Source organism: Aquarana catesbeiana, linkage group LG11 (genome assembly GCF_042186555.1).
Source record: "Aquarana catesbeiana isolate 2022-GZ linkage group LG11, ASM4218655v1, whole genome shotgun sequence".
Classification (NCBI taxonomy): Eukaryota; Metazoa; Chordata; class Amphibia; order Anura; family Ranidae; genus Aquarana; species Aquarana catesbeiana.
In genome coordinates this window covers 217,876,482-218,015,048 of record NC_133334.1, presented here as the reverse complement: position 1 = coordinate 218,015,048, position 138,567 = coordinate 217,876,482, and the positions used below count along the sequence as shown (strand labels likewise).

Sequence of the window (138,567 nt, the reverse complement as noted above, 5' to 3'; positions counted from 1 at the left end):
TCTACCTCTCCGTGAGACGATCGCGGGTATTCCCGCGGACATCGGGTCTGCGGGACCCGCAATCACACTCATGGCACGCGCGGCCGCAAACCGCTTCTTAAAGTGCAACGTACAGGTACATTAATCTGCCTGTACGTGCCCTTCTGCCGACATATATCGGCGCGAGCCGGTCGGCAAGCGGTTAAAGCAGAAAAACCAAGGAGATCAACTGTAGGTAAAATTCACCTGTAAATGAGTTCTGAATGATCTCAGAAGTTTCTTAAACTGATGGCATAAACACAAGCCCAAAGCATTTGTTCATGCCATCTAGAAATCCAGAAATGGAATTTAACAGCAAAATTGAGACACGAGGACAACACTATATAGGTCCGGCATTTAGTTACAGATTCAAGAGTTTGCAGTCTCAGGGGACTGCTACATATAGAGTTCAAGCTATCACGCCACATGCTCCACAGGATGCAAGAGACCAGGGGGCTGGGTGTTCCAGACCTCATAAAATACAATAGGGCCACGCAACTTATCCAAATGACTCAATTATACTCCCGATCTTACGAACCAGATTGGATAGTGCTGGAAGCCCAAGCCTGTGCACCACAGCCCATCGATCTCTTGATGTGGGTCCTGTCGAGAACCCGGCAGGCAATACTCTCCCCTACCCTATTCCATTCCTTAAATTTGTGGGACTTAACACGTAGGTTGGTCTCTCTCCAGTCTCCCCAAACTCCTGCCATGCCTCTTTTCTGCAATCCAGCATTTCCACCTGACCTATGCCCTCAAGAGTTCCAATGGTGACTGAAAAAAGGCCTTTATCGCATTGGTCATTTTATCGATCATAGGGGTTTACCTCCCACCTCTTATGCACAGCATCTTGAGATGCCACACTCCGAGACTTACCGCTTACAACAAATACTACATTATCTCCAATCTATGCAATGTTCTACCACTGATATCTCAATGTGGACAGCTTTGGAAAACAGATGCTATCGTGGTGAGTACCGGAGAGGTGACATTTCCAAGCTGTATAAACATTTTGTCAATACTGTGGTAAATTACCCTATATGCTGGCTTGGGAGGGGGATTTGGGGATGGGAATTGATGAGGAAGACTGGAGAGATTGGTCAGCCAGGACATACAAAGGAGTTATGAATATTTTGTTGGTGGAGGTGGGCTTTAAAGTCTTATCCTGTCTGTACTTGGTACCTGAACGCCTCTCCAAAATGTACCTGGATTCTTCCTTGCTCTTTTTTTCCAGGGCTGTGTGGACAAGCGGTAACCATGTTTCACACATGGTGGTAGTGTAGTAAAGTCAGGCATAGAGACACATCCAGGACCCTTCCATCTGAGGACAGATGGAAGGGTACACAGCCACTGGGACTTGTGGATAGAGACTGGCTCACTGGGTTGGCAGACCTTATGTAAGTTTATCACATTGATGTTTCAATAAACTACTCTTTTAATCATGGAATTTTAGAGGCTGTTATCCATTATGCAATCTGAGAGACTGTCAGTTTTCTCCCACATTCACACTGAGTCTTATACCTTGGTCTATGCGGTTTATGGAACTTTGTTGTAGCTCTTCTATGACACTCCCTCCCAGGAGTCATTCCCATCAGCTAAGTTCTACAGGACTGTCACCTTTTAGTACCTTCTCCTGTGTAGGTCTCTATAGCAGGCGGCGGATCACTTCTGTTGTTTTTTCATCAATCGGCTTCCGGTTCAGGCGCCGGCATCTGTAGTATGGGAAACAGGAAGTGAAGCTTTGCGAGCAGGTACTTCTCAAAACCATGTACCTGCCCCACCCAAAGTGCCAAATTTGGCAGTGGGGGGGGCGGTTAAGCACAGCTTCCCCTTTTGGGTGGTGCTGCACTTTAATGAACCTGTAGTGGAGGTGTCCAGACACACTCAAACCTTGATTTACGTTATGTTCGTTGCGGCCAAGATAGCCATTGCAATCACTTGGGAAAAAACCCACAGTTGACCTGGAGGTGATGGCTTACCTGGATCATGACCAATGAAAAATTGGTTAGCATCCTACGACATACCTCCCTGCGATTCGAAAGAGTTTGAAATCTGTGGATACAATATCTTCAATCACCTTGAGAGCGGTTGCTGTGGTGGCGACTGGGAGGAGTGGCCGGGTGGGCTATATAGCTCTTTCCTCCCCTCTCATCCCTTTTCTTCTTTCTTGACTTTCTTGTTTCTTCACTTTCTTTTCTTTTCCACTTTTTTGTTGCTGTTTCTACACATCTTCTACAAGATGTTAACCATCCATCTAGCTGGTGGTTACCAGGTTGTTTATGCTTTCTTAACCTTAATGGGCACTTGGGAGTTTTTTCTTTTTCTGCCTGGGACTTGTTCCCCTCAACTGGAGTGCACTCGCAATTTACGCTTCACTTTTCTTCATTATAGTTTATGCAGGTGTTGTTCTACATCCATATGCTGGATTATGTAAAATTGCTGCTACATATTTTTTTGTTTGTCAGTAGCACGCTCCGCTTGCATTGCAGACTATTACTTGCTTTCCTGTTTGTCCATTGCCATTGTGCCTGTTATGGTCTGTGCCTTTTTCATAGAAATTTCCAATAACAATAATGAAACAGAGAATTTGAAGAACATACAGAGATTTCCCTTGCAGGGGCTAACATCTGTGCAGACCATGTGGCACATGCCTCACGTCCTTGCAGTCTACAAGAAAAACATTGAACCAAAAGCAGAAAAACTACTAAAAACAAACAAAAACCCGTGTGTGGCCCAAGTTAAGACCCTAGTGAATCAAAGAGAGATGAAATACTGCTCCCAGTCGGGGGCCCTGGAGGATCCCAAAAACACCCCTCCCATGCTCCAACCAGTGTTATGCTTGAAAAATTATCACTTTATCAAGAAGTATCTGACGTCAATGCTGTAAAATTGTCATGAAGCCACTTAGACCATACTTTTTCATATTTCTTGGGGCATCCCCTATTGCAGTAGGTATCTTTTTTACCAGCTGTTTCACATGGAGATATTGGAAAGGCTATGCCCGAGGTTGTATGGATGATCCACACAATTGACTCCCAGTGGACAATGGCAGGGCATGCCCAGAAGAGATTAATTAAATCATGGGGTGGGACCATCTCCAGCAGTTTTGTGGAGTACTCAGATCCATTTTGTGGACTCTGTAAGGGGTGAAATAGGCTCTGTGGACTATCTTAAAGTGGTTGTAAGCCCTTACAGACCACTTTGTGATACAGGTAAGCCTATAATAGGGCTTACCTGTAGCTACCCAGGATATCTCCTAAACCTGCACGGTTTAGGAGATATCCCCTGTATTTGCATGTGCCGACGTCATTGGCACATGCGCACTGACACAAACTGAAGCAATGGCACATATGTGCCATTGCTTCAGTGAGTGTGCTGTAACCGTGCGCATGCGCGGGAGTGACTTCCCGATATCGCGGCTCCGGCGCTGTGATTGGCCAGAGCCACAATACCCGGAAGTAACCCGCGGGAGTGATGTCGCCGGCTGGTGCTGTGTACAGGCACCGCAGTGAGGGCTTCGATCTCAGGTGAGTATTACATAATGAGCTAGTATGCTATGCATACTAGCACATTATGCCTTTGTCTTGCAGGTGTTAGTTTTTTTGTTTTTTTTTTCCACAGTGGGTTTACAACCACTTTAAAGTGATTGTAAAGGAAAAAAATGTTATTTAAAAAAGATAACAAACATGTCATACTTACCTGCTCTGTGCAGTGGTTTTGCACAGAGCAGCCCCGATCCTCCTCTTCTCTGGTCCCCTGCCAGTGCTTTGGGCCCCTCACTCTTGCCGAGTGCCACTATAGAAAGCCGATTGCTCTGGGGGCACTCGTGCGTGCTTGCTCCCGACCCGCCTGTGTCCATAGGACACAGAGCCCTGCCCCCTGCTCTCACCTTACTGGCTGTGATTAACAACAGCGGGAGCCAATGGCTCCTGCTGCTGCATCTCAGCCAATGAGGGGGGAGAGCCCCAGGTCTTGTGCACATCGCCAGATCGAGATTGGGTTTAGGTAAATATTAGGGGGACTGAGGGAGGAGCTGCACACTGAAGGTTTTTTTACCTACATGGATAGAATGCATGAAGGTAAAAAACCCTAAAGCGGAGTTCCGCCGAAAAAAAGAAAATTAAAAGTCAGCAGCTACAAATTTCTGCAGCTGCTGACTTTTAATATTAGGACACTTACCTGTCCAGGGTGCCCGCGATGTCCTCACCCGATCTGTCCCTCGGCTCCCAGGTGCAGGCGCCGGCATCTTCAGTAAGGGAATCACAGCCTGGTTCCCTACTGCGCATGCACGAATCGCGCTTCGCATCCTCACTGGTCCCTGCTGTCTTCTGGGACCTGTGTGTCTCCCAGAAGACAGCGGGGCTGGACATGTCGTAGATCACTGCGGAATCTGTGGCGATCTATCCCTAGAAGTGGGAGCAAATACCTGTATTAGGTATCTGCTCCCCCTCCCCCCATGGAAGGTGCCAAATGTGACACCGGAGGGGAGGGGGACGACCTGGAATAGCGGAAGTTCCATTTTTGGGTGGAGCTCCTCTTTAAGCCATTGCAACCACTTTAAATTGGATAAACCTGTTTCTGAGGGAGATCAGTTGTTTGAAGGGAAAGTCCTAGATGTTGGACCAGTCATCTCCATCAAGATCCGGTATACCAACGAGCTATCTTCACCAAAGTGAGGTCAAGTCCGTGATGGTGACCATATTCAGGTGGTTGTAGAGTACAAAGCTGGGTTTGAAAGAGCATTCCGCTCTGAGGATGTTCTTGAAGACTGACGATGATCATACTACAACCCCTGGCAAAAATTATGGAATCACCAGTCCCTGAGGATGTTCCTTCAGTTGTTTATTGTTGTAGAAAAAAAGCAGATCACAGACATGGCCAAAAACTAAAGGCGTTTCAAATGGCAACTTTCTGGCTTTAAGAAACACTAAAAGAAGTCAAGAAAAATAATTGTGGTGGCCAGTAACAGTTAGATTTATAGAACAAGCACAGGGTATAAATTTTGGAATCACTCAATTCTGAGGAAAAAATTATGGAATCATGAAAAACAAACAAAATAATACTCCAACACATCACTAGTACTTTGTTGCACCACCTCTGGCTTTTATAACTGCTTGCAGTCTCTGAGGCATTGACTTAATGAGTGATAAACAGTACTCTTCATCAATCTGGCTCCAGCCTTCTCTGATTGCTGTTGCCAAATCATCTTTGCAGGTTGGAGCCTTGTCATGGACCATTTTCTTTAACTTCCACCACAGATTTTCAATTGGATTGAGATCCGGACTGTTTGCATGCCATGACATTGACCTTATGTGTCTTTCTTCAAGGAATTTTTTCACAGTTTTTGCTCTATGGCAAATCCCCAAACATCCTTTAAATAGATGGGATAAGAAAAGTGTCCAAAATTTCAATGTAAACCTGTGCATTTATTGAAGATTTAATGACAGCCATCTCTCCAGTGCCTTTACCTGACATGCAGCCCCATATCATAATTGACTGTGGAAATTTGCATGTTTTCTTCAGACGTCTGCATAAATCTCATTGGAACGGCACCAAACAAAAGTTCCAGCATCATCACCTTGCCCAATGCAGATTTGAGATTCATCACTGAATATGACTTTCATCCAATCATCCACAGTCCACGATTGCCTTTTCTTAGCCCATTGTAACCTTGTTTTTTTGTGTTTAGGTGTTAGAGATGGCTTCCTTTTAGCTTTTCTGTATGTAAATCCCATTTCCTTTAGGCAGTTTCTTACAGTTCGGTCACCAGATGTTGACTCCAGTTACCTCCCATTTGTTCCTCATTTGTTTTGTTGTACATTTTCTGTTTTCAAGGCATATTGCTTTAAGTTTTCTGTCTTGACACTTAGATGTCTTCCTTGGTCTACCAGTATGCTTGCCTTTAACCACCTTCCCATGTTGTTTGTATTTGGTCCATGTTTTAGACACAGCCGACTGTGAACAACCAACATCTTGTGCAACACTGCGTGATGATTTACCCTCTTTACCTACATACTAACAAGCAGATTTAATCTTATGCAGGTGTTAGTGTTTGTAATGAAAATTTACAGGGTGATTCCATAATTTTTTCCTCAGAATTGAGTGATTCCATAATTTATTCCCTGTGCTTGTTCTATAAATCTAACTGTTACTGGCCACCACAATTATTTTTCTTGATTTCTTTTAGTGTTTCTTAAAAGCCAGAAAGTTGCCATTTGAAATGCCTTTTAGTTTTTGGCTGTCTGTGATCTGCTTTTTTTCTACAACAATAAACAACTGAAGGAACATCCTCAGGGACTGGTGATTCCATAATTTTTGTCAGGGGTTGTATATGGGAGCAAGAGAATGGCTACCAAAGCCATGGGATAGTTGCCAGTTTCTGAAAAAGTAAGAGGCTGGGATATTGTAATTGGTATGAATTGTGGAAAAAGGAAGCAGTTTGCCTTGATCTACCAGTTGAGAAATCGTTTTAATTTTGTATTTGGTCCAGGCCTGATGATCTGAAAGGGAGTACAGATGGGGTAAAGTAGGGTTGAGCCAAAGAGGGGTATTTGGGGAACCATCTGCTGTGGGATTTAAAGACTAGTCCCACCTTCCAGGCCCTAAGGGTGGAAAGCATGGACAGGATCAGGGAGTTTGGAACTTTAGGACCCCAAAAGAGAAGGGATTGAAGAACCTTTGGGTAGGACAGGACTGCTGCCTCCAGGAATGTGGCAGTGTTAGCAGGGCCAGATATTTCACTAGGCCCTGTAGGCATGTGCCTACAAGCATCCTTCCTAGAGGGGCGTTCATCAGTATGAGTTTTTTTTTTCTTTTATTATAACCCTTTATCTGCCAAGTCTGTACGTCATACGGAAGCATGTAGGTGGCTGCGGTCCCACCTGATTGCTTCCACACAACCCTGGTGCTGGCACACCTCACGCCCCCACCATGTATTCCAGGCTCTGCTTGCTCATCTGCGGGCCCGGGACCGTCATGGCAGGAGGAGGGAAGGGAGAACAGCGGACACGCGTCCGCTCTCCTCACCTTCTTGTTGGTGACCCAGAAAGTGATGTGTATGATATCACTTCCGAGTCACCCTGTCACTTTCCCTGGCTAGCATAGTTGGTAAGGAATGTATTGCAATGCATCTCTAGAATACGCCCCTTTTTAAGGGCCCTTTAACACTGGGGCGGTTTGGAGGCGCTATTACGCTAATAATAGTGACTGCAAACCGACCCGAAAGTGCCGCTGCTTTGTCTCCAGTGTGAAAGCCCCGAGGGATTTCACACTGGAGCGGTGCGCTAGCAGGACGGGAAAAAAGTCCTGCTACCAGCATCTTAGGAGCGGAGTGTATACCGCTCCTGCCCATTGAAATCAATGGAACGGGGCGGCTATACCACCGGCAAAGCGCCTCTGCAGAGGCGCTTTGCGGTGGTTTTTAACCCTTTCTCGGCCGCTAGTGGGGGTAAAACTGCCCCGCTAGCGGCGCTTTACCGTCAGTATTCGGGCGCTAACAATAGCGGCGCTTTACCTCCGCCGCTGCCCCCGCCCCAGTGTGAAAGGGCCCTAACCAATGACGCCACCAAGCTTCTAATTCACTCCCTGGTTATCTCTCGCCTCGACTAATGCAACTCACTCCTCATTGGACTACCATTACATAGAATATCCCCCTTCAGTCCATACTGAATGCTGCTTCAAGACTCATCCACCTTACCAAACATTCAGTGTCCTCCACCCCTCTCTGCCAATCCTGTCACCTAAAAATCATCACATAGGACTTTTTGCAAATGAATAGTTACACCCAAGCACATAAAATCTCCCCCCAAAACTTTTTTGGAGGCATTCCACCCCCACATATACACACATACCAATGTAAACGCATGCGTTGGATGCGCCTACACGTGAAAAAGTTTATTGCAATACACGTTATATATCACTGCGCATGCCAGAGTAAGAGCAATAATTTTTTTTTTTTTTTATTCTTTATTTTAATTGTCAAGGTAATCGACATAACAAAGCAAAGTAATACCCTATTATAACAAATTGCTTGTGGTGTACCATAAACACTATGCAGCTAACATAAAATAGACTAATAAGTAAATGAATAGTTATCAACGGTACAAAGTTGTCAGGAACCATGAATCAGACTGAGACAGAATCACAGTTAAATTACCTTTTGTTATTATTATTAAACAAGTGTGAACAGAGTAAACGTAGTCAAAACATAGCCAGAGTTCAGGAACCAGAATGGATAGTCAGACAAGCCAAAATGTCTGGGAGCCAGAGATGAGCGTAGTAGAATAGCAAGCAGGATCTGGAGCCAGAAGGAATGTCACCCAAGCAAGTCTTTAACAGGAACACAGGAGAGCGTCTCTAGAGATGTGACCAAGGCGAAGGCAGAGATCATCTGGACTGGACGGGTTAAGTAAGCAGGACTGACGAGCAGGATATCAACAGGTGAGTCATTGTGAAGAGATAGGAGCTGGCAATTAGCCGATAGCTGAGCGGCCAGCTTTGAGAAGGAAGGGCTGAGCCCAGCCCCAACAGTACCCCCTCCTCACTGACCCCTCCCCCTCAGAGGACCACCAGTCTTAAGGGGGAAAATGTCTATGGAAATCACGGAGGAGGACAGGGGCATGTAAGTCCAAGGATGAGACCCAAGAGTGTTCCTCCGGACCGTACCCTTTCCAATGCACCAGGTACTGTATTCGCCCATGGAACCTACGGGAGTCAACAAAGGACTGTACTTCATACTCCTTATGGTTCTCAACCTGTACAGAGTGAGAACAAGGCAACGAGGTGGTAAAGCGGTTGCAGAACAAAGGTTTTAATAGGGAGACATGAAATACATTCAAGATATGCATATTAGAAGGAAGGTCTAATGCGTAATCCACTGGGTTAATCCTGCGAAGAATGCGGAAAGGCCCAATAAACTGAGGTGCGAACTTCAGAGAGGGAACACGAAGTCGGAGGTTGCGAGATGACAGCCAGACCCTGTCCCCAACCTGGTAGGAAGGCGCAGGCAGGCGTCTGCGGTCAGCATGGAGTCTTTATCTATCATTAGCATATCGCAAAGCCTCCTGGACTTGTGCCCAAGTGGAACAAAGACCACGGAGATGCTCCTCTAACGGAGGAATACTCTGCGGAACAAATGAGTCAGGCAACATGGAAGGTTGGAAACCATAGTTCATCATAAACGAGGACAATCGGGAAGCAGAATTCAAGACACTATTGTGAGCAAACTCCGCCCACGGTAAGAGGTCTGATCAGTTGTTATGATAGTCAGAAGTATAGCAACATAGGAATTGCTCCAAGGACTGATTGGCTCGTTCTGCGGCCCCATCAGACTGCGGGTAATACGCAGAGGTGAAAGCAAGCTGAATTCCCAACTGTGCACAAAAGGCTCACCAGAACCAGGACACAAACTGACTACCCCTGTCCGAGACAATCACCTTGGGTAGCCTATGTAAGCGAAAGATCTTCCAAGCAAAAATGGAAGCCAGTTCCTTAGAAGTGGGCAACTTCTTAAGTGGAATACAATGGGGCATTTTCAACCACCATAAGGATAACTGTGTTGCCCTGGGAGTTGGGTAACTCCACAATGAAATCCATAGTCAGGTGGGTCCAGGGCCTCTCTCCACTGGGTATGGGTTGTAGGAGGCCCACTGGAAGGTGTCGTGGAGTCTTACTCTGAGCACACACGGAACAGGCAGCGTCGAAGGCGATTACATCGCACGTAGACTAGGCCACCAAAATTGTTGGGAAATGGCCCAAAAGAGTTGATTCTTCCCAGGGTGGCCAGCAGCCTTGGGAGAATGGTAAGTCTGGAGCACGGCAGTACGAAGACTCTCTGGGACAAAGCAGCAGCGGTCACAAGGTTTCTCAGGAGGAGCATGGACCTGAGGAGCAAGAATTTTGTCACCCAAAGGAGAAGCGAGGCTGGTGCGAACCGTTGCCAGAATACGATCAGGAGGAATCACAGGAACCGGCACTGACTCCATCTTGGAAGTGGAGGAAAATTGTCGTGACAAAGAGTCAGCCCTTACATTCTTAGTACCGGGTAAGAATGAGACAATGTAACTGAAACTAGACAAGAAAAGAGCCCATCGCGTCCTTCTGGGAGAGAGGCGTTTAGCCTCAGACAAGAATGTGATATTCTTATGGTCAGTAAGAATGAGAACCGGCACAGTGGTTCCTTCAATTATATGTCTCCATTCTTTCAGGGCTAAAATGATCGCTAATAGCTCTCTGTCACCAATCTCGTAATTGCACTCCACAGGTGACAATTTCTTGGAAAAGTAGCCACAAGGATGCATAGTGCTCTCAGAGGTAGGACGTTGAGACAGAAGGGCGCCAACACCAGTCTCAGAAGCATCAACCTCAAGGATAAAAGGTAATGTAGGATCAGGATGATCAAAGCCAAGAAGACGCTGCAGAGGACGTAAACCCACGGGCACCCACTGTAGGACTGCTGAAAGTTTCATTGGGTCCATTGAAAAACCAGCAGTGGAAATAACATAACCCAGGAATTTAACCTGGAATTTGCACTTCTCCAATTTACAATAGAGATTGTTCTCTCTTAGTTTCTGAAGCACACGACAGACATCTGTGTGGTGGCTCTCCAGGGACTTGGAAAATATGAGGATATAATCGAGATAAAACACCGCACATAACTGCAACAAATCTCAGAGGACATCATTAATAAATTCCTGGAAAACTGCCGGGGCGTTACAAAGGCCAAAAGGCATTAGGAGGTACTCATAATGGCCTGTTCTGGCGTTAAAGGCAGTTTTCCACTCATCGTCCTCCATAATCCTCACGAGACTGTATGCCCCTCTCAAATCAAGCTTTGTGAAAACCGTTGCTCCTTTGAGGCGGTCAAATAACTCCGTAATCAATGGAATCGGATAGGCATTCTTAATCGTGAAACGATTGAGACTCCTATAATCAATACAAGGTCTCAGTTCACCACTTTTCTTCTTCACAAAGAAGAAACCAGCACCAGCAGGAGAGGAGGATTTGCGGATGAAACCTTGAGAAAGTGCATCTGCAACATACTCCTCCATGGCCTTATCCTCTAAGACTGACAAAGGGTAAACCTGGCCACGACGGGGTATGACACCAGGTTGAAGGTCAATTGTGCAATCATACGACTGGTGTGGAGGCAAACTACCGGCTTGACCTTTGTCAAAGACATCGCGGTACTCCTCTGGCAGGGAGGAGAGTGAAGAGGTGCACAGGACCTTGCACAGGAGAGAACCTCAGCACGGAGCCAATCAAATGAGGGGTTGTGCCTCTGTAACCAAGGATAACCAATAACAGCAGAAACTTAGGTGAGGAAATAACTTGGAATTGGATTATCTCATGGTAAAGAGCCCCTACGGCCATGGACAATGGAACAGTCTCATGAGTCACATGGGCAGGCTGTAGAGGTCTCTCATCAAGAGCCTCAATGGCAAGTGGAGTGTCACGCAGACGCAGCAGATTTGAATGCTTCAATACAAAGGCAGCATTAATGAACAGGCAACCTCTGCTGCCAGAGTATGGAATTCAATGGTGTAATCGGCAACAGTTCTCGTACTTTGTTTGATGGAGGGGCACTTGGCAGCAGAAGCTGAGAGTGCGGGAATGTCACAAATTCAGGGTAACTCAAGATATAGAGGGTTTGCCCAGGCAAAGGCTCTCTCAGAAAGAAAAGATGTCACGAAACCTATTTTGCTTCTGTCCGTGGGTAATACCTGGGGCAGCATCTCAAAGAATATCTCAATCTGGTTGAGAAACCCTCTGCATTGGACTGGATCGCCCCCAAATCTCTGGGGAAGCAGAGGAGCGAAACCAGACATACCTCTTATACAGGTAATACTCGAGGCGGGTGCCTGCACAGAGAGACTGGAGTAGCAGCAGGGATGGCCTGCAACACAGGTTGCACTGGAGCAGCCACAGTGGGAGATTCCAGGTGAGGCATGCGACTCAGGAGCGTTTTTAACGCCATCTCAAACTGATCCATGCAGTGATCCTGCTCATCCAATCTGGAAAAAATATTACCAACGAGTTGATTGACTGCATCTTCTAAATTCATGGCCTTCACCTATTGTCAGGAACCATGAATCAGACTGAGACAGAAGTACAGTTAAATCACACTGGTTTAATAATAATAAAAAAAGGTAAACAGATTAAACGTAGTCAAAACATAGCCAGAGTTCAGGAACCGGAACGGATAGTCAGACAAGCCAAAACGTCAGGGAGCCAGAGATGAGCATAGTAGAACAGCAAGCAGGATCTGGAGCCAGAAGGAATGTCAGTCAAGCAAGTCTTTAACAGGAACACAGGAGAGCGTCTCTAGAGATGGGACCATGGTGAAGGCAGAGATGATCTGGACTGGATGGCTATTGGAGCTGGAGCTATTGTAGGGGGACTTGTGCTCTTCCATAAAACTGGGATACAGGCCTTAGCTGCTGTAGGTAGATGTCTGAGCAATTCATTTTTTTAATTTTTAGTTAGATAATGGAGTATCAGTTAACAAATAAGCCGCTGGATTCTTGGTAAGGGAAACTCCTGTCAGGGTCTAAATGGTAGATTCTACTTCATCACAGAAACTGTTTAATTTAGAGCATTCCCAAAAAAATTCGGAATCTCAGCATATGCTATGCAGTTTGGCCTGAGTTCTGTGAGCAGTTTGTAACCTCCCTCCTGATATCTGCCAGCTAAGTAAGCCTTGTTTGCAAAACAAATGATTTTGTCCTTCTGAGGTTGGGATAAAGTGGTCATGAGGTCACTCTCCCACTTTTGTATAAAGGTTAGGTCTTGCGTGCCTGCCTGATTTATCAGTAGAGCGTAGAAGCAGGAGAGGGAATGAGGGAGTTTATTCCCGTCTAAACAAATCTGTTTGAATGGGGTAGGTGGGCGTAACCGTTGTTGGTCAGCTGGGAATAATCGAAGATATGCAGACAGTTGAGCCCAATGTAGAAAATCTAGATCCACCTGGAACCATGACTGAATTTCCCGACCGGACATAAGTCTGCTATCTACCGATAATTTGAAGGAATCTGGAAAGGTTCCTTCTTAGAAGAGACTAGAATTGTGTCTCACTCAAACCCTGTTGAAATGCAGGAGAGCCCAATACTGGAATTAAAGGACTCAGGTGTGAAAAAAGAGAAGCCATTGTCTTAAAAAGAATTGTAGCGACCTGTAGAGTTGCACCTATCATGGGGTGTTGGCCAATCGTCACAGGTAAAGAATGCAATGGTATCCACGGTAGTCCCACCAGAACTGGCTCGATCGTTGCCTACTCAAGGTCAACCCATAATTTGGTCTCTTGAGTTACACACCATTCCATTATTCTAGTCAGGTACGACGCTTCATAGTATCTCACGGGGAGGGATAATATAGATCTGCAGAGTCTGGGAAGTTTACCTGCCCATATGAAACGTGTAAATCGTGCCTGCAATTCCTTTCGAAAACTCTGTGGGAGCCTAATGGGTAGTGTTTGAAATAAATAGATCAGTCGCGGCATTACATTCAATTTTTAGGACATGAGAACGGCCGAACCATGTGAACGTTTCTTTATCCCATCTCTGGAGATCCAATTTGAGCTTGCGAAGAGGAGAGAAATTAGGCTCAAATATCCTGCGTATGTAGCAGGGAATGTTTGTGCTCAAATAACGTAGTTGAGAGTCCATCCATAAAAAATTAAGATTGGCTCAGCTGATTGCAGACCCACGGGGACAGCTGGATACCCATAGCTTCAGATTTATTATAGTTCATTTTATAATTGGATAGATGACCATACGTACGTAGTTCTGAGAGGGGGGAGGAGAGAAACAGAGGGAGAGGTGCCAAAAATGTTAGACCAGCCAATTTATGTTCACAAGTCCTGGTCCTAATACCCTTGATATCTGGATGGGCTCGGATAGTCCTCAAGAGAGGTTCAAGGGTCAGTATGAATATGAGAGGTGACAGTTCGCAACCCTGATGTGTCCTGGAAGGCATCTGAGAGGGCTTAATTTACGTTCACTCTGGCTGAGGGTGTTGAGTACAGTGATGCTAGCCACTGTCGCAATCCCTTCCCAAGCCTAATATGTTCCAGCATAGTGTGCAGAAATGTCCAGATGACCCTATCAAGTTCCTTCTCCGAATCGGCGGAGAAGAGCGTCAAGGGAGAGTGGGTGTAGTCAATTGCATTCAGCACTCATTGTGTGTTGTCTCGGCCTTCTCTGGAAGGGGTAAAATCAGATTAGTCTTGGTGAACGAGTGAGGTGGATGCAATCTGTTCGCCAGGATTTTTGTGAAAATTTTTAAATCCACATTTAAAAAGGGAAATCGTCCGGTAACTAGCACACTGCGCCAGGTCTTTTCCCTCCTTAGGGATCACTGGGACATGCTTGCAGGGCAATATCGGATAATGTAAGGTCCTCTTTCAACAAGTTGTAGGAGGAGACAAAACATGGAACCAAAGTGACAGAAAAGGCCTTAAAGTAGGACAGATTATAGCCATCCGGACACGGCACCCTTCCCGTTTTCATACAAAGTTTTTGGAGCCACCAAAAAATAATCTGCTGAAAATTGTAAATTCAGTTCTAGCGCTATGTCTTCAGAAAAACCTGGCATACCTGAAGACTCCAAGTAGCTTTAGGTCAGCATCCATTTGTTATCTTACGACATGGAGTGAGGAGTGGGAGGTCAGATTGTATAGGGTAGTATAATACTCTTGAAATGCCTGAGCGATGTCAGGGGACGTTCTAACCAGGGTGTCATCTTTAGTCTTGATTTGTTTTTTTTTTAACAGATGAATTTTATTCAAAAAGAAAACAAAGAGAATTATACATGTTACCAGTGACACAACACACAGTCAATACAAGGTAGTAGATAGATGCCTTGGCTTCTTAGCCTAAGAGGTCAGACATTAACGTTTCTTCTGGTGTACAAGCCAGCATAAAAAGCAGTATGACAATCATAGTCACCATAGGGAGGAGGGGGGGGGGATGAGGGAGGATGCGAACATAGGAGCATCTCGCAGGACAATATAATCATAGAATGTCAGCACAGGAACAGCTCAAAGTTTAATACAACGCATCTTAACAGATTGAGCCGTGTGCGTCTATCCATTGTAACCAGATCTTATCTAATTTTTTTGGGCAGTTCCTACTCTCATAGGTTAGTTTATACAGTGGCAATACATCATTAATCGTTGCTATCCAGTTGTTGAGCATTGGCAGTGTTGGCTGTTTCCACCTAAGGAGAATCTCTCTTCTGGCGTAGTATAGAGTATAGGACAGAAATAATTTCACATGCCTGGAGGCCACAATATCCTCCATGGTGCCAAGCAGTGTTAAGGCTGAATCCTGTTTAAGAGACCAGTCTCCAAATTCATTCAAAGCCCCAATTACCTTCTCCCAGAACTGGCAGATAAGGGGGCATTCCCATACCATGTGGAGGACTGTACCCGGGAAGGAGCGACACCTAGAGCAGAGGGGCCTTGTCTCGGGATACATTTTTTTCTTGCCGGGGTATAATAGCTCTATAAAGGAATTTGAGTTGGATGAAACAGTCTCTAGCAGAGATCATTTTAGTGATATAGCTGTTCACTAAGTCCTCCCAGTCCTCCTCAGTCAGCCCCAGTATATGGGCCCTCCACTTGTCATATACTGTCGTCAAAGTGGTCGCGTGAGCCAAGGCAAGGTAAAAGTAGAGGGAAGATAGAGGTTTTTCTAGAATTTTCAAGATCAGAAGGCACTCCATCGGGTCTGTTTGGAGAGTTATAGGGCTAGGGAATTGTGCATGTGTCTAAGCTGGTAAGCCATTGAGGCGAGTATAGCGTATTTCTCTCGCAGCACCGAGAAGGAGGTGAGAGATCCGTCTGTGAAAACATGTTTAAGAGCTATAATTCCCTTGGATGCCCAGAACTGGGGATCTGGTAATTGATAATAATGCCTAAGTTATGGATTACCCCATAAGGGGTTATGAGGGGAGAGGGTGGAATACGTCTTGTATATAGCCCCTGCCTGCTGCCATACACAAACAGTCGTTTGCATCACTGCAAGATGGGCCTTGGGTCCCCTATAAACTAGATTGCTCAGGGCTGCATAAGACCCTAAAATAGCTGCCTCCAATGACACTGCAGGGTTTTGTTTGGGTTGGCTAAACTACCAGCGGACAGTCACTAGTACTGCCGCCCAGTAATAAAGTTGGAAGTGAGGCATTGCCAGTTCCCCCTGAGAAAGAGGGAGTTGTAGCGTTCATTTTGCCAATCGCTGGGTTTTTCCTGCCCAAAGATAATTATAAAACTGTCCAATCCACGAAAAAGCGACTTAGGGATAGGGATCGGAGTGTTTCTAAAGAAGTACAAAAATTTGGGAGGGTAAACCATTTTCTGTAGGTTTACTCTACCTACTGGCGACAGTGGCAGGGTCTTCAATGACTGGCACTTCCTATTGAACTGAGTGACCAAGGGCATAAGGTTGTATTCCAAATAAGCAGGTAGGGATCCTCTGACTTTTACCCCCAAGTATGTAAACTCCGCTACCCACTGAAGGGGGGTCTGAGTGTCTACTCCAGAGCCCGAGGGGTGAAGGGAAAACAGGACGGACTTGTCCCAATTGACACGGATCCCGGAATACCGACCAAATTGATCAATTATCTCTAAAGTAGACTTCAAGGGGCAACCCGCATCAGCCAGGTATAACAACGTGTTGTCTGCATAAAGAGACACCTTTTCTTGGAGTACTCCAACTGATATTCCCTTCACACTGGTGTCCTGGCACAAGAGGATTGCCAGGTGCTCTAGTGCCAATTCAAAAAGCCCCAGGGTCGAGGGGGCAGTCTTGTCTGGTTCCCCTGCTCAGACTGAAGGGAACAGACAATAGACCATTAACTCTGACTCTGGCGGTTGGGTTCCTATACAGGAGTTGGATCCAAGAAATTAATCTAGGTCCAAAGCCAAAGCATTCTAGCACCTGCCAGAGAAAAAGACACCCGACCAAGTTGAATGCCTTCTCAGTGTCTAACGCCGCAACCACCCCTGAGCTGCCTTCCTCTATATGGGTGAACAATCTATGAATGTTAATGTCTGTCCCCCTACCCAGCATGAACCTGGATTGGTCCAGATGCCCCAAGGCTGTAATTACCATGTTCAAATGGTTCGCCAATATCTTTGCTAGAAGCTTGGCATCCACATTTATCAAAGATATTGGACGGTAAGATTTACAGAGTTCCAGGTCCTTGCCAGGTTTGGGGACCACTACTATCACAGCCTCTGACATGGAGGCTGGCGGGGACCCCTCCCCCAAGGAAGACAATAACAGAGTGTATTCTAGGTGCCAGGTCCTCCACATAGTTCCTGTAGAATTCAGTGGAGAATCCGTCAGGCCCTCGCATCTTACCTGCCTGGAGAGAGGACATTGACCGCCTAACCTGCTTAAGGTTAATAGGAGAGTCTACGCCAAAGGGTTGGACTTTGAATATTCCACTTGGTATTCACATACAGGCCACCGTAGCCTTGTCTCACTGGTGATGAACTGGAGGTACCTCTTATACCCTTCTGGGTAAACTGGTGGCCAAACGACCATGGATTACGGTCACGGCAAACCTCCGATTTATACAGCTATCACCAAGGACAATTGTAACAACGTACACAGGCAGTGAAAGTTCATCTCGGCTTTGAAGTTACGGCACAATAGGGGTAAGAACGCCCATATCAGGGCCCACACCATCTACAAATCCCTGTTTATTTGTGCACATTCGTAGCAGCAACAGAGACTGACAAGTACAACTCCTGCTGTAGCGATTATTCCGTCCCAGAGCTCCATACGGCTTACCATAATCTCCATAGCTCTTTATGTTACTTGAATGAGTGTTCTTCAGAACTAGTATATAATACTGCTTAAACCTGGAGATCGGATGTAAATCTATTTTTGCACCATTAACCAAAACGGCCATAATGGACTGTATTTGAGTTGCTGCATACTTATAGCAACCAACAGAGGTTAACTAGTGCAATTATCTTTAAAAGTCTTGTGCTGTCTAGAGCCAGCGTACTGGGCTTATTGCAACTTACCTGTAAACCGGACTTGCACTGATTATAACATGTCTATACTATGACTGCAAATGACTCAACTGGAATGCTTTAATCAGTTTACTTTTGCATCAACGTTTTTTTTTACATTCAACCAAGGGAATGACATTAACTATTTCCTGACTACATGACTCCATGCATACTCACCAGTTCTTATTTTTGGATATATACATAGATTTTTCTGATTGAATCAAAGTACTGTCATTCAGGAAAGGAGTCATTGTATACAGGGCAATTACAGTATCACTGTCCACTATCCCTCCCGGGCCAGGTTTTTTCATCTTGGACAAGCGGGGTCTGTGTTTAGCGTTTTTTTAATTATTGACAACATTGTTTATTATTGCAGTGTATTTATTAATTAATTTTTGCATTGTATGAACATCACCCACTCAGGGGGGAAAAAGTACCGCCCTGGCTGGAGTGGCCAGTGATTTGTATTTCACCAATAAAGTATTATAATCTATCGAAATCACACCGTGGTTGATCCTCCCTTTGATTGCTTTCCGGTGGCATCTCTTTGCCCCACCCCCCCTTTTTAATTTTTATAATAGGAGAGTCGAGCTGGTCTCTGTATGTCGAGGTGAGAACAGGGATATCAACGTCAGAACGGTATATGTGAAGGTCTTCCATAGAGTAGTTTACCCGGGAGGAGTAAAGGTCAGTGTAGTATGAAGCAAAACAGTCAGTAATTGTCCTAGACCCAGTCTGTCAGGTCCCATTAGTGTCAAGTATGCAGGGAATACTCATAGAGGGCAACTGCTCATGAGCCAGCCAGGCTAGCAACCTTCCATTACGTTCGCCTTCCTCAAAAATTCTTTGAGACTGCTGAAGTCGTTTTTTTTTTTTTTTTAGTCAGGGAAGTACGGAGCAGAAGGACAGCTCTAGTACTTTCCTGAAGCTGTTCGTGGATCAGCGGATCCTTGGTCTGGACATACTGTTTCTCCAAGGAGTCAGCTGTGTCCTCAGCTTTAACTAAGTCAGCTTTCATCTGTCTGCGAATCCCTCCTATGAGCATCTGGTAGTGACCCCTACAGAAAGCCTTGAAGGCATCCCACACTACAGCCTCTGAGGCAGACCCAAGATTATGGCACCAGTATGCATGCAGCTGCTGTCTAAGCCCGAAGTCCATCTCAGGGTTAGAGATCCAGAATCTGGATAACCTTCACAATTTATCCGAGGGATGCCCCTCCAGGGACAGCCGAAGCAGCACTGGTGCATGGTCAGAGATTCCCCTCAGGAGGATAGATATTTGTTGGACTCTAGGGAGGATGGGGCTGCCCGCATACATCAGATTGATTCGGGAAAAAGACCTATAGGTGGCAAGGTGACACGTGAAAGACCTGTTGAGGGGATGTCTCCACCTCCACAGATCCATCAGGCCATAAGCGTCCGCTCATCCAGAGGTGAAAAGGTCAAGCTCAGGGTTAGGTGGCATATTAAAATCCCCCCTGAAAATAACATTGTCAGTACTGTACTTGGCAATGAGAGAAGTAAGATTATGAAGCAATTTAACAGATACAGGGGGAGGTATATAGAGTCCTACCAGCACAATTTCTAAGGATTCCATCATAGCATGAATCACCACATATTGTCCATCTGGGTCAAGCACCAGGTCCAGCAGTCTAAAGGGTAAGGATTTACGTATCAAGATACTCACCCCCCTGGCAAAATTAGAATAGCTCGAGTGATACTGGTGGCCCACCCATGGTTTTTTTAAGACTGAGAGTCTTCCTCCCCACTAGATGAGTCTCCTGGAACACACAGATATGAGGATTATAGGTCTTTAGGAACTGGAATACCAGGGACCTCTTTATAGGAGAGTTAAGGCCCCTGGTGTTCCAGGAGATCACAGTAAGGGACGTCATCAGAGCACTAGGACCAACATTATAGAAGGAGACTTAGGGATTGGTGTCAGCCCAGATAGACCACATCCACGCGGCAGGATGCCAGTCGCCGAACTGCCCAGTGAGGTTAAGCATAAATTAGGTACAACTAGTTGTGTCACATACATACATTCATAGAAAACAAGAAAATAATAAAGAAAAAAACAGAACACCCCCCCCCCCCCCCACAGCCCCCCTAAAACTGGGAGCGGTATTTCTTCCCAACCCAGGCACAGCAGGCTGCCATGCAATGGGGGAAACATGTGCAAGAGGCATACAGTGCATAAGTCTGTTAACCCATAACAGCTAGGGTCATCCGGAGGATAAATGGAGTGCAGGTCTCCCAGCAAGCTGGGGGTACAAAACTTGTTACAGTCCACAGGAATGTCCTGGGTAGCTAAAAAACATTCGAGAACAAAAAGAAAATAAAAGGCAAAAAACATAGCTCAGCTATGAGGGTGCACAGGGGTGCCCCCTGAGGGCCTCTGACGGGGAATACCGTGGGCCCGCTCCACCGCAAATTGAGGTGAGAAGGAGGCTTGGGGGAGAAGGGTATGCAATAAACTTTCCATAAAGGAAATGGGGTCATTACCTTCTGCTCCCTCTGGCAGTCCCAAGTTATTCCGACGGTTCCGGTTCTTGGCGTCCTCAGCTCTAGCCTCCAGGTGCTTGACCTGGACTTTCAGCATATGGAGGTCCACCGAGTTCCCTTTGCACGTCCTCAGCTGAGCAGACCCACTGTTCCACCTCCGTCATGCGGCCTCGGAATGTATCCAGGTCTTGGCGGATCAGTCCGAGCTCCATGTAAACATGATCTATTTTGTGTGGTATGGCATGCAGTAATAGCCATTAATTCAGCAAACTCCGAGGAGGACACAGAGGGCTCAACCATCGTGCACGTGTCCTCAGTCTGCTCCGTTTGCGTGGCCAGGGTATTGTAGGCAGTGGCCGTTGCTTTGCTCTTGGCTTCCGGTCGATCCTTCAGTGGGTTGTTTTTACAAGTAGAGCCCCGTTTTCTGTAGCCAGGCGTGGGGGAACAGAAGGCGGTAGTTGAACACAGCTCCCCTGGGTGATAGCAGTCGTCCTGCACCCAATATTATCAGGATAGAAGCAGCTCTAAAACACGTCCACTCCCTGCGCCATCTTGGACACGCCCCTCCTTGATTTGTGGTTTAGTAGGTCTATTGCCAAATTCATAAAATGCTCACCTACAACTAGTCAATTTTGCTTTGGCTTTCTCAGTCAATAATGAGTTTCGTTTGTCCCTCACATCCGAGAGCTGATCTGCTACTTGTGCCAGTGAGGCCTTATGAATTTGTTCCAGTTTATGAATGTCCATGAGTAAAGTGTCAATCTGAGCACAGAGAAGCTTTTTACGGTGTGTCCCTAATTTAATGAACGTGCCCCGCATCACACATTTATGCGCTTCCCATGAGTTAAAAGGAGTAGTGTCTTCAGTATCATTAGTGAAGTAGAATGCCAAGTCTTCTCAGGTCATGTGAGAGTGATTCGTTCAGTTTTCAACGCCACTCACATGTTTCATGTCTCCCTAGTTCCAAAGAATAGTGGGTAGGGGCATGGTCCAAAATCGTGACCAATCCTATGGCTGCCACCAAGAGGAAGGGAAGAGCAATCTGAGAGACCAGTAAATAGTCTAGTCTGGAAAAAAAAGTGAAGTCTCTATCCCGTGGGTTGATTGTCCTCCAGCTATCCACTACTTCATGGTCATGAAGCATAGTTTTAACCTTCCTCAATTTTACGTGTGAAAGATGGGATGCCCCCCGTGACTCATCTAGAGTCGGATCCAAGGTCAGATTCAAGTCACCCCCCACTAGCACCAGTCCCTCTTTGTGTTGGTATAAAAAGGACAGACATGAAATCAGAGCGGAGATTTGACTCTCGTTACATAGGTACATACAGGCCAAAGTGATTTTGTGGCCCTTTGACTATGAGGATATGTCCAATTTCGTCCCTAATGACCTGGGTTTCTTTCCAGGGCACTTTGTTGGAAAGTAAAATCGAAACTCCCTTGGACTTTGAGTTTGGGGAGGCACTGTGGTACACAATAGGAAATCTGTGGTTTCCCAGTTTGGGAGTGCTCTCTTTTTTAAAGTGTGTTTCCTGAACGAAAACAATGTGAGCTTTGAACCTCCAGAGCTCTGTTAGTAGTTTGGTAACTTTTTCCGGGCTATTGAGGCTTTAACATTGTAAAAGGTCAATGACAAGCGAGTCATCGCAGAATCCGTATGGAGACCGATAACGGGGGCCTCCGAGATGTAGAAGAAGAAAAAAAAAAGAAGGGGAAAAAAAAGGGGAAGGGTGGAAGAGAGGAAGAGGAGATCGAGTGAGAAGCAAAGTAGAGCAGAAGGTTTATGCTAGATGGAAATCCAGCAGTAGAAAAGAAGAATGTCCAACAGGACGCGGCACTCAGATCCCATCAAACAGAACAAGAAAAATGGAACCATGTTTCTAGCAATCCTCCCTTTGAGGAGAAGTGGGTACAGTGGGGGAAGTGGAAAACCAAAGCAGTGCACAGAGGTGTGCTGGTACAGGAGGCACATTCGCAATATGTGAAAACAGTTAACTTGACCCATACCTATTTGGCCTAATGAAATGAGAGAGTTAAGCTAACCATACAAGCTATAATAATGTAAGGACCTATAAAATATCAACCGTAGCCCCTCATGGTGTATCTCCAGGGCTCAAGAAGCAATGATGTACCTGGTGGACAGCTCCTCCCCTACAGGGGATGAAGAACCTTCCAGGGTAAGTTCCCTCTCCCACGTACACCCCCCTGGGGATGTGGCAAGTCATCCCTTCTCGAGGTCGGAGCGAGCAGGATATTAAGATCTCCATTAGGGAGCAGCATTTGAACTACTGGTAATTTATGCAGAGAACCAAAATAGATTAAAACACAATAAACATAAACATATGAGTCAAAGGTGTAAGTGTCAAAAAGGCTTAACTATGCTAGTCTGCCCATCCAAAACCACACACCACAGAGCCCTGATAGCACGATATACCAGAGAGGGATGTCCTCCCCGCAGCATAGATTATTGAGAGGGACAATTTTCTCACCATCTAACTCCAGGCCAACCTGATAATAACAGTAAACGTTAAAAAAATCATTAAAAAAAATCATTGCAGTTGTACTTCCAACCAGGCAGACCAGGGCCTCATAGCAGAAGCCAACAATGAAACAGGTTATTATTTTGTAAGTATATGGTAAGTCTCCCCAGGCTCCCATAAGGAAACATAGCATTAGTAAACAGAACATAACATAACCCCGATGCCACTTGTATATCTGAGAAATTAGATCAAACAAGTAATATTAAGGGGCTCTGGGGCCTAAAGGTGACCAATGTGAATACAATGGGTAAATTGGAAACAAGTGTGTGGTCTAGATTGACCTGTAACACATGTGGATAAGCAAAATTTCTTAAAACTGTATGTGCATAATCAAAAAATATAATCAAACACAACGTGTATATAGTCTAAAAAGGAAAAAAGACTGACAAGAGAGTAAATACACAGTACCAGATTTCAAAGAAGGCCTGATGAAGTTACCTTTTTTAGAGAGACCGAATTGTTGGTGCTTTTCTGGACAAACCTCACAGGAGGTAAAAGCACCTTCCTTCCGTAAATTACAAAGGGCAAGAAGCCATAGCGTAAGCAAGGACCTTCTTTTTCTGTGCATAAGTACCTTTTATCATCCTTCGGGCACCTCGGACAAAGGCTCTAAGCCTTTCAAGTCCCCCGCTAATGGTCCCAAACGTCCTTAGCAACACAAAACCAGTAAGCACGCAGACAAGTCCCACACTGCATGAAGGTTTGTTCCTACCTGTTGACTTCAGGGTAAGTGTCAACTTTGCTGGTACGCAGATGTTTGGAATTCTCACCTCCATGACAACTAGGTCCACAGGCTGAATAAAAAATAAAAAAGGTGTACGGCCAGCTTATCAATGATTATCAATGTACCCCTAACTTTTTTTTCTGTCCTCCTGGGTGAATATGATCCACCCTCACTTTCCATACGTACTACAGTATATCACCTGTCTTTTTGTTGGGGAACATTTTTTGCTATAGGGCACTGCGATTTCTAGTTTACAACATAGTACAAAGAGAATAACTGGGAGTGAGCAGAACAGCTCAGAATTTATGACATGATCAACAGGTATTTGTTGGCAATTACTGAACAAATATAACAAAACACTTTCCTTGCTCTATTTACCAACCCTTTGGCAATTCCTGTGAGACAATGGTCTGTTTTGGTGCTTATTTAGATCAGCAAAAGAGAGGAATCTAGTAGTTAATGGTTTGGGTTATTTATTTAGTATTATTCTTACTTTTTATGTGCTGTCCATCCCTTTGTTTTGTTTTTTTCCTCTGATTTTTTACAGTGTATCTTGCTAAGAGAAATGTTGCACAACAAAATTTCAAGGGATTGCAGAAGCACAAATTTGCAAAAACTATGACACTATTTATTTCATTTTTATTATTCAAGCAAACTCGCCCATCCATCTATGTCTCTATACTTTATTTTCTTGAAAAATCATTTTGAAAATCACCCCCTTGCATTTCTGGCTGTGGCCATCTTGAGTAAGGGCAGATGATTTGTGTAGCATTTACTTCCTAGAATCCTTCTGCTCTTAGGTCAGGCATATACAGTAAGGGAAAAAATTATTTGATCCCCTGCTGATTTTGTATGTTGTCCCACTGACAAAGAAATGATCCGTCTATAATTTTAATAGTAGGTTTATTTTAGCAGTGAGAAAAGACAGTATATCAACAAAAATATTCAGAATAACGCAAAACGTTATGAATTGATTTGCATTTTATTGAGTGAAATAAGTATTTAACCGTTTTGCAAAACATGACTTGGTACTTGGTTGCCTTGTTGGTAATCGCAGAGCTCAGATGTTTCTTATAGTTGGCCACCAGGTTTGCATACATCTCAGGAGGGATTTTGTCTCACTCCTGTTTGCAGATCCTCTCCAAGTCATTAAGGTTTTGAAGCTGACGTTTGGTAACTTGAACCTTTAACTCCCTCCACATATTTTGTATGAGATTAAGATCTGGAGATTGGCTAGGCCACTCCAGGACCTTAATGTGCTTCTTCTTGGGCCACGCCTTTGTTGCCTTGGCCATGTGTTTTGGGTCATAGTCATGCTGGAAGACCTATCCATAACCCATTTTCAATGCCCTGGCTGAGGGAAGGAGGTACTCACCCAAGATTTGATGGTACATGGCCCTGTCCACCATTCCTTTGATGCGGTGAAGTTGTCCTGTCCCCTTAGCAGAAAAACACCCACAAAGTATATTGTTTCCACCTCCATGTTTGATGGTGGGGATGGTGGTCTTGGAGTTATAGGCAGCATTCCTCCTCCCCCAAAAACAGCGAGTTGATGCCAAAGAGCTCGATTTTGGTCTCATCTGACAACACTTTCACCCAGTTCTCCTCTGAATCATTCAGATGTTCCTTGGCAAACTTCAGACGGGCCTGTACATGTGCTTCCTTGAGCAGGAGGACCTTTTGGGCGCTGCAGAATTTCACGGCATAGTGTGTTACCAATTGTTTTATTGGTGACTATGGTCCCAGCTGCCTTGAGATTATTGACAAGATTCTTTTATGTAGTTCTGGGCTCATTCCTCACCGTTCCCATGATCATTGAAACTCCACGAGGTGAGATCTTGCATGGAGCCCCAGACAGAGGGAGATGGTGGAGAGATTGTAAACTGATTGATTGCTTCTGTGGACAGGTGTCTTTTATACAGGTAACATGCTGAGATTAGGAGCACTCCCTTTAAGAGAGTGCTCCTAATCTCAGCTCGTTACCTGTATAGAAGACACCTGGGAGCCAGAAATCTTGCTCACTGATAGGGGTTTAAATACTTTTTTTAATTAATAACTTTTTTGAAATGCGTTTTTCTGGATATTTTTGTTGTTATTCTGTCTCTCACTGTTAAAATAAACCCACCATTAAAATTATAGACTGATTATTTCTTTCAGTGGGCAAACGTACAAAATCAGCAGAGGATCAAATACTTTTTTTCCCTCACGGTAGGCAGGGGGGTGTGGTTAGCGGAGAAGGCCCCTTTCTCCCGTCCTGAAGACTTCTGGGATGTATGACATCATTTGCCTAGGGCCTGGAAACCAGAATTTAACTAAAGAAATGTAAAAAAAAGTTTAAAACAAGTAAATATGACTTTCTTATTTACTAATGATAGCAGCATAAGAATTACAATAGTAAATGCCGATTCAGAGAGTAAAGTTATGCTTTAAGCAAATATGAAGTTTTGAGTATTACAACACAAAAAAAAATCAGTGCACATTTATGGTGAAAAGAAAACGTTTATTTCATTAAAAAAATAAAAAAGACACAACAAAAAAGTCAGGGTTTACAATTGTTTTTATAATACATTCTGACCCCAGATCACAACGCTGTGTCATATTAATGTCTTTGTTTAGCATGTTTAATGACCACAGTCATTAATGCTCAACTACCCATCAACAACTAGAAAAGCGTTGTTCATTTCTACATTGAAGAGGATGGCCATTATTCCAAGATCACTGTTACCATACTTGTATTATTTTCAGAGCCATGGCAGTGTTTTAGAAAAAAGAAGAAGATAAAGCCCTGCTGAACCCTTTAGTTATTACTGCAAAAACAGTTATAAAAAAATGAATTAAGTAAACTGTATTTAAGCTCCTCGATAAAAATTACAGGCCTTTGAAGTACTCAAAATGTTAAAATTTTGCTGGCTTCAAAAAAGGTGGCTGTACAGATATATACAAACTTCTCACATGAACACAGCATTCCACGTGTCTTCATAAATGCTTGTTGCAATGTGCAAAATTTGGACATTTTCCATGGGGTACAAGACATGCTATAGTAGCCTTTACAGTACTGTTTTTTCTAGCATGTGGTGTTCAAAGTGACCACAGTTTCACTAAAATTTTTGGCAAACTGTATAGCCTGTACCTCATTGAAGATGAACCCTGAAAATACACCCTTGCAGCGGGGACCCCGCACTGCAAAGGTTGAATGCTCATTAAGTCTAGTGATAGAGAAATAATCTGTACTACTCACCTCATCCCTCGCTCTTGCATTCTATTCTTTCTGGCATTCAGGGTTGTTAGCGCCTTTGCTGTTTTCATGTACAATGCAAGGTCCTGCATTGTATGTGATAAGGTCAGAAAAGCACCATAGAGAAGAGACTGTGGGTGACTGGTCGTAACAGCGTAGGGGAAGCCTGGCCTAGACTTAACAAACATTTAACACTTGCTGTGTAGAGAGGCCCACTGCAAGGCTGTTTTTTGTGCAATTCTCAGAGTTTAGCTTTAGGTAAATCAACCCCAGTATGTCAGAGACAAACCATAACACTGACAGGATTTACCAGCACAAGCGGAAAGCGCAGGAGACTGTCAGGGGATAATTCACTTTCACACTTTGTAGGGTAAAGCCGGCCATAGATGTTTGGAATCTAGACCCGGTTTAGCAGGAACCAGCAAAGATTCAAACCATGTATGGGCAGGCTGAATGTACCCAAGTTGATAGATTGATCAACTTGGGTACAACCAGCCTGTCAGATCTTACATGCAATTATTGCTAGTGGCTATGCCACTAGCAATAATCGTATATAAAATCTGGCAGGCTGGTTGTATATAATCACTGGTTGTGTATAATCACTGTGTTCTCCCAGCGGGGAAGGTTAGCTCCGGCCCCCTGCTGGGAGAACACAATGGCTCCACAGGAGAGATTCCCCCATCAACACAGTCAGTTGCAGGAAAGAAAATCGCTCTATCTATGGCCAGCTTAAGTATAATTTACAGGCATATTCTTCTCATTACCCCCCACTCAAAAACAAAGGATCACTTTACATGAATTTGTTCAACATGATAAAAACATAACAAGGTTGTAGAAGGTGCTGTTCACAAAAAGCATTCTAACTGAACTCCAGGTGTGATTTTAATTGCATACCTACATTGGTCCAGCTTAGACAAATGTAAGTATGCATATCTTATACCTGAGCAACCACTGTGGAAGCTGGCTGTCACTGTAATAACAGTCAGGCCCCATTCACACCTGAGCGTTTTTTTGCTTGTAGCTCTAAAACGCTCAAAAAGCCAAATCCCATTAATTTCAATGGCCCCTGTTCACATCTGAGTGTTTTGTCACCTGAAGCAAAACGCCTGAAGCTCCAAAAAGTACATGAGCTTCTTTTTGGCAGATTACACACGTTTTTGGCGCCATAGACAACTTCAATAGAAACACCTGATTGTTTTCTGCTCAAACAGCAGCTCTCCACCCCTAATTTCCTGTCCCTATCCTCCCCTTAGTGCTTTCTATTAGCTAAACTAAAATGCTTGAAGCTGTAAAACGCTTGTAATGCACTTCTAAAACGCTTTAAAAAAGTTTGTAAAAAGCTGCAATAAAGCTTAAAAAAAAATAAAACGCCCAAAATGGAGCCTTATAAATTGCATTAAGCACAGTGCATCTCACCCACTCAGACATAAATCTTCACATTTATTTCATTCCATTAAAAAAATTATTTTGAGAACCTAAAAAAAAGTGAAGTTTTATGTGGGTGGGTGAGATGCGCGGTGGATAAACAATATTTCACCCGCAATTTATAACTATAACTGTCCCACAAGAGGGACACAATTTTTTTGTCAATCCCAATAGTGGTAGTTGCTACTACAGATGAGCACAGCTGTTCCACTACAAACTGACCGGGGGGGGGATTTTCAATCAATACAAGGTGTTTTTTGATTGGACAACGCAGAGAAGAGGGGTGGTGATATCACATTCATTGTGATGTAATGTTCTTTGAAAAATATACAGGGCATTGTGTGAATATCTGTAGTGACCAGCGAGTGAATCCCTGTGGTCAATGTGTGGTGGGGCAGCTGTGCAGGGCCCAAAAGATCATGGGGACTACTACAGTGGTTGTCAGCTTCCACAACTGTTCCTCAGGAATGAGATGAATGCTTACATTAGTCTAAGCGGGACCAATGCAAGTATACAATTAATATCATAACTTCAGTTCAGCTTTAAACTACTGAAAACATTTGAAGTATGGTAACATTTGCCTGAGTGGTTACCCTCTTTAATGCTTTACTGACCTAGTGCATACATTCCTTAGGAGAGACCTCCTATCCCAGCTCTCCTGACAGATGCTTCTGCCCTTAAAAGTGCATATTAGTGACAATTTCATTATTACTCATTCTGCAAAGCAAACATTTAGAAAAATCAGCAAAGCTTCACCAGTTAAAGGACATATAGTGCTGAATTTTGTTTGAAAGAAGATAAATTACAGTATACATGAATATGAACAGAACTCACAAGAAGCCTTTTTGAAAGTAAGCATTGCTGAAATATGTTTTTCTAATATATGCTGCCTCAAGTTTATGTAATCACAGTAGGCTACTTACTTGGAATACCCATCCTCAATGTTCGAAGGTAAGGTAAGGTGTTAAACATAGCCAGCAAAAGCAACAGTGCCACTTACAGGCACAATACATTATATAACATTGCACTGAACTTGTTATTTTAGTCAAGAATGCATTTTACAGCTTTTATTACAGTTTCAATTATTAAACAACCCCTTCTAATTAAATTAGCCCATCTATTCAACATCGATATTTTAGTTCTTGGTAGACTTTTCAATATATTTTTTTCTCTTAAGGACCCAAGTGGTGAGTTCTTTGTATGCAAACCCCCATGATCAAAATGAACTGTAGGTTGCAATCTGCAGCGGGTGTCAATATCAAGTTAATGACACTCCAAACGCAGGCCATAAACGCAGTGCGTTTGCCCATGTCGGATCGCATGGTAAAGGAGTACAATGCAATCCGGTTGCAGCGAGTAGTGCATGTACTACTTTTGGTGCAGTGCGATTTTAGCCTATTCCTAGTGCGCACGGCCCTTAAGGGAGCCTACTCTGCCTGTTTTATTTTGAATTATGGAGAATGCTACAGAAGAACTGAGAACACCCAAAATCTTAATGTGGGCAGTAGCAGATCTCACAGCTAGAGTTCCTAGCACATGGGTTCCACCAATGACTAAATTATCTTTCAAGGGTGAGCTAAACCTTTAAAGCTCATCTGTACATTTTCTAAGTAGAAGTTGTATGAAAGTCAACGTGGTCACAGCCAGAGAAACACACCCAACATCTAAATAATCTGCAGGACATGTATGGGTTAGTGTAGGACTGTAGTTTGAATATATGCCGCCTTTGGTGCTACAATCCAATACTTCAGTCAACTTTATTTTTTGGATAGAGTGGGAAACTGTCTGTTGCTCTCTAAAGCCTAGTACACAGGGGCCGAATGTCAGGCGGCATCGGCCGGGTTAATACTAACCAGCCGACATTCAGCCCGTGTGTACTGCAGTCGGTTCCACTGTTCGGCCGGCTTCTGTCGAAGTGGCATGACCAAAAAAGGTCTGCCAAGCGGCTCCCGATGAGTGCTCTCAGCCAATGGCTGACAGAGCTGACTGGAGTGTTCTGGCGCAACAGTCCCCCTGACAGAACACAATGGAACAGCAGGTGAGATCGCTGTACTAGCATTGGATAGTTAGTACAGCAGCTCCTCCTGAGCGGTCAGTTTCTTTTCGTTCAGCCCTGCTGGGTTGAACAAACAAAAAAAACTACTAGTGTGTACTAGGCTGTAGGGAGATTTCCTTCTCACCTTCAGACTCAGTGACAACACTTTAATGGGATCACAAAGTGATGGGAAATATTTCAACAGGATCACAATTAACAACATTTTTAGTAGAGAAGGTTGGACCCTTCACCAGGTTTTTATTTCTGCCTGTGTACCCTGTTGGAGATTGGTCTTCACAATGATCACTGGGACATGAGAACTTATCAACAAGGACACTGACAGCAGCAAAAGCTGACAAACGCTCTATATTTTTACTGCTTTATTAAAAATAGATAAAAATTTGACAAGAGGTACACAATTAGTAAATCACCATCCCATTTAAAAATTCCTATCTTATCACTCCTCTATTATGTTTGTAATGGCAAACCACAACCCCAAGTATGCTTACAAAAACAACTGATCTCCTATCACCAGCAATCAGTGTAAACTTTAAAACCGGTCCACTTGTTGTGGTCTGAATTCGCTGGAAATGGTCTTTTGATTCTAATGGCCATACAGCACATTCAGTGATATTTCCCATTTCATTGCACTGTACCATCTTTCATTACGATCCACTAGAGGGCCTTAGCTGTTCAAAAGAGTTTGCATCGATTGCTACTGTAGTATTATGATCTTTATACATATTGTTACATTTCTCTGTACCCTGGATTTTCTGTTTAAAGTTAATGAAAGCACGTAAAACTGGTCCACAATTGCTAGAAACTATCTCCATTATGGCCTACACTGCCCTAAAACAATAGCAAGTGAGATCACAAAATGCACAACACTAAAATGTATTATTGAGAACTGTGCCATTGAAAATGATAGTAAAATATCTTCCATGGGCTTTGAGTGTAGTTTAAATATTGAGGTGTGAAAAGGGGGTCTCAGAGTGTTAAAGTGTATGTAAAGCCAAAACTTTTTTTCTTCTGGATAGAGTGAGGAAAGGTTACAACCCATCAACTTTTTTTTGTTGCCCCCTCTCTATTTGTCTTGCTGACCATTGACTCCAGTACATACTGTCATGAAAAATCTGACATTTTTTATTTGCAAGAGAAACAGGGAAACCTTCCAATAAGGAAACCAGCTATGGTGACAAATGTCTCATAGGGGATATTCCCTTTAAAGAGGAAGTAAACCCTGATGGGTTTACTTCCTCTTTGTTTCCCTGCAAAGGTAAAGCATAATGGGCTACTATGCATCGCATAGTAGCCCATTATGTGTCACTTACCTGACACAGGAGCCTGCGATGTCCCCGATTTCTTCACCAGCTGGAAGCGTCCATCTTCCTTCCGGGGTCGCGGACTCCGGCTCTGTGACTGGCCGGAGTCGCATGACGTCACTCCCGCGTGTTCGCGCGGGAGCCGCCAGTCACGGCAAGCCCTTCTATTGGAACGACACAGCGTGAGATTTCTAAAGTGCGCATGCGCTGAATAGGTCGGCGCATGCGCAGAAGAAATCCTTGTACGGGGAATTGTAAATATCTCCTAAACTGTGTAGGTTTAGGAGATATTTACAGCACCTACAGGTAAGCCTTAATATAGGCTTACCTGTAGGTAGAAGTGTGTTGTAAGGGTTTACAACCACTTTAAGCAGGATAAGTTTACTAAGGTAAAAAAAAATGCATTTTCTTTATTTTATTCTAGTAGCCTGCAGAGCTTTGCACCCGTGATCGTGAGTGCAATGCCAGGCTCTTGAAGACTCTCAGTACAACTGTCTGCCCAAACTTCCCATACAGGCAGACAGTTACTGAAGAGCAGGGAGACTCAATGAACTATGAGGGATGCTCACCAGCACCATTGCAGTTCATTGAGAACTACAAGCTATTTGCCTTGGTGGCAGACTGGACTTGTACTTCATTTATTCACAGATAGCTGTGAATGAATGACGCGGCTGTGTGAGCAGCTGCATTGGTTTTAAACTGTGATAGCGGGTGTGGGAAGAGGATCCCCTCACCCGCTGTCAAAGTTGGGGATGGGGGGGGGGTGTATTGGGGTGCTGCATTAGTAAGATGTTTCAACCAGAATATGGGTGTAACATGTTACTAAAGGTGAACTTAGCCTTTAATATGTCAAATGTCATCTTCACCTAGGTGCTGCTTCCCCTGCAGCACCTAGGTGAAGATGACATTAAGCTCTTTGTGCAGTTTAATAACAAAAATGTTATACTTACCTGCAACATGGAAGTCGGGGAAAAGTCAATATTTTTTATGTTCTCAACAGTTTTTTTTTTTTTAAAAAAGCTAATTCTCATGGGCAGAAGGACCCCTAACTAACAAAGCAAACCTTGAATAGAATGATCCTTTCTTACTTGCTTTGTTTAAAATACAGGAAATGATAGGAACCAGGCAAATAAAATGCTATGTATCTTAACCGTTCTGTCTCCAAAACAAAACAAAAAAAGTTTTGGCTTTTCATACACTTTAAATGATAAAAATCATGTCATATGGTTTCCAACAAAACAATTTTTATCAGTAAAAGCCACAATAGCTATGTGAGCTACTTAATAGCTGCAGAAGAGACTGGCAAATCTTGGAACTTCAGTACAGAAAAAAAAAAAACAATCCAACCCATGTATGGCCAGCATAAATGTGTAGGGACAAAAATATTCAACTAAGGCTGGCCATACATTATACAAATCTCTTGTACAATTTTCCTTTAGATTTACCAAAACTTTATAATATGAGATCAAACCTAAAGACTTTATGCAATCAGGCAGGCCCTTGCCCTACATGGTTGTAGGTAAATCTAAAGGCAATTGTAGAAAACTGCATAATGTATGGCCAGCCTTAAACAATCTGTACCTTGCCCCTAAACAACGCATCCCTTTCCACTGCTTTGCTCTTCAGTACTTATACACAAGTGGATATAGCTGCTCTATCTAGTATGTTCAAACTGAAGATTACTGGATATTTAAAGCCTACGCTAAACTGTGTATGAGACAACAGAAATCTTTGTATAATGAATTTATACACAAATCCCAGCTGCTTAATATATGGCTGGATATTGATCAGCTATGGAAGTCATTGCTTGGGTGATTATTGGCTTAGGTCCATTAGCACCTAATCTGCTACCATAATTCAAACGACATTTTTTAAAATTAAAAAATCTAACTTGGCATACTTACATACTCTGCAATGGTTTTGCACAGAGCAGCTCCAATCCTCTTCTTCTGGGGTCCCCTGCCAACACTTTAGGCTCCTCCTCTTCGGCAAGTGCCCCCATAAAATGTGGCTTTCGCTCCCGAGCTGCCCTGCCTGCATCTATGAACACAAGGTGGGCGGCTCGGCCCTGTCACCCGCTCGCTTGGCACAACATTTCATTGACAACAGGGGGAGCCAGGGATATGCCCAGGGAGGAGGGACACAGCTGTGAGAACCATTGCTCTCGTGCACATCGATGGGATCGGATCGGCCTCATGTACTAGGGTTTTGCAGCACAGAAGGTTTTTCACCTTAATGCATAGAATGCATTAAAGTGAAAACCCTTAAGGCTTTAAAACCTATTTAATGCACACAGGGGTACAAGTCCTGTTTTTCAACCAGTGTTTATAAACTGGACCATTGGAAGGCATAAAGCCCTTTCCTTGGAGATGGACAATCTGCAGCATAGAAAAATATTCTGTAACAAATCTATAAAATACAGATTATATCTGAAAAATATAAAAAGTGCATTATTTTGTCTTGTTCTCAGGTCACAGCGCAAACATAGTGACACCCTGCAGGCATCCGATTTCGGAGCCTCAGCTATACAAACAAGACCTCTGGCTGACAACAGCTAACATGATACACTCTAAGGCCCCATCTGATTACAACTGACAAAGTACTATACAGAGCAATGTTTAGTACTATATAGAACCCTTCACGTCCCTACATTCTAACAGTCAGTATGTTCAATAATTCTAGAAAGCTCTCCAAATATTAACCCTTTAGGTCAAAAATGTTTCCAAAAGGTGTGCTGCACAAAGAAATGATAGGCTGATACCAATACATACACAATATACATGTGTCAGCCTCTAACACTGCTTAAATAATCTGCTCAGCTAAAAGCATTTCTTTTCGTTTGCACCAATGCATCATTCTGCATACAATACAGCTATACACAGCACAAGTATTAACAATGCTCAGCTCATATTTATACACATTAACCCACACACATTTCCAGGTGAATACTGCTCTGCATAGATATATTTACTCTTTATAGATACAAAGCTTTGAGCAAATGTATACTGCACTTTACAAATACGCATACACAGATGCCAATGTACATACAGTATTTCTGAAAAGCTCTAAATTAAAATACATCATTTAAAAACTTTTAAAATGCTTAAAAATCTATTTGTTTTGCAAATTCTGTACAACTCTATTTTTAATGACGTACAACTGCTGAATGTGCAGGTGGCAGGAATAGGTCATCTGTATATTTGCTATAACTAAACACAATCATCTATACATAAAAAAAAGCTGTCAAAGCCACACTTTGTATACTGCACTGTCACCAACCTTTTGAGAAATTGTGCTCCAAACATTTTTTTATTTTGTTTCCTATGGTGTGTAGGGCTGGACGTTACTGTAAAAAGCATCCTAAAAAGATTACAATCATGTCCCCTACTCTCTAGCAGCTACGCTGCAACAAAGCAGCCTCAGCTTTATCATATACAGGAGGAACCTGTTTCTAAAAGCCCCAAATAGCAGGTATAATGCATTTCTGCTGGTTTTACCCCATCAGCGCTTTGATTTATATATAAAAGCTCAAATGACAGTTTAGATCCCTCTTTTAATTCCTCGCCGTTGTAAAAAAAAATCTGAAATATTGTTTCTATGTATTCTATTGACGTTGCAGCATTTATAAGGTGGTGACACTGGCAAAAAACACACACAAACTGTACAGGATAAGCACACCACCTAAGTGGTATACATGAGTTTTTAAATGCACGCTTTTTTTTTTTAAAAAGCTACCATGGGTTTTGTTCTACTTTGCCAGTATTGATCCTCCATTGCTGTTCTTACCAATTCAATTGCCCTCTTTTCAGTACTCTTTTTTTTTTTGCTGGCCTGTTTAATGCAGCTTTATAAATACCTGCAGACTTTGCCAGCTAAGCCTGTTAGAGAATCGATGAAGTATGAAGATGAAGAGCTGCCTAATAAACAAGCTCCAGAAAGATACCATATAGCAAGAAAAAAAGGAATCACCTCTTAGCTGAATATGGCAGTTCATCTTAACATCCTATATATGTATCATGTAATACAAAAGAGATTCAATTGAACAAATGTGCTACTGCAGCAAATTTGAACATTGGAGCTGCCACATAGAGTATGCTGGTGCAGAAAACCCAATTAAAGCTAGGGGTCAAGCCAAAACCTCATTCTGCCCTTCCCTAAAGGTGCACATTCAAGCTGGGAGGGAAGACTGACAATTCACTGATACTGAATAATGGCTAGTGTCTAATATATCATTTCCACGTATACCTCAATACATAAAGCATACTGAACAGTTCTGGATTGCATGAGCCACTCCCAAGCTAAACACATGCCTGTGTATGAGCACTGTATTACTCACATATATACAAACCCTTAACTACTTTAAATACAATCGGTCCAGCAATTATGTTAGGAGTGAACATCCATTTGGAAAAAGCCCCCCTTCCCTTGGTCCTCCATGTCCAGAAAATAGCTTGGCCTGTAGTGTAAGTGTGTCAAGCGAAAACCTTACGAAATTGCTGGTCTATGATTCTGGGGAGGCGCTCTAGATTTAGGAGAACGGGCTGTGGTTGTGGCTGTTGTTGTTGATGATGATGAAGAAGTAGAAGAGGATGATCCGCTGCGTGTTTCACCTCCAGTGCTGCACTGCTTTAGTTTGCGTCTTTTAGCCAGTGGGGCATTTTCCACACTCTTTAAAAATACCCCCTCGCGTTTTCCACGCTTAAATGCCTGTAAACATGAAATTAAATCCATAAGTCCCTAAACACCTGACATCTACACAAAGAAAAGCTTTACTGACTACTCTACAGAAGTGTGGCAGAGAACAATGATACCACCCATAGTAATCAGATTTCACGCCTACTATAAAGATAGATTTCTTTAACATAAATAGAGGTCATTGAAACTAAAGCGGCCATAGATGGATCGAATCTTGGCAATCTTCAGCAGGGAACAACCGAGATTTAATCCATCAGTGGGCAGGCTGGTTGTACGCAACCAGTCTGTCATAGTTTTTTCAAGATGATTACTGCCAGAGGTTAAGGCATCCTGCGGGCATAAACACAATAACACTGCAGGAGGGATTCCCCCATCAACACTGTGTTGATGGGGGAATCAAGTGATTTTCTTTCTTTCATCCCGTGGTGGAAGGGAAGAAAATCAATTCATCTATGGCTTGCCTTAAATCTCCAGGGCATATTAGAAGTGTCATTATGCAATGGTCAACTTGACAATAACAATAATTTACCTACCTAAATAATTTTACACTTTTTTATGGACATATAAGACTTTTATTTGGTGCACTGTTTTAATAAATTCCCTTACTATAACTTTTATTATAAGCTGTCAAGTAGACAAAAATGTTTTTAAATTTATAGCTTATATTTTCTAAAACATTTTTAATTAATTAATTCATGTTTTTTAGTTTAGTATTTCATTTTAAAAGATAAGTGCACATTCAGAGAAAGTCCCATCTTCCCAAAGTCCAACCGCCTCACCACCCTTTCTACAGCTGCATACCTTGATCCGACTCTGTGGATTGCACACATCCTCTGTCTCCTGACCACACCTACAAGGTACAGCCCCATAGAAGTCTTTGCAGCCTATCTACTTAAGTCTCCGGCTGTGCAGGATTTAAACAATCCCAGGGATGGATCGTGGCAAGTATGCATCTTTGGAAAGAGGAGGTGGGATCTGTTAAGTTAGTTAACGGGGCACAAGTGCACTTTCTCTTAACATGTACTGTACTTATCCTTTAACAACTGCAGGCTGTCAGCTGCTCCTGTTAATGTGGCTGTGCAAGGAAGGAGCCTGTACTGCTGCAAGCTCCTAGTTACAAAATTGAATGTAGATTCATGTTCTATGGGAAATTGTGCAGAGGAATGTAAGTCTATAGGTTACAGGTTCAAAGAAGTTCTGTTTTAAATAAGATTTTTTTTTATATACATGACTGACCCCATGACATAGACTAGAATAAATGGTGTAAAATTCATTTATGCCTACTATTCAGAGATATCTTCTTTTATCTCCATCAAGTCAGTGGCACGGAGCACTGGGATAGCCAATCATAAAAAGAGCACTCAGGCAGCTAGACCTTAGAGAGTTCTTTAGCTGATGTCTAAATGGAGTGGATTTGTGCTTAAAATGTAAAAATATTTAAATGCACTAACCATGAAGGTGGCATTAACGAATGTCTTGGTGGCCATACCACTGGATTCCAAGACATCTGGCGTCATGAGAGGTGTTGAAGACAGTGGACGACCTCCGCACAGCCAATCGCTTTCCTTGAGTTCACTGAGATTCAGCCGACAAGAAGGATCCACAGTAAGCAAACCTGAAAAGAGAAGTTTTGTCAAAGTTTTTTTTTGTCACATAGCACCACTTGTTGGTGCACCAGTTTAATTAACTGGTGTCAAGGTTACTTTGAGGGAACAACTCAGAACTGTTTTTCTTACCAGTAAACCTTTTCAAATGTTTAAGGCTCTCAACATAGGTGAAACCACGCAATAATACCCAGTGGAAATGTCTCTCATTCTCCTTAGTTCTAAATTTGTAATGCAGAATCACATATGACAGTTACCTCCAGTGCTCCATAGATGAAATTTATCAGCTCAAGTTTCATCTTAGTTATCCCCATCTCCATGCACTATTTAAAAGGGAAGCCTGAGGACAAACACAACTATCAATTTTATGGTGTAGATGATTTTCTGTGGGCTAAATAAAGTGAATGTGCACCACACAAAGTGTGGCATAGCGCTGCAGTGGATGGTGGACCTGGTGACTGATGGGTGTTGTTTTTAATGACCATGTGTTTTTGCTATGTAGAAACTCCTACAGGGATATTATTCAATGGTTTCACAGCATATGTCGTGACTCTTAAAAGTATCACTTGGTATATGTGGTAGATATGCCTATTAGTACAACCTAAGAAACCCAAGTGGAATACAGATAACTACCAAAGGGACAATCTTTAAATGTGTACTGTAGTCACTAAAATACAGAATAGCAAACATTGTATAATTAATTGTATAATGTTACTACATTATACAATTCTTTAAAACTTTAATCCCCACCAATCCAGGAGTATATTATTCCCACTTGACCACCACTCTATTCAACTGCCGGGAATGAAAAATATACCCATATGTGACAGCATGAGGGCAGCTCCAACTGGGGTGACTTGGACCTTACACTTTCCTCTCTCCTAGTGGCTAAATGAATTAGAGGGGGAGTGAAGGGAAAATAAGTACTGGTATTTGCTGCCGAGGAGGTAATTGGGGGGGGGTCACGGAGTTGAACCTATTGCTTTGACACATGTTTGAGGTTTTAAAGTGTATCTGTTTGACACAAAATGTAATAGCCCACTGTCTTTAGAACAATCACTAAAAAATAGGATTTTTTAAAACAGCTTACCTGTAAAAATCCTTTTCTTTCGAAGGACATCACGGGACACAGAGCCACAGTAATTACTGATGGGTTATATAGGTATCACTGGTGATTGGACACTGGCACACCCTATCAGGAAGTTCAACCCCCTATATAATCCCTCCCCCTTGCAGGGATACCTCAGTTTTGTAGCCAAGCAATATAGTGTATTAGAAGAGGGGCGGGACCTCTGTGTCCCGTGATGTCCTTCGAAAGAAAAGGATTTTACAGGTAAGCTGTTTTAAAAAATCCTATTTTCTTTCTCGAACATCACGGGACACAGAGCCACAGTAATTACTGATGGGATGTCCCAGAGCAATGCTACCTGAAGGGGGGGAACCACGACCCAGTAGGGTGCAATCAGACCTGAGGACCCTGTACCGCTGCCTGCAGCACACTACGCCCAAAGGCGATATCCTCATGCCTTCTCACATCCACCTGATAGAATCTAGTGAATGTATGAACTGAAGACCAGGTTGTGGCCTTGCAGATTTGAGCCATAGAGGCCTGGTGATGCACTGCCCAAGAAGCACCAATAGCCCTTGTGGAATGTGCCCTGATCTGAAACGGAGGAATCTTCTGTTTCAAACCGTAAGCTTGAATGATCAACTGTCGAATCCATTTAGAAATGGTAGCTTTTGACGCTGCCTGTCCTCTATTGGGACCCTCTGGCAGCACAAACAAAACATCCGTCTTGCGGATCTGAGCAGTTGCCCCTAGATAGGCCTTAACTGCTCTTACTACATCCAACGAATGTAGAGATCTCTCTTCCAGAGAACAGGGATCTGGAAAAAAGGAAGGTAGAACAATGTCTTGGTTTAATTAAAAACAGAAACCACCTTCGGTAAAAAACTAGGATGAGGGCATAGTACCACTCTATCCTTGTGTATAATCAAATAAGGCTCCTTACAGGAAAGAGCTGCTAATTCTGATACTCTTCTAGCAGAAGAGATGGCCACCAGAAAAATTAATTTCCTTGTCAACAAGACCAAAGGAATCTGACTTATTGGTTCAAAAGGCTGTTTCTGTAACACAGCCAGGACCAAATTCAAGTCCCAGGGGTTTAGGGGCGCTTTAACCGGAGGATTAAGACGCATCACCCCCTGCATAAAGTTTCGGACCAAAGAATGCGAAGCAAGTGGCCGCTGAAATAATACTGATAAAGCAGAGACCTGGCCCTTGATGGTACTCAAGGCCAGCTTCATCTCTAATCCCATCTGTAGAAAATCAAGGATTCTACCTATGACATATTTCCTGGGATGCCAACCTCTGGATTCACACCAGGTTATATAAGCCTTCCAGACTCTATGATAAATCATCCTGGAAGCTGGCTTCCTTGCATTAATCAAGGTAGATATGACAGGACCTGAGAGCCCACGACTCTTCAGAACGTGGGTCTCAATAGCCAAACCGTCAAATTTAGCGTTTGTAAGGCAGGATGGAACACTGGAATTTGAGATAACAGGTCTGGGCGTACCGGTAGGGTCCACGGGGAACCTACCGTCATCCTTACTATTTCTGCATACCAAGTCCTTCTGGGCCAAGCGGGGGCCACCAGAAGTACCGACTTCCTTTCCTGCCTGATCCTGCGAAGGAGTCGTGGTAGTAGCAGAATAGGCGGGAATGCGTAAATCAGTGAGAACCGATGCCACGGAATCACCAACGCATCCGTCCCGCATGCAAGAGGATCTTTTGTCCTTGCCACAAATCTGTCTATCTTTTTGTTGAATCGGGATGCACAGAGATCTACATCTGGAACCCCCCATCTTTGGCATATGGCCCAAAAGACGTCGGGATGCAGAGACCATTCCCCTGGAAGTAACTGCTGGCGACTTAGATAGTCCGCCTGCCAATTCTCTATTCCCGGGATGAAAACTGCCGATATGCATGGCACATGCATCTCTGCCCAGACTAAGATCTGGTTCACCTCTTTTTGAGCAGCTCGGCTCCGGGTGCCTCCCTGATGATTGACATAAGCAACTGCTGTGGCATTGTCGGACTGGATCCTGACTGGACAACCCTGTAGCCTGATAGTCCAGGCCTTTAGAGGTAGATGTATCGCCCGGATCTCCAGAATGTTGATGGGTAAGGTCCTCTCTGTCTTGGACCATACCCCTTGGACCGCAGCCTGTTCCAGAACTGCTCCCCAACCTGACAGACTGGCATCTGTTGTTACCACCGTCCAGGTAACCGGTAGAAAGGATTTCCCCTTCTGCAGGTTTTTGGGTATGAGCCACCAATTGAGGCTCTGACGCACCGCATGCGACAGGTGCATCGGAAAGTCTAATGCCTGAACCTTCTTGTTCCAGGTCGACAGAATACTGTGTTGCAGCATTCTTGAGTGAAACTGAGCATAGGGAACCGCTTCGAATGAAGACACCATCTTCCCTAGTAGCCTCATACAAAGGCGGACTGAGGGACCCTTCTTGGTCCTTACTGTCAGAATCAGCTCTCTCAAAGCAGTGATCTTTGCCTGGGGTAGAAATATTTTCTCCTGGCATGTATCTATAATCAGACCTAAATACTCCAGTCTTCTTACTGGTTTTAGGAAAGACTTTTCTAAGTTGAGAATCCAACCCAGGTGTTCTAGATACCTGACCGTGGTCCTCAAGTTTCCATTCAAAGAGGCTACCGACCGGTCTATCAAGAGCAGGTCGTCTAGGTATGCTATGACAGCTATACCCTGAGCCCTTAATCTGGCCAGAGGAGGAGCCAAGATCTTTGTGAACACTCGAGGTGCAGTGGCTATCCCGAAAGGCAGAGCCACAAACTGGAAATGGCGCCCTCCTACCTCGAAGCGCAGAAACTTCTGATGAGCAGGAAAAATGGGCACATGCAGATATGCATCTCTGATGTCTATTGATGCCAGAAATTCTCCTCCCTGCAGGGTGGGAACTACTGTTCGAATTGATTCCAATGCGGAAGGATTGAATCCTTAGGAATCGGTTCAGATCCCTTAAGTCCAGAATGGGCCTGACATCCCCATTTGGCTTTTGGACCGTAAAAAGGTTGGAATAGAAGCCCAATCCCTGGTCCTTTGCGGGAACTATCATAATGACCTCCTGCGACAAAAGTCGCTCTAACATTAGCAGGAGCGACTGCTTCTTCTCTGGGTCTCTGGGAACATTTGATCTGAGGAACCGAGGAGAGGGGAATTCCTGAAACTCCAGCTTGTACACTAAGGTTACCGTGGAGATTACCCATCTGTCCTGGAAGTCCTCCCGCCAGAGCTCTGAGAACTGTCGCAGTCTTCCCCCCACTCGAGTGAGCGGGGGCGCCCCCTCATGCAGCGGTCTTAGTGTTTTGCCTAGTAGGCTTCTTTCCCCAGGACTTCTTTTGTCCCTGGGGTTGACTCTTGTCTCTGGACCCCGATGGAGGCGGCCGTCGAGACTGCCTGGAGGCTGAAGCCCCCAGCGCTGGGGAAAGAGTCCGTTTGAAAGAGGGACGCTTACTCTTCTTCTTGACAGGTAAGAGAGTGCTTTTCCCACAAGAGATTCTCTTGATATAGTTATCCAAGTCCTCTCCAAACAACCTTGCACCACGAAATGGAAACCCAGCCAGTAGCTTCTTACATGATGCTTCGGCTGGCCAATTTTTCAACCATAGGATTCTACGTATATGCACCAACCCCAGTGAAAGACGGGAGGTTTGCACGATAGAATCTCTAATGGCGTCAACCACAAAGCATAAGGCCGCTGGAAGGTTAGCAAACCCCTGGGCCTGCTGTTCAGGTAATACTTTGATGACCTGCTTAACATGGTCTCTTAAGTATTGACAGACTCCAATCGCTGCTACTGCAGGTTGGGCCACTGATCCTGCTAAGGAGAAAACATCCTTCAATAGGGATTCCATCCTTTTATCTACAGGATCCCTGAGCATCTGAGCATTGTCTACAGGACAAGTCAGGCTATTATTTACGGAGGAAATGGCGGCATCAATAGCCGGTATTCCCCACATTTTAATAAACTTTTCTTCCATCGGATAGTGTTGAAAACTTTCTCAGCGGAAAAAAACGTTTGTCTGGGTGATCCCACTCAGAATAAATGAGCTTTTCAAGTAAAGTATGAACAGGAAAAGCATGTGCTGCTTGGAAAGGTTTCAGTGACCCCAAAGCAGAAGAGGGTTCTTTAGCAGTTTCAGGTATGGGCAACTTAAATGTGGAGCGGACCAATCCAGTGAGGATCTGCACTAAGACTTTCTCCTCATGGGAAGTCGCAGAGGGTCCCTCTCCACCTGATTCCTCCGAAGAGGAATCATCCGTCCCATCCTGAACCTCTGAAAGGGATTCATCTCCTTTATCCCAGAGCTCCTCTGTCTGAGGGTCTTGGGGAACAGAGGAAAGCCTAGTGCGTTTTCTTCCACTGAGTGAAGACGTAATCACGGCCATTAATCTTTCCTCTAGACCATTAATGGTTGAGGAAAAAACCTCTTGTGTAATATATACAGGGGCTGAAGTGCCAGAAGCAGGTGTAGCCCCTGACCCCGATGGCTCTCCCTGGCTAGCCGTCCCTGGCCCATCTTTAGGGGGGGAGGATGCTGCCGACAGGGGGCCCTCAGAACCTGAACGAGATCCCCTAGTGTCTCTGGTTCCTGGGGTGCTTGAACCTCTTCTACCCATAGTGCAAAGCAACAAGGTCTGAGGTATACAAATGAACACTGCCCGCTGAGCGATGTAGTCTGGCTAAAAGCCTTGCTACCCAATGCTCAGTCTGGTGTTACTTCAGTAAATGCTGCCTAGGAGAATGCCTGTGTCCCACCTTACATGCGACCGTCAGCTCTGTGTCTCTCAGAAGGCTGAGTGCACCTGTACAGAGTGCCTTTAATAGCCTGCAGCTGGCCTGAGTGGGAGTCTAAGCACCTGTGCTGACGTCCCGCCCCCTCCTCTACCGCCCCCCCCACCTCGAGTTTTGAAAAAAACGAGTGCTTCCCGCGCTGCCGACTCTCCTGTCATGCTTCTGGAGAAAGGCTGGGGATGGGGGGGGGAGGGAGGCTGGTAACAAGATCTGCCTGAACGGCTATCTTCAGAGATGGTGGCCATTAGGCCGCAGAGCCCGGGTGGTATAACCACTTTCTAGACCCCTGTGGCCCCTCTCTAGCCTGGGGGGAACATTCAAACATGAGAAATCCCCCTTTCCATCTTACCTGTTTGCAGCCTGCTTGAGACGCTGGGACATGAACAGCGATGAAAACACCTGAGACAGACAGTCAGCATGTGCAGGTTTGTGCTCTTGGCAGCCCCCGGTGGTCACAATAGGCATAGCATGCATTTACCTTAAAGGAGAAAAGCCACTAGAACTCAAAAATTCTGTGGAATCTCCTCTTACCTTATCCAGCCACAGGGTGCTGTTTACACAGACCCAATCTTCACCTCTCATGGTGGGCTCCGTTTGAAAAAACCGTCAGAGACTGGGGCCCCCTACGAATAGGGGGATCCAACAGTTCTGGGACCGTAAAGCACCTCGCCAGAAATTAGGAAGTTTAAAGCCATTTTCTGATCTGCGGGGTCCAGCTCTCTAAAAAGAGAAGCATTACGGGTAAAACCTTGTTTCTTCGGACACGAGGCCCGGGTACCATTCAATTCGGCCATGAAAAGACACTTTGAATGGATCCGGTTTGCCTGGCTTGCCCCAGTATAGGATCTTAGGATATTCCCTTTGGAGCTCAGCACAGGACATCTTTACACGTCCATCACCTAAGACACTGGCGTAAAAACTGAGGTATCCCTGCAAGGGGGAGGGATTATATAGGGGGTTGAACTTCCTGATAGGGTGTGCCAGTGTCCAATCACCAGTGATACCTATATAACCCATCAGTAATTACTGTGGCTCTGTGTCCCGTGATGTTCGAGAAAGAAATAATAATTTTCAAGGAGTTTACATTGTAGTTTACCTTAAAGTGATGCTAAACACACACTGTTTAATTTGCACTGTCCCTTCAATTTCTGTATGTGAATGATGGCACTGTAGTTATTTTAATTTAAAAAAAAACCCATCTAAGTACCTTTTTCTTAATAGATTTACAGATGTCACATGACCCAGATCTTTCCCAGCCTGTCTGCAGGGAAACATAAGCAGGAGGAACTTCTAGTTCTCTGCTGCTGGTCACATGTTCAAACAAAAAACAAAAAAACCCACAACCTTTGGAGTACAGGGTAAAAATAAATAATTAATATCAATAAACTGTTTTAAATTGTCATACAAATAAATATTTAAAATCAAATCTTCAAAATTTTTTTGGCAATAACATGGTGTGGACAGATTTCTGCCAGTCACAGGCTGTGTCACGCCCCTCCAGCCTGTGTCTTAAAATAAGAGGGAGGTGAAGTCTCCATCAATCTATAGTGCCTTGAAAAAGTATTCACACCCCTTGAAATTTTCCACATTTTGTCATGTTACAACCAAAAACTTCAATGTACTTTATAGGGATTTTATGTGATAGACCAACACAAAGTGGTACATAATTGTGAAGTGGAAGGAAAATGATAAATGGTTTTCAATTTTTTTACAAATAAATATGTGAAAACTATGGCATGCATTTGTATTCAGCCCCCCCTGAGTCAATACATTGTAGAACCACCTTTCGCTGCAATTACAGCTGCAAGCTTTATTTGGGTATCTCTACCAACTTTGCACATCTAGAGAGTGACATTTTTGCCCATTCTTCTTTGCAAAATAGCTCAAGCTCTGTCAGATTGGATGCAGAGCATCGGTGAACAGCAATTTTCAAGTCTTGCCACAGATTCTCAATAGGACTCTGACTGGGCCATTTTAACACATGAACATGCTTTGATCTAAACCAGTGTTTCTCAACTTTCTTTCAGTCAAGGCACCCTTTAAAATTATAGACAGACTCAAGGCACCCTTTAAAATTATGGACAGTCTCAAGGCACCCCATTCTAAAATGCAAAAAACTGTTTTTCATCATGCGGCACCATCAACACACGTTGGAGACCCAACATTAGAGGTGATTTATTCTTTCAAAGCAAATACACTTTTGCACACCTGTACCGATTAGTATTCTAGTGTTTCTCCTCTCCCTCAGTTTCTCTCCATCACTCAGCTAATGTGATCCCAGTGTTGATGGAGGGAGGCAGGGGAGGGTCAAACAAGGACGCTGTGCAGCCTTCTTATCAACACTGATGACATTACTGATTATTAGGTTGTCGGTGGCTGGAAGGTTGAAATGGTGCACAATAAAAACATGTGGCTTTGTGTAACTAAAAGGCAAGCTTGATCCACCTGCTGGCTTGTATACATTTTTGGACAATTTTTAGGCATTTTACCAAGGCACCCCTAAAAAAACCTCAAGGCACCCTGGTTGAAAAAGGCTGATCTAAACCATTCTATTGTAGCTCTGGCTGTATGTTTAGGGTCGTTGTCCTGCTGGAAGGTCAACTTCTGCTCCAGTCTCTTGCAGACTCCAACAGGTTTTCTTCCAAGATTGCCCCGTATTTGGCTCCATCCATCTTCCAATCAACTCTGACCAGCTTCCCTGTTCCTGCTAAAGAACAGCATCCCCACAACACGATGCTGCCGCCACCATGTTTCACGGTGGGGATGGTGTGTTCAGGGTGATGCGCAGTGTTCGTTTTCCGCCACACATAGCGTTTTGCTTTTAGGCCAAAAAGTTCAATATTGGTTTCATCTGACCAGAGCACCTTCTTCCACATGTTTGTTGTGTCCCCCACATGGCTTCTCGCAAATGGGACTTATGGCTTTCTTTCAACAATGGCTTTCTTCTTGCCACTCTTCCATAAAGGCCAGATTTGTGGAGTGCACAACTAATAGTTGTCCTGTGGACAGATTCTCCCACCTGAGCTGTGGATCTCTGCAGCTCTTCCAGAGTTACCATGGGCATCTTGGCTGCTTCTCTGATTAATGCTCTCTTTGCCCTGCCTGTCAGTTTAGGTGGACGGCCATGTCTTGGTAGGCTTGCAGTTGTGCAATACTCTTTCCATTTTTGGATGATGGATTGAACAGTGCTCCGTGAGATGTTCAAAGCTTGGGGTATTTTTTTATAACCTAACCCTGCTTAAAACTTCTCCACAACTTTATCCCTGACCTGTCTGGTGTCTTCCTTGGCCTTCATGATGCTGTTTGTTCACTAAGGTTCTCTAACAAACCTCTGAAAACTTCACAGAACAGCTGTCTTATACTGAGATTAAGTTACACACAGGTGGACTGTTTTTACTAATAAGGTGACTTCTGAAGGCAATTGGTTCCACTAGATTTTAGTTAGGGGTCTCTGAGTAAAGGGGGCTGAATACAAATGCACACCACACTTTTCAGATATTTATTTGTAAAACTTTTGAAAACCATTTATCATTTTCCTTCCACTTCATAATTATGTGCCAATTTGTGTTGGTCTATCGCATAAAATCCCAAAAAAATACATTTACGTTTTTGGTTGTAACATGACAAAATGTCAAGGTATATGAATACATTTTCAAGGTACTGTATATGTAATATTCTGCCCCCATTGTCTTTAGCTGGTTAGTGGGCATGGAGGAGGAGGGAGGGAATGGGCTGCCATTTACCACTGTATATACACCCTTATGTGTGACTCTATAGTCATTTGGGCTGCTCAGATGTGATAGGGAGGAAATGTTCAGCATAGAATCTCATTGAAAACTGAGCATGCGCAGAGCTGCCAAAACCGCTCTGCAAAATCCTTAGCTGCATTGGGGAATTGGACAGAAGAGGGAGATAGAGAACAGCAGGATCAACCAGGTTTTTTGCAGAATACAGAAAACAAATCTCATAGTGTCTGAGTGAGTTCCAACAGCATATAATACACTATTTATTGATAGTTTTTTTTATGATGTGGGACACTTTAAAGAAAAGTCCACCTCTGTGAATAAAGCTTAAAAAAGCATACCTTTAACAAGCTCCTTAGCTTCATCGCTCACATGTTCCCAGCTTTCGCCCTGCATGACAAAATCTCCCTCCTTAATCTTGTTAATGATATCAGCAGCACGACTGTGAGGAGAGCCACTCCTTGCACCTTGAAAGGGAACCTGGCCACACAGCATTGTATACTGCAGAGTTGAGAAAGTGAGAGTGAGAATTACAAGGCATGACGTGGTTGTTGCACAGTACTTTTGGAATTCAGGCTGATGTTGGTCATCTATGTGAAACTTTTAGTGAGAGAAATATGAAAGCTATCTTCTTACTTTCCTTTTGAAAATAGTAGTTAATTTGGTGTCATATTGATCCAATGGTTTTAACAGTTTCTGATTCACTTACAAGGAGCCTACAGGACAATTAGAATATGACTTTGCTTGCTGCACGCTTGTTCCGCGTCGGTGACTCAGAGGTATCGTGGCGTTTGGATCAGCATGACACCCAAGCGAATAATATTTTCAAAAGCAAGTCAGCAATTGAAGGCTCTGAATTTATCTCAGCCCATGTTTCTTTACTGGCTTCAATGTAAATCTGGCAATCTGCTTTGTCTACTATATCAAAAAGAAAAACACACAAATACAAAACATTGTTGTAGTTCCAATTAAAAAGTGAAAGCCTTATTTATAGTGTATACCTTTGTCTCACACTGTTTAAAATCATAGCAGGGACCGGCCGAGATTCGAACCATCTATGGGCGGGCTAATTGTACTCAAGTCGATCCATCAATCAACTTGGGTACCACTGGCATGTTGGAATTTGGGCGTGAGATTATTGCCAGCAGGTGTAGCCGCTAGCAATAATCTTTCAGTTCTCCCAGCAAGGAAGACTCCCCATGCCCCCCCCCCTCCCCCCTTTGCCAGGAGAACACAATAGCTCCATGGGAGGGATTCCCCCATCAACACTGTCTGTATTGATGGGGGAATCAAGATATTTTCTTTTCTGCAACATGTGGTTGCAGGAAAGAAAATCACATCATCTATGGCCAGCTTTATGCACCTACCTACTGTCTATTGAGCATGACAGGCAGACCAAGAAGGGAGGCAGACCAGCCAATGACTTAAAGAGAAAGGTGAATTTTTGAAATTTGGGCAGTCCCGGGGCACCAAAAGAGGAAATTTCAGGTATGTGCAGGCACACTTTTTGTAGCTGCTGACTTTTCAATGAGTGGAACTCCGCTTTAGAAGAAGTGCCTGCTTCTCAGAATTATTGCTGCTCTAAAACTGTTCTCCAGTGGAAAGGTTTGCAATAAAGACAATCAATAAAGGATCTTCACATGGTCTGCAAGTGTGGTAGACCACCACAAAACACATATCTGGGATTGATCCCCAAAAAAGAAGATACATTTTAAATCTGGTTATCATACAGCTAAAGCCCTTCCCCATATGTCTTGACAAGAACAGTAGGACATCCTGTTGCAATATACTGTATACTGCAAGGCAAACTGCTGCAGTGCCAGTTCATACATGTACACCTCTATCTTCATGTTCCACATTTGGTGAGTTTCCAGATGATTGATGTGGTAAAAGCAGCCCAGACATGATATGACAGCTGTTTTTGTTCTTATGTTAATATGCAGCAACATTTCAAATGTGAGAAATTGCATTTCTATTTTTTAGAAACTCTGATAACTTGCCTGTATATGGGCTGTACAGAAATTTCATTAGTAGGAGATACTTTTATGGACAGCATTGAAGAAGCCATTGATCACTTTAACTGTCCCCAAAACAATATGGGATTTTGGTAGGATTTGCAAGCTCTATACTTGAATAATAATGTCCAAACCCCCCAAGGTGTCATTTTAAAATTACTGTAAACTGTAATGGTTAGAATGTGCTCTCTGGGTAGAGATTACCTAATGAACAAAAAAGAGCTCTCTGACTCTGCCTAACCCCTCATGACGAACATAAAATAAATTTTAACGTCTGAACCCAATTTTTGCAACTTTGGCATGTGCTAGTAAAACTGTACATATCTTTTAAATTACTTACTGTATCCAGCTGAATTATACCTTGTTTTTTCAGAACCTATTGGGCTTTCCCTTTGGTGGCAAGTGGATATCCCCTGATTTTTATTTCTTTTTTTTCTATTATCAAAACTGGTCCAAAGTAGTAAAAAAAAATATACATATATATATTTTGTTTTAATTTAGCTGTACATTTCTTGCTTATACCATAACCGACCACCAAAGAACGATCCAAAACAAATTCTCCCACTCTTGATGGTCACAATAATACCACATAGACTATATTACCAAAAGTATCGGGATGCCTGCCTTTACACACAAACTTTAATGGCATCCCAGTCTTTGTCCGTAGGGTTCAGCAGTGAGTTGGCCCACCCTTTGCAGCTCTAACAGCTAAGAGTTGAAGCTGTTAGAGCTGCAAAGGGTGGGCGAACTCAGTACTGAACCATACGGACGAAGACCGGGATGCCATTAAAGTTCAGGTGCTAGTAAAGTTAGGCGTACCAATACTTTTGGTAATATAGGTTATGTCTAAGTTATTTGTTGTTTGTACCCGTAATAGGGCCCAGAACCAATAGTGAATATTTTGCCTTTTTGTACCCTTCCTGTTTCAATCGTTTTTATTAGTGTTTTGAAAAAAGGCAAAATATAAATGAGTACTGTACAGAGCAGCAAACAATCCTTGCATGCTCTGAATCATACAACAAGAATTGGTACAAAAATGAGGGGGGGGGGGGGGAGTCATCAGGAGAAGATCTTGGTAAACAGGTTAGGTCTTCAATAAGGCCACAGATGGACATATGGACATCAACAGAAATAAATAAAATAAGCTTTGGGTTATGAACAGAGTATATTACAAAAATATTGTTAACACTGGGAGGCAGCTGTCAGGAATATTGCCCTATAAGTAAGAGTAAGGACCAATAAGGCAGAAAGATCCTGAGGTCGAGACCTTACTGAAATGTAATCACTGTAAACAGGCCTTTAGAAATAATAAAAAGGCCTTAATCCAGTGACTATAGCTCCCTAAATATTGTCCCGTCTCCCCTATAGGGGGCTCCAATCCCCTCTCCAACTATAACAAAAATTGTTCGAGTAGGAAGAGAGAGAGAGAAGATCAGCTTGAATCAGAGGAACAATAGAAGAGGTAAGGAGAGAAAGAGGAAAGAAGAAGTGAGTCTATCCGGGGATCCTCCAGTCATTATCGGCTTTGTTCTCCTGGGATCTGCAACTTTTATATCCTTCCTATAATACTGACACTAATGTCGTGTACACACGGGCGGACTTTTCGACCAGACTGGTCCGACGGACCAAATCCGGCAGACAATCCGTCCGTGTGTGGGCACCATCGGACCTGCAGCAGACTTTTTCGGTCAAAAATCTGACGGACTTTAGATTTGAAACATGTTTCAAATCTTTCCGACGGACTCGAGTCTGGTTGAAAAATCCGCTCGTCTGTATGCTAGTCTGACGGATGAAAACCCAGGCTAGGGCAGCTATTGGCTACCAGCTATCAACTTCCTTATCCGGTCGTACGTCATCACGTACGAATCCGTCAGACTTTGGTGTGATCGTGTGTAGGCAAGTCCGTTTGTCATAAGTCGGTCGGAAAGTCCGTCGGAAAATCCGTCAGACCAGTCCGGTCGAAAAGTCCGCCCGTGTGTACGCGGCATAACTGACACTGATATATTTGACTTAGACTTGACTTTTCACCCTAATTTGTTTTTTTACACAAACTTTTTTTTGTTTTCAATCTTCTCCTCTAGCAAGGAGAAAAAGATACAATGCATATTTTTCTCCATTCAAGAGAAGAAATTGTACAGCGACTGATCACTGTTATAACCAACCCAGAGCCTGTCCTCCTGGCTTCTGATCATTAGTATGAGACCAGGAGCTGGAGCTGCCAGCGATAGCTTGGTCTCCGCATTGAGAGAACGCTGTGCAGCGTGCTCTCAGCACAAACACAGGTACACATATTTGCAGCCCAATGGAGGAAAACCCACTTTAGTGAGGGCATATATGTGCGCATGTTCAGCAAGAAGGGGTTTACATCCCCTGTATCGCTTTTTCCAAAAATGTTCTTGCTGAATTTAGCCATAAATATTCAGAGGTGGCCAAAAGCAGGAAACAAAGTGAGTAAAACATGATCACAAATTGTAAATGTGGCTTAGCATTACTCCTACTCACATTTCTGCCCTAAGCACTAGTCCATGAGTACCCAGGCCTCAAATAGTATTTAAAGTGGTTGTAAAGTGTGCAGCAGCTGTCGTCAGCCACCCTAATTCTTACCCGAGCCCATCTAGATCCAGCAATGTTACAGCAGTGTCTCGGCTGCCCCGAGACTCCCCCCCTCATTGGCTGAGACAGCAGCGCGACGCCATTGGCTCCCTCTGCTGTTAATCAAAGTCAGTCAACCAATGAGAAGAGAAAGGGGGTGGGGCTGGGCCGCGGCTCTGTGTCTGAATGGCTCAGCTCGGGTGCCCCCAAAGCAAGCTGCTTGCTATGGAGGCACTCAGCAAGAGGGAGGGGCCAGGAGCACCGAAGAGGGAACCGAAAAGAGGAGAATCGGGGCTGCACTGTGCAAAACCACTTCACAGAGCGGGTAAGTATAACAGGTTTGTTACTTTTCACTAAAAACAAACAAGACTTTACAATCACTTTAACCACTTGACAACTGGGCACTTAAACCCCCTCCTGCCCAGACCAATTTTCAGCTTTCTGCGCTCTCACATTTTGAATGACAATTACTCAGTCATGTAATACTGTACCCAAATGATTTTTTTGTCCTTTTTTTCATACAAATAGAGCTTTCTTTTGGTGGTATTTGATCACCTCTGGGTTTTTTATTTTTTGCGCTATAAATGAAAAAAGACCGAAAATTTGGAAAAAAAACGCATTTTTCTTAGTTTCTGTGATAAAATTTTGCAAATTATTAATGTTTCTTCATAAATTTTGGCCACAATTTATACTGCTACATATCTTTGGTAAAAATAACCCAAATTAGTGGATATTATTTGGTCCGTGTGAAAGTTAGAGAGTCTACAAGCTGTGGTGCAAATCATAAAAAAATTGATCACACTTGATGTACTGATGGCCTATCTCATTTCTTGTGACCCGAACAAGTCAGGAAAGTACAAATACCCCCCAAATGAAAGTAGACATTCCGAGGTATTTAGTAAGAGGCATGGTGAGGTTTTTGATGTTGTCATTTTTTCCCACAATTCTTTGAAAAATGAAGATTTTTTTATTTTTTATTTTTTTCCCACAAAATTGGCATTGTAATAGGTTATTCCTCTCACATGGCATGTATATACCACAAATAACACCCCAAAATACATTCTGCTACTCCTCCTGAGTATTATGATACCACATGTGTGGGACTTTTTCACTGCCTGGCCACATACAGAGGCCCAACATGCAGGGAGCACCATCAGGTGTTCTAGGAGCATAAATTACACATCTAACTTGTTGATTACCTATTACACTTTTGAAGGCCCTAGAGCACCAGGACAATGACACGTGACACTGACGTGGCACTGATACGTGGCACTGATGACACTGATGTGGCACTGATGACAGATGGCACTGATACGTGGCACTGATGACACTGATGTGGCACTGATGACAGATGGCACTAATACGTGGCACTGATGACAGATGGCACTAATGACACGTGACACTGATGACAGATGGCACTGATACGTGGCACTGATGACACGTGACACTGATGACAGATGGCACGTGACACTGACAGGTGGCATTGATGACAGATGGCACTAATATGTGGCACTGATGATAGATGGCACTTATACGTGGTACTGGGGATAGATGGCAGTGGGGACAGATGGCAGGGACATGACAGTGGGGACAGATGGCAGGGACATGACCGTGGGGACAGATGGCAGGGACATGACCGTGGGGACAGATGGCAGGGACAGATGGCAGTGGGGACACTTTTTTTTGTTTTGCTTTTTTGTTACACTTACCGCTGCAGCGGTTCCCTCTCCCTCTTCACACGCTGTCTCTGTGTGAGGAGGGAGAGCCGGCGATGAGAGATGATCTCATATGTTTACATATGAGATCAACTCTCATTGGCACTGCCGATCACGCTGAAAACGGCCGCTATGATTGGCCGTTTTCAGCGATCTGTGACTGATTGTGTCCAAGGGACGCGGCCAGCACAGAACTTCCCCGATGCGCGCCCGCGGGAGCGCGCATTGCGGAAGTAAACAGGGGGGCGTCCAGGGACGGCCTCCCGGCAATTAGCGTCCGCGCTGCAGCCGTCTTTCGGCTATAGCGCGGGCGCGAAGAGGTTAAACACATCCTAGTGGGTACAGTTCTTTAAGGCATGTAAAGACAACAAGATACATGATCGGTTGTTTTCACAAAATTCACTGATTCACTGACTTATTTAGGTTGGCTATAAATGGGCTAAAATTGGGTTGAATTCAAACGACAGATTAAATGCTTAGCAAAGGATAGTCATCTTGGGCTTCCATAAAAAGTAATAATGAGCTTGTCTGATCCTCAGCAAAAAGAAAAACAATGCAATTTATGTCCAAGTGTTGATGTTTTGCTGTCTATTACACGTCTATGAGGCAAAGTTTAGGAGATGGCAGCTGAAATACCAACTTGCCCAAACAAATACCCAGGTGCAACTTTCATTAATAACCATGTATATCACTTTTTCTGAAAGAAGATTCAGACACCACAGGCACGATTCTGGATAGACAGGCTGTTGCAGAAGGACATATTTACTTGCTATTTGGCTTGGCCAATGAGGTTCAAAGTTGGCTTGGCACCACTACCTATTATGAGGCAAAAACAATTTACCATCTGAAAATATGGAACACTTATTATAAATCAAGAGGGGTGATCAAACAGGAGTTCACGATTGCAAACAAAAGATGGCAGAGGTTCATGGTATACAATATAATATTGTATGTACTGCAATTCCTTTACAGAAACAGATCTCCAAGCAGTATACACAAGAATACAGAAACTGCAGTCTCTGTCACTAACTGTGTATGTTGATGAACACAAATGTTCTCAGTAACAGCTTGTGTACCCATTACTTTCTGCTACAGTTCTGACAATAGTAGCAGATGGTTGTGGGTAGTGTTCATTTGATTGGAAATTAGGTCATTGTGGAATTTTTATGTATTCTTCATTTGGCTCTTAAACAAAAACTGTAAAAAAAAGGTTTTTTAAAGTTCATTAAGTGACACAGGATTATTCAGAGACAACTGGGTAATACTGCTGCATATAAGGGGAATTGGACCCTCGTAAACTAAAAAAAGCTGTTGGCTAGCTAGCCATACACCCCCCCCCCCACCACCACCACCCCCATCATGCTTTGGTTTTGTAGAAAAGCAGTGTTAGGAATAGAACACATACACAAAACAGTGGGGCCTGTGCCCCTTAATGAACTCCAAGAAACTGATTTTGCAGAAAGTACAAACATCCTGTTTTCTTTCACTTTCATTAAGGGACACAGAGACAGGCCTAGAAATAAAACCAATAGAACTTGGGGCAGCCTGCAGCTCAAGCTAAAGAACCTTATGCCCTTTCTATGATCCCACCTAAAAGGGTAAAAACACAGGGACCATCCAGAAGGATAAAAAGAGTCAATTTTCCTAATAGAAGCAGAGACTGAGAGATAAACCTGTCCCGCACAAACTACATCTTGGCAGTGAAGGGAAATTGTGCTTTGATGTCTTGGAGCCAAACAGAAAGAGGTGGAAGAACAATTACTGGTTGCAGTGAAAGGTGAAAATCATCTTAGCAAAAAAGAAGGCTCTAGGCCTTAACATCACCTTATCCTTGTGTAAAACCAGGTAGGGTTCTTTGCAGGATAAGATTGCCAGATCCAACACATGCCTCACAGAGGTGATGGCAACAAGGAAATTAACCTTGTGGTGAGAGTATCAAGGAGAATATTCATGATGGGTTCAAAATGCATTTTTTTAAACCAAGAGAACCATATTCAAAATCCCACACTAACAGGAGGACCACCATGCTACATGAGAAGCACCCTGCACAAAAAACTTAAAGCGGACCCTCACTTCTTCAAGGACTTGGCTCCTCTCCCCAGCACAACCCTATGCATGAGTGCGGTTAGATGGTGCCTGGACTGTAGAATGCATCTCTGGGAGCAGAGAGTCAGAAGGTTTTCCTGGAGGAAAAAGACTCTGGCCTGAGCTGCGTGGAGGAGATACAGATACTCTAAATAGTGTCTGTTCCAGTTCTGACGATTTATGATCCAACTGAACCTTTAAGGTGTTGTCCACCAGAGTTGACTCTTCCCTTAATAGGAGATTGTGCTGGTAGCCCACAATAGGAATGCTCCAAGAGCATAGTAAGGCTAGCACTGCTGCTAAGACCTTGGTGAACACTCGGGGAGCAGCAAGCAGACCAAAAAGAAGGGCTACAAACTGGTATTGCCAGGTGCCAACAGCAAAACTGAGTAACAGTGATAGCATAAAAAGATAGAAACATGTACTGCAAGTATGAATCCTTGATGTCCACAAGGTTAGAAAACCGATGACAAACCTGATTCTATGCAAACATTTTTTGACTTCTTTGAAGAGATTTAAAATCTTCAAATCCAAGATTAGGTTGATGCCCTGATTTAGTTTTGAAAAAGTGAAAAGGTTTAAGTAAAAAAACGCTGAAAGCTTTCTGTTGTGGGAACATTGGCAATGACTCCCTGGCTCAAAAGATCTCCTAGACCTAGAGCAACATTGATGGGGACACATGCAGGTTGGACAGCAGGAAATGGGGTGGAAGCAGAGAGTGTAACCCCAGCTTGTAGCCCATGCACAGCACATCTTTTACTGAGGCATCCGAATATGCTTTCTGATCAAAGACTTCCTCCACAGCTATTGCTGAGAAAACACATATTTGGATAGCTGCATAAAGAGATGAGCTCTGCAGCATGCAGAGGAAGTCTTGAATAAAGCAAAAAAGGATGTTAATAGGATAAAGCTGGATAAACTGTTCTTAATAGAAAAAAATACATCCATCCTCTTAGGACACTAGCAAAAAAGCAGAAGCATGGAGGGATATGGGTGGGTTTACCTTTTACCAGCTTTTTTTGTTTGCAAATGTCCAATTACTTGGAATTGTACAAAAAGCCAAAAAATATGGGACTTTATTTATACCTTACCAGTGTTATAAAAAGCTTAATAACAGAATAGTACATAAAAATCTCAATTATATTATACAAAATAATTAAAATTCAGCAGAAAAATATTACATCACATATCACATATAATATTCTAGACATAAACGCTTCTGTCATCTACGCGTTTCTCATTTTTTTACCACTTCTTCAGGACATTGGCCTGAATCAGTTTACATAACAAACGAATAAAGAAAAAAATGTATTCCAACTGAGAATAAAATATACCATAAGTATACAATAAACACATGTCTTACCAGAAATTATTGGTACTGTGTACAGCTCTCTTTGCCCTTTGGTGTGAATAATACCAATAATATCTGGTAAGACTTGTGTTTATTGAATAATTATGTTATATTTTATTTTCAAATAAAATATATTTTTTCTAACTTCATTTGTTATGTTAACTGCTTCAAGCCAATGTCCGTAAGATGCGGTGCGAAACGCATAGACGACAGAAGCTTTTATATCTAGAATATTATATGTGACACAAGTGATATTATATTTTTCCACTGAACTGTAATTATTTTGTATAATAAAATTGATTTTTTTCTGTAATATTGTGTTATTAAGCTTTTTATAACCTTGGTAGGGTATAATTAAAGCCCCATTTTTTGGGATTTTGTACAATTCCATGCAATTATAGGGATGATACCTACCAGTGTTAGTGTGATTTTTACAGTATTGAATTGGACCTTCTCTAATTAAAATAAGTGTCCAATTACTCCTGTAGGTGAAAGTAAAAAACAATTGTCTCTGAATAACTGACTTTTGTGCCCCTAAAGAGTAACTCTACTTTTGTTGAGATAAAAACATTCTTCTCTGGGGGATCTATGTACATTACAAGGATTTTAAGAAACTTTGTTGCAGATTCCTACCTTTTGTTATTCGGAAGAAATCGCTGTGTGTTTGTCTGTGTCTATGTGGGAAAGTGAATCTAATGGGAATGGTTTCATAATTATCAATCAGCTGCTGCACCTGCAGGGTTCTAATGAGGAAAGCTGCTGGGTCTGCATCCCTTTAGAAGTGATTTCCTATTGGAAATATCTCACCAAAAATGATATTTTTGTTGTAGGGGATGCCTGAAATCTGACTTGTATCTTAGGGCAGACTTCTGGGAAAATCAGTGAGCCAATCACACAAGCAGGAAATTATGTTTCCGGGGGGACGTTCTGTACACATTCGGTATACAGAATACCTCCAGGTAGCCATATTGCATTTTACAGAAAATTACAGCGCTGCAGATTGAAAAGGAAAGGTAATTTTTTATATCATTCAATCACAATATGACTCATGTCACAACTGTATACAGTCTATTATTATTTTTTTAATTTTCTATTTTTTTCCCCATGAAAGTGGAGCTATCCTTTAATGAGCAAGAAAGAAAAAGGTTTCCAAACATTCTGTTATAACGGTGCACAGAATTCAATGGTAATAAAACAGCATCGAACACAGCTAATGATCAGACTCTATAAAGCTATTTAAGGTCAAGGAACACCTACCATGATTACACCCAAGCTCCATAAATCACATGACTCATCATAGCCCTGGTGTGACAGCAGTTCTGGGGCAGCGTAATGCAGTGTAAAACAAGGAGTATGCAGTGGCCGTGATCCTGGAGGGCGGAGCCTAGCAAACCCAAAGTCTATGACCTTTAAAACGGCATCTTCACCAGGTGATGACAGCAGAAGATTCTGTATGAAGGAAAAGCATAATGTAAGCAATACGTTTAGCCTTTTCTATCATTGATTTTCTTATTCTTACTTGTAATAAATTCTCACCTCAGGTTTAAGGTCTCTGTGGACCACTCCAGCTTCATGCATGTGACATACAGCACTCACAAGGCTGCGCATTAGACTACTTGCTTCAATTTCGCTGAAACGTGATTGTTTCTTTATTCGGTCCAGCAACTCCCCACCATCCAAAAGCTCCATCACAACATATGAATGATACTAACACATAAAAATAAATAAAAAAGACACACGCTAAGGTGAAAATGACAGGTAAATATATGTTTCTTGCTGCCCCTATTTTAAGGTGGATTTTTATGTGGTAAAGAACTATACCACTTATTCATTTTAGGCAGGGTTTGCACTAATTCGCTGCAGTAATGCATGTTTGTGTGCTGCGGTGCCATTCATTCTGAAGGGCACTCCAACACTCCTGCATTTCAGCACATCAAATGCATGCCAACAGGCTACCATTCATCGTAGTGCACTGTTACAAAAAAAAAGTGTATGCGCCTTTTTGGTTTGTTAGGTGGTCCATTCAAATAATTGGGCTGCCTTAATGCAACACACATTAATGCTCATGCGGTAATGCACTGCAACAGTGTTAATGAATCTAAAATGAATAAACTGCGCTCGGTGCTTCAGATAAGGCTTCATGTACACGGGACATTTTTACAACATTCCTGAACGATTTAACTTGACAGATAGTGAGCCACATTTAAAATGTCCATTTGCCGTGTTTACATGCCACGTTTGCGTTGAAAAACACCTGTAAACTAAACGCACGTTACCGTGTTTAACCGCGCTTGAAATGCTTCTAAACGCAGCGCCTGAACTCATTTTTTTGATTTCCAAAAATGGCCTCTAAACTCAACTGCCTAGAAATGACTATAAACGACCTTGTGTACATGTACTGATAAGATAAGAGAGGAGAGTTCAGGAGCAGTTGAAACGTCCGTTTAGCAGCAGCAGTGTACATGAGGCCTTATATCCCCAATATTAGGAAAATCTAAAAAAATGTTGCTCTATGTGAAAAATTCATAAATAACCAAAAACAAATATAGGGAATATAGAAATAATTCTTAGGTAAAACAATAATCAGGTCCACAGATGTAAACCAATATATTAAGTCTGCAAATGTGTTCAGAGTGTATCAACTCCAAAATGTAACTGTGTGTTATTGTAAATAGACAGTAATGTGTGTGTGTGAAAAAATTCAGGAACAAAAACGATCAAATACAAAATGAAACAATATATCAATTCACAGGTGAATTAAAGATATATCCAGTCCAGTGTGCTCCAACAGTGATGTCCACACGAGCTTCTGTAATTAAAATACCACTTTACTACTCATTCTTCTTGTATTTTATTAAAGTTATTCTGTATATAAATGTCCGTTTAGCATTTTTGCAGCAGTGTTTTCTTACTTTATAAATTCCAAGCAGACCACGGCCATCTCTTGTGTAGGCAGCTGAAGCCGGATAGTATCTCTTCCTGTATTCCGTGCATGCTGGATACCCAGCACGCACCTGCCGATCTCATGCATGTGCAGCACAACGCGAGCAGTAGAGGTGGGGTTTCTATAGCAATGGCTATGCAAATAATGCAATGCTAGGACTCGGCAATGCCTACTGCCTCTTGGGATTGATGACACACATGTCCCAGGAGGCAATGCAAACTTGGAAATGATGCGTGGGGCAGCGGCCGCGAAGAAGGTAGTGGAAAAAGAAATTGTCTACAATGAAGTAAGTGATCCCCACAAAAAAAAGTCAATTCATTACAACTGGACACATTAATGCAGGATGGTGAGGAGTACAAAATGTGGGTGGAACTCCGCTTTAAGTGTGATCCATAAACCCACCACCTAGGTAAATCAAGCTGCTTACCAAAAGTGCTGACCCCAAATTATAGGAGGTCTGGCAAGTGACAGTAGTGTAACAATGGATCATCCGATCAGAGGGTATCAGCAGTAATCCACATCAAACTGGAACTAAGGAATCCTCATCCTGTGGGTCTATAAGGCTCAATCAAGCAGAGAGAGACCTCCGATAGTGTGATATTGTCTAAAATTTATTGTTTAAAATACAACTTTTAAAAAATACATTTTAGGCGATATCAGACTATCAGAGGTCTCTCTCCTTGATTGAACCTTATAGACCCACAGGATGAGGATTCCTTAGTACCGGTTTGATGTGGAGTACTGCTGATACACTACTGTGCCTTACCAGACCCCCCATAATTTGGGGTCGGCATTTCTGGTAAGCATCTTGATTCTCCTAGGTGGTGGGTTCACGGATCACACTTTATTTTATGTTAATTGGCTTCTGTCCAAAATTGGACCTAGTATATGAATGTGAGTTGGGGACCTTGGATTGTGGGCTCCTTGAGGGTAGGGACTGATGTGATTGTGTGATTTATGTATGGAGCGCTGCGTAAATTGACGGCACTATATGGGTACCTTAAATAAATAATAACAAAATAGATGAGCATCTTAATGAGACACAATGTACAGGGATAGGGACAATTGTAGACACGCACCCACACTCACTCAGGTTGAACTGGATGGACTGGTGTCTTTATTCAACCTTACCAACTATGTAACTATCTAACACTTAATTACAGAAGTTTGTGTGAACATCACTGTTGAAACACACTGGACTGGATATATTTTGAATGCACTGATATATTGTTTAATTTTGTATTTATTTAATAAAATAATACAATAGATGAGCATCTTAATGAGACACAATGTACAGGGATAGGGATAATTGTAGGCACACACACACACACACACTCACTCAGGTTGAACTGGATGGACTGGTGTCTTTATTCAACCTTGCTAACTATCTAACTATGTAACACTTAATTACAGTAGTTTGTGTGAACATCACTGTTGAAGCACACTGGACTGGATATATTTTGAATGAACTGATATATTGTTTCATTTTGTATTTATTTGTATTTATTTATTTTTGTTCCTGAATTTTTTCATACACACATTACTGTGTATTTCCAACAACACACAGTTACATTTTGGAGTTGATACACTCTGAACACATTTGTGGACTTCACATATTGGTTTTCATCTGGACCTGATTATTGTTCTGCCTTGGGACTTATTTTTATTTTCCCTATGCTTGTTTTGGTTGTTTATGAACTTTTCACATAGCGCAACTATTTTTTAGACAACTACAACAGTGTTAGTTCAGTCTTAACAATTTGGCTGAATAATAATATGTGATATGTGTTTGCAACATGAATCACTAGCTTCTTCCGCAGTTCTAGCCCTTATGTCTATCATTTAACTGGATGCTCAACATAAATAACTATTTTAGAGCCAGATGTCTGCAACTCAGCTGACCATTCATTGTGGTTTGTGGAGCTATATCTTATTTATACAGAAGGATTATATTGGTAACACGATAAAATATTTCCTTAGGTTTAGTCTATCTCTGCATTTGCAACTAAATATAAATCATTTTAAAAATGTGAAAAGTCTGATTTACCTAGAAGCAGTACTTGTAGATATATGCTTTCTGTCACTTTCATAAACTCTACCATTTCTGGTCCCTGGCAGGGTGTACAGTCAGACTATTGCAGTCTGACTGTACACATCCTCACAAAAGAAAACCTTTACCACTCTACACAGAAGAATGAATCCATGCCTAAATTAGGATTTTTGTGCTCACTGAAAATCCCTTCTCTGACCTATATGAGGAACACAAAGTCCTTCACCTTCTGGTTATGATGCTGCTAACAGATGGATTGAACACGGGCAAATAAAAAACCTGTACGCCACCCCAGGATAAGCCCTCCTACAACTAGCATGGCTCAGTTTTGTAATAAGCAGTACTAAGAGCCTGATCATAAACACAGATTTGTGCGACCTGTGTTTCTTAATGTATGGTGAAGATAAAAATCCCATTTTCTTCCTCATCCATTGAGGGACACTGGATGTCTTTTACCTCCAGGATATCCAAAAGCAGCACAACTGAAAGGTGGACAGCACAGCAAAAAATCGCTAACAAACCTAATAGGAAAAACGAATAGCCCCAATAGAAAAGAAACAAGGACTGCCTGCAGCTCAAAAGCAGCCCTGAAGGACTATACACATGAAGCTGGCATCAGATTATGCTGTACCCTCCAACTGATAGCAAAAATATGAGAACAGATGACAAGGTGGTAATGTTGCACTGAGAAATCAATGCTTGATGCCGAAGGATGAAGAACACCCATTTAGCAAGTTGATGTATGTCTTGACAGGGAAATGAGAAAAACAATCTTTAAGACCATAAGCTTGGGGTTTCATGCATAGAAAGGCTGTCATATCAGATACTCAACTTCAGTGGCAATGATTACCAGGAAAGGACCCCTTGAGGGTAAAAAGAGTGACCTTAAGGGACTCCAAACAGCAGTCCTGAGAACACAGAGAACAAACTTTGATCTTATTGAGTTAAAAGAGATAAATGAAATAAGGAACATGGGAACTCCCCATTTAAAAACTTAGATTAAGTTAACATTCTTAACCAAAAATAGCCAGTAAGAACCAGACTTGAAAGTGTTGAGAGCTGAGGTCTGTTCCAAAAATATGGAAAAAGGTGAAGCCACTTCCAGGATGAAGCCCCTTGCTAGAACTTGCTGGAAATCCTTCCTATTATCAAAATAGTCACAGATTTAGATATTCTCTCAAACAGCAAAATCAGGAGCCTTATCAGGTCAGTGAAGAGCATCCTGCCTGAGTTGTACCAGAGCAAGGAAGACCACCAGGAAGCCCTTCATCTTGAGTCTATGAAGCAGATGAGGCAGAAGCAAAAAAGGGAGGAAAAGCCTATATTCGGCGTATGGACCCTACGGAGTCACTAGAGCAATCACTGCTACTGCTAGAGGATTCCTGCACCTCAAAACAAACCTCATTCAGGCTGCAGTTGAAGCAGGCTATCCTGGGGTCCATGTCCTGTGCTCTCCACTTACATCACATATTCTGGAAAGCACCCTGGTATACGGATTGCTCCCATAGATCCAGAAGCAACCACTTGGGAAAGTCTGTCCAACAATTGTTCACACCTTAGAAGAGCATAGCAAAAATATCTAAAATGCAAAATTCTCCCCGGTCAGGATCTAAACTACCTCTCACAGCAAGATCTCATGTTTCTCCTCAATGGCTGAAGCACACGAACATACTCAAGATCAGGTGACCTGTCAAGGGAATGATCCAGTGATATAGAAACAACCGCATCTCCTGAAACTCCAGGATGTAGACAAGGAGACAAGAATTCACAGAAGATCAGAGCCCTAGCACTTGAAGGGTACCCATGCCCCCCTCCTTAGTCTGACAGGCTGAGGTCTGATGAAAGGCTCCTCAGAAGATGAAAAGGAAGGACTTTCCTGACTTCCAGAGCAGAAAGAAAGATCCAACAGACCAAGGACTACCTGATCCACAGGGGCAAACAAATCGGTCTACTTAGAGACTCTGCCAACTTGTACCACAACAACAATGGGGGACTGGGCTGACTGAGAGGGTTACACACAAACCCATGTCTCTCAGGCAACAGCTGAGATGCAGGCAACTTTCAGGCTGAAGAGCAAGGATATAAGATTAGATAGAATTTAAACTTTTCTGCAGAACAAATAATCTGCTCTAAGCTGCCGGAGGGACAAGCACAGATTTCTGAAAATTCAGTATCCAAATAATTCAATGGGCCATTTGGACACTCAAAGATACATTGTCCAACAGAGCCTGTGCTGACTGTTTCCTACACCGGGGGGGGCCAGCTAAGTATTCCACAACTTTTGGCTTCCTCTGCCGGGACAAACAGGCACTGAAGATTCCCATGACATAATCCCTGCAGAGTATTTAGACAAAGAGAAGGACAGTAATTGCTTAACCCCCTTTGAAGGAAAGACGCTATATAAGACCTCCACTAATGGACAACTAAAGCGTAACATAATTCTCCTGTGATTGGAACTATGTCTGGTCCTATGTCTATGTGAGCTAATTTGGGCCTGATTAGGCAATCGTCTGTCCCCCTCATTCTAAACTTCTGTTAATACGTAAACAGCAGTATTTGGGAAGTATCAATAAGATCTTTCATCCCTGAGGTGTCCTGCTGGGGCTCCCCCTGTTGCTCTGGTGCCCGCCCGGGGGGCTGCGTATGCTGTATGCAGTGTTGCTGAGAGGATTACTGTACTATACTTATGCGTCCTGATGAAGCTTAACTTTCGCCGAAACACGCTGACACACGAGGATCTCTTTTTCATTGGACTTGTCAAGTAAGAGTGTACATGAAACAATTTTTTAAAATTGTTTCATGTACAGTTGATCCATCAAGCACCATGATAATTGCTTTTGAGTAATTCTCTGTTTTTAAAAAGACTATGTATAATAAAAATTTAAATTTTATTTAAGACTCCTTGTCTGTCCTATATAGCCTAACTTTTTCTCTAGTTTTGGTTTATATTCCACAATGGGAATGCCATGAAAATACATTCTGGTGAAAGCTCCAGGTGCAGAGGCAGAAATAAAAAGTCAGTGTGCTAGAATGACTGGGACCTGTAGGTACATATTCGAGCCGACTACAAAAGCCAGAAAGTTCTTCTAGGAAAGGAATGGTTGATCGGGGGATACAATGCAAACTTTTTGGATTTACAGGCCCGGAAAGAGGCAGATGTTTTCTCCTGAAACAGTGACCAGGATGGAGTACAACTCCCAAAACTGTTCTGATATGGAAACTGGAACAAAGACACCTTAATCCAAGGGACTCCAATAAGCAGAGGTAGGTTTAGTCTGTATTACCTGAATATCACTATCTGCCCCTAAGTGCCTGAAAGGCAAATCATCCAGGCATTCACAGCAATTAAAAAAATGTTATAGTGATAAAGGCTTCTCTGGTTTTAGCATTTTTTTTACCCCAGACTTTGCAGGTGCTGAAAGAAACAAGTTGGGGGGGGGGGTTGGATAGCAGACAGGAGTAAAGAAACCTTTCCCTAGGCTTCTTACACTGAGACAGGTGGGTAATATCAAGGGCGCATCTGAAGAGATCTGTGGGGCAGGTATTCCTTGGACACAGTCCACAGAGCGGCACTTAACTAGAGTGCACTATGTATGTGTATTAATTAAAGCGGTTGTAATCCGTGGATGTTTAAAAAAAAACACCTGTAGGGACGCTGGGCTGTCACCGCTGAGAGGGCTGACATGTTCCCATGGTCTTTTTTCCAGGTTTGCACACTCCGGCTATGTGATGAGCCCTCGGTTCTGGCACGAAGAGCATGCACCAGTGACCTAACTAGCTGCAATCAGGGTGAATATCTAGTTTAGGAAATATTCATTTTACCTACAGGCAAGCCCTATTATAGGCTTACCTGTAGGTAAAAATGACCAAGCAGGGTTTACTACCGCTTTAAAGAGACAAGCCACAATGCTTCTCACAGGCCATTACAGCTGTAGAGTAAAAGTTCCAGCTAAATGCTCCACATGCTCTATCAGTGAAGAATCCACTGGCACAGATGAAAAATGTATTTTACGGAATTTAGACTATTCTGCCATAGTTTGACAAAAAAAAGTCATGGCCAGAATTTGGCAAGGGAAGGGGAGGAGGGAAGGGCCTGCCAGCGAGAACTGAGTTCTAAAGAGGGATTTTGAATACAGGATCCCTGTAGGATCCCTGAATACAGGGATGTTCTCCACTACCCTAGTGGTTGTAAACCCTTGTATTTTTTCACCCTAATGCACCCTCTGCATTAAGGTGAAAAAACACCTGGTAGTCACCGCCCCCCCCCCCCCAGCCCCCCCGCTTTACTTACCTGAGCCCCTTCATCTCCTCGGCGGGGACGCGCTGTCCCTCTCTCCAAGGGGTCACGGCTCTTGATTGGATAGAATGATAGCAGCGGGAGCCAATGACTCCCGCTGCTGTCAATCAAATCCAATGACGTGGGCGCCGGACAGCGGGGCCGAGTCCGGCATTTCTGTCTGTGGAGGGTAACCCCCTCGGGAGATCACTTCTCCTAGGGGGTTATCTGATGCGGGGAGGAGCCACGAGAGCTGCCGGGGGACCCCAGAAGAGGATGTTCGAGGCCACTCTGTGCAAAATGAGCTGCACAATGGAGGTAGGTATGACATGTTTGTTATTTAAAAAAAATAAAAAACGATCCTTTACAGTCACTTTATGGTGGGTTTTTCAGTGGGGATAGACCACTGTTTGACAAAATCCTTTCCAAACTGGAACAAGTCTTGTAAGTTTCTGGGGGATATCAAAGACAAGTCTGGGCATTTCTAATCCTCATAGAAGACCTTATAGAGCAGGTCAAATAGGAAAGTCTTTTCAACTTCAGGGGCTAACAAAGACCCACAACTGGAGACAGCAGGTTGATCTTCCAGTTTCAGAGAGGTGTGCACCATGTAAACAGTCTTTTTTTTTATTCTGGAGTAGCAGCAAAAGGCTGTGTCTCCTCAAAGATAATCGCATTAGATATGGACTGAAATAACTCAAAATTAGAATCAGGCATAGTCACTGCCATGACTCAAAAGTCACTAGGGCCATGGGCAGATCAGCCATAGAATTTACAAAGGAAGGCATGGGAGCATGCCTAAAACCTCTGCTGTCAGAGCCAGCCAGGAACTTGGTCCTGTGTGACTGTAGTAGAGACTTCAGTTGATAAGGTGAAGGACTCAACCCCACCTGGCAGAGCTGGAAGGGGACGCTAATGCTGATTTAGACTATATGAGCAGAGGTTAAAAGGATTCCAGGTTGCAGGCCAAGGCATAGAACAAACACCCCTGAAACCATTAGTGGAGTGTGAGCTGGGGTCACCCTGTTGCAATGGAATTGTCCCCTCTGTGTCTTGAAACAAACATGTTGCGCTCGCTTAGTTGTAAGGCAACTTAATTTTAGGGTACATGGAAAGGTACTCACTAGTCCCAGACATCTAGTAGAAGGTAAAGTTTGAATGGCCTGAGGCAACCAAGGTCACCGTAGGTGCGCAGGATTGGAGTTCCATTTGTCTCCCCTGCAAGTGCTGAGGCAATGCCAATGGACCTATAAAATGCTCTGCAACTAACTTGTTACAGACTGGAGTCTGAAAATTACCTTACACAAACCCAGTCACTTCCAGGCTAGCCCTGCAATGTTGAGTCCAGCAAATGTCTGGACATGGCACTACAAAAACTAGGCTGAGAATAGCCATACTGTAATGTTGCACTGTAATGTGTAATTGGGAGGCCAGCTCTAGCAGTGATGTAGAGAAGAGTCTTGACTGAAGAAAAAATTGTAAAAAAACATTTTTTTAAAAATGCTAGCAAAAAATAGGTTAGTCTTTTAAGAGCAGAGTAAAAAAAATATGTCTTCTTGGACACTAGCAAAAAATGAGGCACGCTGGTAATAGGAAGAGTTAGCTTGGACTGGCCTACAATTTTTAGTTTGCCAGAGCTCAGTCCTCCTTTAGGCAACAGTATAAACCAAAAGGTGAAAGAGTTCCTGTGTCCTTCAGTGGAAGAGAAAGAAAATGGATTTACCTAAAAGTACCCAACATGATCTTTAAAAATTGTTATCAATGCTGTGACATCCTCTTGGAACACCATGGCTCATAGATTAGTGGAAAAAGTATGCTTTCCCTGTGGTTTAATCTAGGGAGCAGATTTTGTTCTAGCAGCATAAAAACAGTACCTTTATAGTGATAGCTATAATTAAGTTACTTCCACAGAGTATTACTTGATATAATCATAACAGCAATAGCATCTTGCTGCCCTTGACTACAGAACATATCCACTTTATATTATAGAAATGAGGGAGGTATTCTGTAGTCCAGGAGGAGAGAACTGGGAAGGGCTAAAATCACTGCTTTGCATTTCAGTGCATTTACTTTACTGAATTTCTGGCAGATCAGATTTCCATATTAGCAATGTTTTTAAGGGGATAAAACATGGGGATATGTACAATATTGCAGAGATGCACTAACTATTTATTTAGACAGATGCCTTATAAAAAATACAGCAATAGACAGATGCCTTATCTTCTACTGGTCTCCATGAGACATTTTTCTGTCTAGGGAGATCCTTAAAGGGTAAGTTTACCTTTACAGAAAATCTGTAAGGAGAACTTACACCGGACCCCATCCCCATCCGATCCTGCTGTACCAAAGTCCAGTGACCCCCCGCTGTCATGCACCAGGACACCACTTCACCGCAAATTTCAGTAAAAAGAAACACATTAAAAGTTAATTTTAGGGATCACAAAAAATTACCCAGATTTTTGGTAAAATATAAAAGCCGAGGTTGCACTGAGTAAATAGATATCCAACTTGTCAAACCTTAAACATCTCAGTACCCTTTATTTTCTATAGGAGACACTTTAACCACTTGCCGACCAGCCGCCGCAGTTTTACTGCGGCAGAATGGCACGGCTGGGCGAAACAACGTTATGTTACGTTGCTTCGCCCTGTGGCCACTACTTGCCCCAGGAGCTGATGCAAGTGCCCGGTGGGCGCGATGACTCAGGCTCCTGCGATCGCTCGTGACACAGCGAGAACCGGGATCTGTGTGTGTAAATACACAGATCCCGGTTCTCTCAGGGGAGAAGAGACTGATCGTGTGTTCATACAAAGTATGAACACCGATCTCTCTCTTCCCCTAGCGAGTCCCATCCCCCCTACAGTTAGAACACAGAGAGGGAACACAGTTAACCCATTGATCGCCCCCTAGTGTTAACCCCTTCCCTGCCAGTGATATTTTTACAGTAATCAGTGCATTTTTATAGCACTGATCGCTGTATAATTGTCAATGGTCCCAAAAATGTGTCAAAAGTGTCCATTTTGTCCGCCGCAATATCACAGTCCCAATAAAAAATCACAGATCGCCGCCATTACTAGTAGAAAAATAACTAATAATAAAAATGCCATAAATCTAACCCCTATTTTGTAGACGCTATTACTTTTGAGCAAACCAATTAATATACGCGTATTGTGATTTTTTTTTACCAAAAATATGTAGAATACACATCGGCCTAAACTGAGGAAAAAATTAGTTTTTAAAAAAAAAAGTGGGATATTTATTATAGCAAAAAGTAAAAGATAGTGGTTTTTTTTTTTTTAAATTGTCGCTATTTGTGGGAAAAAAAAGAAGCAAATTTCGCTTGGGTACAGCGTCGCAGGACCGCCCAACTGTCAGTTAAAGCGACGCAGTGCCAAATTGTAAAAAGTGCTTTGGTCAGGAAGGGGGTAAAATCTTCAGGGGCTGAAGCGGTTAAAAGCCCCCTTTAGGTAATCAGTTTAGCATTACAAAGGAGATCTGGTGATAAAATGATTACTCTCATTCAGGTGTGGGTGGCGATATGTAACATGTGTATCTCAATCTACGTTTTCAGGTGTAGGGGTCCTCAATTTTTGGGGGGGTGGGGGGGTGGGGGTTTGTGCTTGGGTGTAACTTAAATTTTTTACTATTAAAATTTTTAAATTTGTTTAGCCCATCACATAGGAGACAAAAAGTTGTTTTTGGTGACATCTCCCCTGTGCACCAGTGAATGTAATGCAATGCACATCGCACTGCATTACATTTTTTCCCAGGCTTGATGGCCAGGGAAACTGTGAACGGGGACCAACAACTAGAAGGGCAGGAGAGCAAATGTGTGTCCTCTCCCTCCTCTCTACCTGGCACCCGCTATGCCGTTCCCGGGCCCACAGATACAGAGGATATAGCGAGGGGGGGGGGGGGGGCACACGCGGGGTGTGGCAAGAATTCGGACAGCACCCCATGCAGCAGGACGAAACTTCTGTTGCCATCTGCGGTTTGTCAAACCCTGGTCAGTGCCATCCATGTGACGGTGCTGACTAATTACAATGCCTCCTATCCATACATGCTGAGAGGTATGGATATGAGATTAAGACTGGTGAAGCAGTGTCCCAGTGTTTGACAGCAGGGAGATCGCGAGACACTGGTACAAGGGATGGGGAGGTGGTCCAGTGTAAGTTCACCTTACAGATTATCTGTAAAGGTGAACTTACACTTTAAGGATGTTTTTTTTTTTCCAGGCAATTGTTTTTGAAATTTGACTATTGCTAAAGTGTCTGCAAACTACCTAAATAAATATACTAAGAAAACCAGGATATTGTAGCACGTGTGCCCACATCTAACAACCATATTGCGTTTAATGTTTTACGGAAGCATCAGCATCTGCTACAGGTGGAGACTCTAACTAGTTAATTTGCCAATTACATAACAAATGGGTAAAAGATAGATAAGAAAAGTTCATGAGAAAGAAACTCAGACCTGGTCATGTAGGACATCATGAAGAGTCACAATGTTAGGGTGTCCCTGGCACATCTTCAGAGCTGCCACTTCTCGCTGAGTATTTGCCTCCATCCTAGAAAAAAAAAAAAACCGACAGGTGATTGAATGCGAAAACATCAACTTATTTATCTACAGTATTCATACTAGAACTCTACATCTTAGTCTGTTCTATGTACTTCTGCTTGTTAGCTAGTTAGTTTACTAGCTAGAAGCTAGTGTAACTGACTAGGAGTATTTAAAATGTTTAAGTGCTCTAAATGCCTTTCTGCTTTGTTGCACTTTTTCCTCATTAAAGCATCTTCCTCCAAGAAAGGTAGAGGTTTTAAACCCTCTCACACCCTGCTAGACTCAGTTTTGTGGCAAGCAATAGAGTTTAGAAGAAGGAGCCTGTGTGCTGCACTGTACTCCAGCAAATGGATTTTCCTGGTAAGTCAAAATCCTATTTTAGTGATTGTACAGTACATGACAGACTTTAAATATTTATGACTGGAGCAGTACAGTTGAGGGGTGGACAAAACAGCAACCAACACCAACAGACCAAAAAAAGGTCAAAAGGGTTCCTCGACTCACACCAAGTAGGCTTTCCAGGTGCATTTGTAGACTTTACGAGAATTTTTTTTCTAGCCTTCAGGGGGGTAGGGATGACTGAATCCAAAATGCACCAGTTCCACATGATTGTACTTCCATAGCAATGCCATTAAAGCCAGTGACTGAATAGCAGGATGGAACACTGTCACTTTAGACATGAAGTCTAGATGATCTGGAGGGGCCCACGGAAGCTTGAGTATATCTGAGTACCATGTGCTCCTGGAACAATTCAGTGCGATGCAGATTAGTGGAATGCTCTCCTTCCCAATCCTGTGGAGTAGGCAAATGAGAATCTGTAGGGGTGAAAAGGCATTAATCAGGTTTGAACTGATCCCACAGCATCTCTAGAGCATCCACTGCAAAGGCCCAAGGGTCCCTGGAGCTGCTAACAAACCTGCCCAGTATCATGTTCAATCTGGAAAATACTAGGTCCACATCTGGCAAAGGGCTTTAAAGATGGAGACCCCATATCCCTCAAATTTAGATGCTGACGGCTGAGAAAGTCCACCTGCAATTTTCTATGCCTGGGAGGTGGACAGGGCTAAAACATGAAGTTCTGTCCAAGAAAGGATCAAGTCTGCTTCCCTTAGAGAGGTGTGACTTCTGGTGCTTCCTTGATGACTGATGTAGGCCACGGCTGTGGCACTGTCCAACTGCATTCTTGCTGAGGTTCCTTACAACAAAGAAGTGCAGTATTGATAAATATATTGCTGAGCTCCAGCATGTTGATTTGAAGGACAGCCTCCTCCAACAATTAAGTCTCCTGCAGGTAATCAGGACTACTACCCAGCCCAACATGCTGAAATCTATCGTGAGGACCATCCCTGACTTGAAAGGCAAGGACTTCCCTAATTCCAGTGCCAGACTGGAAAACCACCACATCAGGGTCTGGCTATGGGGTTCAGACGCATCAGGCGGTCTATGTATCCCATGTGGCCAGAATGTTGACACGGAGCGGTCGCGAATGAAACTGGGACTATGGGACTGCCCTCCAAGGAGTCTACCATTAGACTAAAGACACTCATGCATGCATAAATTGAAGAGTTCCTTTAAAACCAAAGGACCCTGGCATGCAAATAAGCAGACAGAATTTGTCTGTTCTGGAAAGGTTCTGGACAATTTGGTGTCCACAGTTAGATGCAGGTACTCCAATCTGTGAGATGGGTCCAGCAATGATTTCTGTAAATGGATGAAACCAAAGCTCTGCAGAACCTGTACTCTCTGTTGGATATTGGCTGATAAAGAGCACTGATCCTTTGAAAGTAGATTGTACAGGTACCCCACAATGTGGAACCTCTAAGGACAGGGCCAAGCCAAAACCAGGGAATGCATCGTGGTGACCTGGGAGCTATGTAGAGGCCAAAGGGAAAGGTGACAAACTGGTAATGCTGATCGCCCACTACAAAGTTTAGATGGTGTTGATGAGATTGGAATGGGCAGATAGGCATCCCAGATGTCTATTGTGGCCAGAAAATCCCCTGAAAGGAGGGAGGTAATGACTGACCTTTTAGAATGGGACACATTTCTCCATTTGGTTTTGGAACCTTAAAGAAGTTTCAGAAGAAAGCTTGAAAGCATTCGAATGGTGGTATAGGGTTAATGGCCTCCTGGCTTGAAAGCGGTTGGACAATTGAAAGCAGATCTGCATGCTGTGGTGGGGATGGAGACCTGTTGGAGAGCTTGAAGCAGACAGGTGGTAAAGTGTGAAACTCCAGTTTGTAGCCCCTGGAAACAACACTGGACCCAGACTTCTGAAATCTTCTGGGACCAAAAAGCTGAGCAGACCAAGAGACATCCCCACACTTTGAAAAGCAGGGGCACCCCATTTTCATGCAGAGCCCTTGGCTCCAGTCTTGACTGTTTTGAAATGCCATGTCTTCTTGCAAAAGTAGGTTCCTGTCTCAGACTTATCATTGGAAGATTGGGAGGGACAAAAAAATCTTCCCTAATCTCAGAGGTAGTAGACCCACTAATGCAGGGGTCCTCAAACTTTTTAGACAGGGGGCCAGTTCACGGTCCCTCAGACTGTTGGGGGGCCGCACTATAGTTTAAAAAAAATATGAACTAATTCCTATGCACACATACTTATTTGTAGTGAAAAAAAAAAAAACAGGAAAAAACAGTACAATATTTAAAATAAAGAGCAATTGTAATCAATATGAACTTATCAGTATTTCACAGACTCCCCTCATTACAGAACCACTCCCAATCACAGACCCCCCCTCCCCATCACAGACTCACCCCATAACAAAGCCCCCCCCACGACAGATCCCCCATCACAAAGCCCCCCAACACAAACTCCTCTCTATCACAAAGCCCCACATAACAGATTCCCCCATAACAGACTCCCCCATATCACATACTTCCCCCATCACAGACGCCCCATCACAGACTTTCCCCATAACAGACTCCGGCATCACAGATCCCCCCATATCACAGATCCCCCCATATCACAGATCCCCCCCATATCACAGATCCCCCATCACAGACTCCCCCCATATCACAGACTCCCCCATATCACAGATCCCCCATCACAGACTCCCCCCATATCACAGATCCCCCCATATCACAGATCCCCCCCCATATCACAGATCCCCCATCACAGATCCCCCATCACAGATCCCCCATATCAGACTTCCCCATCACAGATCCCCATCACAGATCCCCCCATATCACAGATCCCCCCCATCACAGATCCCCCATAACAGAGCCCCCATCAAAGATCCCCCCCATATCACAGATCCCCCATATCACAGATCCCCCCATATCAGACTCCCCCATCACAGATCCCCATCACAGATCCCCCCATATCACAGATCCCCCATCACAGATTCCCCCCATATCACAGACTCCTCCATATCACAGATCCCCCATCACAGACTCCCCCCATATCACAGACTCCCCCATATCACAGATCCCCCCATCAAAGATCCCCCCATATCACAGATCCCCCCATATCAGACTCCCCCATCACAGATCCCCCATCACAGATCCCCCCATATCAGACTCCCCCATCACAGATCCCCATCACAGATCCCCCCATATCATAGATCCCCCCATCACAGATCCCCCATAACAGAGCCCCCCATCAAAGATCCCCCCATATCACAGATCCCCCATATCACAGATCCCCCCCATATCACAGATCCTTACATATCACAGATCCCCCCATATCAGACTCCCCCATCACAGATCCCCCATATCACAGATCCCCCATAACAGAGCCCCCATCAAAGATCCCCCCATATCACAGATCCCCCCATATCACAGATCCCCCCATATCACAGATCCCCCATAACAGAGCCCCCCATATCACAGATCCCCCCCATATCAGACTCTCCCATCACAGATCCCCCCATATCACAGATCCCCATCACAGATCCCCCATAACAGAGCCCCCCATATCAGACTCCCCCATCACAGATCCCCCCATCACAGATCCCCCCCATATCACAGATCCCCCATAACAGACTCCGCCATCACAGAGCCCCCCATATCACAGTCCCCCCAATATAAGACTGCCTCCTATCACAGCCCCCCCCATCGATATTACACTGCCGCCCCTTCTATAATATCACAGCACTCCCACTCCCCTCTGTTACCTGTATCACACAAGACATGAAGCATGGTAGGTCTGGACAAAGGGCGGGAATTTGCAAGTGAAAGGCAGGTGATTGATTCCTGGGACTGCCCCGATGCCTAGTAACCAATCACCTGCTTCTTAACACAAAAGGTCCTTTGTCCAGATCTGTCATTTCCTGTCCTGTGTGATAAAAGTAGCAGAGGGCAGGGGGAGTGCTGTGATGTTAAAGGGGCAGTCCGCGGGACGGATAAAAAACGCTGGAGGGCCGGATTCGGCCCGCGGGCCGTAGTTTGAGGACCCCTGCACTAATGGGTATACCAGCCTTTTTCTTCTAGGTGGAAGACAGTACTCTTACCTCAGGCAGGGTCTAAATACAGTCCCCCCAAGGCTCTGTTGAGGAGTCCACCAATCCAAAAGCTACATAAAAAGTTGCAGTGGCTATGGAACAGCCGAATGATGAAAGAATCATCTTGAAAGAAATCAGTTGGTATAACTGAACATCCTGCACCTACCTGCATTTTGTTGAGTTCAGCATCCTTCTAACCCCCACTTTGTGTTGTGGAAGCCCTGGCTCTCATCTCACCACTATGCGGGCCAGGCAACAATCGACCGAGCTGCTGCAGGAACAGCAATCACTGACATTGTGCTAGTATGCTGGAAACCTAAACCAGAGAGGGCAGCTGTGTGAGGTTACTGGGAGATCAGCAGAGATGGGCAGTGTATTCTGTGTGCAGGTGCTTAAATAGGATAGAATGCTTAAGTAATTCCCTATCGTGATATTGAGTGCTCTTAGTGAGCACTTTTTTATCAGCTTAAAGCCGGGGGTGATTGCTCCAACTCCTGGATGTAGTGCCGGACTACAACTGTCACTGACAGCTGGTGGTTCCAACACTACTGCAAGCTTTAGCCCCTGGCACTTATTGTGCAATATGCTGTGCTTCAGTCCTAAACTGAGCTCTGGAGTGGGCCACATCACGTAGGCCATACACTGAGCTCCGGCACTCAACATGTGGCCCACGTCCATCAGAGCCTGTTTGTCCTGCAGAGCAGCCGCTTATATTGCATTACAGATACTTTTTCTAGTTATGGTTAAAAAATAGTTTTGACACCTGTAAATTATCTTAGAGTACAATACAGTTCCAATAAAAGAAAATTAAAGGTAAGTCAAAATTCCTATCCTAATTGTACATTACAGGGCAATGGATTTGTATTCGTAGACCATGGGATGTACCCAAACAAACTGCAGGGTGGGCAACAACACAAGCCAAAAGGCCCTCAAGAAAAACAAAGGACTGAAGACTCCCAGCCCAGGGCAATAAGCAGTCAGATCTATATAGAAACATCAGAGAAAAAAATGGTTTGTTCAACCTCTTCCCGCCGACGTGGCGCATATGCCAAAATTTAAATTTTTTAAGCATGCCAGGAAAAAGGCTGCACATGCAGCCTTTCGGTGGTTGGGCTTTACCTCCGAGTGGCCGCATCTATGCATCCCTATGTAAACACTTTGCTGTGCTGAGAGCATGCTCCTAGCACAGTAACCGGCAGGTACCAGAAAGCTCCCAATGCATACTTGCGATTGGGAGCTTTCAGATCACGTGACCACTGTGACTGCCAATCATAGCAGTCACATGATCAGAATACCCGCTACCGCCTCCTGGCATTTAGAACCTGTTAAAAGGGCAGAAGGCAATGGGGGAAAGGGCCATTACATAAGGTTACTACCAAAAAACTGGAGTGGGGTGGGTGTGTTCTAAAGAAAGCCCTAACAAGTTTATTTTTTTTGCCATTGTCCAGTCATTTTAAGGTAGCTATATATAACCTATTGTCTATGAATACAAGTCCTGTGTCCTGTACTATATGTTTAAAATGTACATTTATTTATTTTGGCAGTATATAGTGGCTTTTCTAAATCTCCCTGTTACACACTCGATCCATAGATGACCCTGGAAACCCCTAGCTTAAATGTGTTTGTAAATCAGGCTTAGTTATTGATAAAAATAAGTAAATGTATTGTATATTCATATTTTAGTTGTATGATTTATCTGACGTTAAACCCAAATGATACAAACTGTTGTCATGGAAAAATTTCCCCTACATTCTTTGCTGCCTGAGCTAGCATTTAGAATGTCTCCACTCCACTCATTTAACCCAGCCATAAGCTCCCCCTTATGGTAATCATAGTTTTGCTAAAATTGACACCGGGAAAACAGAACAGGGTTACAAATTTCATGAGCTGTTTTACAGGTGTCCCTATTGGCAACAGGCCAGGGTTGCCAAAATTTACTGACAGTTTGTAATCTGTGATTTTTACAGCTGTCAGTAAATGTACGTTAGAGAAATTCTTATGTCAGTAAGTACCGGCGGGTACCAGAAAGCTCCTGATGCATACTTGCGATTGGGAGCTTTCACATCATGTGACCACTGCGACTGCCAATCAGAGCAGTCACATGATAAAAATACCACCTCCTGGCATTTAGAACCTGTTAAAACAGTGGTCATCAACCATGTCATCAGGGCCCACTAACAGGCCAGATTTGCAAGATAACTGAAGTGCATCACAGGTGATATCTTTTGCTGCTCAGTGATTGCAGTATTCTAGTCTGCATCTCCCCAAGGTAATACATAAAACCTGGCCTGTTAGTGGGCCCTGAGGACAGGGTTGAGGACCACTGTGTTAAAAGGCCAGGAGGCAATGGGGGAAAGGTCCATTACATAAGGTTTAACACAGCCATAAGCTCCCCCTTATGGTAATCATAGTTTTGCTAAAATTGACACTGGGAAAACAGAACAGGGTTACAAATTTCATGAGCTGTTTTCCAGGTGTCCATACTGGCAAGAGGCCAGGGTTGCCAAAATGTACTGACAGTTTGTAAAAATCTGTGATTTTTACAGCTCTCAATAAATGTCCGTTAGAGAAATTCTTATGTCAGTAAAAATCAGTTCCTTTTTCCAGGCAGGTTAATGTCAGCTCGGCAAGTGTAAGAAAGAACCCCCTGACAGCTTGATGCAGCACCAGAAGCCACTTATCCAGGCAGAGTTTGGAGCCAGATGGGATTATTTTTGAATAGAAGCAGGCTGGAGTCAGAGGTGGAAGAAGCAGGTGGCCGCATTTTCTGATACTGCTTCTCTAGTTTTGGCTGCGAAGTGATCTCAACTGTGCTCCGCCTGTCACCTCTCTCTATAGATAGTTAGTTAGAACCCAGGTGCTTGTCTGGCGGCAAAAGCTGCTGAAGACCGTGCCCATAGCTCCACGTGCCTGCAGCACAACTACACTCTCCTCCTGAGTAACCTATCCTGCTCCTCTGCAGCCACAGTTCCTATCAGGTACTATCAAGGAGGGAGAGTTGGGGGTGGGAGCAGAGCACGGTATTGGGGGAGGGGGTGATTTTCGGAAAAAGGGGGCACTCCTGTACACTGCACGCAGCACACCCCTGAACCCTGCCATCTGTACGCAACGCACCTCTGAACTCTGTACGCAGCTCACCCCTGAACCCTGCACTCTGTATGCAGCGCACTACTGAAACCTGCACTCTGTATGCAGCGCACCCCTGAAACCTGCACTCTATATGTAGCTATCACTTGAACCCTGCACTCTGTATGTAGCACACACTTCAACCCCACAGGAGGTGATACTGTTGTCTCCTGAATATGTTTTTTTTCCCCAGCCGAATGGGAACTGCAAGTCAAGCATATGGCTTGTGGCTGCTGTGCAGCCCCATTGAGCTCAACAGGCAAGTATGACAGGCAATGCTGCCTGTGAAACTCAATATGTCGAAGTATATTTGCTGCAATATAAAACTAAGCGTCGAGGCCTTGGCAATGTGTACTCACCCAAGCAATTGCTATGTTCATTTACAGGTAGGTGGTCAAGGAGTGGTGTTTAATTAACCTCTTTTAGGCCACTCTAACTATTAGAAGCAATCTGGTTATGTCCATTGCTCTCTTTAGCATGCATAACAGAAATTGTTTTTCAACTGTATCCCATCAGGGCGGCTGATAATCTGTTATGCTGTGTTGACTTTTTAAATGTAAACCAGGCTAATTACCTGTTATGGGTAATGTCGCTGTTTACAGATTGTGTTTATATTGTTTAAATATCAATTGTTTTCATTTCTAATAGAAGTTCTGCCATTTTTTCAGGTTGCCAGTAAAAAAAATTAGCTCTGTCTGTAAATTTTCCATGTTCTGTCAGTAAACAAAGTTGCGGGAGGTTGGCAACCCTGCAAAAGGCAACTTGGGGCCAAGGTGAACTCTGAACCTTTTCTCAAGGCACCTCTCAAAGTCATCACAGATAAACAAAAAACGCCTTGAAAGGAACAAGGATTGTGCAATTTATACTTTTATATAAGGCAAGCAGCACAGCTCACCTCTTGCTAAGGATTTTCACAGCATATTCCTTCTTGCTCTGGCGATGGCGACATTTCCTGCACACAGAGAAACTTCCAGACCCCAGAGCTGGCTCCTGAAGATCCATTTCATACTGCTGGAAGAATGGAGAGTCCTGGGGGTGAAAATAGATATATTAAAGGGGTTGTAAAGGTAAAAATTTTTTCACCTTAATGCATTCTATGCATTAAGGTGAAAAAACTTTTGACAGTACCGCCGCCCCCAGCCCCCCCGTTTTACTTACCTGACGCCTCGAATCTTCGCTGCTCGTCCTCGTCATCTTCATTGCAGCTCAGCCTGGTCGCTGATTGGCTGCAGTGGATGGATTGAAAGCAGCGCAGCCATTGGCTCGCGCTGCTGTCAATCACATCCGATGACGCGGCGCGCCGGGGGGCGGGGCCGAATGATACAGCGAGCGGCTATAGCCGCCGGCTGTATCACGGGAGCGCGCCCGCAAGCACTCACCACCATGTGAGGGAGCTCACATTAAGGTGGTAAATGCTTGCGGGGAGGAGCTGAAACAGCCGCCGAGGGACCCCAGAAGACCAGGTTTGGGGCCACTCTGTGCAGAACGAGCTGCACAGTGAAGGTAAGTATAACATGTTTGTTATTTAAAAAAAAAAAAAAAAAATACCTTTACAACCCCTTTAAGTCCAACAAGAACAATAAAGGGCAGCTTCAGAAAAAGGGGGGCAAAGTAGGGGGGGGGTTGATGAAAGCATGTTCATTTCAACCAATAACAAAATAAGGGTCACATTGTCATTAAATGTATGTATTTACTGGCTGAACCAGTACTTAGTTTGAGTTACAGGTTGACATTGTAAAGGGATCACTCTTACCCTCTGGAATCATCTGTTTCCTTTTAGACCCCTTTCACACCGAGGGCGTTTTGCAGGCACTATAGCGTTAAAAATAGCGCCTGCAATCCGCCCTCAAACAGCTGCTCCATTGTTTCCAGAGCGGTGCGCTGACAGGACGTCAGGAAAAGTCCTGCCAGCAGCTTCTTTGATGAAGGAGCGGTGTATTTACCGCTCATCCACCGCTGCTCCCCATTGAAATCAATGGGGCAGCGCTGGGATACCACTGGCAAAACGTCGATATTGCGGCACATTGCGGGCGGTTTTAACCCTTTCTCGGCCGTTAGCGGGGGTAAAAGCGCCCTGCTAGCGGGGGTAAAAGCGCCCCGCTAGAGGCCGAAATGCGCCGCAAATCCCACGGTAAAACGCAGTTAAAAATAGCGGCGTTTTACCGCCGACGCTATAGGCGGCTCGGTGTGAAAGGGGTCTTAGAGCGAGCCATGCATAGTTGTCTCAAGTGATGCCCATACCGTTTTTTTTGCCTTAATTGAATATTTATAATTCACAGCCCCTGCAAGGTTTTTTGCTTAAAACTTGTGCTGTATGCTGTTGTATTGTCTATGTTCTAAAACTCAATAAACAGTTCTTTAAAAATGTTTTTTTTTTTAATGTATTTACCTTCATGGCACTCAAAGATAGCGTGGGGCTTGCGGGCTTGTCAGCAGATGGGGCAGGCATGTCTGTCATTGCTGCATTTACACCAAACAGAACAGATGGAGCTACAAAGGAGTAACCCTAAAACATACAAAGCAAAGTTAGGAGATAGAGCCTACATTTGTGCTGACAAAAAACATACAGTTTTTGTAAAACATTATTTCTTTGCTGAAAAACAGATAGTATAAGCTATATAGGGTAGTTATTCTGAGGTTTTAACTAACTGAACATATCTCCATAATAGCATACTTAGTTGCTTGCCGACCGCCCCATGAACATATACTGCGGGGCAGCGGCTTCTACAGGCAGAATCATGTACAGGTACGCGATCCTGCACTTTCAGGTCTGCGACACAGCAGGAGCCAATCAGCGGGTCCGGCGGGCCTGCCAATCGTTCTGCCAACAGAGGCAGAACGGCGGTCTGTGACAAGAGAAGACAGAGATCCTGTGTTTTTGCTAAGCAAGAACACGGATCTCTGTCTTTCCACAGTACGAGCACCCACACACAGTTAGAAAGCACTCTCTAGGGACACATTTAACCATTTGATCACCCCTGATGTTAACCCCCTCCCTGTCAGTGTCATTAGTACAGTGATAGTGCATATTTTTTAGCACTGATCACTGTATTGGTGTCATTGGTTCCCAAAAAGTGTTACTTAGTGTCTGAATTGTCCGCCGCAGTCCTGCTATAACTCGAGGATCGTCGCCATTACTAGTAAAAATAGATAAATACAAATTCCATAAAAATATTCTATAGTGTGTAGACGCTATAACTTTTGCGCAAACCAATCAATATATACTTATTGTGATTTTTTTTTACCAAAGACATGTAGCAGAATACATATTGGCCTAAACTAATGAAGAAATTAGATTTTTTACATTTCTTTATTGGATGTGTTTTATAACAGAAAGTAAAAAATATTGTTTTTTTTTTTTCAAAATTGTCTTTTTTTGTTTATAGCACAAAAAATTAAAACGGCAGAAGTGATCAAATACCACCAAAAGAAACCCCTATTTGTGGGAAAAAAGGACATAAATTTTATTTGGGTACAGCGTTGCACGACTGCGCAATTGTCAGTTAAAGTATTGCAGTGCCGTATTGCAAAAAATGGCCTGGTCATGAAAAGGGCAAAACCTTTTGGAGCGGAAGTGGTTAATTTACAAATACAATACTAACACAGTCATACTGTAATTAAACCCAGAGATGTAACTGATAAAGGTCACTTCACTGTCACATGCCTGGATACTATTAAGCTGACAGTCTATACCAGTGAATCCGCTTACCAGTGGCTTGCTAGTTACATGTGACTCTCAGAAAATATGTCCGTTGCTTGTGGCATTAGATTAGAAGCTGCCAGACCTGACCATGGACATCACCCCCCCGCCCGCAGCTCCAGCCCCCCACACCAACCCTCCCACCCCCCCCACTGCTCGAAGCCGCCACCAGACACCATACCCACACCCCCCCCCCGCCCCATTTTACTGCTACAGGGTGGGTCTCCCGCGCAGAAACACACACACACATATATATATATATATATATATATATATATACACATACACACACATATATGATCCTGCAGTTGCCGCCGGCGGGCAGCTTCTGCTATTGGAAATACACAGAGAACTGAGATCTGCCTATGTAAGCAAGGCAGATTTCAGTTCTGACGGGGGGGGGTAGATTTTGTGTTCCTGCAAAGCAGGGAGCAAAATCCATTACTTCCCTTAGTAAAAGGACCTCACAGGACACACATAAACACTAGCTAAGCACACAGGCAACCCTTTAATCACCCTAGATGTTCACCCCTTCCCAGCCAGTGTCATCAATACAGTGACAGTGCATATTTTCAGCACTGATTACTGTATTAGCGTCACTGGTTCCAGCAAAGTGTCAAAAATGTCAGTTGGTGTCTGATCATCTGCCACAATATCGCAGTTCAGCTATAAGGTGCTGATCGCTGCCATTACTTGTATTAAAAAAAAATAATAACAATTAAAATTCCATAAATATATCCATAGATTGTAGAAGCTATAATGTCTGCGTAAACCAATCAATATACGCTTATTGGGATTTTTTTAATCAAAAACATGTAGCAGAATACAAACTGTCCTAAATTTATGATGAAATATGATTTTTTTAACCACTTCAGCACCGGAAGATTTGGCTGCTCAATGACCAGGCCATTTTTTGTGATACGGCACTGCGTCACTTTAACTGACAATTGCGTGGTCGTGCGACACTGTACCCAAACAAAATTGACTTACATTTTTTCCCACAAATAGAGCTTTCTTTTGGTGGTATTTGATCGCCTCTGCGGTTTTTATATTTTGCGCTATAAACACAAGAAGAGCGACAATTTTGAAAAAAAAAACACAATATCTTTTACTTTTTGCTATAATAAATATCCCAATGTTTTTTATTCTTAGACAACTTTATTCCTCAGTTTAGGCCGAAATGTATTCTTCTACATATTTTTGGTAAAGAAAAAAAAAAAATCGCAATAAGTGTATATTGATTAGTTTGCGCAAAAGTTATAGCGTCTACAAAATAGAGGATAGATTTAAGGCATTTTTATTATTATTTTTTTTTTTAACTAGTAATGGCGGTGATCTGCGATTTTTATTGGGACTGCGATATTGCAGTGGACAAATTGGACACTTCTGACACATTTTTGAGACCATTAAAAAATTATACAGCGATCAGTGCTATAAAAAATGCACTGATTACTGTGTAAATGTCACTGGCAGGGAAGGGGTTAACACTAGGGGGCGATCAAGGGGTTAACTGTGTTCCCTAGTTGTGTTCTAACTGAAGGGGGGGGGGGGTGGGACTGACTAGGGGAGGAGAGAGATCGGTGTTCATACTTACTATGAGAGAACCGGGATTTGTGTGTTTACACACACAGGTCCCGGTTCTCGCTCTGTCACGGGTGATCGTGGGTGACCGGTGGTCATCGCGCCTGCCGGGCACTCGCATCGGCTCCGGGCACTTTCTGTGGGCGCGCGCCTCCTACAGCATCTTAACCACTTCAGCCCCGGAAGATTTTACCCCCTTTCTGACCAGAGCATTTTTTTCGATTCGGCACTGTGTCGCTTTTGACAATTGCGCGGTCATGCGACGTTGTACCCAAACAAAATTTACGTCCTTTTTTTCCCACAAATAGAGCTTTCTTTTGGTGGTATTTGATCACCTCTGTGGTTTTTATTTACTTTTTGCGCTATAAACAAAAAAAAAAAAGCGTCAATTTTGAAAAAAAAAAGCAATATTTTTTACTTTTTGCTATAATAGATTTCCCTTAAAAATATATAAAAAAAACAAATTTCTTTCTCAGTTTAGGCCGATATGTATTCTTCTACATATTTTTGGTAAAAAAAAGAATAAGCGTATATTAATTGGTTTGCGCAAAAGTTATAGCGTGTACAAAATAGGGGATAGATTTATGGCATTTTTATTATTATTTTTTTTTTTTATTATTATTAGTAATGGCGGCAATCTACGTTTTTTATTGTGACTGCAACATTATGACGGAAACATTGGACACTATTTTGGGACCATTGTCATTTATACAGCGATCAGTGCAATAAAAATGCACTGATTACTGTGTAAATTACACTGGCAGGGAAGGGGTTAAACACGAGGGGGCGATCAAGGGGTTAAGTGTGTCATAGGGAGGTGTTCTAAGTGTGGAGGGGATGGGCTACCACTGACATGACAGCAATCACTGCACCCGGTGACAGGGAGCAGTAGATCCCCGTCATGTCACTAGGCAGAACGGGGAAATGCCTTGTTTACATAGGCATCTCCCCGTTCTTCCTCTCCACACCGCAATCACGGGCCGCCGGCCAACATCGAGTTCCCGGGACCCGCGGCATGCGCACGCCCGATAGGCGGCACATTTAAGGGGACGTACAGGTACGCCCATTTGCCTGCCTGTGCCATTCTGCCAAGGTATATCTGTGTGCAGCAGTCAGCAATCGGTTAAAGGCCTGACGTACAGTTATGGCGGCTCGCCCAGGAGAGCCAACCTGCCGCAGTATAACTGCGGCGGGCGGTTGAGAACTGGTTAAATTGTTTTTATTGGATGTGTTTTATAGCAGAAAGTAAAAAATTATGTGTTTTTTTATTTTTTTAAATTGTCAGTCTTTTACAAAAAAAAAGCAGTGGTGATCAAATACTACCAAAAGAAAGCTCTACGTGCAATAAGGTGCAAGTAAAGTGATGACACTGCAGGATGAATTTTTTCCTTGAGTTGGGCTTTAACCCTTTCACTCAGAAATGGTGAATTACTGTTCTTTTCATAATTTGCAACCAAATCACTGGAAATATCAAAATATGGTCACAGCCATATAGATGGGTGACAGGCACGAGGAAATGTGCTCCACAATGCGTTTGGTACAATTCACAAAACTCATTAGTCATAAAGCAGCAGCATGAAAGTTGTTCTTCTCACAAAGAGGGTTATAAATAGGAGAAATTTATGTTGTAAGAGTAAAAAGGACAAAATTAGCATAAATTTCATAATTCTGAATGTGTAGAACTAGAAATGGACAGACCTTGAATATACGCGCCCCAGAAGGTGGAGTTGCTGCTGGAGAGTACACAGGGTCTAAACTTGTAAATTCATCTGAAAAATTACTGACGTCCGTTTCACTGCGTATAGACGGGCGGAATGGAGGAGTGACTTTCCGCAGAGCCAGAGCTTCCCAGTCCAGACCCTATGTTGTAGAAAATAAAAAGGTTGCAGACCATGCTTCACACAAGAATGAGCCATTTATTCTAAAGGTAGTAAAAACATTGGACAGTATATCCTCACCCTATAGAATGGGTGTTCCTTAATTTGGAAAGCACCTTCCGCTCCAAGTCGTTTTTTTGGATCCTTGCGGAGCAACTTTTGCAGAAGATCTCGAGCCTCCAAACTTAAAGATGAGGAATATGAGGGCTCCATCTTTAGGATCCGTCTGTGATAAATATGGTTCTCATGTCATGCAGTATTGTTACCCATACTTCAGTCTTTTACTCTCAAGAAAAAAATACATGTATCTATATTTTCCGAAATCTACCAAACCCTTCCTTAATAAACTCTTCCTCACCACACCCTTATTATTTTCTTACTGATTTAATTCACTCACTTAGACACTTCACTCTGTGAGTTCTTTTCCCCCTCCAGTGTAAATGGAGATGCTCCTGTTAGCAGTTCATAAATGAGGATTCCCAGACTCCACCAGTCCACTGACTATTAGAACAGACAAAATATAAACATGACACACTAATTTCAGGGAATATAGCTTTTTTAATGAGTTGATGTTTGTACTGACTCACCTTGCCGTGACCTCCCTGCCCTCTGATTATTTCTGGTGCCATATATTCAGTTGTGCCACAGAAAGAATACGTCCGTTCACACTGCACACAAAAAAAACAGGATTACATAACATGTAATCAACATTACATATACTGAAAAGAACATTTACACAATGCATAAGGAATTAATTAATGATGGTAATATTTGAGTGCATTTTCCTACAAGAGTGAACTTGCAGTACATTACTCAGTGTTGTGTAGAATCTGTATTGGTATTTTGCAGTACTGAATAAACTGCCAACGTTTAAAGTGCATTTCAGTGTTTTAAATTGAGTGTGAGTCACAGCTCTGCCTTATTCTTCCATATATTTAAATAAGAAGAGAAAGAGCTTATATTCTTCTGAATTAATACACAGACTGAAGGGCAGCATCTGCCGCTGTTGTTCATGGGACACAGGTTTGCTTGCAGGCAGTGACGTGGACAATGATCGTTTAATAGTAAGTCAGCATCTGCCAAGGCGATTGGGACTTTTACAGCCAGCTGATTCTTGACCCCTAAATTTTGCAGAATGCCTAATTTTCTTGACTTATTTTTCTTCTGCAGTTTACATATGTAAATTATGTGCTTGCCTAAATAATTTTCTGCTACATAAAACCACAATATAAATTAATCTAAAGACTACATTCATGTGACTATGGTATGCCTGTTTACGTATATGTAACATATATAGCTCTTTTGTGAATGTAAGTGCAAGATCTAAAACCAATGACTTCTCACCTCTTCAGCCATGAATTCCTTGCTCAAGCCAAAGTCTGTAAGAACCACATGACCATCACTGTCCAATAAGATGTTCTCCAGCTTAATGTCTCGGTATACAATACCCAACTGAAGAGGAGAAGTGTATTATACCAGCCATATAGCACAATGTAAAGAGAAGAAGTCATATGAACTGCAGTAAAGCAGGGTAGACATGATCTCACCTTGTGTAGGTGTTCAATAGCCAGAATAACCTCTCCAGAATAAAAGCATACAGCGTCTTCCGAGAAGTTATCCCGCTGATAGAGATGAGTAAAAAGCTCTCCTCCACTAACATAGTCTACAAGGACATAAGAAGGACAGAATATGTCACAACTTTATGTTCTACCATTGCTGGCATGACAAAATTACATTTTACGCATTGCCATTACTAAGACCAGGCTACTGGTGTTTCTTGTTTTGGCCAGGTATAAAAACCTATAGTCACTGTGCACTAGTATACAGATTTATGGCTCTGGAAAATAAACAAGTTACTTATTACTTAGACTTGTTAAAAGTGCTACCTGTTGCTGGGCTTGTTGTAGGGATGGCATCTTTGCAGGAGTAGCATGGCATCAGCCTCATGCTGTGCAGTATGGCCTTGATTTCTCTTATATGAACTGGTTACATATACAAATTCCTATGGGGAAGCTTCTGATGACCCCGTCTCACAGGGTCTGAGCCAGCACATGAATAAAATCAAATAAAGAGACGCTTAACTCGTTACACTTACCAAAGTAAGAATACATATTCCATACCTGACCAATCCCTATGGAGGCAGAGAATCACTGTGGTAGCTGCCGCTACTACAGTGATCCTTGCTATACTCAAGGACCTGTGCCAAGTGGTTGACCTCATGTGGCTACTATGCAGAAGGGTAGCTGCTCAATATATAGTGAACATGGGGTCGCTCTCTCTGCATGGGTGGCATTCAGGCTGGGTTCATACTACTGTGGTCTACAGCATTGCATGTCATTTGTACAGGAATCGCACCAGATTACTGTTCAAATGACATGCAAATTCAGTGCGGTGCGAATTGAGCTATACATTATGTATGGCTCAATTCGCACTGGATCCACACCAAGAAAGTGCAGGACCCTTTTTTTTGTCTGCACTGGAATCGGATTGCATGAGTGTTCAGACCCATGCAATCCGATTTCATCTGATTCCACAGTTCGCACTGCGTTCTGCGAACCGATTTGGGAGTGTTATTGACTTTATATTGACACCCGCAGCAGTTCGCAGAGCATAGTGTGACCTGCTTGCGATTCTGATGCGGTGCGGGAACCGCAAAGCAATCAATGTGGTTTATCAGTGTGAACCAAGCCTCCAAGATTTCGTTGTCATTTTATCAATGAATACAAGGCGTTATCTGATTAGATGAGAAGAAGAACATGAGATAACCACCCCATCTCACCAATCAGAGATCGCTTTGCATTCATTGTGGAAACTGCAAGGCATTCTCTGAACGGCTCTCATGCCGTGTGGGTGATACCCTGTAGTCATTATGCAGCAGAGCAGCTGCTTGACATAGGACTAAGAAGACAGGGATTAGTCAGGTATGAAATATACATACGTACAGCGGTCCAAGCTGCACATGTAACTATGCAAACAAACAAACAAAAAAAAAAAAAAAATCATACCTAGAATTTAGATCTATTGATGCTGTGCAGTGATAATTCTCCAAAATGTTTTAACCTAATTCATATTCACCAACCACATTTTTTACTATTTGGCAATAATGGAGTATCATTATTATTTCTTATGTATAAAGCGCCAAATTACTATCCTGGTGCAGCGATATTCTTTTACCTACTTAAATGACCGTGACCCAGTAGATGCTATTTTGGTGCATTAAATTGAAAATCTGCTGCTGTATCATGTACAAAAGACCATCAACAATAATCTCAGTACACTGACATGTTTCAAATTTCAATTCTGTTTTAGTTAGAGAAAGAATGAGTCAGCACTATAATTCACTGCTTCTGCAAAACTAGGTCAAGGATCTGATATTTCACAAACCTTCATATGCAGCTAACTGATTATGGATTAAGCTAAACTCTTTGATCTGAGCGGAAGTTCACCACCACCTGTCCTTTTCCCGCAGCCTCCTGGGACACCTCACGCATGCGCGGTGAGCAGCCGGCTGTGAAGCCGCAAGCAGTCGCGGCCAGCTGACCAGAGTTAGTATACCGGGGGGACCGAAGCCTGGTGAAGAAACCAGCCGGGTGAGGACAGCGCTGGATCCTGGGACAAGTGAGTGTCCTGATATTAAAAGTCAGCAGCTACAGTTTTTGTAGCTGCTGACATTTCATTTTTCAAAAGATAAGAGCGACCACTTTAATTGAACGATCTGAAGTTAAAAGCTGGTTGGCTACAATGCACAGCTGCACCAGATTCTGCTCTCTCCAGTTTTAGTGAGCGCCGGTTCACATTAGAAGCGGCACGACTTGCAGGTCGCCTCACCGAGGCGACCTGCACACGACTGCCGCAGCGACTTGCAAGACGACTTCTGTATAGAAGTCTATGCAAGTCGCCCCCAAAGTAGTACAGGAACCTTTCTTCTAAGTCGGAGCGACTTGCGTCGCTCCGATTAGAACGGTTCCATTGTACAGAACGGGAGGCGACTTGTCAGGCGGCTAGGTCGCCTGACAAGTCGCCCCCGTGTGAACCGGCCCTCAATCAACCCTTTTGAGTCTTTTTCTGTTTCAGGGTTGGGTGCTAGGCAACATGTTGCATGTTACATCCCAAATATGGGTGCAACACGCAATATGTTGTTAAAGATGGAGATAGCCTTTAATAGCTAGTATTTAAAATAGTCACTACTGTATGTTGCGCAGATGGAAAGGCTCTCTATTGTATCATGTTTGTGTATTACATTGGCTTAACACATATAAATCATATTGCCTGTTACAATAAGTGACAATTATATACATTTCCTTTTAATACGTTAATCTCTACTGTAATCCAGAATGGCATTCGTGGTTTAGATTTTTTTCCGTGATAGTTTTGTGTGGAATTCACCCATTCCCCTGTAGAAAAGACCTGATATCAAGCCTCATAACCAATTTCAAAAAGATATTACATAAGTATATTTGTGTGTGTGTGTCTGTCTGTCTCTTTCTGAAGAAGGTTGAGCTCTGCAAATCCTGAGTTTAGGGACCTAATTTTTGTTAAAGTGGAAAGATACTTAAAGTGGATGTAAACCCTCACATATACCCAGTGAAGTGAATAACCCCAGATGATACACAGGGATGAAACAAATCTCCCTACATAAGTTTTACATGTATATCTTCTGTCTTCATCTTTATATGCTGTTTAGAAAGTTTAGATAGTGTTAGGAGATTTTCTCTTCCTGTTAAACACTGCAGTGAAGTCTGGGCATACAGCCAAGACAGATGATTGGAGGAAAGGCACACACACCCTCTCCTCATAGGTAGAGACTTTCAGAGCTGATTGTTGAATAGTTCAGGGCTCTGCTTATCTATGTATAGCAGTGGTCATCAACCCTGTCCTCAGGGCCCACTAACAGGCCAGGTTTTATGTATTACCTTGGGGAGATGCAGACTAGAATACTGCAATCACTGAGCAGCAAATGATAACACCTGTGATGTATTTCAGTTATCTTGCAAGCCTGGTCTGTAGTGGGCCCTGAGGACAGGGTTGATGACCACTGATTTATAGCATCCTCCACAACACAAACCTCAGGCTGCTTTTATCATATGTGAAAGAGAACTTGTCAGGAGTTATCAGGGTGATAAAGAGAAGAAAGGAGCAGGAGACAGCTACAGGACTTAGTGACTGGAAGAGAGATAACAAAACACTGCAGATATATGTGCCCAGCTAAAATTTCATGAATTGGGCTTACATCCACTTTAACTCTCTAACTATGAGAAAGCATTAGTGATTCTAAGCACACTACTTCCATTACCTACCCAGTATAAGGTGGAGTTTAGCATCTGTCTGGAAGGCATAGTGAAGGGTCACAAGAAAAGGACTCTGTCTCACATGTTCTAGCACAGTGCGTTCAGTCCGTGTGTGCTCTGCAGTTTTCTCTTTTTGAACCAGAGCTGCCTTACGCAGTACCTTCATGGCATAAAGACGATTTGCATCTGAGCCAGTCACTTTACGAACAAGGAAAACTTTACCATATGCTGCAAGAGTGAAAAAATATTACAAATGCCATATGAGGCAAGAAACAAAGAACAACAGCAAACAAAGGAAGCATTCATTCTTTCAGGATTATTTGTCAGGCTCATTGAATTTAAACCTTAACAGCGGCATAGGAGCTTCCTAATGGCCTGATCTGGAGTATATAGGATATATTTCAATAACCTGAAGCGCCAGGTCTAACAGTACACTTGGGGTCTATTTTTAATAAATTCTGTCCCAAACATTTGCACAGTTGTCACGAATAATCACCCTACTGCAGTATTTTTCTCAAATTCCTTAATCAGGAAACAACCGAATTATGGCCACTAGCAGGAGCTGAATATCATAGACAGTAAACATATTACACAAGTTATTGTGATTATTTGTGACAGTTGTGCAAATGTTATCTGCACAAAGTATGTTTTTATACATATACTCCACAGACATGAGACAAACACAGTCCAAATTAAGCTAGATGTGGAGAAATACCCAAGCAGTCTCAGGAAAACAACTAAATTGGATTTTCCCAGCCTTTAACTTCGCAGGGGTCAGGAGTACTTGTAGGGGTGCCACTTTTTCTTCAAACCAAACCCGAACACTTTAGCGGCACACAGTAAATTTTTTTTTCTGTTTTAGTATACACTATAAGATTGTAACAGAGCTGGGACATCTTTGGGCACTCCAAAGAGAATAGTAATGCGGCGCACATAGTGCCCCCTCACCCTCCTGTCAAGCCCTGTTTCAAACCACATTCCTGTCTGAATAATGTGTCCAGGTTTCATGTGGACTGAAACCCAGACACATGATTCAAAACCCAAAATATCCGGGTGAATCCTGGACAAGTGGCAACCCTAGGTACATACATAGTGTAAGAACATGCATGTGATATAAGTGCTAAGTTTTTGCAACCACCATTAGCAATTACCAAAAAACTGCCTATACAGGTAAGGGGCGCTAATAGATGAAAAAAATGTGCATGTTTGACCAGTTGAATAATGCCCTTGCTACAGGTGTAGGCCATTTACATAACTCCTTAAGAGTGAATGAAAATCTTCCAGAGATCATATTGTTCTGTCCTGCCTTGTTGCTAGGATGTTGTTAAGAGACTCCTAGCTTCTCTTACGGCTCATCTCCACTAACACAGGAGTGAGCTCTCAAATGCTGAGCTCAAAGCTACTGCATCAGGTGAGAGAAAGCACATGTGAGGGGGTTTGATGGTGGAGGTGAACAGTGAGACCTATGAGTCTCTAATGGCCCGTACACACGATCCAAATATTGTATGAAAGCGGTCGTCCGAGGAAGGATGTAACGATATTCGGATCGTGTGTACACTACTTTCGACAGCCGATCACGACCGTTCATCCCATATTATTCGATCGGGCATACATGAAAATTTTCCTTGTACGATTCCAGATCGTACAACTTTCGTTTAGTCAGTATAGTTGTTGTCCGAAAATACAATAAAAATACATTACAACACATGACATCACTTCCAATTTTTTTGTCTGTCGTACGAGAACTTTCGTGACTTTTTTAGTTATTCAATTTCTACTTGCGACTATTTAAGCGAGAGCGGTCGTACGATCGGTCGTACGATATTCGGAACGTGTGTATGAGGCATTAGCAACATCCAAGCAACAAAGCAGGATGGGATGATGTGATCTCTGGGACTTTTTCAGTCAAACTTCAAGAGGTACGTAAATGGCCTTCACTTATACCAACACCATTAACTTTGGTTAAAGCTGCATAGCTTTTTTTTTATCTACAGGTACCCCTTATCTGCATAGGCAGTTTTTTTGGTAAAAGTTAACTAACCCTTTAAACAAAAACACCAGATTAAACTAACAGGGCTGACCACCAAACAATGTCTAAATGTGTAACACTGCCAACAGAACTTATCTTATGAAGTTTGGGAAGGAAGCAGGATTTATCCCCTATAAGGTTTTTATTGCTGTGCACAACTCTGGCAGGAAAATCTTGCCTACCCCAGCAATGCGGGTTGATTTACTAAAGGCAAAAAGACTGTGCGCTTTGCAAAGTGCAATTTGCTGTAGAGCTTAGTAAATGAGGTAAAGCTTCACTTTACAAAGAATACCTACCCAATCACGAGCAAGGAAAAAAAAAAAAAAAAAAAAAAAGAATTTTGCTTGCACGTGACTGGATGATGGAAGTCAGCGGAGCTCTCCCTCATTTACTAAGCTCTGGAGCAATTGCACTTGCAGCACGCATAGTCTATTTGCCTTTAGTAAATCAACGTGCAATTGACAACCAAGACTCTGCTGAGAGTGAAACTTTCTGTTCTGTGGACTTTTCATATATGTATTCCTATGGAGAAAGCACTATAAGCAGGTTGTGTCACTTCTTACCTCCAGTTCCCAAAATTTTCAGCAGTTCAAAGTCTGCCATTCCAACCTTATCTTCATGTCCTGTCAGATTTACTGCTGCATGAGAAAACAGACATCAATCATTTATTCAAGAAAACAAACATACATAAAAATAGGATTTTTATAACAGCTTAACTGTAAAATCCTTTTTTGGAGTACATCATGGGACACAGAGCCTTAAGTAATTACTTAATGGGTTATAGGCCACCTTCAGGTGATGGACACTGGTGTACCCAATCCAAGAAGTTCACTCCCTATATAACCCCTCCTCCTTCCAGGAGCACATCAGTTTTTGTAGCAAAGCAATATACTTAAATCCCAAAAATGAGGGGAGGGACCTCTGTGTTCCATGATGTACTCCAAGAAAAGGATTTTACAGGTAAGCTGTTATAAAAATCCTATTTTCTTTATCCTACATCATGGGACACAGTGCCTTAAGTAATTACTTAATGGGTCGTCCCATAGCAATGCTACTTGAGGGGAGGGAGACACAACCTGGAGGGTACCGCCAGACTTGAGGACATATACTGCTGCCTGCAGCACACTGCGCCCCAAGGCAATATCCTCATACTTCCTTACATCCACCTGATAAAATTTTGTGAATGTATGCAATGAAGACCAAGTTGCGGCCTTACAGATCTGAGCCATGGAGGCCTGATGACGCACTGCCCAAGAAGCACTAACCGACCTGGTAGAGTGCGCCTTAACTTGAGAAGGGGGAATCTTACCCCTTAAATCACAAGTTTGAATTATAACTTGCCAAATCCACTTAGCGATAGTGGATTTCGACGCTGCCTGTCCTTTCATAGGACCCTCTGGCAGAATAAATAAGACATCAGTCTTACGAATCTGAGCATTTGCCTTTAAATAGATTTTCACTGCTCTCACCACATCAAGACAAAGTAATTACTTTTCTTCCCTGGAACAATGGTTTTGGAAAAAACAATGGCAGGACAATATCTTGGTTCAGGTGGAAACCTGAGACCACTTTTGGTAAAAAACCTGGACGAGGGTGCAACACCATTCTGTCCTCATGAAAAATCAATATTATAAAAAATAGCTATATTATAAATAGCTATTTTTGTAACACAGACAAAACTAAGTTCAAGTCCCAAGGGTTCAAGGGAGGTTTGACGGGCGGATTAAGCCGCGTCACCCCTTGCATAAAACCCCAGACTAAAGAATGTATGTATAGCCAGTGGTATTTGAAGTTAGACCGATAAAGCTGAGACTTGGCCTTTAATAGTACTCAAGGCCAATTTCATTTCTACCCCTAATTGTAGAAAGGCAAGAATTCTGCCTATGATATATCTCCGAGGGTGCAAACCCTTGGATTCACACCAGGAAACATAAGCCCTCCAGACTCTATAATATATAGTTCTGGAAGCTGGCTTCCTTGCCTTACTTAGGGTAGAAATAACTGACCCGGAAAGCCCACGTTTCTTCAGAATGTGGATTTCAATAGCCAAGCCAATAAATTTAGAGACCGTAAGGAAGGATCGAATATCGGTCCAACTCACCTGCCACTGTCCTCGGAGCGGGTCGCGCCCGACGGGCGCTTGGAGCCAGAAGCGAGAGCCCCCCTGTGAGAGCAGATCTGGCTGTAGTGGGAGGGACCGTGGGCCCTCTACTGCCATCTTTACGATTTCTGCATACCATGACCTTCTGGGCCATGCTGGTGCCACCAGAACTATCGGCTTTCTTTACAGGTTGATCCCGCAAAGAAGTCAAGGCAGCAACTGAATAGGGGGGAATGCATAGATCTGTGAGAACTGATCCCATGGTGTCACCAACGCATCCGTTCCGCATGCGAGTGGATCCCTTGTTCTGGCCACAAAATTGACTAACTTCATGTTGAACCTGGACGCTAGAAGATCTACGTCCGGAGTCCCCCATCTTTGGAAAATAGCCCGAAATATGTCGGGTGAAGAGACCATTCCCCTGGGAATAACTGCTGGTGACTCAAGTAATCCGCCTGCCAATTCTCTACTCCCGGAATGAAGACTGCCGATAGGCACGGAACATTCCTTTCTGCCCAAGTTAGAATATGGTTCACCTCTCTCTGCGCTGACAGACTTTTGGTGCCCCCTTGGTGACTGATATATGCCACAGCTGTGGCATTGTTGGATTGAATCCTGACAAGGCAATCACGTAACCTAAAAGTCCAGGCCTTTAAAGCCAGACGCACTGCCCGAATCTCTAGGATATTGATGGGCAAGGTTCTTTCGGTTCTTGACCACTGTCCCTGGACAGTTGTCTTTTCTAGTACTGCTCCCCAGCCTAAAAGGCTGGCATCCGTCATTACCACTTTCCAGATGACTGGTCTGAAGGATTTTCCTTTCAGCAGATTCTGGGTTAGTAACCACCAAGTGAGGCTTTGGGACACTCTTGGGGACAGCCGCATTGGCAAGTCTAAAACTTGAATTGTTTTGTTCCAAGTCGACAGGATACTGTTTTGCAACAGTCTTGAATGGAACTGGGCATAGGGAACTGCTTTGAATGAAGCCACCATGGTTCCTAGCAACCTCATGCAGAGGCAAATGGAGGGATTGCCTTTTGACCTGACCATCCGCACCAGCTCTGTTATGGAGTTGATTTTTGCCTGAGGTAAGAACACCTTTTCCTGTGCTGTGTCTATGATCAGACCCAAATACTCCAGCCTTTTTAGCGGTATTATGGAAGATTTCTCTAGGTTGAGAATCCAACCCAAACTTTCCAGGTAATTGGTTGTAGTGCGTACGCTTTGCTCCAAACGAGCCACAGACTGGTCTATTAGCAATAGATCGCCTAGATACGCTACGACTGTTATGCCCTGTGCCCTTAACCTGGCTAGAGGTGGGGCCAGCACTTTTGTGAACTGTGCTGTGGCTAGCCCAAAAGGGAAGGGCTACAAACTGGAAATGCTGCTGTTCTAACTCGAACCGCAGAAACTTTTGGTGAGCGGGAAATATAGGAACATGCAGACTTGCATCGATAGATGCCAGAAGTTCTCCTCCTAGAAGGATAGAAACTACTGACCTGATCGTCTCCATGCGAAAGGAGTGGATCTTCAGAAACTGATTTAGACTTTTCAGATCTAGAATTGGTCTGACATCTCCACTTGGTTTTGGTACCATAAAAAGGTCTGAATAGAACCCCAAACCTTGTTCTTTTGCGGGGATCTGTATGATCACCCCGTGAGATATTAATCGGTCTAGTGCCTGAAACAGAGATTGTCTTTTCTGTGGATCTTTGGGAACGCTTGACCTCAGGAAACGAGACGCTGGAAAGTCCCGAAATTCCAGCTTGTACCCCAGCTTTACCGTGGAGATGACCCATCTGTCCTGAATTTCCTCTTTCCAGACTTCTGAGAACTGAAGAAGTCTTCCCCCACCTTGGTGAGGGGGGGTTGCCTCTTCATGATGAGGCTTTAGGATTCTGCTTTGCAGGTTTCCGACCCTAGGATTTCATTGAGCCTGGGTCTGACCCTGAGATTTTCCTCTAGAGTCTGACGCTGGAGGACTTCGCCTCTGGCGCAGGGGAAAGAGCCAGTTTAAATGAAGAACATTTATACTTTCTTTTGACTGGCAAAAGAGTATTTTTCCCACTAGAAATTGTTTGGATATATTTGTCCAAGTCTTCTCCAAATAGCCGCTCCCCATGAAAAGGGAACCCAGTTAGGATCTTCTTACATGGTGCTTCAGCTGACCAATTTTTTAACCACAGGATTTTACGCATATGCACAAGCATAAGCGTAAGGCGGGACACCTGGTGAATAGAATCTTTAATGGCATCTATGGCAAAGCAGAATGCTTTTGGTAGTTCATCCAAATCCCGAGCTTGTTGTGCAGGAAGCTCTCTAAGGGCCTGTTTAAATTGGTCCTTTAGGGATTGACAGACGCCTATTGCAGCGACTGCAGGCTGAGTAACGGCACCTACCATAGAAAAAGTTGATTTTTTTTTTTCAAATACAAATTTTATTCAACTCCAAAGAGGGGGTGAGGACCCCACAGTACAAATAAGGGTGTGTACAGTACCGAGGCTATACAATCTATGTACATCGTCTATGGTAATTGCTTACAAAACATATTACAACATAAATGTTAACATGGAGCAGTGAGACAGGTATTTATCCTTGGTTGGGTCTACACCCTCCAGTAACAGTTCACTTGTAGGTAACAAAGGGTAGGGCCTCTCTCCCCTAACTTTTCAACCTCTTCTTGGGGAGGAGAAAGGAGGGAGTGTAGTGGGAAGGGGGGGGGGGAAGGAAGAGAAGAGGGGGGTTGAAAGAAGACATGACGGTAGCTAAAGTTTATGGGTTTAGTGGAGCGGACGGGGTGCTCTGTGTCCCCAGGAGACGCTGTCCCTCCTCAGAATAGAAAAAGGTGTTCCATATGTCCCAGGTCTTCTTATAGGTCTATTTTGTGCCGTGAGGATTAAATCCCTCATTTTCTTCACCTCCTCTATTTTCCGCATCCAGTGTGCAATGGTCGGAAGGGGAACGCTGCTTCCAATAGAGGGTTTTGCACGCCTTTGCTGCATTAAGTAAGTGGCGTATCAGTGACTTTTTGTATTTTTTGGTAGGGATCTTTGAGTGGTGTAATAGGAAGAATGCAGCTTCCTCTGGGATAGGGTATTCTGTAAATTCTTGCGTAATGCGGTGGGCTTCCCCCCAGTAATCTTTCAAGCTAGGACAGGACCAGAAGATATGGATCAAAGAACCCTCTTCCTCTTCACAGCGCCAGCACTGGTTCGAGGTAGAAGGAAAGCATCTGTGTAGCCCTAGAGGGTGTTAAGCAACTTAAAATGTGTCTCTTGTGTTTTAGTACACAAAGAGGTTTTGAGAGCAAAAGTAATGATGCGTTGTCTTTGCACCATTGAGAACGTGCAATTCAGGTCACTTTCCCATTTGGTCAGGCAGGACAGTTGCGGTAGACCTTTTGGTGAATACAACAGGGTAAATGTAAGTTGGGAAAGGATGTGGGCCAGCGAGTCCGTACCTGAACAGAGGTCTTCGAACAACGTCTGTTGGCGTACGGAAAAAGTAGATTTTAACAGGGATTCCAACTTTTTATCTGTTGGATCCTTAAGCATTTCTGCATTGTCTACAGGACAAGTTAGGCATTTATTCACACTGGAAATCGCAGATTGTGAGGCTGAAAAAGGTTCATCTACCGTTGTTTCCTCCACAGAGGAATCATCGGTTTGTTTTTCCTCCTGATCGACTGAGGGTAACACCTCATCCTGAGCCCACTGTTCCCCTTGCAAAGGTTCTGAAGTGGGGGATCTAGAACGCTTCCTATCCATTTAAATGGAGGATGCGATTAAAGCCGCTAATCTTCCTTCCAGACCCTGCAGGGAGGAGGAAAGGACATCTTCAGTCACGTATACAGGGGCTGAAGTGTGAGAAGCAGCTGCACCATCAATTTCAATGGCTCACCCTGGCTTGCCATAACTGGTAATTCAGGCGAGGATGACAGCGTGGAAATGCGACTCGAGATCCTAACGCCTGGGGGTGAAACCTTTACTTTCTTGGTCTTTGTGGTGTCTTTTTTGGTAGGCATAGTCCTAAGCACAAAAACAGAGGCACTATACAATTGCACTTAATCGCTGAACAGTCATGACATTTAGGGCCGCTATAAAGTTCAGCCTAGTGCTGGGAAAAAAGTGTCCTTCCTGTATCAGGAATGCCAGCTTGCAACCCTCACATGTCCCACAGCTCCTGTGTCCCTGTGTGCAGGCTGTTTGTTTCCTCCTCGTCAGCCGAGGAGAGACTGCCCCAGCTGTAGTTTTCTCTGTTTATGCCTGCCTTGTGTCCTCGTGGACGTTCACGGCACCGCACTTAGGCCCTGCCCACTTCGAAAAAAATTCTGCCCCTTTTTACATTTGAAAATGTTCCCGTGCGTGGCGCTTTCGGGTCTACAGACCCAACAAGAGGGGGGGGAGGCAGAGACCTGTTTGTAGCAGGCACACACAACAGTAACAGCATTCAACAGTTAACAATAGCAGTACCAGCGGGACCTCCGCACCCCCCCCCCCCCCGCGGCGGGGGTAATGTAAGGGGGTACACCACTGATGTCCCCCCTAACCTCTGGTCCCTTCAGGGCGGAGAAAAGAAAACATTTGGCAGATTTCTTTTACCTGAGAGGAATCTCCCTGCACGTGCTGCTGCGGTCATACACAGACTGACTGAGCTTTACAGTGAAGACAACAGAGTAAGGTATGTGCATAGACTCCCTCTAGTGGAGAATTAAGGCATGACAACATTTTTTCCCTAATGGAAGAATACATAGGTGTTTTTAGTACCTAAGTTTCTTCCCTTACCTTATCCCCGCCTCAGGATTTGCTGAATTAACAGACAATCCAACCTTCACCCATCACGGCGGACTGCGTTTAGCAAACCTTCAAGGACTGGGTCCCTAAAACAGTGTTCCAACTTCCTTGGACCTGTAAAGCACCCCATCAGGAAAGCTTTAGGTAATGTAGCAAGACCTAAGCCCTGGGTTCCTGGAGTCCAGCCCTACAAAGAGAGGCGTTACAGGCAAAACCTCATGCTTCGGATACAAGGCCCCAGGTACCATCCTTTTAGGCCTCAATGGCACTTTGGATGGATCTAGTCTATGGAGGCTATTTAAATCCAGCATGGATCCCTCCTGGAGCTCTTTAGAGCACATCTTCACTCGTGACCAACACCTTAGACACTGGCGAAAAAACTGATGTGCTCCTGGAAGGAGGAGGGGTTATATAGAGAGTGAACTTCTTGGATTGGGTATACCAGTGTCTGTTATCTGAAGGTGGCCTATAACCCATTAAGTAATTACTTAAGGCTCTGTGTCCCATGATATACGATAAAGAAAAGCAGTTTTACTGCTCATTCTTCATTTACTATAGATCAAAGTGTTCTGTCAAGTCAGTCAAATTAAACTCCTAATACTATACATTACATTACTATGGGGTTATTTACTAAAGGCAAATCCACTCTGCACTACAAGTGCACTGCAAATGCACTTGGAAGTCCAGTCGCTGTAGATCTGAGGGGAACATGCAAGGAAAATAAAAAAAATGCAATTTGGATGATAAAATTAGCAGAGATTCCCCTCATTTCAGATCTTCCCCCAGATCTACAGCGACTGCAATTCCAAGTGCACTCGTAGTGCACAGTGGATTTGCCTTAGTAAATCAACCCCTATGTGTTCTAAATAGGTCAGGAAAAACACCAAGCCAGCAACAGTTGTAACAAGTAAACGTAGCAGAACAATCAGTTGCTAGAACACAATCTGTGTATCTTAATTAATGGTGAAATGTTAGAAGCAAGTATTTCTAAACAACACAAATCTGTAGCATTGGTTGCGAAAAAAGCCTTATGAAGTTTTTCATTATTCTAAAGCCTGACGCCTGAAATAACATTTCTGTTAGTACAGATAGAAAAAAATAAAAAAATAGTACACAACTGCCAGAAATCTGTTCATTGAAAAGCACCCTTTTTCATGATTCATTTTAAATACAAAATTTCTGCTAAAATGTATTTTCCCCTTACACAAACTGAAGACAAATTTCTTTTAAAGAGAAACATTGATCATATTTGAAAAAAATAAAAGTCTTCTGCTACAAATACCAGTCCAGGAGTCCAGCGCTGTCTTCACCTAGGCTGGTTCTTCTCTGATCTTCGATCCCTGGAACCGCCATCTTAGCTGTGGGAAGCCGGCTGTGATTTCCTCCTGTTTCACAGCCTGGGGGGGTTATCGAACTTCCACTCTTCTCGCCAAGGTGAGAAAAGCAGAAGTAGGAGGAGATATGTATCAGAAATGAGTACCCACTCTCAGAAGAGGAGGCAGAGGAGGGGGGAGGAGGAGGATGAGCAGAACTTCCTGTTTTGGGGAAAGTTTGGGCAAACGATCACCTTGTAAAACAACCCAGTTTAAAATTGAAATGAAAGGCAAACATTTGTGTATAGATATACCGTATCTCACAAAAGTGAGTACACCCCTCACATTTTTGTAAATATTTTAATATATCTTTTCATGTGACAACACTGAAGAAATTACACTTTGCTACAATGTAAAGTAGTGAGTGTACAGCTTGTATAACAGTGTAAATTTTCTGTCCCTTCAAAAATAACTCAACACACAGCCATTAATGTCTAAACTTCTGACAACAAAAGTGAGCACACCCCTAAGTGAAAATGTCCAAATTGGGCCCATTTAGCCATTTTCCCTTCCCGGTGTCATGTGACTTGTTAGTGTTACAAGGTTTCAGGTGTGAATGGGGAGCAGGTGTGTTAAATTTGGTGTTATTGCTCTCACTCTCTCACACTGGTCACTGGAAGTTCAACATGGCACCTCATGGCAAAGAACTCTTTGAGAATCTGAAAAAAAAAGAATTGTTGCTCTACATGAAGAAAGCCTAGGCCAGGCTTTCTCAACCTTTTAACCCAAGAGGAACCCCAAAAATAATTTAATGTCTCGAGGAACCCTTACTAAAACAAAATCATCAGGGCTCAATAGGAACAATGCTCCTTATATTGGTGGTCAATAGGAAGAATGTCCCCCTTAAAGTGGTGTTCAGATTGCCACCCTTAAAGACAGCTAAAAAGATATTTGCTGTCATGCTGTTGGCTTTGCTAAGTGGTGCTGAACCTTGAACTCTGTAGGCATCATCAAATAGGTGGTTCAACAGCCATAGCTCAAGGAACCCCTAGCAACCTATGGAGGAACCCTGGTTGAGAATGGCTGGCCTAGGCTATAAGAAGATTGCCAAGACCCTGAAACTGAGCTGCAGCATGGTGGCCAAGACCATACAGCGGTTTAACAGGACACGTTCCACTCAGAAAAGGCCTTTCCATGGTCGACCAAAGAAGTTGAGTGCATGTGTTCAGCGTCATATTTCAATGCTTGTCTTTGGGAAATAGACATATGAGTACTGCCAGCATTGCTGCAGAGGTTGTAGGGGTGGGGGGTCAGCCTGTCAGTGCTCAGACCATAAGCCGCACACTGCATCAAATTGATCTGCTTGGCTGTCGTCCCAGAAACAAGCCTCTTCTAAAGATGATGCACAAGAAGGCCCGCAAACAGTTTGCTGAAGACAAGCAGACTAAGGACATGGATTACTGGAACCATGTCCTGTGGTCTGATGAGACCAAGATAAACCTATTTGGTTCAGATGGTGTCAAGCGTGTGTGGCGGCAATCAGGTTAGGAGTACAAAGACAATTGTCTTGCCTACAGTCAAGCATGGTGGTGGGAGTGTCATGGCCTGGGGCTGCATGAGTGCTGCCGGTACTGGGGAGCTACAATTCATTGAGGGAACTATGAATGCCAACATGTACTGTGACATACTGAAGCAGAGCATGATCCCCTCCCTTCGGAGACTGGGCCGCAGGGCAGTATTCCAACATAACGACCCCAAACACAACTCCAAGACAACCACTGCCTTACTAAAGAAGCTGAGGGTAAAGAAGATCAACTGGCCAAGCATGTCTCCAGACCTAAACCCTATTGAGCATCTGTGGGGCATCCTCAAACGGAAGGTGGAGGAGCACAAGGTCTCTAACATCCACCAGCTCAGTGATGTCGTCATGGAGGAGTGGAAGAGGACTCCAGTGGCAAACTGTGAAGCTCTGTTGCTCCATGCCTAAGAAGGTTAAGGCAGTGCTGGAAAATAATGGTGGCCACACTAAATATTGATACTTTGGGCCCAATTTGGACATTTTCATTTAGGGGTGTACTCACTTTTGTTGCCAGCAGTTTAGACATTAATGGCTGCGTGTTGAGTTATTTTGAGGGGACAGCAAATTTACACTGTTATACAAGCTATACACTCACTACTTTGTAGCAAAGTGTCATTTCTTCAGTGCTGTCACATAAAAAGATATAATAAAATATCTACAAAAATGTGAGGGGTTTACTCACTTTTGTGAGATACTGTATATATAAAAAAGACATTCTAAATACCTTTCCACTCCTTTTTTATAACTTTTTTATAAGTGATCACATTCCATCTGTTCTCAGCTGCATAACAGCTTGGGGAGGAGAAACAACAGCACACTAATCTTTCCAAGGAAAGGCTGTACGGGGGGGGGGGTCGGGACAAGTCTGACTGATCATTGGAGAATAGCAGCCTGAGTTCCAGCACAGCTAGACAACGGACCTGCCTAGTGTGGTCAGTTTTTAACAGGAAAGCAAAGGGACTGGCAGAAACACCAAGGATTTCACATAAAGGAAGCAATACAAAGAGAACACAAGACTTTGTCATACAAGTGCATGGTACAGCAGGCACATATCAGGAATATGTAATGCTGGGGTAACAAACACTTAGATAAAGTGGAGAGGAAGTAGAACACCCATCAGATTTTTATTGCTGTCTGTGGCCCCATTAGTATGATTTACCCCCCCCCCCCTCCTATTTTTCTGATGACCGTAATCAGTGAAAGTCATATTAAATCCCCATTTTTGGGTTGTCACCAGAACAGGAATACAGAGAACATCTTCCAATAAGGACACTATTTTGGTGGTTCTGGTAATCCCTCACTTTGGAGACATTTCCTCTCACTTCCTGTTGTTGCTATATAGAACAGGAAGTGAAGGAAAATCTCACCAATGGGACAAAGATGAAAAAAAAAACCTTACAGGGGTTAAACCCCCCCACTGAAAAGAAAATGAAAAAATAAGTTTGCCTCCAGTTCAACTTTTTTGACAAATTAATCAGTTACACTATGTAGGTAATGGAGCTGGTCTTTGAATTATTATATCTCCCAACATTTTACATTCATTATTGCTCAAGACTAGACATGCATTTTTGATAAAAGACCAACCCTCTTTACCAAGACTCACCACTTTCTTTTACTAAAGTTTTAGTAAGAAAGAAATGAAAAATCAAAGTTTGTTTTGAAGGGCTCCATGTACAACTGCATAAGGTCAAAATACATGTAAGCAATAAAAGTTTAAAGAAGGGCTTGACAAATTTGCTTTGAATCTAGGAGCCAGTTAAAAAAAAGTTAGGAGCCAGTTTGTTTTAGTGTAGCGTGGGTTGTTAGTGCCCAGGGCAAGGCAAGTAATTTGCCCCGAACGCCAACTTACTTACAGCAGAGCGGCCAGCTGAGAGCCTGAGCTGGCTGCTTCCACCCCCTTCGACAACCCAGAGCTGTGGAGGGTCAAAGAGCAGAGAGCTGCTGACTGACAGTCACCAGCTCTCTGCTCACGGAGCTGTGAGAACCGAGAAGCATTCAGCCGTGTTCAATTCAGCCGTGTTCAATCACTTGGTTCTCAGTGTTAGAGGCGCGGGGGGACAGATGCAGCATCTGATGCTAAATCCACCTAGGTATGATTCTTACAAAAAACAAAAAAAACCCATACAGGAAGTATGATTCTTACATAAAACAAAAACAAAAAAACCCATACATCTGTTTTAACAACATAGACTGGACTGGGAGAGCAGCTTTTTTTCTAAGCATACTACACATTACTGCCAGCACCCCATTCCTGAGAACCAGCGGGACAATATATATCTTCCTTGCTTAGAGCGGCACTACAAGTATAAGCTTCAGAAAAAGCTGGGCATGAAAAAAAAAAATCATACAGATTCCTCCATCCATACAAAGTGAATGTAGGAATTCACCTATGCCAGGACAATGGCTGCAGCAACTGATCAAGAAGATTTTTTACAACATGTCTCTCCAACAGAAGTCAATCAAACGATCGACATTTGTTGAGCAGGGACTGCCACATACTAATCAAAATTCAGTCTGTCCCTGCTGAATCGGACAAATTTGATCAATGTACGGCCAGCGTTAGTATTTTCTGTAACACCAGCCAGAGCTAGCTTTCACTTCTCTATGGAAGACACATGTAGGCTTTCACATGACCTCCTCACTGATTTTCTATTACTGTTCATCAGGAAGGAGTCAGGACAGATCATGTACAATGCTTCTATAGGAGCTATCCAAGTAGCAAAGCACAAATCACTGGGTTAAGAGGGTAAATAAATGAGTAGGTTAAGAGGGTATTCAAATTGAAATAGATAATTCCTTTGTTACAGGAATAATTTCAAACAGCGGGGGTCAGTACCCTTGGAGCAGAAATGTGGGCTCAGTAGCACTAATGCCTAGTACACACGATAAGAAAACGGACAAAAATACCACTTTCAAAGCAATCGTACGATAATCTGATTGTTAGTACACAGCTTTTGGGAGCGAACCACGACAGTTCACCCGAAATTATCCGAAGGAACAATCATGAAATTGTTTCTTGTATGATAGCAGAATGAACGATTTTTGTTTAATCAGTATAGTATTCATCTGAAAAAAATCTAAAGACCAAGACCACGCATGCTCGGAAACAAGAGAATACATAATAAAGAAATAATAAAACAAAATAAAAAACAAACGATCATTTGTCAGATATTCTCATCATGTGTACAAGGCTTAAAGTATAATTAAAGGCAAAACTTATTTTTAGTTTTGGATAGAGTGGAAAGAGATTAGAACACCTGTCAGTTTTTATTGCAGTCTGTGCCCCCGTTAAGGAGATTCACCCTCTCTATTTGTCCTGTTTACCATCATAACTGAAAGTGACAGTAAAAGAAAACCCTAAATTTTGGGTTGTCACCAGAAAAGTAATAGAGGGGAAATTGTCCAATGGGAACACTAGTTCTGGTGACATGGAGGTCCCCTAGAAACTCCCTTAATTTGCAGGGATTTCCTATCACTTCCTGTTTGGCTATGGGACAGGAAGTAAAGGGAACTCTCCGCAATGGGACGTTGAATTTCCTTCCACAGGTGGTGGTCTCAGCGCATCGATAGTTTTAAAAAACTATTAGATAAGCACCTGAACAACCGCAACATACAGGGATATACAATGTAATACTGATATAATCACACACATAGGTTGGACTTGATGGACTTGTGTCTTTTTTCAACCTTACCCACTATGTAACTATGTACTGCTACCCAGCTGTTGAAGAAATTGACAGGGGAGGTTTAACTGCAGGAAGAGTAATGGCAACTATGTATCTGGATTTTAAACTCCAGCTAATCTGCAGAGAATCATGAGAATTTTAACCGCTTCAGCCCCGGAAGATTTTACCCCCTTCCTGACCAGAGCGTTTTTTGCGATTCGGCACTGCGTCGTTTTAACTGACAATTGCGCGGTCATGCGACGTGGCTCTCAAACAAAATTGACGGCCTTTTTTTCCCACAAATAGAGCTTTCTTTTGGTGGTATTTGATCGCCTCTGCGATTTTTATTTTTGCACTATAAACAAAATAAGAGCGACAATTTTGAAAAAAACGCATTATTTTTTACATTTTGCTATAATAAATATCCCCAAAAATATATAAAAAAACATTTTTTTCCCTCAATTTAGGCCAATCGTATTCTTCTACATATTTTTGGTAAAAAAAAAAAAAAAAAAAAAAAATCACAATAAGCGTGTATTGATTGGTTTGCGCAAAAGTTATAGCGTTTACTAAATAGGGGATAGTTTTATGGCATTTTTATTAATAACTTTTTTTTTTTACTAGTAATGGCAGCGATCAGCGATTTTTATTGTGACTGCGACGTTATGGCGGACATGTCGGACATTTTTGGGACCATTGTCATTTATACAGCAATCAGTGCGATTAACAATTAAGTGTAAATTACACTGGCAGTAAAGGGGTTAACCACTAGGGGGCAGGGAGGGCTTAAGTGTGTCCTAGGGGAGTGATTACTAACTGTAGGGGGATGGGCTAGCAGTGTCATTACTCTGATCACAGCTCCCGATGACAGGGAGCTGTGATCAGTGACCTTGTCACTAGGCAGAACGGGGAGATGCTGTTTACATCAGCATCTCCCCGTTCGTCCTCTCCATGAGGCGATTGCGGGTATCCCCGCAGCGATTGAGTCTGTGGGACCCGCCTCACGGAGCTCCCGGCTGGCGCACACCGCCGGCGGTGCGCACGCAATGGCACGGCGGGGAATTCAAATGGACGTACAGGTACGCCCATTGCACAGCCGTGCCATTCTGCCGACGTACATCGGCATGCGCCGGTCGGGAACCGGTTAAAGAAATAAAGATGATTACAACCCCCCCTATACTCTGCCCCCCGCTCCTTCCCCCTTTCCTTTTCCTCCCCCCTTCCCTTATTCCCAATTACCCTGAGATGGTATGCATGTGATGTTTGGGAAGACCGAGATCCTACTTCACTGTATACCCTGACTGTTACCGCACTGCCTTTTTATGTCTACACAATGTATTCTTTTTTGATATGTACTACATGCAAAACCTCAAAAAATATTTTTACTGGTACAAGATGATTACACATGGCAGATAGATAGATAGATAGATAGATAGATAGATAGATAGATAGATAGATAGATAGATAGATAGATAGATAGATAGATAGATACTCAGACATAAAAGTATATTTCCACTTTTGCCACTTAATTTGAATAATATCTACTTTATGCAAATTTGCACACAAATTTGTCCTACACAGAAAATTGATCAGTTCGAACTCATTAAAGACCTCAATTTATTTTCTCGCAAGCTTATGCTTCGTATTCTGTATGATAAATCCAAACAACCTACCCAGAAGACATCCCCCGAGGAATCCTCATAGAAAAACATGACTCTAGATGATATCAAAGCCATGGAGGAGCTCATGGAGCTATGGGACGAGGGACACATTGACGAAATGGAGCTCTTGGAAGCCCACATCCTGCATCAGGAAGGACCCACGGGCACTTCCATTGATGCCCCTCCTCCCTTGGCTCTTTCCTCCCCCAGGGAGTACAAATCCAAATTTAAGACCTTCCCCACACTACAGGGTAACCCCAATGTTTGGGCTTTTACCCAACAAGTTACGTACGATATCTGTAAAACTAAATGGAGGGACCTGTCACAGTCCAACCTGACACACCAACAGAAAGCAGCCCTGAGGTCATTACAATGGGACTAACGTCTGATTGTAAAACCTTCAGACAAGGGAGGTAACCTTGTTGTGATGACTAACGATCAGTACAAGTCAATGGTCTTGTGTCTCCTGTAAAACCGAGACTGGTACAAAAAAGTGTCTGCAACCCATGTAAACAACATGACCATCCGTTACACACAACTAATAGGGACTGCCTATCATCAAGGTCTAATTACCAAACAGACATGGGACTTTCTTAATGTCCCGTACCCTAGGATTCCCACACTATATGCCCTCCCTAAAATCCACAAGGATTTGCAAAATCCTCCTGGCCGACCGATAGTGTCCAGAAATGGGTGTCTAACCGAGAAGGCTAGCCAATTAGTCGACGACTTTCTCAGACCCTATGTTGAAGGTCTGACATCGTACCTACAGGATACTAGTGATCTTTTTAGAACATTAGACGGCTTAGCTATCCCTGAGGAAGCATGGCTTGTTACCCTTGATGTGGAAGCTCTCTACAACTCCATTCCCCATCATTTGGGGGTGGCGGTTGTGGAGGGCTTCATTTCTCAGAATACTGAAGTGTCTCCTGCCTACAATGGGTTTATTTTGGACCTCTTGAGGTTTATTTTGAAAAACAATATCTTCATGTTTGCACGCTCCCATTACCTCCAGGTACAGGGGGTCGCTATGGGGACCAAATGTGCTCCCTCCTATGCGAACCTGTACCTGGGGGAGTGGGAGCAGAGCAGAGTCTGTTTTTCAGGGAGGATTTGCAGACCCTGGTAGAACACATACCAATGTGGAGACGGTACATTGACAACGTTTTCCTAATCTGGACGGGCAGTAGGGAGGATCTCTCCCGCTTCTTTGATAGCCTTAAGTTGAATTCGTACAATCTCACTTTCACTATGGAAGCAAATCAGTCCACTTTAACCTTTTTGGATATAACAATTTTTGTTAATCCTGATAGAACTATAGGGACCACCCTATTTCGGAAGCCTTCAGCGGGAAATTCTCTCCTGCATGCCACCAGTTCACACCCACATTCCATGATAAGCAATGTTCCGTACGGACAATATTTAAGGCTTAGAAGAAATTGTAGTGTAAATGCCCACTTTGAATCTGAGGCCAAAGCACTAAGAGACCGCCTTAGACTACGTGGCTACAGCAACAAATACTTAAAAAGAGCTTATTTGAGGGCAAAAAAGCAGGACCGTTCCCATCTTATCCACGGTCGAACCATCCCCAGACCAGATCCCGGTCTGAGATTAATCACTAGATTTTCAGGACAACACCAGCAGGTACGGGATCTTCTCCAGAAACATTGGTACTTACTGATGGGAGACCCAAATGTCTCCAAACACCTAAAAGATTACCCGGAAATCACATATAGACGCTCTCGTTCAGTTAGGGATCACATTGTCCACAGTCATTATGCCCCTCCCTCTAAAGACAATACTAACTTCAAAGGGATTAGACCCTGTCACAAGTGTGACTTCTGTAGATATATCTACTCATCAAGTAATATTGCTCTTCCCAATGGACAATTTTACAATCCAAATTTTCTGACCACTTGCCAATCCATCGGTGTGGTCTATTTAATGATATGCGAGTGCAATGCTTTTTATGTGGGGAAAACTAAACGTCCTTTTTTCCACCGAATTAGAGACCATGTCTCCTTAGTCACCAAGAAGAAGATGGAGACCCCCATTAGCCTTCATTTAGGTTTATGTCATCAATTTGATGACAAAAAAATGCATTTTTTCGCCCTTGAATACGCCCCCCTAACGAAAGAGGGGGAGACTATGACAGGATTTTGCTGCAATGAGAAACTAGGTGGATTTTTGCTTTAAATGCCCTCAAATACCCTGGTTTAAACGATGTGTTAAGTTTTAAGCCTTTCCTTTAAAAAGTGTTTTGTTTTTTGTTTTTATCCACCACCTACCGTATTTAATAATTAGGCATGATTATTGCTACTTTTCATAATGTATATTTATTACATATTTTGTATACCCACTAAGTCATTAACCTGTCAATTGTGCCTTTTGCCCTTCCTCCACCCTTTTTTGGTATGTACGGACACCCGGGGCACTTTGCTGTTGGTCTTTAATCAATATTCCGACAGCTCTGTCTCCTCCATATGGGGACTGCCCATGGCCCCTGCACCCTGGTTTTCATCATTTTCCAGTCCTTTTCCCGCGAAGATCGGGAGGTTATCCGCCCCCTTGCATCTCCGATGGTCTCCTTTCTGTGTCCTGGTTTGGGCACCAGATTTTCCAAGATGGCCACTGCTCAATGAACGCTTCTGCATCATGAGCGTCGTCGCCATTTTTTGAGCCCCGATGCGCGCACATGCGCGGTCCTCTTGTTCGGTCCGCGGCATGACGGTGAGTCAGACGCCGTCATGCCAGAGAGGGTATAAAGCGGGGTTTTCCCTGCCACCCTCTGGCATTCCTTTCTGAACGTGAGGCAGGTAATGCTGTGGTCCTCCTGGCGGACCACCTCGGTGTCCCCTTCCGCTATTTTTGCTTGTTTCAAGTAAGTCCTTTATCCCTGGTTGAGCCATAGATCTACCATTGGATCTACAACTTATTGTATTACTTTTCATTTTCTTATTGCTGATTTTTTTAAATCTATAGTTTCCCATCCATGGGAAGCATAGCATCTGCTCATGCTGTCTGACCTGCAGAATCTATTCTGTGGCCTAGCCTAACACCTTGCAGAGCAGCACTCACTCCCCATTTCCTTTCAAGGAACCCTCCACCTAAGAGGCAATTTGTCTTCAACCATCTATTGGATGTGACTGATTCCACTCACCTCACAAGGTATTTCTAACTTTTACTACCCCTTGCGGTTTTATCATAAGAACCTTTTGCAATACTCATCCCTGGATCTTATTGGTTGATATTATTATTATTTTTGATTTTTACAGAGAGCTCCATCCTCTCTACATAGGAATTTTCTTCTTTTTTGTCCCTCTCTGCATACTTCCTAGGAGGCCAGGGTTGGAGGGCATAACGCACTGTCCATAATCTTGACCTTCAAATTTACCTCTACAGACATTTCTAGTCTCTACAATACTGGTAAGGTGGAATGGGTGTTTGTTTGTTTTTTTTTGTTTTTTTTATACATCTATGTATGCATATCATTATTTTTCAAATCATTACTTCTCAAATGTATTGTTATTTTTTTGCAATTTTGCTGATATATCATATTGTGATATCTATACCCTGCAACTGCTTACACAAAAATGTATTGATATATACTAATATGAGATTATACATATTAAATGAAATCAATAGGGTTTTTATGTATACCCTCGGACATGAGTATTTATTGTTTATTCATTTCTCATTTTATAGTTGATCAGATGTCACACTATATCTCCTGAAGAAGCTTTAGAAAGCGAAACATGTCGAGAAAGTGGTATTAAGCTCTGTATCACATCTGTATAGATCTGTTTTGGAAACATATCAGTTTGTTGTTTCATGTCTGTCTTTTTTTAAAAAAAAGATTTTTTAATAAGATTTATTAATAAAGTATATATATTTTTTTATTCTTGCAATCTTTCATCTTGTCTATTGAGCACCCTCAAAGTCCCTTGGCCTCAAGTCCTTCTTTTTTTCAATTTGCATTCAATATTGGGATGTGGTTTTCCTGTTTGATTCCCCCCCTCTATCCTTATGAAATATCTACTTTATATTTGTTAGGCCTCATCCACATGGCCAATTTGGGCCATACACCACTACAAATTAGCAGGTATTCACAGGTATTTTCAATCATTGGTGGCCAGCAACCTGTACAAATCAATGGCTGCTGGCTGGGGCTCGTCCACGAACCTGTGAATACCTGTTGCACATTTATGCTGATTCTTGGTGGTATTCGGCCCAAATTGGCCACATGAACGAGTCCTTAAATGTTCCCATTTACACAGCATTGCGTAAAACCAAATTTATTAAAGCGGAGGTCTGCCCACCGCTGTAAAAAAATAAATAAATAAAAAATCTTTCCATCAGCTGTCGGGTGCTGCTGCCGACATTGCAGGTAAGGGAACCCGGCAGTGTAGCCTTATGGCTTCACGCTGGGAACCCTACTGCGCATGCACGAGGCTCCGCTCCTCTCTCCTACTGGCCCGGCAACAGGGGCAGGAGGAGGGAGCCAAGCCGTCACGTCAATATGTGGCTGTGGCTCCCGGAAGTGGGAACAGGTAACCTGTCAAAGAACGGTATCCTATCCCCCCTCCCCCCGGAAAGGTGCCAATTGTGGCACCAGAGAGGGGTGGCGAAACAAATGAGCGGAAGTTCCACTTTTGGGTGGAACTCCGCTTTAAAACAATGCTGCTTACCTTTTATTGGTTGAAAAATTCTACTTTGCTTAGCCCTTTTGTGCAACATTAACCCCTTGCTGAAGAGTGCACACACACATGCGGCTTCATTGTAGAAGGTCTTCTTCTGTGGTCTGCATATGTGCATACCTGTGTTTGTACTGTGCATTCCCAGCACGGAGGCCAAGTGGTCACCAACGATCAGAAGCCAGGAGGATCAGCTCACAATATCGCTGATTGGCTATCACACTGACAAGTCACTGTACAACCTGCCCCTGTACACTTTCTCCTCTTGAATAAATAAAAAATTACATTGTATTGTTTTCTTCTTGCAAGCAATTAATAAGATTTTTTATTTAGTGCCAGTGTGTTTTAGGTAGGATAAAAAAATGTGCACTATTGTTTCTGAGCCCTACTATGGGTATAAAGAACAAATAATGTAAACATATGTGGTATCGTGATTATCAGGAGTTGGAGGATTTATTTAAGATTGTTCTTTGGTGGTAAGTTATGGAAAGGCAAGCAATATACAGGTAAATTCAAATTATAATATATTTTAATTCTACTTTTTTGGGCCACTTTTCCTTTGATGATAAAATAATTAGATATTCATTAAAGAATATGTTAACCCAACATTTACATTTCCTGATAATATGTACTTGTATCAAAAAGTGTCCTCTTCTCTCTGTATTGTTTCTTTTGTGCAAAATTCCTGGTGTGCCTGCCAGTCCCTCTGCTTTCCTATTAAAAACTGACCACACTAGGCATGAGAGCACAGTGTGGTCAGTTTTCTGGCTGTGTTGGGAACCCAGCCTGTTCACTTCTAATGATTAGGTTTGTGCTGACACCCTGCACAGCCACTCACTGGGAAGACCAGTGTACTGCTGTTTCTCCTCCCCTAGTTCTCTAAGCTCCTTATGCAGCTGAGAACAGAGGGTATATGATCATTTATAAAAAGGGGGAAAAGGTATTTATAAAATAGTGTTGTTATCTATACACAAATGTTCTGCCTTTCATTTTTGAATAGGTTGTTTTCCAAGATTAGCGTTTGCATATACTTTAACATTTACCACCAAATGAAGGCCCAAATTGTCCAGAAAAAACAAGGTATAATTCATCTGGATACTCTAAGCAGTTGTGATGATATGTACAACACATGTCAAAGTTGCAAAACTAGGCTAAGGCATTAAGGCGTGTTTGGACCTTCATCCTTCAGGGTCGGTTCACACTAGGACGACTTGTCAGGCGACCTAGCCACCTGACAAGTAGCGTCCAGTTCTGTACAATGGAACCGTTCCGTTGCGTCGCTCCGACTTAGAAAAAGGTTCCTGTACTACTTTGGGGGCGACTTGCATAGACTTCTATACAGAAGTCGTTTTGCAAGTCGCCGCCCCTGTCATGTCCAGGTCGCCTGAGGCAGTCGCGCTGCAAGTCGCGCTGCCTCAGTGTGAACCGGGGCTTAGGGGGTAAGAAGTGGACTGGGGAGTTATTTTCACCTTAACAACTCCATGTCTGTACTGTGCTGGCAGATCTTATTTTTTGTTATGAACTAGATATGCACACTCCCTGTGCTAACAAAGAGTTAAAGCTGTAAAAATAAAATACCTGTAAAGATTGTTGTCTTATATATAACTGCTGCTGCATTTGGTAAATCTGTTGCTTTCAAAAATCCTGTACATTACTAACAGCGCCACACTTCCAGCCGTGAAACTTACACTAAGGCCCCTTTCACACTGGGGCGGTAGGGGGCGTCGGCGGTAAAACAGCGCTATTTTTAGCGCTGTTTTACCGCGGTATTCGGCTGCTAGCGGTGCGGTTTTAACCCCCCGCTGGCGGCCGAAAAAGGGTTAAAACCCCTTGTATAGCACGGCTATAGCCGCGGTATTACCGCGGTATAGCTGCGCTGTCCCATTGATTTCAATGGGCAGGAGCGGTTTAGGAGCGGTGAATACACCGCTTCTTCACCGCTCCAAAGATGCGGCTTGCAGGAGATTTTTTCTTCTCCTGCCAGCGCACCGCTTCAGTGTGAAAGCCCTCGGGCTTTCACACTGAACAAACAGCGGAGGCTGTTTAGGGGCGGTTTGCAGGCAATAACGCCTGCAAACCGCCCCAGTGTGAAGGGGGCCTAACAGCTCTAGTACAGTTTTCACAGGAGATTGCTCGTTCTCCACCTCACTCATTCAAAAAATATCCAGTATACTTTTCAAAGAATACAAGGCATTCTGTGAATGGACGAGAGAAGAGGATGGTGAATGAACAATGCAGTCTCCACTGTCCAATCACAGGATGCCATGTACTCTGTAAAATAAATTTTATGAACAAACAAGGTGGAAAGTGAGCGACCTGCCGTGAAAATTGTACTAAAACTGTGGCTGTAAGTTTTAGCACCAGACGTACATTTCCTACAGGAATAATGACAGCAACAGTTTTGCCAAAAGCAGCAGAAGCCAAATACAGGACAACTATTAGAGGAATTTTATTTTTAGAAAGTAACTGTCAAGATATTGTTTGTTTCTCGAGGTTCAGCTGTAAAGATCTCAAGGCTTGGGTGGTACATTGTTTTTAACAAGCATTTAAAATAATCTGCCCCTCACTCTATCCCCTATTTGCATGCTTTGCAAGCTACTCTAAATAATACAAGCCATGTATGTATAGTATCCTATGTTTAAATCTGCTAGACAGGAAAGATTTTTTTTTTTTATCAATTAAATTTAGTTATGGTGTATGGATGGGAACACACAAACACATACTGGAGGGTTCTCAAATGTTACTGCAAAAGTGGCAATAAACTTCAAATTCCAACTGGACTGCAGTGATCTGGAGCCAGCGACACAGGATCCTGATCATGTGATTGCTTTAAGAGCCAATCATAGCGATGTCATGATTGGGACACTGCCTCCAAGTGTTGACACCCACTTAAGACTGAACTCCATGAATTATCTGTACCGCATATTTACATTGGTCCCACTTGACACAACATTTAGGCCCCTTTCACACTGGGGCGGGAGGTGCGCCGGCGGTAAAGCGCCGCTATTTTTAGCGGCGCTTTACCGTCGTTTTAGCGGAGGTATTTGGCCGCTAGCGTGCGGTTTTACCCCCCACTAGCGGCCGAGAAAGGGTTAAAAACCACCACAAAGCGCCTCTGCAGAGGTCCAAAGATGCTGCTAGCAGGACTTTTTTTCCTGTCCTGTTAGCGCACCGCTCCAGTGTGAAAGCCGAGACAAAGCAGCGGCACTTTACAGGCGCTATTTTTAGCGCTGTAGCTCCTGTAAAGCGCCCCAGTGTAAAAGGGGTCTAATATGCATATTTAATACCTGATGGGTTACTGTACAAGCTAACAATCACTGAAGTAGATTGCCACAATCTCCTGGGTCCTGATTGGGATCTGTGTGATTAGCTTCCCCTCCGCACACAGAGGGGGTCGCTTGTTTGGCACTGGCCCCATTCACAGAACACCTTTGGTATTTTGTTTTTCAATGCATACAAGGCATTCGCTGATTGGGTGAGTTAGAGAGGAGGGACCGGGACATCACAATTTCCACCTCATCCAATCACAGAACTCTGTATTCATTGAAAAAAAAATGCAAGTAATTTTATAAATGATGGCAGAGCAGGGTTACATAGTTAGTCTGGTTGAAGTCTATCTAGTTTAACTAATAAAAGGGAAAAAAATGAAATAAAGAAAAAAAAAAAGTACAATCCTATACCCACAGCTGATCCAGAAGAGGGGGAAAAAAACAGCAAAACCATGATGCAAAAATTCCTTCCTGGTCCCCTAAGGCTCGATTCACACCTATGCATGTTGCTTTTGAGCGTTTTTGGAGGGTTTTTTTTCATGCTTGCCACGTTTTTGAGCAGCGTTTTTGTAGCGTTTTTGCGGCGTTTTTGCCGCGATTTGCGTTTTGCGTTTTTTTTTTTTTTTTTTTCATTTTTTTTTTACAGTCTTACAAAAAAATTACAAAAAAAAAAAAAATAAAAAAAACGGCAAAAACGCACCAAAAACGCACCAAAAACGCATCAAAAACGCTGCAAAAACGGTGCACTTGCGTTTTTGATGCTTGTCCATTGAAAACCATTACATGCAAAACGCTGCTTTTTGCATGAAAAAAAGTCCCCGACCCTTTCCAAAAACGCAGAGATACAAAAAAGCATTGATGTGAACATGTTCCATAGGAACCCATGTTAAAAAATTCCCGTGCATTTCTGCAAAATGCAAAATGCATCAAAAAACGCGCTAGTGTGAATGGGGCCTAAGAGGCAATCAGATTTAACCTGAATCAACTTTACCTATAAATGTTAGTGTCCAGTTATATTATGTACATTTAGGAAAGAATCCAGGCCTTTTTCAAACCAATCTACTGAGCTGGACAGAACTACCTCTGGAGGGAGTCTATTCCACATTTTCACTTTTCCTCTAGATGTAAAGAGTGCCCCCTTGTCCCCTGTGATGACCTTAAAGTGAATAACTCAACACCAAGTTCACTATATGGACCACTTATGTTTTTATACATGTTGATTATATCCCCCCTTAATCTCCTCTTCTCAAGAGAGAATACATTCAGTTCCTCTAATCTTTCCTCATAGCTGAACTCCTCCATTCCTCTTATCAGTTTGGATGCCCTTCTCTGCACTTTCTCCAGTTCCCCGATATCCTTTTTGAGAACTGGTGCCCAAAACTGAACTGCATATATTCCATACCTCTTTTAATACAAGAAAGGACTTTGCTCGCTTTGGAAACTGCAACTTGGCATTATAGTGCCAAGTGCTTTCACACTGGAGCGGTGCGTTTGCAGGATGGTATAAAAAAGTCCTGCAAGCCGCATCTTTGCAGCACTGTAGGAGTTGTGTATACACCGCTCCTAAGCACCCCCGCCCATTGAAAACAATGGGGCAGCACCACCAAAGCGCCGCTGCAGCGGGCGGTTTTAACCCTCTTTTGGCCGCTAGCGGAGGTTAAAACCATGGCTGAATAGCGCTGCTAAAACGGCGGTAAAGCGGCGCTAAAAATAGCGCCACTTTACTGACGACACCCGCCCCAGTGTGAAAGGGCTCTTAATCTCTGTCTATGAACGCAGTTCACTGTGCCATCGAAAAATGCAAGTTAAAGCTCTATCATGCAGAAGAAGAAACCATATCAGAACATGATCCATTAACACCATTTTCTTCTCTGGGCCAAAGCTCATTTAACCACTTCAGCCCGGGAAGAACTGATCCCCTTCCTGACCAGAGCACTTTTTGTGATATGGCACTGTGCCCCTTTAACTGACAATTGTGCGGTCATGCGGCGTTGTACCCAAACAAAATTGACGTATTTTTTTTTCCACAAATAGAGCTTTCTTTTGGTGATATTTGATCACTTCTGCGTTTTTTATTATTTGCACTATAAACAAAAAAAGAGCGACAATTTTTAAAAAAAAGCAATATTTTCTACTTTTTGCTATAATAAATATCCCCCAAAAATATATAAAAAAAACAAATTTCATTCTCAGTTTAGGCCGATATGTATTCTTCTACATATTTTTGGTAAAAAAAAAAAAAATTCACAATAAGCGTATATTGATTGGTCTGCGCAAAAGTTATAGCGTTTACAAAATAGGGGATAGATTTATTGCATTTTTATTATTTTTTTTATTAGTAATGGCGACGATCTGCGACTTTTATCGTGACTGCGACATTGCGGCGGACACATTGGACACTTTTGACACTATTTTGGGACCAGTGACATTTATAAAGCGATCAGTGCTATAAAAATGCACTGATTACTGTGTAAATGACACTGGCAGGGAAGGGGCTAAACACTAGGGGGCGATCAAGGGGTTAAATGTGTCCTAGGGAGTGATTCTAACTGTGGGGGGGGGGGTGGGCTCATTACAACATGACAGAGATCAGTGCTCCCGATGACAGGGAGCAGTAGCTCCCTGTCATGTTACTAGGCAGAACAGGGAAATGCCTTGTCTCCCCGCTCCGTGTCACGATCGCGGGCCCCCGGTGGACATCGAATCCGCGGGCATGCTCACAATGCCACGTCTTAAAGGGGACATACAGGTACACCCATTTGCGCAGCCGTGCCATTGTGCCGACGTACATTGTCGTGCGCTGGTCGGCAAGCGGTTAAAATCGTCTGTTGCAAAGTGAAAAACTGTTCTATGATCAGACGAATCAAAGTTGGACATCCTTTTTGGCAACCATTGAGTGCGGCATCCTCCAGAACAAAGAGGAGAGGAACCTTCTGGCTTGTTTTAAAAGCCTGCATCTCTGATGGTATAGGGGTGCATGAGTGGGTATGCAAAGGACAGCTTGAACATCTGGAAAAGGCACCATCCATATTCCAAGGTTTTAGAGCAGCATATGCTCCCATCCAGATGATGTCTTTCAGGAAAGACCTTGCATATTTCAGCAGTAAATTGCTAAACTGCATACTGCATCTATGACAACAGCATGGCTTTGTAGCAGAAGAGTCCAGGTGCTTAACTGGCCTGCCTGCATCCCAGACCTTTCACAAATTGAAAATATTTGGCGCACGAGAAAGAAGTCCCAGGACTGTTGAGCAGTTAAAATCCTATTTCAGGCAAGAATGGGGTGATGTTTCTCGCCCAAAACTCCAGCAACTGGTCTCCTCAGTTACTAGACATTTGCAGAATGTTGGTAATCAGTTGCCGACAGCATACTTTCGCTTAACTGCTACAGTGCAGGCTGGCTGCCCAGAATCATGTATATATACGTAACTTTGCATTTCTGGACACGGGGCGCATGTGCCCGTCCGCCCACCCTGCTGTGCTGTCACTGGCTCCAGCACACATGCCAATCACTGGGTCCCGGGATCGGCCAATTGGCGGAGTGAGGGACAGGAGAGAGCTCTGTGTAGGTACACACAGGGCTCTCTGCTAACAGCAATGATGTGCTGGATTTTGTTTCCCTGCAAAGCAGGGAATAAAAACCGGCACATCCCTTAGCAAAAGCACCACACAGTAAACACTTTACACTTGTGAGGCACACAGTTAACCCCTTCCCAGCCAGTGTCATTAGTACAGTGTCAGTGTATATTACAGGGTGGAAAAAAAATCAATTAAAACAAAAAAATATCAGATTTTTTAAATTTAAATCTGATTTTTATCAAATTTATTTTGATAAAATGTTTTTGGAGGATAAATCTATCAATTTAAGATACATTAGTAATTAGTTTATTCAGTATGAAATGGAGCTTAGTTATGTAGCATGAGGCTGTATATTCTGCAATAGTTACAGCTTTGGTAAACTCATTCAATTAATCCAAGCTCTGCAAGCTGAGATAACATACACTGCATTGATGCATTTACACAATTTCATAGTAACCATGAGATAAAACAAAGTTCAGGAGTATTCCTTTATCCCATTGCTTTGCATATCTATGTACACTGCAAACTGTATGATTGAATCGGTTCTGATATCGCTGTTTTACTAAACTGACAGCTTATCCTAAATAGGAAACCTTCATTTTGTTTGCAACTATTAAAGATTCTAACTACCAGTAAGAATAAGTCATTACATTTAAAGAGCACCTGTCATTTCAGATCTATCATGGCAGCGCCTGTTAGCGGGCATCCACTCACCTGCTACCGCCACGTCCCTCCCCTTGCTGTGTCACTGCCGCATCACCAGCCACCCCCAATAAAGTGAATGGGACTGTCGGTGAGTCAACAGCAGGTCAAAGGAGGAGCCGCTGCGGGACAGAGATGACAGTTGCTCTTTAAAAATGATGGTTTAAATCGAGTTGATTTAAATTAAGCCTTTTTACTAGTGATTTAAATCAAATCCACCCAGGTATATTATAAGCACAAATCACTATATTAGCCCCAGTTCACACAACTTGTCAAGAGATTTGACAGTTCCAAATCGCATGACAAGTCACACCTTATTGTTCACAATAGAACTGTTCAAATCGGCTCAACTCCGACTTTGTGGTGCCGCACCGATTTGAAAAACGGTTCCTGCACTATTTTTTGCGATTTCAGGTGCGATTTGCATTGACATTTGTGCATGAAATCGCACAGATGCCAGGCAAGTCGCACATGAAATTGCACTGACTTGCGGCTTTGAAATTGTGCTACTTCAAGTGAAGTAGCACAATTTCAAAGTCACATTTAGAGTGAACCAGGGTTAAAACTTTTTTTTTTGTTTTGGATAGAGTGCAAAAGGATTAGAACGCCTATGAGGTTTTTTTTGCTGTCTGTGCCCCCTTTGAGGAGATTCATCCTCTCTATCTCTCCTGATTACCATTATCATAAAAAAATTAAAGTAAAAGAAAATTCCAAATTTTGGGTTGTCCCCAGAAATGTAATAGAGGGAAAATCTTCCAATGGGGACATAACAGTTCTGGTGACCTGGGGGTCCCCAAGGAATTTCCTTAATTTGCAGGGATTTCCTTTCACTTCCTGTTTGGCTATGGGACAGGAAGTGAAGGAAAATCTCTGCAATGGGACACAGATAGCGACAAAAAAATCTGACAGGGTTTATAACCCATTCTTACTCTATCCAAAATGAAAAAAAAAAGTTTTGCCTATAGTTCTACTTTAAGAGCCCTTTCACACTGGGGTGTTGGGGTCATCTGCGGTAAAACTCTGCTATTTTTAGCAACGCTTTACCGTCGTTTTAGCTGTGCTTCCTGGCTGCTAGCGTGCACTTTTACCCCCCTGCGCTTTCTGGCCAAAAAGGGTTAAAAGTGCCCACAAAGCGCCGCTTTGCTGGCGCTGCCCATTGGCACTTTAGGAGCGGTGTGTACACTGCTCCTAAAGCGCCTCAAAGAAGCTCCTTGCAGGACTTTTTTTGATGTCCTGGCAGCGCAGTGCTCCAGTGTGAAAGCACTCAGGTTTATATTGGAGTGACAGGAGAGGCGTTTTACAGGCGCTATTTTTATCGCTATAGCGCCTGTACAGCGCCTCCGTGAAAGGGGTCTTAAGTGTCACGGTCAGTTAGTCAGCTCCCAGAAAGTGTCAGTTAGTGTCAGATTTCCTGTCGCACTATCACAGTCCCTCTATAAATCTGTGATCACCGCCATTACTGGTATATTAAAAAAAAAAAAAAAAATTCCAGTATTTATACTAAAGTTTGTAGACCCTATAACTTTTATGCAAAATAATAAGTATACATTACTGTGATTTTTTTTTTACCAGAAATATGTAGCAGAATATTACATTTATGAAGAAATTTGATTTTTAAAACATTTTTATTGGATATGTTTTATAGTAAAAAGTAAAAAATATATATTTTTTTTTTTTCAAAAAAACAGTCTTTTTACATTTATATTGCAAGGAGATAAAAAACCGTGGTGGTGATCAAATACCACCAAAAGAAAGCTTTATTTGTTGGGGGAAAAAACGATATAAATTTAATTTGCATACAGCATTACAGCACGCAATTGCCAGTTAATGTTAAAACATGTACGACAGGACTATAAGCGGGGCAGTAGCCAATAGCTTTCGTCTCTTAATTTATTCTGAGCATGCGTGGCACTTTGTCCACACGCGGTCGGAATTTACGCAAATGGATTTTGTTGTCGGAAAATTTTATAGCAAGCTCTCAAACTTTGTGTGACGCAAATTCTGATGGAAAAAGTCCGATGGAGCCCACACACGGTCGGAATTTCTGACAAAAAGCTCCGATCGCACATATTCCGTCGTAAAATCCGACCGTGTGTACAGGGCAAAAAAAATTCAACGCAACGCCTATGGAGATTTTTAGGTACCGTCCTTTGTCACCATTCCACAAGTGTGCGCAATTTCAAAGCATGACATGTTAGGTATCTATTTACTCGGCATAACATCATCTTTCACATTATACAAAAAAATTGGGCTAACTTTACTGTTTAGTTTTGTTTTTTTTTTTTCATTCATGAAAGTTCCCCCCCCCCCCAAAAAAAAAATTGCGTTTGAAAGACTGCTGCGCAAATACAGCGTGACATAAAATATTGCAACAATCGTTTTAATCTCTAGGGTCTCTGCTAAAAAAATATATAATGTTTGGGGTTCTAAGTAATTTTCTATCAAAAAAATAGGGATTTTAACTTGTAAGCAACAAATGTCAGAAATAGGCTTAGGCGTGAAAGGGTTAAAGTAGCGCAGTGCTAAATAGCAAAAAATGGCCTGGTCATGAAGGGGGGTAAATTCTTCTGGAGGTCAAGCGGTGAAAAGAAGCGGGGATGGTAAACACAGCCCTGTCCCTACTTTTTTGAGACATGTTGCTGCCATCAATTTTAAAATGACATTTGAATTTTTGGAAAATAGTCAATTTTCTCAGTATTGACATTTGTTGTTTTCTATTTTCGTTTGTAAATAAAAAAATCGGGGTTATTGTGCATTGTGTAGATAGCGGTAGGTAGCCGGTAGGTACAGTGACGCCCCCCCCAGGCGGTATGTCGGGGTGAGGGCCCGGTAGTCTCCCCGGTGTACTGAGCACACCGCCGGCCCTGTTATACAATCATAATCCCCGGATAGACGGTAATATGGAGAGTACAGGATACAAGCTAAGTGTGCGCCGTGTTTTCCGGGCCGCCCGTGTGATAGGAGGAGTCCGGTTACCGTGCACTGGTGTGGGAGCCTTGGGGTCGGAGCTGTCCGGTTCTCCCATGTCCGGTGTTGCTGGGGATCCGGTGTCCGCCGCTCCTTCCTCTCCGCCCCGGGCTCCGGGCTACGCTATGAGGAAAATGGCACAAGAGTGAAATGTGGAACTTCCTGTACGGCTGTGCGCACTGTAGGGTGTTGCCATGTGTGTGTCAGACTGTAATGTGATACAGTAGTGTGTGTGTGTGTGTGCTGCATTGGGTGTGTCGCAATGTGTAGCATGGAGGGTGTGTCGTAGCTACTCTGTGTTTTCTTCACCCTTCACTGCGGGTGTGCAGGAAGCCTGGTGACAACACACACTGGTGACATGGGGGACAGTAGTCATGTGAGGCTGGGAGAGGACTGGCCAGGCTCTAAGGTCTTACAGCATACATGTTTACTACACAACACACACACCCTGTGTATTACAGTCCAGTATTATGTGTATTCAGTGTTCAGTACACACACCCTGTGTATTACAGTCCAGTATTATGTGTATTCAGTGTTCAGTACACACACCCTGTGTATTACAGTCCAGTATTATGTGTATTCAGTGTTCAGTACACACACCCTGTGTATTACAGTCCAGTATTATGTGTATTGAGTGTTCAGTACACACACCCCGTGTATTACAGTCCAGTATTATGTGTATTGAGTGTTCAGTACACACACCCTGTGTATTACAGTCCAGTATTATATGTATTCAGTGTTCAGTACACACACCCTGTGTATTACAGTCCAGTATTATGTGTATTCAGGTATGAGGTCAGTACACACACCCTGTGTATTACAGTCCAGTATTATGTGTATTGAGTGTTCAGTACACACACCCTGTGTATTACAGTCCAGTATTATGTGTATTCAGTGTTCAGTACACACACCCTGTGTATTACAGTCCAGTATTATGTGTATTGAGTGTTCAGTACACACACCCTGTGTATTACAGTCCAGTATTATGTGTATTCAGTGTTCAGTACACACACCCTGTGTATTACAGTCCAGTATTATGTGTATTGAGTGTTCAGTACACACACCCTGTGTATTACAGTCCAGTATTATATGTATTCAGTGTTCAGTACACACACCCTGTGTATTACAGTCCAGTATTATGTGTATTGAGTGTTCAGTACACACACCCTGTGTAATACAGTCCAGTATTATATGTATTCAGTGTTCAGTACACACACCCTGTGTATTACAGTCCAGTATTATGTGTATTCAGTGTTCAGTACACACACCCTGTGTATTACAGTCCAGTATTATATGTATTCAGTGTTCAGTACACACACCCTGTGTAATACAGTCCAGTATTATGTGTATTCAGGTATGAGGTCAGTACACACACCCTGTGTATTACAGTCCGGTATTATGTGTATTCAGTGTTCAGTACACACACCCTGTGTATTACAGTCCAGTATTATATGTATTCAGTGTTCAGTACACACACCCTGTGTATTACAGTCCAGTATTATGTGTATTCAGGTATGAGGTCAGTACACACACCCTGTGTATTACAGTCCGGTATTATGTGTATTCAGTGTTCAGTACACACACCCTGTGTATTACAGTCCAGTATTATATGTATTCAGTGTTCAGTACACACACCCTGTGTATTACAGTCCAGTATTATGTGTATTCAGGTATGAGGTCAGTACACACACCCTGTGTATTACAGTCCGGTATTATGTGTATTAAGTGTTCAGTACACACATCTTTTGTATTACAGTCCAGTATTATGTGTATTCAGTGTTCAGGTATGAGGTCAGTACACACATCCTGTGTATTACAGTCCAGTATCAGACATCCCAACCTGCAAAAACTCATTGCAGGGAGGTGGCGCTTCACGCCCGCAAACACCCCGCCCCCCCCCCAAATATTTTTTAAATCAATTTTTCAATATTTTTTCGCAGTGCTTCTAGGGAAGGGGGTGTCAGCCAATGACAGCTGATCGTGTGACGTAAACAGAGCCGGTAATCGGCTATTTTTTCTCCTCACGCTGGTAGCGCGAGGAGAAAAAAGAAAGACGATCACCAGCGGCTGCGAGAGGGAAATCGGTCACAATTGTGGAGAGGCTTCTGTGCACACCAGCATCACCTACCAGTGCCCACAGTGTCACCCAACAGTGCCCACAGTGTCACCCATCAGTGCCAACAGTGTCACCTATCAGTGCCCACAGTGTCACCCATCAGTGCCCACAGTGTCACCTATCAGTGCCACCTATAAATCGCCAATCAGTGCGTCATCACCAGTGCTGCCTATCAATACCACCTACCAGTGCCCATCAGTGCCACTCTTCAGTGCCACCCACCAGGGCCCATAAGTGCTGTGTTATTAGTGCCCATCAGTGCCGTCTTATCTGTGCCCATCAGTGCCGTCTTATCTGTGCCTATCAGTGTCGTCTTATTTGTGCCCATCAGTGCAGCCCATCAGTGCAGCTTCATCAGCGAATATCAATGAAGGAGAAAAATTAATCGTGCTTTTTGGGGGAAGGTGGTTGGGGCAGTGGACAGTGTTGGTAGGGGAGGGGAGAGTGGTGTCAGTAGTTTATTTATTTATTTATTTAACACTTTTTCATTTTTTAGAATTTTTTTACAATATTTTTTTTTATATTTTTTTGGGGGGCTTTGGTGAGATGTCCCCTGACATCCCCTCTTTGAGACAGACAAAGGGACTGAAGACTGCTCAGTAATCACAGGAGTTGTGTCCAATTACTAGTTCCCCCCGCAACCGGGGGACGGAGAAGGACCTGGAGGGGGCCGGGGGAGAACAGGGGGGGGTAGAGAAGGACACTGAGGGGGCCGGAGGAGAATAGGGGGGGCAGAGAAGGACATGGAGGGGGCCGGAGGAGAACGGGGGAGGGGGTGGAGAAGGACACTGTGGGGGCCGGAGGAGAATGGGGGGGCAGAGAAGGACATGGAGGGGACCGGAGGAGAACCGGGGGGGTGGAGAAGGACATGGAGTGGGGCCGGAGGAGAATGGGGGGGTGGAGAAGGACATGGAGTGGGGCCAGAGGAGAACCACTAAGGGGGCGGAGAAGGACATGGAGGGGGCCGGAGGAGAACAGGGGGGGTGGAGAAGGACACAGAGGGGGCCGGGGGAGGAGCATTTAGAGCAGCTGGGAATGATCGGTGCAGCAGGAGGGACAGCTGTGAACACCGATCACCCTGTATAGCTTTTTAGCTGACAGCCACAGGAGGGAGAGGAGGAGAAGCGGCTGTCAGCTAAATCGATGCAAAGGAGATCAGTGTTCAGAGCTGTTCCCCGCCACACCGATCGTTTCCGGGAGTTTGCGGGTGTGCGGGAGCCGCCGCAGAAATGCAGGAGTCTCCTGCACTTCGTGGGAGACTTGAGATGTCTGCAGTATTATGTGTATTCAGTGTTCAGGTATGAGGTCAGTACACACATCTTGTGTATTACAGTCCACTATTATCTGTATTCAGTGTTCAGGTATGAAGTCAGCCCCGAATGGGTGCCCGAAAAGCCCCGGGTCTCGGGCATGCACCATTCTATTGTTAGCCCCAAGCGCCGCCGCTGAGCGGGGACAATCTGATCCCGAGTGCAGCTGAGTGACACAGCAGGTCCCGCCTTCTGGAGCCTGCAGCATCTATGATGGACCTCCCACTGGTCCAATGCTGGGACCGCGAGACGTGTGACGTCCATCATAGGCGCTGCAGGCTCCAGAAGGCGGGAATTACAATGCGGCCGCTGCGCCACATCACTGTGAGATCCCCGCTCCCCGCTCAGCTCCACCACACACCACGGCTGAGCTGAGCTGCTGCAGGACACATGAAGTCTGTCTCCTGGTCAGGTAGGTCTGTGTATGTATGTCACTACCGTCGGTGTATGTATGTCAAGTAGGTCAGTGTATGTCAGGTAGGTAGGTCAGTGTATGTAGGTCAGTGTATGTCAGGTAGGTAGGTCAGTGTATGTATGCCAGGTAGGTCAGTGTATGTCAGGTATGTAGGTCAGTGTGTGTATGTCAGTTAGGTCAGTGTATGTCAGGTAGGTCAGTGTATGTCAGGTAGGTAGGTCAGTGTATGTATGTTAGGTAGGTCAGTGTATGTATGTCAGGTAGGTCAGTGTATGTATGTCAGGTAGGTAGATCAATGTATGTATGTCAGGTAGGTAGGTCAGTGTATGTATGTCACTACCGTCAGTGTATGTATGTCAGATAGGTCAGTGTATGTCAGGTAGGTAGGTCAGTGTTTGTATGTCAGGTAGGTAGGCCAGTGTAATGGTCAGTGTGTCAGGCAGGTGAGTTTAGTGGTCAGCATTGATGGGCACTGGTAAGCCAGGAAGCAACCAACAAGTGAACTTACCCCCCGCCACACAACCCCACCGCCCAGCCATAAAAACACGTGCCACTAACGCGTGTGTTTTAATGTCATTTCCTTTATGGAAATCTATTTCACTTGAGCAGATAAAAGCGGCAAAACACGCGTAGAAATGCTCAAAGAAGCGCAATGTCGTGCTAAGACGTTTGAATGGAGCGTTTCCATTCATCTCTATGGGAATACGAACGCTCCACAAACGCCTAAATCTGCCCGATTTGAGCGCCAAGAAAGGGTACAGAACTTGTTTGAGGTTCAGGCGTTGGGCTTCAGGCACCCTAGAGTGGAGATGTGAACCATCTCCATAGAGAATAATGGATTTTTTCCCCTGAAGCGTTTTGTAGCTTCAGGGTTCAAGCTACAAAACGCTTAGGTGTGAATGGGGCCTAACTGACGCTAAAACCTGTACTGGGTTAAAACTTTATTCAGTAATATATGGCGGGTATTCTGACGCTATAAAAACCTGATGGAACAAATGATCCGAGGTCTGGTGTTACCCCAACATCACCTCCATCCCTAATTCAACACATATATACAAGAGGTTCGCCCTGGGACTTTGAGTGAGGTGAATATGGTTTGTCAAGAAACATGTCATGGAAGTAAAATGTAGATTTATTACAGTTGTTGCACATCTGAAACACAACAGCAATAACTACAGGCCGATAAAACATGCATATAATGTGAACATGAAACAATCCACATACATGGTAAAACAATATATACCAATATACAAACATCAAAGAAATTTGCAAGCATGAGGAGTAGTACCCGACGACGTTTCGTGAGACCACGCTCGCTCTTCAGGGGTAAATGCTTTGCTAAATCTGTAATACAAGTAGTAAATCAAATGAATGAGTGTATGTTGCATCAAATAGGCAGGAAGGTGAGTAATCATCAGGGTCAGGCTATGGGCCCCATACTCACCAATGGACTGGACCAGGCTATCAGTCACTGATTCCACTGGCGGTGACAGTAACTAGCTAAGTGGCTAACTAGCGACACCCGTGACACTAAATACAATGATCAGAAAAGAGATCTGTACACTATATTAGAGACACTGGTGAAAGGGGGTGAAAGGGTTAACTGTGAGAAGTGATGTCCCATACCTCCCAACAGTCCCGGATTGCCCGGGACAGTCCCGTATTTGGGAGGTCTGTCCTGGGTACCTTCATTCCAGGACAATACAGTGTCCCGGAATCGCCCCCCTGGGCCGATCTGATGCCCCCTAAAAATGCCGCTGCATCGCCGCTGTCACTCACTTCCCTGGTTTACTTTTGGCCAAGACTCGCTTTATTGTGTTATTCACCAGAGGCCGCTGCCTGGCTCCCTGCCAAAACTGGTTGCTGGCCGCAGCCCGCCTGGTGTCTAGCAACCAGTGACGTCATGACGAGGAGGAGAGCAGGACCCAGCATTCAGAGCGGAGTAGGATTTAACTTCCTCCTCCTCCACAATTCTGAGTCCCAGAGTGGAGCCTGTAACATCTTGTGGGGGAACACTTATGGTTGCCTCTGCCCTGCAGCTTGTGCAGGGTGTATTAGTTACCACACACCGCAATTCACGGGCTGTTTGTGCAGTACCGATGCCAGCATACTGATCACCAGAGGGGGGGGGTGGCAGCAGGTGGAGCACACTCGATCTCGGACTTTCATCATCATCTGGTGAGGGGACCCTGTGTGTGAGCCGCTGAGCACTGGGACACTACACTCAGTCCTCCTGCTGGTTGTCATCTGCAGCTGCCTAACTATCTACCACCGCCATGAGGTAAGTGTGGGCTAAGACTCCCCTCTGATCTGTGTACATGGTTCTGAGTCCCCCAGTGCCACCTGTATGTAACTTTGTCTATTGGGGGTTACCCCTGGGTAGTAATGGGGGTCAATCCAGTGTAAGCTCTGGAGAGGCGCTTTGGGAGGGGAGCAGACTTGTGCTGGGGGGGATTGGATTTGAAATCCTCCCCACCTCACCTTCTAGCACAAGTCCTCCCCCCGCTCAAAGCACTCCTCCCAGTATGTATCTGATCCTCCCCACACCCCCAGCACAAGTCTGCTCCCCCCAAAGCACCCCCCAGCACACATCTGCCCACCCAAAACAAGTCATTCCCTTTCCAAAGTACCCCAAGTACATATTTGACCCCCTAGCATAATTCCACGCCCTCCCAAAGAACCCCCCCCAGTATGTATTTGACCCCCTTAGCGCAAGTTTACCCCCCTCCCAAAGTGCCCCTCCATGCACATATATGCCCCCTACTCCACCTTCTAGAACAAGTTCTCTCCCTCCCAAAACATCCCCCAGGTACATATCTGATGCCCCCACCCTCCAACTCAAGTCCAGTCCCCTCCCAAAGCACTTCCCCAGTGCGTATCTGACTTCCCCAGCACCAGTCCACTCCCCTCCCAAAGCACCCTCCAGCACTTATTCAATCCCCCCTTCACCCCACCTTCTAGCACACGTCCTCTCTCCTTCCAAAGGCCCCCCAGCACATATCTGACCCCCCCCCACTCTACCCCACATTCTAGCACAAGACCTCTACCTCCCAAAGTGACCCCCCAGCACATACCTGAAGGTTGGGTTTTGTTTAACCATGCTCCTTAAACCCCTCCCACTGTAAAGTTTGGCCACACCCATTTTTGCCGTGGCTTCACATGCCAAAAGCTTCTACCTCCCCAAGTGTCCCTCATTCTCAGGTTTGAAAGTTGGGAGGTATGACTCAACCAAGGCAATAAATGTCTCCCCAAAGGGAAGGAAGGAGGGGAAAAGAAATGGAGGGGTAAATCATGTCACTGGTTAATAGGAAGAAAGGTTTATAGGGTTTTAGGGAACAGTTTAGGTTTATAGGTTTATAGGGAACAGTGTCTAATGGGCCTTTGTCCTCCTTGAGTATCAATACAATAGTGGCCTTCGTGTCCTTGCTGTAGCAAATGACTATGAACCACCAGTACCCCCTAAGCGTTTAAGGGGCCATTCAATGAATCAGGCTAAAAGATGCCATGCAGTGCTTCACTTGGTCTGTCTAGGGAACAAGAGCCACACCAGAGCAAAGGTTCTTTCAGCTCTGCAGGGGCAGGCCCAGAGGTGGTTCACGCCACGGAAGCTTGAGCCAGGAATGGTGGTGTGCAATAATGGCACTAACCTTCTGTCCGCCATTCGACTGGGAAAGTTGAAACATGCGTCATGCCTGGCACATGTCCTCAATATGGTGGTGCAGCATTTCTTAAATAGGTACACAGGGTTGCAAGATTTTCTAAAGCAGGCCAGAAGAGTCTGTAGCCATTTCAGGCAGTCATACAAAGCCAGTGTCAGCGGGAATTCCACCTTTCCCCGTAAACCACCTAATTTGTGACTTGCCCACCAGGTGGAACTCAACTTTGGCAATTCTGCAGTGTCTGCACATGCAGCAGAGGGCCGTCAACGAATACCTGTGTGAGTATGGCACAAGGACAGGCTCAGGGCACCTCTGCTTTTTTTCCCCATGCCAATGGCTGCTGGTAAAGAATGCATGCACTGTACTGTCACCGTTTGAGAAGGCGACAAGGATGGTGAGCCGTGACAATGCATGCATCAGTGACACAATCCCTCTTGTGTTCCTGCTGGAGCATCCTCTGTGTGGCAGAGGAGGGCTTCCTTTCCTCTCAATGCCCACTTTATGCAGACATCATTCTTGCGATGCCACAGAACACACAAGAGGAGAGAGAAATGAAGGATTATGGCAGTTTTGGAGGCATTGAAGCAAAGGAAGACATACATCAAACCTTAAGAGATGGTTTTCAGTCCCCAGAAATCTTGGGAGTAGCACATGGCTTGGAGGAGACAGTTCCAGATACTATAATCCTCAAACTTGCGGTGCATGGGCTCCCTTATTCTTCAAAGCCTGAAAAAGGACCTGAAAATTTGTGGCATCAAGGATAAGGATCATTATTGGTTGGCAACCCTCCTTGACCACTGTTACAAGGAAAAAGTCTTGGAACTCATTCTGTCCTCGCAGAGGGAGCAGAGGATGAAATATGTTGAGGACACCTCAAAGAGGAGTTTATGTAAGGCCTTTCCTGACTCTGGTAGGTTACAGTCTCATGGAAAAGCTAGTTTTGAGGCTTCTTTTGGTCAAAGAAAGAGCAGTGCAGAAGGGGGCCGCCTCAGTGATGCATCTCAAAAAATTTTTAGTCCTCCTCGGGGGAGGGCTGTCAGCTTCAACATCTCATTGGCAGCATCTGCATCAAATGGTGGAAGATTATCTAGGGGCGAAAACAGACATGAAGAGAGCTTTCCAGTAGACAACCCACTGGGTTTCTGGGTCATGGGAATAGACCACTAGCCAGAACTTGCCCAGTATGCAATTGAGCTGCTGGGCTGCCCTGCGTGCTTTCCGAATAGGCATTCAGTGCTGCCTGAGGTTTTGTGACTGATGAAAGAGCACGTCTGTCCACAGACTCTGTTGACCGGCTGACATTTGTAAAAATGAATCTGTTCTGGATTAGCAGCAGCTATCAAGCCCCTGATGCCGATGTCGCCGATTAAGTGTTATTGGATCTCAAACCTCTGCAAGACTGTCTAACCTGCCTAGCTTTGTGGGTGTTGATTTTATCTTAAAGTAATTTTTTGGTATAGGTTTCATTGGCACAGTTAACAGCAAGGCCAATTCTTGCTTTCATCAAGAATACTTGTAGAAGATTAAGGGGTGAAGGCACCAACAACACCCAAAGACCAATGTTTCTGCAACTGTGTGACAGGGGCATCAAATTTTATTTTTTTACAGCAAGGCCAATTCTTGCTTTCATCAAGAGTACCTCTAGAAGGTTACAGGTTGAAGGCACCAACAACACCCAAAGACCAATTTTTCCGCAACTGTTTGACAGGGGTGTCAATTTTTTATTTTTTTTTACAGCAAGGCCAATTCTTGCTTTCATCAAGAGTACCTCTGGAAGGTTACAGAGTAAAGGCACCAACAACACCTAAATAGCAATGTTTTGCAACTGTGTGACAGGGGCATCCAAATTTAATTTTTTTTTACAGCAGGGCTAATTCTTGCTTTCATCAAGAGTACCTCTAGAAAGTGATGGGGTGAAGGTGCCAACATCACCCAAAGACCAATTTTTACACAACAGTTTGACAGGGGCTCCAAATTTATTTTTTTACAGCAACTACATCAAAATGGCTGCCACATATTTTCTGGTCTCCATCAGATAAATTGACATGTAATACAACCAATCTGGTTTCCCTGATAAAGTCACGTGCCGTGACGTAACACGTAGGGCATTCCGGACCGAAAGCGATGCAAGAGACTGGCAAGTCACTGTATTAACACAGCACACACGTTTTTATATGAAATATTTACTATTTTAATAAAAATCATTGTTTTTAAAATACTACACCATGAGGCATTACTTTCTTTTATCCTAACATAAAGAGTGAGTGTGGGAGATGGTCTTAAAGGGACCATCACCAAAGGATCACCTGGATATTCTTCAGTGGCGGCGCCAGGTGGGTGCTTGGGTGTGCTGAAGCTCCCCCAAAAAATATTCAAGCACCCTCATAGCACCCCCAAAATTTCCACAGAGGTATTACAGTACCGTCATGGGATTTTTAAAAAATTATTTGGTACCTGCTGTGAATCCTGTCTGCAAGAGGCTACGGACTCTTTTGTAAAGTGGAGGGATATATCCGAATAAGCCGCTAATGATCAGTTACACCCGGCAGGGGCTGGGTGGTGAGGAGCCTGCATCAGTAGTGGATTGATCCAGTGCTGGGTGGTGACACGTGCTATCTCCTGCATTTGCCACCAAAAATGAATGGGATGGAAGCAGCCAAGAGAGCCCAGCCCTGTGCAGTGCCCCAGGAACCTGGAGGAAGCAGGTATTCTAAGGAGAGAGAGGAGGAGGGAGGGAGCAGAACGGAGCTGTTGCACTCAGTGCATTGCAGTCTGCAGAGCTGACTGAGCCTGCCAGTCTCAGAGGACAAGAGGGGTGTGTGTGTCACATGGTGTGCTCCGAGGAGGAAGGCTTAGGAGGAGCGAGGCTGATCACTGCTGCAGGCATCCTTCTGTTTTTAATGTAGCTGCTGAGCCTGGAAGGGAGGGGGAGGGCTTTCCAGTCCTCTGATCTATAGCGGCATGCTGCATTATACAGGCACTGACTGAGGGGCATACCTGATCTGGACTGAGCAGTGAAATCCTCTGATATCAGCCCTCTTATTGGGCACATGTACTGCAATCATTAGAATGCCACGCAGATCAGGAGTGCTTGTGCATGCTACTTACAGTGCACAAATGATGATCAGGTGTCTCCATAACAGTGCACCATTGGACTCCATGGGGTCACATTCCTGCTCTTGCACTGTGTATAGGATCACCGTTGTACTGTGGACACTGTGTATGGGGTCACTGTTGTGCTGTGGGTACTGTGTGTGGGGTCACCGTCGTGCTGTGGGCACTGTGTATGGGGTCACCAATGTGCTGTGGGCACTGTGTGTGGGGTCACCATCGTGCTGTGGGCACTGTGTATGGGGTCACCGTTGTGCTGTGGGCACTGTGTATGGGGTCACCCTCCTGCTGTGGGCACTGTGTATGGGGTCACCCTCCTGCTGTGGGCACTGTGTATGGGGTCACCATTGTGCTGTGGGCACTGTGTATGGGGTCACCGTCCTGCTGTGGGCACTGTGTATAGGGTCACCTTCTTGCTGTGGGCACTGTGTATGGGGTCACAGTGCTGCTGTGGGCACTGTGTATGGGGTCACCTTTCTGCTGTGGGCACTGTGTATGGGGTCACCATCCTGCTGTGGGCACTGTGTACGGGGTCAGCGTCGTGCTATGGGCACTGTGTATGGGGTCACCGTTGTGCTGTGGGCACTGTGTATGGGGTCACCCTCCTGCTGTGGGCACTGTGTATGGGGTCACCATCATGCTGTGGGCACTGTGCATGGGGTCACCATCGTGCTGTGGCCACTGTGTATGGGGTCACCGTTGTGCTGTGGGCACTGTGTATGGGGTCACCGTTGTGCTGTGGGCACTGTGTATGGGGTCACCCTCCTGCTGTGGGCACTGTGTATGGGGTCACCATCGTGCTGTGGGCACTGTGTATGGGGTCACCGTCCTGCTGTGGGCACTGTGTATGGGGTCACTGTCCTGCTGTGGGCACTGAGTATGGGGTCAGCATCGTGCTGTGGGCATTGTGTATGGGGTCAGCGTCGTGCTGTGGGCACTGAGTATGGGGTCAGCATCGTGCTGTGGGCACTGTGTACGTGGTCAGCGTCGTGCTGTGGGCACTGTGTATGGGGTCACCGTTGTGCTGTGGGCACTGTGTATGGGGTCACCGTTGTGCTGTGGGCACTGTGTATGGGGTCACCGTTGTGCTGTGGGCACTGAGTGTGGGGTCACCGTTGTGCTGTGGGCACTGAGTGTGGGGTCACCATCGTCCTGTGGGCACTGTGTATGGGGTCACCATTGTGCTGTGGGCAATGTGTATGCGGTCACCGTTGTGCTATGGGCACTGTGTATGGGGTCACCATGGTGCTGTGGGCACTGTGTATGGGGTCACCGTGGTGCTGTGGGCACTGTGTATGTGGTCACCGTCGTGCTGTGGGCACTGTGTATGGAGTCACCATCATGCTGTGGGCACTGTGTATGGGGTCACCGTCGTGCTGTGGGCACTGTGTATGGAGTCACCGTCGTGCTTTGGGCACTGTATATGGGGTCACTGTTTTGCTGTGTGCACTGTGTATGGGATCACTGTCCTGCTGTGGGCACTGTGTATGGGGTTACCGTCCTGCTGTGGGCACTGTGTATGGGGTCACCCTCCTGCTGTGGGCACTGTGTATGGGGTCACCCTCCTGCTGTGGGTACTGTGTATGGAGTCACCGTCCTGCTGTGGGCACTGTGTATGGAGTCACCGTTGTGCTGTGGGCACTGTGTATGAAGTCACTGTTGTGCTGTGGGTACTGTGTGTGGGGTCACCGTCGTGCTGTGGGCACTGTGTATGGGGTCACCGTTGTGCTGTGGGCACTGTGTGTGGGGTCATCGTTGTGCTGTGGGCACTGTGTATGGGGTCACCCTCCTGCTGTGGGCACTGTGTATGGGGTCACCCTCCTGCTGTGGGCACTGTGTATGGGGTCACCATTGTGCTATGGGCACTGTGTATGGGGTCATCGTCCTGCTGTGGGCACTGTGTATGGGGTCACCTTCCTGCTGTGGGCACTGTGTATGGGGTCACAGTCCTGCTGTGGGCACTGTATGGGGTCACCTTTCTGCTGTGGGCACTGTGTATGGGGTCACCATCCTGCTGTGGGCACTGTGTATGGGGTCACCATCCTGCTGTGGGCACTGTGTACGGGGTCAGCGTCATGCTGTGGGCACTGTGTATGGGGTCACCGTTGTGCTGTGGGCACTGTGTATGGGGTCACCGTTGTGCTGTGGGCACTGTGTATGGGGTCACCCTCCTGCTGTGGGCACTGTGTATGGGGTCACCATCGTGCTGTGGGCACTGTGCATGGGGTCACCATCGTGCTGTGACCACTGTGTATGGGGTCACCGTTGTGCTGTGGGCACTGTGTATGGGGTCACCGTTGTGCTGTGGGCACTGTGTATGGGGTCACCGTTGTGCTGTGGGCACTGTGTATGGGGTCACCCTCCTGCTGTGGGCACTGTGTATGGGGTCACCATCGTGCTGTGGGCACTGTGTATGGGGTCACCCTCCTGCTGTGGGCACTGTGTATGGGGTCACCATCGTGCTGTGGGCACTGTGTATGGGGTCACCGTCCTGCTGTGGGCACTGTGTATGGGGTCACTGTCCTGCTGTGGGCACTGTGCATGGGGTCACCGTCGTGCTGTGGGCACTGAGTATGGGGTCAGCATCATGCTGTGGGCATTGTGTATGGGATCAGCGTCATGCTGTGGGCACTGAGTATGGGGTCAGCATTGTGCTGTGGGCACTGTGTACGTGGTCAGCGTTGTGCTGTGGGCACTGTGTATGGGGTCACCGTTGTGCTGTGGGCACTGTGTATGGGGTCACCTTTGTGCTGTGGGCACTGTGTATGGGGTCACCGTTGTGCTGTGGGCACTGTGTGTGGGGTCACCGTTGTGCTGTGGGCAATGTGTATGCGGTCACCGTTGTGCTGTGGGCACTGTGTATGGGGTCACCGTGGTGCTGTGTGCACTGTGTATGGGATCACTGTCCTGCTGTGGGCACTGTGTATGGGGTTACCGTCCTGCTGTGGGCACTGTGTATGGGGTCACCCTCCTGCTGTGGGCACTGTGTATGGGGTCACCCTCCTGCTGTGGGTACTGTGTATGGAGTCACCATCCTGCTGTGGGTACTGTGTATTGAGTCACCGTTGTGCTGTGGGCACTGGGTAAGGGGCCACTCTCCAGCTCTGGGCACTCTAAAGGGCACTCTCTCTAAGGGGGAACTTTCCTGCTCTGAGCACTCTAAAGGGGCCACTCTCCAGCTCTGGGCACTCTAAAGGGCACTCTCTCTAAGGGGGAACTCTCCTGCTCTGGGAGCTCTAAAGGGGCCACTCTCCTGCCCTGAGCACTCTAAGGGGCCACTGTTCTGCTCTGGGCACTCTAATAAGGGAACTCTCCTGCTGTGGGCACTGTGTATTGGGTCACCATCTGGCTGCGGGCACTATGTAATGGGTCACCATTGTGCTGTGGGCACTGTGTAATTGGGTCACTGTTGTGCTGTGGGCACTGTGTATGGGGTCACAGTTGTGCTATGAGCACTGTGTATGGGGTCACCGTCGTGCTGTGGGCACTGTGTATGAAGTCACCGTCCTGCTGTGGGCAATGTGTATGGGGTCACCATCATGCTGTGAGCACTGTGTATGGGGTCACCGTAGTGCTGTGGGCACTGTGTACGGGGTCACCGTTGTGCTGTGGGCACTGGGTAAGGGGCCACTCTCCTGCTCTGGGCGCTCTAAAGGGGCCACTCTCCTGCTCTGGGTGCTATAAAGGGCACTCTCTCTAAGGTGGAACTCTCCTGCTCTGGGCACTCTAAAGAGGGAACTCTCCTGCTCTGGGCACTGTGTATGGGGTCACTGTCCTGCCGTGGGCACTGTGTAATGGGTCACCATTGTGCTGTGGGAACTTGTGTAATGGGGTCACTGTTGTGCTGTGGGCACTGTGTAATGGGGTCACCATTGTGCTGTGGGCACTGTGTATGGGGTCACCCGTCCTGCTGTGGGCACTATGTATGGGGGTCACCATCCTGCTGTGGGCACTGTGTAAGGGGCCACTCTCCTGCTCTGGGCACTCTAAGGGGCCACTGTTCTGCTCTGGGCATTCTAATGAGGGAACTCTCCTGCTGTGGGCACTGTGTATTGGGTCACCATCTGGCTGTGGGCACTGTGTAATGGGTCACTATTGTGCTGTGGGCACTGTGTATCGGGATCACCGTTGTTTTGTGGGCACTGTGTATGGGGTCACTGTTGTGCTGTGAGCACTCTGTATGGGGTCACCGTCATGTTGTGGGCACTGTGTATGGGGTCACCGTCACGCTGTGGG

At 44.0% G+C, this 138,567-nt stretch overlaps 1 protein-coding gene across 2 annotated transcripts; it reads right to left on the bottom strand.

Moving 5' to 3' along the window:
- Nucleotides 1-26,285: 26,285 nt before the first annotated feature.
- Nucleotides 26,286-124,057, bottom strand: LOC141112452 (ribosomal protein S6 kinase alpha-4-like). Of its 2 annotated transcripts, none has more exons than XM_073605311.1 (17): nucleotides 123,730-124,057; nucleotides 93,962-94,036; nucleotides 91,379-91,597; nucleotides 87,629-87,744; nucleotides 87,426-87,533; nucleotides 86,669-86,749; nucleotides 86,479-86,582; nucleotides 86,163-86,307; nucleotides 85,903-86,064; nucleotides 81,313-81,429; nucleotides 79,819-79,952; nucleotides 71,260-71,353; nucleotides 59,055-59,225; nucleotides 58,776-58,967; nucleotides 48,102-48,261; nucleotides 37,970-38,133; nucleotides 26,286-36,530 (listed from the first exon to the last, which is right to left on the bottom strand). In XM_073605311.1, the coding sequence occupies exons 1-17, from the start codon at nucleotides 123,776-123,778 to the stop codon at nucleotides 36,309-36,311; spliced, it is 2,313 nt and encodes a 770-aa protein (XP_073461412.1). In that variant the 5' UTR covers nucleotides 123,779-124,057; the 3' UTR covers nucleotides 26,286-36,308. The 2 variants fall into 2 exon arrangements, with proteins under 2 accessions (XP_073461412.1, XP_073461413.1); XM_073605312.1 differs by having other exon boundaries at nucleotides 93,962-94,033.
- Between the last annotated feature and the right edge of the window lie 14,510 nt (nucleotides 124,058-138,567).

Bases quoted from the DNA above. Each gene is read 5' to 3' on its own strand.
- LOC141112452 (XM_073605311.1), bottom strand. From the start codon at position 123,778: ATGGGAGAACCGGACAGCTCCGACCCCAAGGCTCCCACACCAGTGCAC. The intron at 87,745-91,378 runs GTAGGTAATGGA...ATGTCCTTGTAG, and splicing joins TAAACTCCACCTTATACTGG to ACTATGTTAGTGGAGGAGAG. The intron at 87,534-87,628 runs GTGAGATCATGT...TCTCCTCTTCAG, and splicing joins CTATTGAACACCTACACAAG to TTGGGTATTGTATACCGAGA.